Source organism: Monodon monoceros, unplaced genomic scaffold, assembly GCF_005190385.1.
Source record: "Monodon monoceros isolate NGI ecotype Baffin Bay Population unplaced genomic scaffold, NGI_Narwhal_1 Super_Scaffold_17, whole genome shotgun sequence".
Classification (NCBI taxonomy): domain Eukaryota; kingdom Metazoa; phylum Chordata; class Mammalia; order Artiodactyla; family Monodontidae; genus Monodon; species Monodon monoceros.
In genome coordinates this window covers 17676835-17821013 of record NW_021703773.1, presented here as the reverse complement: position 1 = coordinate 17821013, position 144179 = coordinate 17676835, and the positions used below count along the sequence as shown (strand labels likewise).

The window sequence follows — 144179 nt, the reverse complement described above, 5'->3', positions numbered from 1 at the left end:
CCTTACCTTCTAGGGTTGTTATGAGAATTTAGTTAGTTAATAAATGTACAAGATCCTGGAAAGATGCTGGCACAGAGTAAGTGCTCACAAAGTTTAGGTGCTATTGGGGTTGCCCTAGTACACACTGATCTAAGCTTCTTCTCGCACTCTGCACTTGATCCCTTTATCACTGTGTGTGTGTGTGTACACATACACACATACTGCTTAGTATGTAACCGTTTCAACTTCCTATTATATTTCCCTAGTGAAATGATCCTTCTTAAGCAGGAATCAGGAACACGTCTCACGCTTGTCTGTGTCACTCACGGTCTTCTACATGGCGTGATGTAATGCAGACAGCAGTTACAGGTGACCATGTGCGGAACAGAATAGAATTCACATGGGTTGAATTCTTGTCCAAGGGTCCTAACTCCTTGGTCCCCATATCATCTAACTCACGTCAGATTAAGTACAAGTTCCAGGGTCATTTTGGAACCAGAAGGGACCTTACAGATCATCTGGTTGAATCCCTCATTTCACAGAGATCCAGTGACTCACCCAAGGTCACAGAGCCAGTAGTAAGAGCTGGGAATGGAATCCTTGGGAAGTCCTGGAAAAGAATCTGCCATGCTTCCCACCGTGCATTGGAAAGGAAGCATGTGTCTATTATTTCAAATACCTAACCAAATCCTGACCAAATGAGTGACGTAGAGGAAGTGTGCAGTGATGGCAAAAGATAACTTAGCAGATGTGTGTGCTCCATGTAGAGAAACTCATAGAAATAACAAGTAAAGCATTGTTGTCACGTAATTTTGGTGAGGTCAGATTTTAAACCTGGCCCCCATATGATTCCGTGTATGGGGTAATTTATGTTAACAACTTCCATTATTACATTTCTGGTAATTCTAATTTCACTGTGTAGAATAAGGCCATCAGCACTTCTTTGGCAGGAGGTCACATGAAAAGAGATCTTCCGGTTCTGCTGAGCTGAATGCTCGTGGCCACGCCTTCAGGGAAGAATAGGCCCAGGAAGAGGAGTGACAGGAGACAATGGAGCAAGCCTCCACCACCCTTGTTAGGAAAACAAGCTGTGGGTTACTAATGGGCTGGCATTTGGCCACAATGGGCGTATTGTGGCCAAGTTATAATAGTGAATGCAGAGGCTGTGGGCTGACCTCATTCGCACCTGGCACAGTGGATTCACAGCCCAGAGAGTGAGGCACCAAATCTCCCACCTTGTCAATGTATTCAAGGCGCCCACTCCTCCTGAGGCCACTCGGATGGCATATCTTCTGAGCAAACATCAGAAACGTAAGAAATAGACAGATTTCTTGGTGTAGAGACTAGAGGGGCCTTGGGAATTAAGTTCAAGTCTAATTTACTTTCACTAAAAGCTGTGCAAACTTGAGAAAGCCCCTAGCCTCTGGGTGGGTGGGTGGGGGTCTAACCTAGTCCCTTATAAAATGTAGGGTCCAGGGCTTCCCTGGTGGCACAGTGGTTGAGAGTCCACCTGCCGATGCAGGGGACGCGGGTTCGTGCCCCAGTCTGGGAGGATCCCACATGCCGCGGAGCGGCTGAGCCGGCGTGTCCGGAGCCTGTGCTCCGCAATGGGAGAGCCCACACCAGTGAGAGGCCCGCGTACCACCAAAAAAAAAAAAAAAACAAAAAAACTGGTCTCCTACAGTTAGGTAACCAATCACTCAGTGAATCAACCTGCCTGTCCAGCCCGTGCTGACAGCTGCCTTCTCTCCTCCCATGGGCCCCGCACACTCACACTGGACCACAGGCTGTAACTGGGTCTGGGATGTATGTCATTTATTCCACGAGTTCATAAGCTGCTTGTGGTCAGGGCCACTTCTGGTTTTCTTCTCACATATACCTTCCTGACTTAGTGGACTGTCTTTATGTATAAATTAGTCTAACTACAACTCCGCCTATTACTCTCAAGCTGTGACACACCCTGCAGTCACCCCTTCTGCTTTTATACGGACACTTCCTGTCCTCAACCTCTTCCTCCACGACGCCCACCAGCCGATGCCACATCACATGCCATTCTGTGAGCCCCCTCTGTAAACGAAGTGCATGAGAGCATGTTCTCTCCTGTATCAACTTTGCTTGGTACCCAGGGTCCATCACCCCTGCCTTGTCCTAGTGACCAAGTCAAGTTCGTAAAGAAGAGCAGGGTTGTTACAAGGAAGGGTGAGCTTGCGCTGTGTGATCTCCCCTCCGCGGCAGGTGGGCCACCGGATGGAAGCTGAGCGCTAAGCGGTGGGTGGGGTTAGGAGCCAGGCTTCGGCAGTAAAGTAGCACGTGCTCTGAAAGGCAGAGTTCAGGGCAAAATTAGGATCCAGTACAAAAGGCAGTCTGAACAGAGGATCTGATCACTAAAGCACCAAACAAGAGGAGATAGCAGGATCCTGAGGCCCCAGGGCAGAGGGAACAGGTCGGAACGTGGGATGGGATGTACCGGGCAGATTCCCAAGGGCAGCAACTTCACGCCTGCCTCTGTGGGTGGATGTCTCTGCTAAAGCAGCCAAGCCAGAGACTAGAGGCCAAGCTCTGACATCTTAGTTTTGCTGTTTTTTTTTCTTTTCCTTATAAAGTACCATTCTCTACAGCTGTATACCATGTATACCAGGGGACATAAAAGTTCCCATAGCTTATCCTTTATTCCTCTTTGCTTGCTTCCTCCTCTGACATACCTCACAAAATGGTTTTATTTACAGTTTGCCTATTTAGATACTTGGCAGAAAATTATCATGCTACGGCAACTTCCATCTTCACTTTTGCGCATTAAATCCTAAACCTCACTCACATCTATACACATTTTTTAAGGCAGGGTTCACTCGTAAAATACATGCAATCACTTCATAGTATACTGTAAACAATGTTGCATTTTGCAACAGTCTCCAAAATTACCAATGACATATAATTTGTGGTATGCCTGTAGTGTCTTCGGTTTGACGCGTTAACTTGACTTTACGATCATCATCGTACTGTATTTGAATGCAGTGCAGCACATCTGGGATAAGCAAACCTGGACTTCACCAGAATGCTCAAGAAATTGAATGTTTCGGTGTCTTTTACAATAAGATCAGAAAACATTTCCCTCCCCAAACTGAATAATGCACTTCAACCCATTTCCCCACCTTGATGACTCGTAGACTGAGGACAGCTGGAGTATCACAGGACCATACGTCTGGATATGAGTATGCACTCCATGGCATCATGGACGTCTAGAGTTTGTATGAGATTGAAATACATGTCTGAAACAATTTTTAAAAACAAACTTCCTGAAAACCTGGCTGTTTTCTTGTGACTCACCTCCTTTGGGTACAATCTTGTGAATAAAAATAACTCGCCTTTATAGAGATGGCTTAGCGCGTGTGCCAATGCTTTACTTGCATGACCTCATTCTATCCTGACAACTACGAGGCTGGTTCTATTATTGCTCCCCTTCCCACCACTCATGTCTGAATGGAACAGGCCGTGTTTTTCTGCAACCTGAACACTGTCGGAACATCTAGTACGCCTGGAGACGTCTTGCATCCTGCCACGCCCACAAATCCATCTCTGGGGAGATGTTGCCGTGGCTGGCGCTGGTGCCACTGAGTCTGGGAAGAGAGGGCTCTACCTTCAGGGCAGGATAAGTCATTTATTTTGAACCCGACTGTTTTCTGGGGGTAGACATCCATCTGAAAGTAAATATCAGGGTAGACTTTCAATCTCCCACAGCAAACTGGACCCAAAGGGCACCTCCAGGTAAGTAGGAAAGCAAAGGGAGGGTGCCAAGATTTTCATGGAACCTCATCATCTTTGTCTGTCCTGCTCAGAAAATGAAGTGAAACGAGCTTTGAAGGAAAGTGAGTTTGAATTAAAAAGACACCTGCACAGCAATATGAATGTACCTGCCACTGAACTGCACACTTAAAAAGGGTTAAAATGGTAGAGTCCGTGTTCACCAAACATAAACATCAGATTATGTTTGGCAAACGTTGAATAATAAAATTAAATAAATTGAAGGAAAAAACCAAACTAAAATAAAATAAATTGAAGGGAAAAAATAAAGACCTCTTCCTTAGTACAGCACCAGAGTACGAAGGACAATATTTACCAAAGTCTGCGCAGATTCTTTCTTGACAGTGGGATTTTTCTGTTTACAAACACTTGCTAACATCATTCTCTTTTTCTTTTGAAATGCCCCCAGACCACCCCTCCCGGAGGCAGGATTAGACTGGCCCGGAGCCCACTGTCTGCTTCCTCCGCCCACCCTCCCTTTGTGTTGTCTGTGGGTGGATAAACCATTGCCAACTTCGGCCAAACGAACGGCCCTCCCTTCTCTCTAGAAGCTATTTATTGTTTTCAGAGGAACCAGCCATCAAAGAGATCTCCTGTACTCCGTCCACTCCTCCGAACTTCCAGCTCTTGATTGAGAAATGCTAACATCTGACCAGACACCACAGAAACATCCTGAAAGACGATGCCTGGACCTGGTTTTCCAGAGGGCAGCCCGGGCTTTCTTTATGAGCACATCAGCCAGCTTGTCTTCACTGCTGTGACATGGCTAACTGTCTAGCTTAAATCTCCAGCGCCCCCCTGTTCTTACCCAGCACTGATTTATACTTCAGCCATCATCCAGGCCCCTAAGTTGCTTCTTCTTTTCTTCCTTGGCTCCATTTTGCGCCAAGAATTCCCCTGCTCTAAACTCTGCGAGTGTGTTTTGCTGAGACTGAAGAAGCAAAATGTTTCCAGAGAAGATGGAAATGGATGGTGTTGATCGCTCAACCAGAGGTTGGATCATATAGTCCAGAACATTCTTCTATGAATGTTTTTTATGCTATCAACAAAATGAAAAAATATGTATATGTGGTGAAAAAATGTTAGGTCCAAGGATATGTCTGTAGACCCCAGTTTGTGGAAAACAGGTACAGGGTGTTTGGAGGGAGACTGCGTCCACCTGAGGCTGGGAAGTGATGCTGTCTTTTCCTAAAGACAGTGAGGACAGAGTAGCAGCCCTCACACTGTGCAGTACAGCCCTCTGTACTTTCTAAGTGTGTCATTTATAAAGGCTTTAAGTCAACGGCTCACAAGTGCCCTTAGATTTCACACTGAATCCCTCAGTGTGGCTGACAAGGCCTCCCCTGGCCAGACTCCTTCCAGCATCCACTCTCCTTGCTCACCTCCTTTCTCCTCCCCTGCCCAGGGCTACCCTGTTTCCCCACTGCACACCCTCAGTGCTCCAGGGGCTGTACTCTTTCTCAGCTAGAGGAAGCTACTTGTGCTGGTCCCTCCTTCTGCAACTTTCTGATATTCCTTTCCCAGCCCTTTCGTGACCTGGTTAACTCTCAGCTCTCACATATCAGCCTGAGTTTTTTCCTCCTGGATCCTGTACTTCTGCTAGCAAGGCACTCACACAGCTGCATATTAAAATTGCTTATTCAATAGTCTGTCTTCTCATAGAAGTAAAAGCTCTGTGGGTATAGCGGTTGTATCTAGCTTGCTCACTATCACGTCTCCAGCTTCTGCCTAGCACAGGACCTTGAACATCATAGATGCAAAAAAAAAAAAAATTGTTGGAAGAGAGGAACAGAATTAATTAAGGGAGGACGAGGTGGGAGGATGGATGAAAAGCAGGAGAGCAGGAAGGGGTGAGGCAAAAGAGTCAGAAAACAGCAAAATGGTAACAACCATCGTCAAAAAAAAAACTTTGCTGTTTCTGATCTCAAAAAAAATACGTGATTGGGATGCACTGAGTCAGGAATTAAAATCTGAATCAGTTTCAGCACCTGGAAATACACAATCTTCAGCACGTTCCTCAAACTCAGATGGACTTAGAGCTGCCAATGCATTTATCCCGGCGTGGGCATATAATTACAAATGCCCACCCCTCTTTTTGTTTGTTGGAAAATTGAATTCTTTATTGTTTAAGATATAGCTTGAAACTGTGACTGCTGAGTTGCCTAAAAGGATGAAAGGACTTGTGTGAAAGCACAAAGTGTGCAATTATTTTAACCAATCTGTCCACATTTGAGATGTTTCTTTTACTGGTGAAAGGAAGACAATTGTAGCACAGCTCAAAACTGCCATCTAGTGGACCTTCCAGTGACCTGGCATCATTGCAGAATAGGAGACCCAGAGGAACACACATCCATCCTCTGGGGAGATCAAAGTCCACCTTTTAGGATGAGGCATGATTTGTGGTTCTCTGACAGAGTTCTCCTTTCTAAATAGCCCAGTGTAACATGTTTTAACATTCTGATATCCAAAAAGTTATCCTAAATCAATGTGAAATTTCAATCACTTTCAATTTGAACCTATCCCAGCAAGAAATCAATGCACCACTCTGAAAAAGTGTATCCTTTTCATTTCTGTTTTGGATCTTAACTTTGTAAATCAGATGTGTTAGTCTAGTATCCAAAGAACTAAAAAAGGAAGGAAGGGAGGGAGGGAAGGAGGGAGGGAGGGAGGAAGAAAGAGAAACGTAGACAACAAATCTATCTTCTCTGAAGCTACTACTTCATTAAACCAAGAGTGTCCTTCGGTCTAAGTGCCTACCGCCACCAGACGTGCCTTGGCGCACTTGAGCAGGGCAACAGTTCAACGTCGGGAACCGAGAGGCCAGGGTTTAGACTCACACTGCCACCCACCACTTTGTTGCTCTGGACCAGCCGTCTATCATCTTTGTCCGTTTCCTCATTTGATACAAAGAGAGGCTTAAGCATGGTAACTGCTAAGGTCCCTTTCGGCTCTAAAGTTCAGAGCTTGTTCCCAGAGTCGCAGGTCTCGCGATCACAAGGGCCTGACTTGACACTCCCTCTAGGCTCAGCGTCCGCACACCATTTTCTCACTGAAATACTTGTGGAGGAGTTACAGGGTGCCAGGTCCTGAACTGGCTGCTAGGGAAGCAACAGCAAATACACAGACATGGCCTTTGCCAAGTTGACAGCCTCACAAGGGACACAAACATAAATCAAATGATCAAGGAAATGTTAACTGCACCACTGATGAGAAGGGCTCCAGGGAGGATGTGTAACTGGGGCCTAGTGGCAGCGGCTGAGAGCAAGGAAGGCTCCCTGAGGAAGTGACAAGCCTGGATCTGAAGGCTGGTGAGCAGCTAATCCAGTGTGTGCATTACAGGCAGAAGGACCCAAATGGGCCAAGGCCCCAGGGAGGAAGGAGTTTGCACAACTGGGATCAGAAAAAGTCCATGGAGCCTGGAGTGTGGACAACAAGAGAGTGAAGTGAAAGGGGAGGAAAGCAGGGGCCAGATTATGCACGGGCTTGTGGGCCGCGTTAGGAGTTTCATCTTTATTCTAAGAGCAACAGAATCGCTCTCCTGAAGGGCTTGAAGTAGGAAAGCAACGTGGCCGGATGTGCTTCCGTGAAAGATCTGACTGCTTTGCGTAAGACTGAGGTCAAGTTCAAGACTGGGTACACAGAGGCAAGTTGTGTGACTCTTGCTGTGAGAGACTTGGGAGTGATGCTGCTGTGGCGGGAAGAAGTGGGGAGATTCCAGAAGTAATGAAACAGTAGCATCATTAGGGCACGGAAATTGGTTGGATATGGAAGTAAAAGGGAAGAGTCCAAGGTGATTCCTAGGCCTCTGGTCAAGGGCAACCGGATGGAATTCATGCAGTTCACTGAACTGAAGGACACAGGAAGATGACCAGGTGTGGAGAAAGACCAGGAGCTCAGTCATAGGTGGTTATGTTTCAAGAAAGGCTCAGGAAACATCCAGGCAGGTGAGCAGGCAGTTGGGGACCCAGAGCTCGGAAGAAAACATGTCATCTAATCTGTGATAAATGGGGGGATCTGGCAGCACGTGGTAAGAAGAGGCACAGCACAAACTTCGAATGTCTGGAAGAACAGAGGATGCAGAGCCGGTGAGGGAAACCCCAAGGAGGGGCCCGTGAGGTGAAAGAAAATGGGCAGAATATGGCGCTGAGGAAGCCAAGAGGAGGGCGTTCTCTTCTGCTGGAAGGACATGGTGGGCCAGCCACATGAGGAGAACTCTGGATTGAGTGACCTTGACCTTGGTGATAAAATGCACGTGGAGTCCTCCACAGGAGTCAGGTGGAGTGGTTGAAGAGTGAACAGCAGAAGAAAGTGGAGAGAGTTGTGTAGAGAGAGGCCCCTCCACGAGGTTTGGCTGCAAAGATAAGAAGAGAGAGGTGGGCGGCCAGAGGATACGTGAGGGCCAAGGCGGGCCTTCTCCATCTGGAGACTTAGGGAAAGGAACTCTTCGAGAAGCGGGGTTGAAGACTCAGAACAAGGAGGCAATAACGGAGGTCTTCAGGCTCCTGGAAGGCTTATATAAGGATGAGATCCAGGGCACAGATGCAGCTTTGGCCTTCGTCAAGAGGAGAGAGCCTTCCCCCACTATAACTGTAAGTGCAGGGAAGGAGGAAATGTGATGAGGACAGTAAGGCAATTCTAGGGCTCCAATTTCTCAGTGAATTGCATGAGACCTGCACTAGCTGGAAGTGAGAGATGGAGAAGATCAGAGGTTTAGGAAGAGAGAAAACATGAGCTCACTAGAGAAACAGATTCAGCTTTGCCAGGCATGTATGAGGTGACCACAAACGCACGGCACCTGTCAGGCCAGCTGCGCGGTTTCCTCCAGCTGTGCTCAGGGGCCATGTGCCAACAAGGGAAGGGAGGTGAACAGGTTTGTCTGGGGTTGGAAGTTTCCAAGTGGGAGTGAAGGAAAAACAGAGGGCAAAATAACGTACTTAGGACGCACTCAAGAGTTTAGTAGACATGACAGGTTCTAGATTCTAAGATAAAGAGAGAAGCAAAGACAGAGCGGGCAGGGTGGATACAGAGGGAGAAGGTAGAGGGGGAAAACTGACTAATGACTCCTGAGGTCAACATGCAACAAATGCCCTGAGGTAACCAGGCTGGATTCCAGTGGCTTGGCGTCCTCAATATAAAATATACTCATGCTTTGTCGTTACCTACCCAGGACAGTGCACACATACAGGACACACATCGGCACTAAGTGTAACAATCTTAATGTTCCAGCATGACTGGAAACTGACCTCTGTCATGCTAAGCCCCTGGGGAAACCAAACAATATCACCTGGTTTCTGGTGTATGTCCGGCGTTCTGATGAACCCATCAGATGTGGTATTTACCCTCAACGGGCTTATGCTTTCATGGGAGAAGAGGAACACAGGCCCAGATTTCAAAGAATTGCTCAATTAAATGAAAGTGGCAAAGGGATGTGCAAACTTTCTTGGATCCTCTATATCAGAAGCCATGTTGGCTGTGCACAATTCCCTGATTTATGTGAGTCCTGGTCAGAATGAACTGTCCCCAAAGATCACTTGGGTTATTGTACTTGAGAAATATGCATTGCCTAGTAATATGCATTGCCTAGGTTCAATTTACTGAACATTTGAACATTTACCATCGGCCAGACAGCATTTACCAAAGATGATATCATTTCCATATTCCAGACAAGGAAACTGGGTTCGAGGGTAATTATTCGTCAAAGACCTACTTTGCAGGTTAGGATTCCAACCTAGCTGTGCCTCAGCCTAACCTCTCTGTTCCATAACATGCTCCCTCTTCTGGTCAGAAGATTACATGTGGACAAACGTGGCAGCATACGAACTTAGTTCCAGAAAGCTACCCAGATTGGTTAACAGGACCAGGCTTTCAGAAGCCCATCAGCACACTGGAAAGAACTCATTCCAGGGGAAAAGAAAACACAGGATGAATACCTCTCTATCCAAAGGCACCACATTCTGGGAAAGATGTCAAGAACCAATTAGTCGAATCTCTGGTGTCAAAGAAATTGTGATTTTTGTTGTTGTTGTCTGATATAGAGTTATGACTAGATGTTTTTTCACATTTTTCCATAAAGTCCTTAGGGCCCACATCTGTCTTTACTTTTTTATAAAGCCCTAACTGTGCTTTGAAATGAATCCTATTTAATGCCAAGTCAAAACTGTTTTTTTTAGCTCCAGGATATTTCTCTTTGATTCAGATTCATATTTACTTCACTCTGAGTCCTTAAGATATTTTCAAACAGATTTTGGCTAATGTAACTTTGAAAATACTCCTAGAAAATATGAAATATTCAAGGGCTAAATCATCTAGGTTTAGGATTGTTTGTGTAAGTCAAAGACTAACTGTTCAGAATAATTTAAATCAGCTCCATTCTCATTTTTTAAAAAAAGTGTGTAAATTTGACTTTGGTAAATTAAGTCATTTAAAAGGATAACCGTAGTAAATCTTGCCAGATTTGTTCCAAGCAATAGCTACACACACGTATACACATACATACGTCAAGTATGGAGATGAAAATGGGAAAAATTATCATATTCTCTCACCTTCCACTCCTCATGCAACCCAATAACCCTTCAGAAAAAAACTGTACACTGTCACGTCACATGAAGCCAGAAAGGTGTCTTCAGAATAAAACGTGAAAGAGGACTTAATACAAGAGGTTAGACAGACAGAGAGATATTTCTTATACGCATGTATTATTTATTCTCGAAGGTATGTGTGAGCGAGAAGGGGAAGATAGTTATTCAGTAGATAAAGCTAAATGTGAAGCATTCAGCTAAGTCCTGGTGAAAAATAGATTAAAAAAAAAAAAAGGAGTTACAAGTATGTAGAGTGCTCAAAAAAGGATGCACCAGGGGCCATGAAGATGCAAATCTAGGGAGGCCTGACACGAGCTTCCCAGAGAAAGTGACCCTGAGGCTGAAGTCAGCCAGGTGAAGAGGGGCCCAGAGTGGTCTAGACCACGAAAGCAGCAAGTTCAAAGCCTCCAAGAGCTTGGTGCATTTGACGATGTCACAGGAACCCAGGCCAATGAAAGCAGACACACTAATCTAGACACCAGGGGTGATCAGGGAGAGTCTCAAAGAGTCACGTGAGGATGTTGAACTTCCTTACCAATGGAGAGCCACTGAGTGTTAAGCAGGGGATTGACACAATCAGACCTGCATTTTTTTTTTTTTGCGGTACGTGGGCCTCTCACTGTTGTGGCCTCTCCCGTTGCAGAGCACAGGCTCCGGATGCGCAGGATCAGCGGCCATGGCTCACGGGCCCAGCTGCTCCACGGCATGTGGGGTCCTCCTGGACTGGGGCACGAACCCGCATCCCCCGCATCGGCAGGCAGACTCTCAACCACTGCGCCACCAGGGTAGACCAGACCAGCATTTTTTAAGTGTCACTCTAGCTTCACTGAGAAGGATGGAGGAGGACAAGCCTGGGTGCGGTTACTGCAGTACTGGTGGTGATGAGGGGTAACGTGCCTGGGACTGGCGTAGCAGCACCAGCGATGGAAAGAGGACAGGTTTATGGCTCTTAAGAAAGTTGAAGTATTTCAAGTATCTTCTCTGACCACAATGGCATGAAACTAGAAATCAACAACAGGAAAATAAATGAGAAAAAAACGATTACCTGGAGGCTAAACCACATGCTACTAAAAAACCAATGGGTCAACAAGGAAATCAAAAAGGAAATTAAAAAATACCTTGAGACATGGGACTTCCCTGGTGGTCCAGTGATAAAGAATCTGCCTTACAGTGCAGGGGATGCAGGTTCAATCCCTGGTCAGGGAACTAAGATCCTACATGCCGCGGGGCAACTAAGCCCACGTGCCACAATTACTGAGCTCACACGCCTCAACTAGAGAGTCCACGTGCCACAAACTACAGAGCCCATGCACTCTGGAACCTGCATGCCACAACTACAGAGCCCACATGCCCTGGAGCCTGCTTGCCACAACTAGAGAAGAGAAAAACCTGCATGGCACAACTAGAGAGAAGCCCACATGCTGCAACGAAGAGCCCTCAAACCTCAATGAAAGATCTCGTGTGCCACAACTAAGACCCAGCACAGCCAAAAATAAATAAATTAAATAAATAAATAATAAAATAAATCTTAAAAAAATCTATGGATGCAGCAAAAGCAGTTCTTAGAGGGAAGTTCACAGTGATACAGGCCTTCAAAAAACAAGAAAAATCTCAAATAAACAACCTAAACTACTACTTAAAAGAGTTAGAAAAAGAACAAACAAAACCTAAAGTCAGCAGAAGGAAAGAAATAATAAAGAGCAGGGAGGAAATAAACAAAATAGAGATTAAAAAAAAATAGAAAAAAATCAATAAAAATAAGAGCTGGTTTTTTGAAAGGGTAATAAACAAAATTCACAAACCTCTGGCCAGGCTCACCAAGAAGAAAAGAGAGAGAACCCAAATAAACAAAATCAGAAATGAAAAAGGAGAAATCTCAACTGATACTGCAGAAATACAAAAAACCTTAAGAGAATACGACGAACAATTATATGCCAACAAATTTGACAACCTAGAAGAAATGGACAACTTCCTAGAAATACACAGCCCACCAAAATTTAATCAAGAAGAAATAGATAACTTGAACAGAGCAATCACTGTAAGTGAAATGGAATGTGTAATAATAAAAAAAAAAAACTCCCTACATACAAAAGTCCAGGACTAGATGGCTTCACAGGTGAATTCTACAAAAAATACACACACACACAAATACAAAGAACTTATCCCAATTCTTCTCAAACTCTTCCAAAAGACTGAAGAGGATGGAACACTCCCAAAGACATTTTATGAAAACATCATCACCCTGATACCAAAACCAGATAAAGATACCACCAAAAAAGAAAATTACAGGTCAATATCTTTGATGAATATAGATGCAAAAATTCTCAACAAAATATTAGCAAATCAAATCCAACAACACATAGAAAAGATCATACATCACAACCAAGTGGGATTCATCCCAAGTTCACAAGGATGGTTCAACATACACAAATCAATCGATGGAATACACCATATTAACAAAAGAAAAGTCAAAAACCACATGATCGTCTCAACAGATGCAGAAAAACCATTTGACAAAATTCAACTTCTTTTTTTTTTTGCAGTACGCAGGCCTCTCACTGTTGTGGCCTCTCCCATTGCGGAGCACAGGCTCTGGATGCACAGGCTCAGCGGCCATGGCTCATGGGCCTAGCTGCTCCACGGCATGTGGGATCTTCCTGGACCAGGGCACGAACCCATGTCCCCTACATCGGCAGGCGGACTCTCAACCACTGCACCACCAGGGAAGCCCCAACATCTATTCTTAATAAAAAAAAAATCTCACACCAAAGTGGGTATAGAGGGAGCATACCACAACATAATAAAAGCCATTTATGACAAACCCACAGCCAACATAATACTCAATGGTGAAAAGCTGAAAGCCTTCCTGCTAAAATCTGGAACAAGACAAGGATGCCCACTCTCACCACTTCTATTCAACACAGCAATCAGACAAGAAAAAGAAATAAAAGCTATCCAAATTGAAAGGGAAGAGGTAAAATTGTCACCATATGCAGATGACATGATACTATACACAGAGAACCCTAAGGACTCCACACAAAAACTGCTAGACCTAATAAATGAATTCAGCGAAGTATCAGGATACAAGATTAACATTCGGAAATCGGTTGCATTTCTTTACACTAACTATGAAATCTCAGAAAGGGAATGTAAAAAAACAATACCTTTTAAAATCACACACACACAAAAATAAAATACCTAGGAATTAAGCTGACCAAGGAGGTGAAACACGGAGAACTATAAGACATTAATAAAGGAAATTAAAGAGGATTCAAAGAAATGGAAAGATATCCCATTCTCTTGGATTGGAAGAATTGATATTGTTAAAATAGGAATACTACACAAAGCAATCTACAGATTTAATGCGATCCCCATCAAATTACCCATGCATTTTTCACAGAACTAGAATAATCCAAAAATTTATATGGAACCATAAAAGATCCAGAATTGACAAAACAATCCTAAGGGAAAAAACAAAGCAGGAGGCATAAGTCTCCCAGACTTCAGACAATACTACAAATCTACAGTAATCAAAACAGTGTGGTATTGGTACAAAAACAGACATACAGATCAATGGAAAAGAATAGAGAGCCCAGAAAAAAACCCACACACGTATGGTCAATTAATCTTCAGCAAAGGAGGTAAGAGTATAAAATGGGAAAAAGATAGTCTCTTCAGTAAGTGGTGCTGGGAAGGTTGGACAGCTGCATGTATATCAATTAAGTTAGAACACACCTTCACACCATGCAGAAAAATAAACTCAAAATGGCATAAACACTTAAACATAAGATGGCACCATAAAACTCCTAGAAGAGAGCATAGGCAAAACATTCTCTGATATAAATTGTACAAATGTTTTCTTAGGTCAGCCTCCCAAGGCAATAGAAATAAAAAGAAAAATAAACAAATAGGACCTAATCAAACTTATGAGCTTTTGCACAGCAAAGGAAATCATTAAAAAAAGAAAAAAAAGAAAGAAAAGCCAACCTACAGAGTGGAAGAAAATATTTGCAAGTGATGTGACTGACAAGGGCTTAATCTCCAAAATAGACAAGCAGGTCACACAACTCAACAGCAAAAAACCAAACAACCCAATTGAAAAATGAGCAGAAGACAGTAGCCATTTCTCCAAAGAAGACATACAGATGGTCAGTAGGCACAAGGAAAGATGCTCAACATCACTAATTATTAGGGAAATGCAAATCAAAACTACAATGGGCATGAACTTATATATACTACCAAATGTAAAATAGATAGCTAGTGGGAAGCAGCTGCATAGCACAGGGAGATCAGCTCAGTGCTTTATGACCACCTAGAGGGGTGGGATAGGGAAGGTGGGAGAGAGACGCAAGAGGGAGGAGATATGGGGATATGTGTATATGTATAGCTGATTCACTTTGTTATAAAGCAGAAACTAACAACACCATTGTAAAGCAATTATACTCCAATAAAGATGTTAAAAAAAAAAAAAACTACAATGGGATATCACCTCACACTGGTCAGAATGGCTGTCATTAAAAAGTCTACAAATAACAAATGCTGGAGGGTACGTGGAGAAAAGGGAACCCTCCTACACTGTTGGTGGGAATGTTAGTGCAGCCACTATGGAAAACAGTATGGAGGCTCCTCAGAAAACTAAAAATAGAAGTACCATATGATCCAGCAATCCCACTCCAGGGCATGTACCTGGACAAAACTACAATTCAAAAAGATACATGCACCCCTATGTTCACAGCAGCACTATTCACAATAGTCAAAACATGGAAACAACCTAAATGCTTATCGACAGATGAATGGATAAAGAAAATGTGGTACATACATATAATGGAATACTACTCAGCCATAAAAAATGAAATAATGCCATTTGTAGCAACATGGATGCAACTAGAGATCATCATACTAAGTGAAGTGAGTCAGAAAGAGAAAGACAAATACCATATGATATCACTTATATGTGGAATCTAAAATATGGCACAAATGAACCTATCTACAAAACAAACAGACTCACAGACATAGAGATCAGACTTAGGGTTGCCAACAGGGAGCGGGGAGAGAGAGGGATGGACTGGGAGTTTGGGGTTGGTAGGTGCAAACTATTACATTTAGAATGGATAAACAACAAGGTCCTACTATATAGCACAGGAAACTATATCCAATCTCTTGGGATAAACCATAATGGAAAAGAGTTTTTAAAAAGAATGTCTCTGTGTGTAACTGAGTCACTTTGCTGTACAGCAGAGAGTGGTACAACACTGTAAATCAACTCTACTTCAATAAAAAAGGAAGGAAGGAAGGGAAATTGAAGTGACCGAACTTGGTGACTGATTGGATGTGGGGAGTGAGGGAGAGAGGAAGAGGCAAGGATGCTCCCCGGTTTTCAGGCTGAGCAGCTGAGTGGATGGTGGTGTCCTTGAGGGAGATGAAGACCCAAGTAGGTGGAGTGTGTGTGGAAATATGAATCTCTTTTGAACATGCAGCATTTGGGATGGATGCCTGAGATCCACATTCTTTCTTCTCCCCATCCCAATCATCCCAAACAGACGATCTCCACTGTTTCTCTATCCTGAATCATATGAAGAATATCCTGACCTTTCATATGAAGAAAGGTCTAGCAAGAAACTTAGGAAGCACACAGACCAATCCCCTTCATTCTTTGCCAGAGGAAACTGAGGGAGGGAGTTTAGGGGGCTTCCCCAAAGATACGCAGGAAAACACCCCCTAACGCCATAGGCCCTTTCTGGCACCCTCTAAAACATGCTCTGCTTCCTTGCCTTTCATAGTTTTCATAATCATATTAACCACTTTTCCTGAAGGTACTCATTCAAACATGAGAAATCTCTAGCCTTCCTACCAACGGATGCCTCTGAATATAAAAGCCATATACTTGGAAAAGTAAAAGTAAATCAGAAGAAGTTGAAAAGGTCAAAAGCAATTCACCTCTGGTCAACTTGCTCATAGGAATCTCCCATTAGTCAGTTTTCATTACAATTACTTAAAAAATGACAAAGCATTGAGTCCATTATTTTTTACAGTATGAATTCTTAAATCTCTACCTCTATACATCACAGTTTTAATTACAGCTGTCATACGGCTTCCTTTAACAGTTCACTATTTAAACAATGTTGGTAGGATTTGCAATAATTTTTTTTAACTGGGTGAAGCAATAAAACCAATGGCTTTTCCTCAATGAGCTTCCATTTTTATAATCTGCTAGAGTAAAATGGTAGATGTCAGATACAATGTGGTATTAAGCAAAGGTATGAAACCAAATCCTTGAGCCAACACAAGTAAAAGAAAAGGCTTACCTGAGGCGGGTGTCCTTAAAGGTGTCAAGGTATGCGGGATAGCTCCATCTGATCTTATTCCCTTTACATCGAAGCTCTAGAGTTTGCCCTGCCATCAGACTTAGGGTTGCAGCGGGTTTCTGAAAGCGACCTTTATCTATCATTTGCATCATTATAGACTGTGTCTTTGGTGTTGAGTCAGCGGAGTCCCTGTCCTTTATTTTAGGAATTTTGGGTTTCACCTTTTTGTTGGTGGGCTTGATTCTGTTCTCTCCAGGCTCCTTTGGATGCTTGTTCTTGGGGGGATGTTGACCCGTAACTGGTACAAACATGAGGAGAGAACAATGGACTTCGGTGGTTAACATACCCAGAGTCTTCAACCCCTGAAACAGATCGTTTTTAATATCCCTCTCCTCCTATGTCAAAGTTATTTTCAGGAATAATCATTATTTTCTTGGTTCATTCTTTAGCTTTAAACCAATTAGTAACTGAAAGGGAATCAATTGCAGCTTCCAAGATTTTGTTCAAACTCAGCAAAACATCTCACGTATGAACTAACATTCGCACTTCGCAAACAAAACAACTTTTTCTTGTGGTTCACACTCAGTCTCACCAGCTCTAAGGTGGTACCCAGAATGGTGGACCTGAAGCCTCTCGAGGTCTGTTTCTGGTCCTTGCCATCTCAGTGCTGTCATTGTTCATTTTGAACCAATTGTTTAAACCCAGGAATATGTAGTCTCCAGGGAGTGGAGACACAGACTACACTGAAAGCACACTCAGAAGATGAAGATTTCAAACCATCACAAACTTTCTCCCAAATGAGTACGTACTGTGGTGCCTGTGTGTGTCAGGGCAGACAACATCCATGGAGGATACAAGGCTTAGTAAGAAATAAGTACTAACCCTGTGTTCATTTAAAGCATACATATACATTATTAAAACTCAATGGCAACTTTAGCAAAGGTTTAGAATTTAGCCAACAAAATACACTGGGGGGAGGAGTATTTCATCACCAACATTGTTGAGAATTGCTGGCAAATGGTGGTAAGAACTGATGACCTTTAAGTCCATTTTCTTACTGCTGTTTTTCCCTTCTCTACAGACAATGCTGCCCTGCCCTTGGAATACCTCTGGGTTCCAGAAATCTCAGCTGTCCACCCAGCCCACATGGCCATATGCTGTATCCACCCAGCAAAGAGAAGGAGACTTGGCAATTCATTTGCTCCACTGTCTGCATCATCTCCAAGGTGACCTTGCTATAAGCCCACAGAATTGTAAAACGCCCAAACTTACAAGATCCTGAGAGACCATTTAAAGTCCGCATGTTATACATTTTAAAAAATAATACAGGAGGCCTTAAAAGTTAAATTGCAGGGCTTCCCTGGTGGCGCAGTGGTTGAGAATCTGCCTGCCAATGCAGGGCACACGGGTTCGAGCCCTGGTCTGGGAAGATCCCACATGACCCGGAGCAACTGGCTCCGTGAGCCACAATTACTGAACCTGCGCGTTTGGAGTCTGTGCTCCGCAACAAGAGAGGCCGCGATAGTGAGAGGCCCGCGCACCATGATGAGGGGTGGCCCCCACTTGCCGCAACTATAGAAAGCCCTCGCACAGAAATGAAGAGCCAACACAGCCATAAATAAATAAATAAAATTAAAAAAAAAAAAAAATGTTAAATTGCACAAAGCTGGCTAGCGACAGGATGTGAAAGTAAAACTCAGGTCTCCTAACCCCCATTTCACTACATGAGGATCAACAGCCTGTAGATATTTTGAATAGATAACTACACAAACCTTGGCCAGTTGAGGGCATTACAGGGCATTTGTATAAAATGGGGAAATGTGATAAATCAGGAGAAAATTCTTTTCCCTCTTTGATGTTCGTATTTATTTACCTAAAGTTACCTTGGTGTATAAAGGGCTCGAGTGGTCAAGAGTACAGAGACACTGAAATTGGGATCAAGAGACAGAAAAAGGCAAGTGTTGCAAGCTCTTACACCAGCAGACCAGGCTGGTGACAAAATGAGGTGAGCCAGGTGGGCCTGGAGAGGCCACGCCCTCCCGAAGGGACAGCTGCCTGGAGGGAGCGAGTGTCCAGGGTTCCAGGATCTGATTTCTCCCAGGATGGCGGAAATGCAGGTTTCCGGATTTATAAATGTTAGAAACTTGATTTTTTAGAAACTTCAGGTCTGAATCTCTGAGGTGAGGAGTCAGGCAGTGGCTTTCCTACGAGGGCTGGGGATGAGCAGGAGGGGACAGGAGAGGGGCTGCCAGGACCGTTCTGTCTTGATCTGGGCTGTTCACATGGTGTGTGTGCCGTTGGTGAGCGTTTCATGGAGCCACAGTCTGATGATTTGTCCCAAAACTCAGCTGACGTGGACTCAACTGTGTAATGATGAACTTGGCTTTTTGGAGTGTTGCCCTTTGAAACAGGAGCCATTTGGCCTCCACTCTTGGTTCAGCCCTGCCCAGACTCTGGAACCAACCCCACTGTGAGCTCAGTATCAACACCAAGTCCTTGGCTCGTGGCCTTCTTTGGGTGTGGCTGCGTCGTGCCTGAGCCCCGCGAGCCTTTCCATGACTCCAGGTCCATCTGTGACCTCTCCTTTCCCGGGGTCTGAGTCTCTTCTTTTTTTTTTTTTTTTTTTTTTTTTTTGCATTATGCGGGCCTCTCACTGTTGTGGCCTCTCCCATTGCGGAGCACAGGCTCCGGACACGCAGGCTCAGCGGCCATGGCTCACGGGCCCAGCCGCTCCGCGGCATGTGGGATCCTCCCAGACCGGGGCACGAGCCCGTGTCCCCTGCATCGGCAGGCATACTCCCAACCACTGCACCACCAGGGAAGCCCCTGTGTCTCTTCTTATCTCCCATCCTTCCTCTACTCTGGTTCCTCTGGGTCACGGGCCCTGCTGAGCTTTCTCAGTCCTTCCGGGGAGCGGGACTGTGCCCTTGAGCCCTAGTCTTCAAGGCGAGTCCCAATACCTGCTGTTTGTCAAGACTTCCCCAGACCCTGCACATTTGGTTTATTTATACCCAGGGTTCTAATGACAGATGGGGGTGGGAAGGGGTGCCCATTTCCACAACCTCCCAGAAGGAAAAGCACTGTAATCGTTGGGAACATATTAGACCCACAGAAATATTCTAATCCAGCAACATCAATTGTGAAGCATAAGCCTCACTGCTACAACAGGTAAAAGTCACTGTCTTTTTCTTAAGGCAGAAATTAAAAGCCTACCATGATGCTGTCCAAGTCATCTGTGCCCTGCAAGCATTTCGGTCAAACTATGCCTGTGAGGGCTTCCCTGGTGGCACAGTGGTTGGGAGTCCATCTGCTGATGCAGGGGACACGGGTTCGTGCCCCGGTCTGGGAAGATCCCACATGCCGCGGAGTGGCTGGGCCCGTGAGCCATGGCCGCTGAGCCTGCGCGTCCGGAGCCTGTGCTCCGCGGCGGGAGAGGCCACAGCAGTGAGAGGCCCACGTACAACAACAACAGAAAAAAACTATACCTGTGAGAGTCATGGACCTCTGGATTGATGTCTAATTTGGTGTTTTTTCTTCATCATGAACAGGAATTCAAGCTATTGGAAATGACAACAACTGTTTGTAAATCCTAGGGAATTTAGGCAGCCCATGCAGTTTCCCTGATTCTAAGCTCTCAGATCCCATGTGGTGATGCTACTCAGCAATATTCGATTAACTAGTTATGGATATTACGCCTTCAAATATGTGTTATCATCCCTGAAAAATCATTTGACCTTTTGACCAAATAGGCCCATCAGTCGGTCCAGCGGCCTGGCCATGGAACTGGTCCATGGTTTGACAGTGGCGACACACAGTCCAAGGAGCCAGGCCAGTGGTCCCACGGACAAGTCCTAGGACTGAGCGACTCTGCAATCCCATGTCTATCTTTTTCAAAGAATGACTCTTCAGGCTAACTAAGTAAATTAGTTATTTTCCAAAGGCCTAAAAAAGTTTAAGCATTCACAATGTAGATATACAAAAGTGAAAGTCCATCACCATTGCATTTTTGAGATTATGGCCCAGTATATTTTAGAGAAATAAATGACAAAAGTCACAAACCATTAAATGTCATTACAGACTTTAGGTGCTGAAGTCATTGTTGACTTACTGTGTGACCTTGGGAAGTTACCCTCTCTCTTACTTTCCTCACCTGTAGATTGAGAATTATATGGTAATAATGACTGGATTGCTGTGCGGATTAAACGAGTTAATATGTTTAAAATGCTGAGACCAGTGTCTGACCCTCTCGTTATGTCTCAGGGTGATCTCCATGATAAACTTGTGATGGAGGTAAAGCAGCTCATTATTTTTCCTAATTTACAGGTGAAAAATTGAGACCACAGATGCCAAGTAGCTCACCCAGGGTTACTAAGGCGGCAGTGAAAAACCAGATCTAGCGTCTCTTCTGGTTCATCTTGTTGCTTTCAATTCACTCAAGATCAGCATTTTCACTTTATCTGCATGAATCTCAGGCACAGCACCATTATCTAAGAGGTTTCTTTGTTTGGTAGGTCATGGGCTTTGACAAGGAGTTCCAAGTCAAACAGAACCTGATGCCCGGGATGAGGGCACAACCTTCCTGGAAGGGCTGGAGATGCTTTTCCAAGGCATACATTACAATCCCCAAGTGAAGAGATGCTGGTCAAAAAACATCTCCAAAATGAATGAGTAAATGCTGCACAACCAGAAGTACATAGGGCAAAGGACTGTAATTCTTCAGCATCAGCTGAGGGTTGATTGCAATCAAAGCTTATTCAATACAGATGACCTGACTATTAACCTCTCTAATTCTATCAGACTGTGTGGGAGGAGAAAATAAATTCTTTAGAAGAATCACTGACAGCTGCTTGGATGCGGATTCCCTGTAAACACAGCCATCCACATCAAAGATCTGAAGCGGTTCGCTTTTTTCTCTCCATGGGCAGTTAAGGGGAAAGGTCTGACCTGAGAGCAGCATCTAAATATCCACACTATAAATTTGCTGGGTAGCTCAGGGGTTCCCCTAACCAGTTGTATAAACTGGGACACCCCACTCTCGTTTTTCCATTCCTCATGAAACACCCCATAGGAACACATATACTTTTCCAAGAACAAATACGAGAAGTTGAGAAAGCAATGACAGTAGGGAGGTAAAAATGTAGAATGATGAGAGCCTCTTTTCCCTACCCGTTCTGGAACCCCACTCCAAAATACCCTTAATATCATTGCTTAAAGTATCGTTTTCTTATGAGAGCAACTTCTAAGATTAGCTACTTCTACTTCAGGATAAAGACCTTAGATTGATACTTTTTTTTTTTCTAAGCATCCATCAGAACGCAGTTCATGGCGCTTTTTTTTGAGATGTAACTGACAGCTCAACTAACATTAGTTTCAGGTGAACAACGTAATGATCCCATATTTATATATACTGCAAAATGACCACTCTCTCTTGAAACACTTTATTCGCTTGGCTTCCAGGACATGGCACTGTCTTGGTTCTCGGTCCGTTAGGCAAACTTCCTCATCTTCCTTTCCTGCCTGAGTCCAAAGGGCTGAATCCTTGCAACTCCTCAGTCTCTAAGTGGCCTCACCAGTCCCTTTAGCACTAATGGCATTTATACGCTGAGAGCTGCCTTGTTCCTGTCCTCACTTTGCCTCTAAATCCAGATCTGAATATTCTGTCGCTTACTCAGTGTCACTTGGAAGGCTAGTGGGCATCTCAAATTGGACGTGTCCACACTGAACTCTAGATGCCCTTTCTTTCTTTCTTTTTTTTTTCGTGGTACGCGGGCCTCTCACTGTTGTGGCCTCTCCCATTGCGGAGCACAGGCTCCGGAGGCGCAGGCTCAGCGGCCATGGCTCACGGGCCCAGCCACTCCGCGGCGTGTGGGATCTTCCCTGACCGGGGCGCGAACCCGCGTCCCCTGCATCGGCAGGCGGACTCTCAACCACTGCGCCACCAGGGAAGCCCTAGATGCCCTTTCAAATCAGCTCCTTCCCTGGTGTCCCTTTATCGGCAAATGGCAACTCTATTCACCCAGTTGCTCAGAACATAAACCTGAGTCACACAGGATTCTCTTCTTTCTTTCCAAAGCCACGTCTAATCCAGCAGCAAACCCTCTTGGCTTTGCTCTCAAAATAGACCCCAAACCCAGGCTCTACTCCCTACACCCACTGCAACCATTTTCACCTAGACTATTAAAAGAGCCCCCTATGCAGGCTCCTGGCTTCTACCTAAGCACTCCTACCTTTGAAAATATAAGTTAGACCATGGGCACTTCTCTGCTGGAGACCCTCCAGTGACTTTCATCTAATTTAGAATAAAGCCCTAAGTCTTCCCACACCCGACAGAGCATTGCCAACTCCCATCTTACTTCTCATGCTCCTTCAGCCAGTGACCACCAGGACACCTTGAAGCTCATGCCCTTGGCTTCATGGCTCTTCTTCCAGACAAGCAGCACCTGCTCCCTCCCTCTCAACTGGCCTCTGACCCTCCTATCCAAACCCCACGCACACTGCCCTCGGCAGCCCTCTCCGTCCTCTTACCCTGTCTTATAGGTTCAGCTGTGTCTCCAAAAAGATACATTGAAGTCCTAACCCCTGCAACTGGTGAATGTAACCTTATCTGGAAATAGGATCTTTGCAGACATAATCAAGTTAAGATGAGGTCATTAGGTATGGATACCAAGGGGGAAAGGGGGGGTGGGATGAATTGGGAGATTAGGATTGACATATATACACTATTGATACTATGTATAAAATAGATAACTAATGAGAACCTACTGTATAGCACAGGGAACTCTCAATGTTCTGTGGTGACCTAAACGGGAAGAAAATCCAAAAAAGGGGGGATATATGTACATGTACAGCTGATTCAGTCTGCTGTGCAGTAGAAACACTATACTCCAATAAAAATTTTTAAAAAAAGATGATGTCATTAGGGTGGGCTCTAATCCAATAAGCCGGTGTCCTTATACGGAGACCCACACACACAGGAAAATGCCAGATGAAGACACACACAGAGGGAGAAGATGGCCAAGTGACAACAGAGGCAGAGATCGGGGAGATACAGCTGTAAGCCAAGGGCCACTGAGAATCACCGGCCGCCAGCCAAACCTAGAAAGAGGCAAGGAAGGATTCGGCCCAGGGTCTCAGCAGCAGCATGGCCCTACTGACACCTTGATTTGTCTTCTATCCGCCAGGACTGTGTGAGAACTAAGAACTTGCAGCATCTTAGTTTGTGCTTGGTTACAGCAGTTCTAGGAAACTAATACATCCTGATTATTGATTTTTCACGCCGCTTATCAGTTCCTGAAATGTTACCTTTACTTGTTACCTGTCCTCTCCTATGAGAGCACCGCAAGGGCAGGGCTTTATAACCTTGTACAGGGGCAGCCATCAATCCTCAGAACTTCTCTCACTGCTCTGGCTGGCACACTGCCCCAGTCTCTCTGTTGCCCCTAAACTTTTCTCTTTTTCAGCTCTAAGAATCAGAGATGATTTTGTATGTCAAACATACAGACCAAGATCCTAAATGCTTCAAAACATTATTTGCACTTGTGAACAATGAGAGTTTTTACAATTTTTTCATTATAAGGTTTTCTGAACTAATTTTTATCCTTTTTCCAAGGAATAAATTGAGTCACAATAGTGATACCGAGTACTGGTTAGAGACTCATTTTCAGTGTCGCTCCCCTTACCTTCTTAGAGATCAGGCTGTTTTGCCCTCACATCATAATGAATCTCTTTAGTTTCCCCAGAAAGAGAACCTTCGCAGGACCGAAAATAAGCCCACGTTAGACTGAAGATCAAATTAGTATTGATCAAGGGTGTGGCGTGAGATTGACAAAACAGCAGTAACAAATCAATATTTATACTTCATCATTTGCTCCCAACACTGGGTAAAAATATGTAGATAACAAAAGCTGGTAAGGACCTGCGATGTTGTACTCTTTTATGTAAAAATGGCAGCACCCTATCAACAAACACAGTGGCATGTATTCCATACAAATGCTGAAAATCAGGTGCCGTGAGCCACGTCTGGCTCTAAGTGGCATCTTGGGCCTTTTATTAACTGTTTTCATGCCTCACTTTCATGCCACATGAGCGGCATGCCCTTCCAACTCCCACTCTTCATGAGAAGAAATAACATTACTTCTAAAAATTTAAAGCATTTTAGAATGAAGCCAGGCAAACTTTGCTGGGTTAGAGCAGATGTACACCCAGTATATGCTTACAGGGAATTCTTTTACTATTAGAAAGCCTCTCCTAGAAGTGAGCGGAAAGACTGAAAGGCAGTGGGAAAAGTTGAGTCATGGGCCTGTATCTGCAGTTTGTGCTTTGGGATGACCCAGGAATGCACCATATTCCGACTTGTTAATCAGGGGCTGGCACTGGAAGGGCACCCCACCTAAGCCACTCTCAGTTCCTGGTCCCAGCCAGCCACATGTTAACTCAAACCGGAGAAAACATTCTTAATAGGCTTTAGAAAAACTTTTATACTTTACTGAAGCAGATTTACTTTTCTAATTATGTGTTCAATATTTTATTCACAAATAGTTTATACTGTATATTTTACTTTTACTTTTAAAAACAAACCCACAGTGCTATTATCACATCTAAAATTTATCAATTATTTCTTATAAAATACTCAAGTCTGTGTTCAACTTCCTGTCTCATAAATCTATACTGTTTGTATAAATTACGTTTGACAAACAGATGCTAATTGATTCATGCAGCTGTTTGTAATCATGGTCTGGGCACACATTAGCTGGGAGAGATTCAGGAGGCAGAGGCTGAGGCTGCCCCCCGAGCCCCTGCGGCAGGCATCTTGGGTGAACTGTGTAACCAAGCGAATGGGCCACTTGAAATTATTTTGTCTGACCGTCTCTTGCCCTATTCAAAAAGTGATACCAAATACTACATTTCCATCACTTCAGCGATCACATACGAGGACCTGCCAGGAGCAATTGAATATTGTATTTTACACCGTGAACTCAGGCCAACTGCTCTCTAGGCAAAGAGGACCTGTTCCTCCCCGCACCTCCCCAGGAGAAGCATTGCCTACACTTTATCCAGCAAGGCTCTAGGCTTAAGGAGCCTCACATTCAACTTCAAGTCCCACAACCATTTTGGACTTTGCAAACCAGAATGTGGCCTTTTTCTGGCCAATGCTTCTAGTTTCATGGGAAAGAAAGGAACTGGTCAGGACTGAGTAGTGGATGAAAGATGTGAGCCAGGGTGAGCTGGCCCCAGCGGGAGGTTGCATAACAGCAAAAGCTGCTTTTCAACCAAAACCAGCAAAAATAGTGACTGCAGAGCAGAATTCCAAGGGAGATTTCAGGATACCAGGATGTAACAGATGCAAAATATACTGCACGAATAACACCAATCGAAAAATAATGGAGCCAACCAGACAATTAAATGCCAACAGAAATATAGATAATAGACATAGAAATACAACAATACACACACACATGCACAATAAAGTCTGGCCCTGTGGTTGTGAGTCTACACAACAGGGTGGGTCCAGGACAGGCACACATTCAAAAAAGTTCAGCGGCACAAGGGCCCCCATATGGTGTACATAAATCCATGTCCTTCATCTTCTCCCCTCCAATCCGATAAGGAGTGTAACAGCTGTGGGGTTTTGAGTCGTTTGGAGAAGGTCTGATACCCAGAAATATCTGGTCTAAGACTTAGGCACATCTCGCAGGATTCAAGCCCACGCTGGTTTATGAAACGAATCTAGGACTGCAGATGGGGGAGGAGGACTCTTCGAATTTTGCAAAAGGCTCAGTTTATGTGGCACCCGCCCTCACGAGCAGAGACCCGGGGCGAACGCCGCGCGAAGGTGGAAAGGATCCGCAGCTCCCAGACAGACACGTTGACACTGGGGGCTGGACCAGGGGCTGCCTGGGGTTGTTCCGTTTGCCGGCTGCCGAGAGCCTTCTAGGAGCGCAGGAGCGCTTCTGGTGGGGATCCTAAGGGTCAGAGCAGCTGCCACCGTCCCAGGGGCTCCGAGGGGAGGTGGAGAGAGGGAGGTAAGGAGACCCTCCTGGGGGTGGGGGGGCAGGTGCACGGAGTAGGGAGCGGCTCCAGGGCTGGGCCTCGGAAGGTCTAAAGTTAGAAGACCTGGAGGACGACGAGGGCTGGGGGCGGGGGGGGAGTCCAGGATCAACTCACCGTCCTCCAGCGCTTCGTGCACCAGCAGAAGACCCAGCAGCAGCCAGACCTTCATCTTCAGGGCAAGGGGTGGGGCGGAGGTGCGGGGGACAGAAGGTCCGAGGCGCGGAAAGAGCAGGGCGAGGGCAGGGGCGCCAGGGGAGGCGGCGGGCGAGGGGCGGGCGCCTGGGACGCCGCAGCTGGAGGATTCAGTTTCATGAGGAAGAACAGATTTGGGGGGAAAGTTTGGGGATTTTCCTTTTTTTAAAAAAAATTCTCTGTGTAATGTAACCTCTCCTGCCCCCTGGCGGAGCCATGAAGCGCTGCGCTTTTTCCCGGCGCCGAGGGCGAGGGCGAAATGTCAATTATAGCAGCCACTCATCGAGTTCCCCAGCGCCCTGCGTTTCACGAAATTCACCAACTTCAAGCAGGCCCCGCGCAATCCTGCGGGTACTGATGGGGTCACATTTAACCGTAGCTGTCCAAATGTCACCAGCGCTCTCCCCACCAGCTCAAGTGCAGCTATAATGCTCTGTAAAAAGCGCCCCCTAAGTATTTCTCTTCATTCCCAGCAGGTCTCTCACTGGCTCTAACAAGACCACTGCCCTCGGTTGTCCGGCTCTAACAAGACCACTGCCCTCGGTTGTCCCGGCTCTGCACCGAGCCCTGTAACTGCTGGACACGGCGTCTGTCTTGCAGCTGAGACGTGAGAGCCCTGGGGCTTCAGTGGGGAGGCTGCTCTGCCTTCACAGGGGCCCACGGCAGGCCAGCTCCTTCCCCGGTGCCTGGCAGAGGTTTTGGAGAAATTTCTCCTTCCTCTTTTATTCAGAAGTCCCATTGCCCTACATAGGACTCGATTAGGCGTTCAGGAGGGACTGTGCCAGAAAACAGATCCAAGCTGGAGCATCAGGGGCCCCTTCGGACTCCGAGAAATTGACACCTTGGCTTTCCCTCTTGTGCTGGGGCCTGGGGTTCGGTCTGCGGCTCCTGTCCCTCGCTCCACACGCCCCCACGTCCTGCGGCCTCTCCCTGCCGGCTATGAGTCAAGGCCGCCGCACTTTGCCATCATCCCTCCTCCCCGCCCCGGCTCACGATGTTACCGTCTGTCATCAGCAAGGGGCCACAGCCTCCTGGTTGGTCTCCCTGCCCCTCCTTCTTGCACCTCAATCCATTCTTGCTCCAGCTATTAGACTGATCTTCAAATGCAACTCTCAAAAAACTCTAACCCAACTAAAAACCCTTCAAAGGCTCTCCAGCAAGGCTCCTGCTACAGAGTTCTCCGGCCCCGGGGCTGGAGGGTGGAGGCAGCTACAGCTCCCCTGTCCTGCCCTTCACACCAACAGCACGCTCCCAGCGCCCTTGGCCCAGAGCCCTCGGCCCAGCGCCCGCGGGGGTCCACTGCTCCCGCTGCGCCCTCTGCTGCCAAGAGTCCCCTTCCTCCTTCCACCACCTGCCTGCCCTCTCACCACCCCCAACCCCTGGCCGAGCTTATCCTACAAGGCTCAGCTCAGACCTCACCTGCTCCGGGCAGGGCTAAGCGCTTCCCTAGTACAAATACTTCACGGTAGCAGCTGCAACAAAATGCAGGACTTAGCGGTGAATCTGGTTGTGCTTCTTTCTCCTGCACCCTCCTGAGTTCAAGGGCAAACAATGCGTCTTATTAAATTTTGCATCTACCACCAGTTTATGGAAAGTAATACTCGTTAATTAGGAACTTACTGTGTTCCACACAGAGCATAAAACCCCCAACATGCATTCCTTGTTTCTTGTATCAAGAAGAAACCTACAAGGGAGGCTGTGTGGTTAGTTTCAGCCCCATTTTATGGATGAGGCGGCCAAAGGCAGACTGGTAGGAAGTCTTAATCCAGGTTTTGTCTGACACCCATGACTCTGGGTCGAACCCTCAGTCTACCGGTTAAAATGAGCTGTTGAAATCACTAGAAGTGAAAGCTTTCCAACAGGGCCCTTCTGACCATACAGTCACTCCTCAGAAACTCCCAAGACGGGAGGCAAGTAGTTTGTGACTTACCTGATAGGCTTGATAACAGAGAGCTAAGATGGCAAAAGAGCCAGGCGGCCGGAATTGCAGCCCATTCCACGGAGAGAGGGAACACACAGTGTGTTCTACCCTCTGAAGGAGTAGGGTGGAGTAGGTGGCTGTCGTAGAAGTAGCCGTGAAAAGAAAACAGCTAAAATTGTAATGAATCCTTAAAAGCTGAATGCAGGTTGGCGTGAACATTTCGAATCCTTGGGAGCCTCTGACACAAGGAGAGCCCAGAATCGTTCAGTAGCTCTTTCCGAGAAGCGTCTCCTGGTTGTTTGAGAGAGAGAGAGAGAGGGAGAGAGAGGGAGAGAGAGCAAAAGGCACCACATATGAAGAGAGTTGACATTAATGAGGGTTGCACTCAGCTACTCCACCTGTGTTTCCTTTTATTTCAAAAAGACCTTTTTTTTCAAAATTAATTAATCCATTAAAAAATATTTTAAACCACCACAGAACTATATAGGACAGGAAATGATAAAGATAATAAACATACCCTTTCACGTCCCCGACCCTTCTAGCTATAAAGTATTTCATGGTAATGATGCACCATAGTTTAAATTTTGCTCCTGTTTATAGATACTTTGGTTGTTTTAAAAAACTCCTTTACAAAACAATGCTGCAATAACTGTCCTTATCCAGATAGCTTTACGCCCATGAGTATTTCTATAACACAGATACATAGATAAAAATGAAATTATTCAGCCAAAGCCATGATATTTAGCAATTTTGATTAATGCTGCCAATTCAACAAAGCTGTTCCTATTTATAGCCAATTCTACTTTCTTTGGGAGCCCATGAGCCTACGCATTTCTTCCCACCCACCCGTCCTGGACGTGACTAATCTATTCAATTTTTACAACCTGGGAGGGGGGATCTCATTATGCTAGTTCAATTCCTATTCCTTTTATTACTATTGAGGATGGGCATCTTATGTTTTTATTAGCCATTTGTATTTGAAAATTGAGTTCTTTTTCTTATTGCCTTACTATAGTAGAATCTTAATATGTTCTGGATAATAAGCTCTTGGGTGTTATACATACTGCAGACTTTTCTTCTAATCCTTTGCTTGTGTTTTAGTTTTGCTAATGGTGCCTTTCTTTAAGAAATACAACAAATGTTTAGCAATTACATTTTTCAGTAATTTTTTTCATGGCATCTGGGTTTTATATCCCCTTAGATGGACCTTCTCTGCCACAAATCAGCAAATTACGTGTTCTATATTTTCATCTAAAACTTTTATAATTTTGTTGGTCTGTTTAGTCTTTAAATCCATCTGTCATTTTTTGGTTTTGGTATCACAAATTACAAATCTAATTTTATGTTTATGTTTCCAACTGGATGATGAGTGTCACATTATCATTTGTTAAATGATTGGTTCTTTTCCCATCTTTCTGAATTGACTTTTAGGGTGTATTAAATTACACACAAACATGGGTCTGTTTCAGTTTTGTCTATTCTATTCTATTGATCTTTTTATCTATACCTATAGAAACACCACACTGCATTAACTGGTACCGATTTATAGTATATTTTATTATTTGTTTGGACAAGGGATGCCCCCATCATTGATCTTATGTTAATTATGCTTGTACATTTTCTCTTCCAGATGAAGTTTGAAATCACTTTGTTAACCTTCATAAAAACTTTGTGTTTTGATTATGATTGCATCGATTTTATATTTGGGGGAAGAATGGTCATATTCACGATATTAAGTCTTCCTATCCCAGAATGTGTCATAAAGTTATATATATTTCCATTTGTTCAAGTCTATTTTTATGTCCCCATTATATTCTATAATTGGTGAATGCTGGTATTAGGACAACAATTTTGAAATTCTGTAATCCCAAGCCTTCTTAAGTGTATTTTGTGTCAAATACACTTTAGCTAAATTTGGGCTACCTATGTGTGTGTGTGTGTGTGTGTGTGTGTGTGTGTGTGTGTGTGTATAGACATGTGTGTGTAGTTACTAGTTAAGTTATAGTTAAGCACTTATATAGTTATAAACACATAGTTATATTTTTTCCATGTAAGTCTTATTTGTTAATTGTTAAGCTTAGTTCTTATTTTTACTTGCTTATGTATTTGTTTTGCTATTATGAATGAAAATTTCCCCATTACATTTTCAAATTGATTAACTGGTATATAGAAAATAATTTTAGAATTGTATTTTCCCAAATTTCTGTCACATATACTTTAGCTAAATTTACATGTCTAAACTTATCCTACGTCTGTGTTATGGTCTGAGTTGTGTCCCCCCACTTCCCCCCAAATTTAAATGTTGAAGTCCCTCACGGACACAGAGAACAGACTTGTGGTTGCCAAGGGGGAGGGGGGTGGGAGAGGGATGGAGTGAGAGTTTGGGATTAGCAGGTGCAAACTATTACATATAGGATGGATAAACAATAGGTCCTACTGTATAACACAGGGAGCTATATTCAATATCCTGGGATAAATCATAATAGAAAAGAATATAAAAAAGGATGTACATATATATATATAACTGAATCACTTTGCTGTACAGCAGAAATTAACACAACATTGTAAATCAAATATGCTGCAATAAAAAAAAATCGATGTTGAAGTCCGAACCTCTAGTACTTTAAAATGTGGTAAATTAAAGAGGTAATTAAATAAAAGTAATTAAAGAGGTAATTAAATAAAATGAGGTCATTAGGGAGGATCCTAAACCAGTATCACTGGTATTCTTATTTTTAAGAAGAGGAAACTTGGATATAGACACACACACAGAGGGAAGATCGTGTGAAGATTCTGGGAGAAGACAGCCATCTACAGGCCAAGGATCTGGGCCTCAGGAGACGCCAACCCTGCTGACATCTTAATCTCTGACTTCTAGCTTCCAGAACTGTGAGTAAATACATTTCCGTTGTTTAAGCTGTAAAGTCTGTGGTACTTCGTTATGGCAGCCCTAGGAACTAATGCAGTCTGTTGGGATGGGAGCGAGGGTTACAAGAGATATAGGGGCTTTCCAGGATTGTCACAAGGCTTACTATCCTTGAATGAGACAATCACAAGATGCCTCCAAATTTGAAAAATGAAACTGCTAAAGTTGTATTTTTTATAGGTTGTATTTCACTGAAAAAACCCATCTGCTTTGTCTCTAGGGTGAGAAGGAATTTTATTATTAGATTCTCTGTTTGCATTCATCTTCTCCATTCTTTCTCCAACAATTGCTGTAATATTGGCCAATTAAAATAAGCATTGCCTTACAGCTCTAAGTCAAATACTGCTTGAAGCCTGGTTTCCTAAAGCATGATCACTTTTTGTATGTTTGTGTTTGGTCACTGTAATGGACCCTCTTATTTAGTCTAAATAGTTTTCAGTTGACCTCTTGGGTTTTTAGATAAAGGATCATATTACCTGCAACAGCCAGTTTTTCTTTCTTTCTTAACGGATGCCTGTCTGCTCCCTCCACCACACTCTTACACTGGCCTTTAGTGTTTGCAGTCCACTGACCCCCCAACCTCATGAAGCGTGGGGTGGCTCAGCGATGGAACAAAGCAGGGGGTCCAAGCCTCCCGTGAATCATCAGCAACTTCCTGATGCTGGAAAAGAGGAGCCTGACGACACAGAACCAGCCTCTTAAAAACAGCCTTTAAGTGTTGAATCATTATGTTGTATACCTGAAACGAACAAAATAGTATGCGTCAAAAAAATAAATAATTGAAAATGAAAATAAAACTGTGTCCAGGGAACCACTGTCGTACTTGGGAGGGCACAGCTTTATCCTAGCGACTGTGCGTTATCACCTCTCTCCAAAGAGCAAGGGCAGCAGCCCCTGGCATTGCTTAACAAAAGGAGACTTGGAGAGAAAAGGGGAAAATAGCAGGAGAAGCAAAGAGCAGTAAATGGGCGAGCGAGAGAGGTAGTGTGATCCAGGGGTGGGGAGCAGGCTGCGCTTATAGACTTAGGTCTGTAGAAGCACATTTTTTTTTTTTTTTTTTTTTTTGTGTGGTACGCAGGCCTCTCACTGGTGTGGCCTCTCCCGTTGCGGAGCACAGGCTCCGGACGTGCAGGCTCCCCGGCCATGGCTCACGGGCCCAGCCGCTCCGCGGCATGTGGGATCTTTCCGGACCGGGGCCCGAACCCGTGGCCCCTGCATCGGCAGGCGGACTCCCAACCACTGCACCAACAGGGAAGCCCTAAAATGATTTGAGCAGGCGCTAACTTTAGTGGTTTTAAATATAGCTCTGAGAATCTCATTCTAATATAAATGCTAGACATTTTCGATGCTCCCAGAGCCACTCATCAAGAGACACCATGGGGTAAGGTAAGGATCCCAGAACCCTGGTCTACTTAAAATGGGCCAAGAGAAATTACTCTCCTAACTCCAGGATATGGCGTGCTGTAAAGATGTTCCACCTGTTGGCTAGTTACGAGAACCTCTAAATGGCTAGGGGAAGACAGACAACTATCAGCTAGAATGTGAATGACTCGAAAACCTCCCTCCTCTCCTTTCTTTACTCAGTGGTGTCCTGCTTCCTACTTCAACAGTCCTGTGCCTATTTGCTTCCTCCTGCTTACTTGCTCTAAATGCTCACTTTTTGAAAAGCATCTGCTGTCAGTCATTCACAAGTTGGGCCAATTTTAGTCAATGTTCCAAGAATACTGCCATTTTAAGTCTGATTTCTTCCAGGGCAGTGAAGCTCTCGGTTTTTGCTTGAAGAAATATCAGGCATTAGTGAGTGGGTGGGGGAAGATCCTGGAGACCTGGAGACTCAGCCTCTGGGGAACCCCAGAAACCTGAATCATGACGTTGCTGTGGTCCTTGTAGGTTAGGGAATGCAGAGCCCAGAAATGAACTTGCTCTCCATCATGGAGATTTGGCCCTACCCTGAGCTGTATGGTTCTCCTGGGTAGGGAAGTCTCTATCTTGTGTTTCTATCTTCATGTTGACTGTTCCAGTCTTAGTAGAGAGTAACAGGGATTCTTTACCAGAGGCTATGACTTTTGGAATCTCTGATACCTAAAAATATCAAAGAGTTGGCTATGAATCTGTTACTAAGAAAGGTTCAGGTAAGTAAATCAGTATTGAGCTGAGTTTCTTTCCAGACAGTTTCACCCATACTTTGACCTACTTTAAAAGACAAGTTGAGATAATGCGATAATGGTTATTTTATGTCCTTTGAGAATTTTTTGGAGATATTTTATGGGATAAATGAATCACTCTTTCCACACAGACAGATGGGGACTTATCAGCACAGTCAGCAATCTACTGGCTTCCTAAAATGCAAGTCTATCAGTGGCCTTCTTTAAAGAACACTAAGGAGATGGTGGTCCTATCTCCAGAAGTTCCTGGCTGGACCCACAGCCCGACAACTGGGATCTTGTCATCCCAAGACCCCACTCAACAGAGGTAGCTATAGTTGCTCACACTTTGCAGCCTGATCCCGTGGTGCCAGCACAGAGGCGGGGCCTCAAAACCTAGTTAACAATACTAATCAAGCCAACAAGTAGCTAAATTAGGTTTTAGGCTACTATTTGGGAAATACTTTGCTGTGTTAGCTTGGTTTTCAATGCAGGCTAAATTGATACTAAAGCTTATTCAATTCACCATGGTGTTCCCTCCAATTTATAAAAGCCAATAGCAATTAAGTGTGTACACAATGACATTTCAAAATTAAACAAGCTAATTTAGGAGATGTGCAATTTCAAGTAACTTAGAGCCACGTTAGAAAACTCTTTGACTCCTCCCTCCCCATCAAAGGGTAAAGAGGGCTGAAGTTGGTAAATATTTATTCACTATACCGTACAAAATGTCTTTTTTTGTGTGTGCGGTACGCGGGCCTTCTCACTGTTGTGGCCTCTCCTGTTGTGGAGCACAGGCTCCAGACGCGCAGGCTCAGCGGCCATGGCTCACGGGCCCAGCCGCTCCGCGGCATGTGGGATCTTCCCGGACTGGGGCACGAACCCGTGTCCCCTGCATCGGCAAGCAGACTCTCAACCACTGCGCCACCAGGGAAGCCCCTCAGGGAGCTTCTTGCAGACAAAAGCAATGTCAAACAGGTTGGTCCATTAAATAAATGGCAGTTGAAGTGGTAGGATCTCAGATGTGTGGTCCTGGGGTGGCATGCTTCAGGCGCAACTGATATTATTTGGAATGTGCCATGAGGATTGAGTATATGTGGAGACATCTCTTTTATAGGACTTGGTATTCATACGGTAGGCTGCCAGGTGAATATCCTCAACAGTAGATTTGTTTCCATTTAGATTGTACTATTGATATATTTCTGAGCTGTAAAGCTTCCTAAATAAAAAGGCAGTTTAAATTAGATAAGTGTGAAATGTATGCTTTTGGTAGGTGAGATACATATGCATACTACACTATTATAAGTCGTATTAAAATTTATTTTAAAAATACATGGTCATGTTAGAAAGCATATTTTACAGTGGTAAAGCAGCAGCGGTTTTTATTCATTACAAATTCTAAAAATAATCCAACTTTATAAGTAATAAGGAACACTGATTATCATTAAGGACATTTAAATTTAAAGTTACCTACTACACAAAAAACTCTATATTCGCATAAGACCAATGTATCTGTTGGTTTTTACAGACATAGAATTTCTGCAGGGTTTTAGGCCCTATCAACAGTTTCTATTAAGTACAATGAAAACAAAATAAAGCAATGAAACAATCGGGCACCAAAGATGAAGAGCCTGTTAACCAGGCACGGGCCAGAGAAACCTGTCCTGTTGGCAACACAAGGTTCTTTACCAACTGAGCCGAGGCCCACGCACTTTCCTGCCCAAGGCTCTTAGTGCTGGTGCAGAAACTGCAGTGGTGCAGTTCCAGGAAGCAGCCATCCTTTCCATGAGTCATAGAGGTTCCTTGGTCCTTATCATTTACCTTGTACTCATGGGCTATTTGGGGCTGAAATTAAGGACCCCAAACTACCTTAGTTTCATGTGAAGTCTTTCACTTCATATCCTACCCTGTCATCACAAGCCCCCACCAACGGGGTAGCTATAGACGCTCATACTTTGCAGTCTGCCTGACCCAGGGTCTTGGTTATGAACCCCGTGGAGCTGCTGTCAGTGGTCAGTGAAGGCTCTTTAAGGCCAGAGATTATGGCAGTGGCTTCAGCCGTGATGAATAAAAGCGAAGATAGTGCTCCCAGCAAACAGGGTTGCCATTGGGCTGAGCCATAACAAAATGCATTTGAAATGAACATGACTAAACTGTGTACATATGAACAATAATGAATGTTATGAAAACCAACCACTAAACCAACAACCACAACAATAACAGATCAGGCCTCTCAAAATTCAGAAACCAGAAAGCCATTAAAAAATGTTTAAATATGATATACAAGGAGATAAAAAAAAAACTCAGCTAAACAACAAAGTCAAGCAACCTTATTTTCACATCTACGTGTCTGAAAAATGACCTGTGACGGCATTAGTTCCTACATGAACTTTGGTACTTTTTCCCTTGATATTTTAGGACAAGTTAGAAAACGTAGGTAGAAAATATAGAGAAGGCACTATTTTGGCACTAGTCAAAAAACAAAAACAAACCAAAAAACCCAGTTAATCACAACCCCCCAAGAAAGTCACACTAATCGTGTGAATATTAATATTCCATGATGCACACTCTAAACCCAATCCTTTAAAATTCTGTGGACATTGTGTTTTTAGTTTGAATTGTACTGTCGCTTGAAGCACATCAGGAGAAACCCAGACAGAGAACATCAGAAGCAACATCACACGTAAGTCAGAGTTGGAATCTTGGCACAATTTTATCACGTGGTTTATAATCTCAGAATGTGCTGATCTAAGAGGAAAAAAAGCTAAGACTAACCTGCTCCCTCTGGCACTACCAGCATTGGCGGGCGATTACTTTTCCTTATTCTCCCTGCATTCAAATATGTTTCGAAAATAGTTTGGTAAATACAAATTCTAGTTCAAAAGATTTTAACGTCTACCTGTAAATACCCAGGACTTAGAAGATATTTTGGCTAATATTTAAAATAAAAGAAGTTTAAAAATCTTTTATTCAGAAAAATTTGAAGAAGACAGGCCCTTGTCTTTTAAAGGAAGGTAGTTCTGAAAACATATTTTCTACCAAGTGTGGTTGATGACAGTAAAGTTTTATAGATATCATCATTAGTTTTTCATTAATGTATATAATACCTCAAATGATGTTTTGGTCTTTTCTTGATATTCATCTCTGGGGAAAATGTGATTAAGCAGTACTCTGTTTCAGTATACATCAAAAGTTCTAAATTTTCTCATAAATACTTTTTAAACTTGGATTTGCATAGCTACCTAGTTAAATGTAGGGTAGGCATGGCCTTTGTATGTTATTCACAAATCATCTTTCTTTTTTAAGAGTATAAAATAAAGGTGCTATTATTAAAGTTTTTCATTGAGAATGTTCAGAGAGCATATTTCCTAGTGCAAAAAAGAAAGGTAATTCAAGCTGTTTTTACTCAGTCACAATTAAGAGAATGTATATGTATTTTTTAATTTCTGAAAAGGACTTTATATAAGTGTGACTGATTACAAGTAAAACCTGTACAGAACATTTTGGCAATCCTAGGAAAGTAAAAACAAAATTTTGTTCAAAAGGTTATAAATTCAAATGTAGGGACAGAGAGGTGATAAAAGACCTGGTAGTACTGGCTTTTCCTAATAAGCACAAACCAAGACAGCAATGTCAGAAAAGGTGCAGCAGAAGCAAAAAACAGAAATCCCCTAATGCCCCCGCCCCCAACTCCATTTCAGATTATAAAGCTCCTGGTATAATGTACCAGACTTCAGTGATTTCATATTAGAAACATTATAAATATATCTTTCTTAAAGAATCTATCTATAGAAAATATTACACATATAAAATCGCTATATATTTCAAAATAGTTTAAAACCTAAAAATTTTGCATAAGCATACCTATCAATATAAAACATTATTTTTTCTCCATCAGTTGGGTTTTTAAAATCTAGACAACAGTATTATTTCCAAACCCCATCCTAAACCCAGCTGACTTCTACACTGACGTTTGAAATATACACACACATATATATACGTGTATATGTACACACTCACACATACATACGAACATACATTTGACTTTTCACAGAAAAAAAGCATAGTCACTGACAAAGCATCTTTTCATAGATATTTGTATTTGTAAAGTGTTTCAAGGTAGAAAAATAATTTTTAACTAAATTCTGCTCCTAATTGAACACAGTGGGCATAATAGTTTTAGCTGCCTGTCATGTTCTAAACAAATTTCTTGATATTGTTACAGTAAAAGTTTTAATATTCACATATGAAATTCTTCATGTTCCCTGTGTGAAGGGCCTGTTCTAGAATGATTTCAGAAAAAAAGGGCTTCTCAGTATACGGCAAATAACAGCAAGGACTTATGATTAGGCCCACAGTGCTTACGGAAATACTTCACCCCTTGCATAGCCAACTCTTCCTCTCCAGTAAAACATGCAGCTTAAAAGAATTCTGGGCTTCAGATTTTACCGTGTGCACCCTGGAAATTGTGGAATGTTAGTACTGAGTTCTATGTCAGAGATGCTACAACACTAGCAGCCAGAAACCCAGGCCTTCTACCTGTCTATTGGATATTTAATCACAATAAACTCCTCAACAATCATAACTTGCTTTTTAATGAAAAAAATAAAGTGACATCTCTTGGAAAAGCTGTCAGAAAATAAATGTTTTCCTTGCCTTTGGAGTAAGCTGGTCACCTGGGCTTGATAATGTTCTTCCTGGAAATATAACCCATGCATATGTAAGTGTTTAGACTCAGTCTCATCTAGTGAACCATAGAATTATTTGTAAGAAAAATAATTCATGAGAAGCAAAACACACTGCAGATAAGTAGTCCACTATTAGAGAACCCTATAAAGTAAAATACAGTAATTAGAGAATCTTACATTTAAAAACAAATTATTTACTCATACAAAGGTTATTGTGTTTCTATGGCTTTAATTCAATTTGGTTAATTTTTCAGCTTGACGTTTTAAACGATCATGTATTTTACCAAAATATTCTATTCCCCGACCACTGATGGGTTTTTGTAGAATACTAGAGCTTGTATCAATAGGTTTAGTGTGGTCATTTAAAAATAAATGAAATAAAAAGTGCTAAACAATTTATGGGATGGGGGAAGAAAAACATCCCTGTTTCCAAAAGAAACATCAGAGGCAAATTAGATCTGAACCCCTAAAATTGGGTCAAATGCCCTTTAATAACTGAATAGGCACTTTAAAATCAGAATAGGGGAATTTTCTTTCCTTGTATCCCTTCATTTTTTCCTTCTTTTTTGCATATAGTAGGAAGAGAATTTGCTACTGAGTTAGAAAAAAAAGTTGAACTGTGATTGTTTATTAAGTAATGGAAAAAAGTATGAATCATTCCATCAGTTGTGTGATCTGGGAGATTCTACTGGCTTATTTTAACTGACTTTTAAAACAGGGGTGCTTGGGGTCTACTTGTCCAAGCACATGTCTACTCTGATCTTCAAACATATCCTCATCTTTGCCACTTACATGAGCTTCCTACCCATGGGGACCGCGCTCACTCTCTAGCACAAAGGGTCCCAAGTAGATCACACTACCTCTCCCAAGCCTCTGACTGGACTGGGACAGGGTAGGGGGGAATATATCATTCACAGAAGGTGAAGGCCTCACATTTAAGGACCACTGTTCTCAAAGAAGACAGCAGTTCAAAGGGGTGCCTGACATCTGATGACACAGAGGGCCACACCTGCCCTGCGCAGCCCGGCAGACATGAACACTCCTATTGGCCAAGGTTTTAGCAAACTGTCATACCTCACGGAAGAAAAATCTGTACTAAAGCCACTGCTGGCATTTGTAAGTTGTAGAAAAGGCTCATTTCCTATCCCCTCCTCTTACTCCAGACCAATGACAGACACTGTGATGGGTAAATGCATTTTTAGCATGTTCTAACTTGACATTAATAAAGCCTAATAAGGAAAAGCAACAGCTATTTCCCCAACCACACCCAGCACATACAAAATATTTTTCTATTCCATGATTATCTCCATTTCAGTATGTGCAGTATATGCTACCGATTAATGACAACACTGGAAAAATGCAATACAATAATAGTAAAACACCAACAACTTTTAACATTGATATTCCCCAACATATACAAACGTACACACACACACTCCCACAATCCCACTATTTGGGGGACATTCATCATGAGGAGCGAGCTCAGGGTGTTTTCCCTGGATGTATAATTCACCATCTCAGGAGGTGCTGTCCAGGCGAGTAAGTATAAATTAGGGTGAACTGTGTCTGCAGCAAACCGATGACAACCTAGCATGACGATGACATCCATCATGGTTCACTCCATGTAGGATATGTACGTGAAGACTGTGGACCAGCTCTGCTCGTGCAGGTACTAGCATTCACTTGTCTTTTCATGGAATATGAAAGGTAAACTCAGGTTTCTTTGGTGATGGTCATTTGCTTGAATGGCAGATTTTTCTTCTGTCGCTGCATTTATGTTGTCTGAATAAATATCTTCATCGTCATCGTCATCCCTCGAATTACCCTCCAGGCTGTGTCTAATGCCATAAGCGAAGTAAATCAGGAAACCTTTTAGAGAAAAAAATCAGTGTCTTAGGTGTGTCAGAAAATGGCTGTTTGTATATGGAAAATTTAATACAGAACTTAATAGTGCCTTTTGCCTTCTCTTTCTGTGCTGTTTTAGAAGGACGGAATGCAAGTACAGGATATCCCATAAAAGGTCCCTGATAAACATCTTCCCAGTAGAATGTGCTTCTTCCTTTTTAACCTGCAATCTTTATATGCGTGTTTTTTTCAATAAATATTTTTCAGATGTTTATGTAGAGAAATTTTTTTTTTTACTTTCTCAACACTCAACACTACACTTTAAACGAAAGGATCTGTGGGGAAAAATCTCATATACATCCCCCAGAACAAGTGGCGGGTTAACAAAGACACAGTCAGATATTTTGGAAAGCAGGCCCTGTGTGAACAGGGGACATGGGTGTGCCTTACACACGTTACTGTCACCAGGAGAGGATGAAAAACTGTGTACTAAGCCAACTGTTTATTAACAGCCATGCTGACTGGGGATCAGAGGGAAATGTTTTAAGTATTCTCGCAAGATATGTAGGCATTTTGCTGTATTGTAGCTATATTTTTAAAAATTGGTTGAGCATTTTGGGTTGATGTGAAATGCATTATAATTTTCCCATGTAAAATCACGGGAAGCAGGCTACCAATGAGTATTTTGGTAAGTCCAGTTATTAGGAGTGATTCTATTTCCTCTCACGTCATTCGAGGTTTGAAGATCCAACCCTCCTTGTCCTCAAATAAAGGTACTGTTATCACCATTTTACAAAGAAGCTGAGGCACAGAAGCAGGGGTATAACATGGCCTAGGTGACACAGCTAATACATGGCAGGGATGGATTGAAACGTGGAGAGTCTGGCTCTGTAGTTCATGCTCTTCACCAAGGTCAAGTACATGATTAAACCTCAGTGAGCTACAACTTGAGGAAAGAAGCAGTGGCTTTTGGAAAGGCAGGAAGGGTAGAGAAGCTCTCCACCAGATTACAAAGAGATTCTTCTGGGCTCAGAGTAGGGGAGAGAGTTCTAGGGTCCTGTTCCCCGGGGGTTTGGGCTCAGCTTCCTGGCAGCACCTGGGGAGGTGGCGAGATCACAAAGGAATGGCTTTGTGGTACATTATGGAGGGCAGAGCCGACTGGCAAGTGATTATCGTCAGGATCCTGGCCCTGATGCAACAGAGCCACCTATCAGAAGTGGCCACAGTGACAGAGAGAATACTCCAGAGTAACCTGCGTGGAGGGATAACCTTTGATGCACCCAATTCCTTGACACAGTGTCAGATCCCCCAAATATGGGCAAAACTCCAGTGTGGGTATGGGGGGGATGGGCAAAAGTGACTAGGTTAAATCGCCTATCAACTCAGGTGGGTTGGTGGCTTGAGACTGAAATTAAGTTAATTTACAGCCACAAAAGAGATTCATTCGTTCATAATAAGAGATTCATGCTTATTAAGCCAATGGGAGGACTGTCAAAAAGCATCAACTCTCAAACTCCTCAGGCCATCAAAACCAGTGCAGACTTAGCTCTCATTTCTCACTGCTTCACCTTTCAGCCACTTCAATTCATATTTTTAAAGATAGTTGGTGCTCAGTGCTTTAGTTACAACAAAGTTAAACTCTTCATTTCTATGTCAATTTTCACATAGGAAACTGAAGAAGTCATGATGGAGAACAGTGCAGAATAGATATAAATAAGCTCACTCATGTTACGCAATGCCAAATTCCACCCCAAGGCATTCTGATATCAGAAAAGAAATTTCTTGATATAAGCACATTCAAAATGTTGCCAGAAATCCACTGGTACTCTGGAAGGAACTGGCTTTGGAATCAGACTCTAGGGCTGCCATTTGCAATTTAGATCCCTTGACTTTTAGGGGCTTCATTTTTCTCACTCAAGAAGTTAGAAAAAATAGGACCTATAGCGTTTTACAGGGCTACTGGGAGAACTGAATTTTACAAAAGTATCTGGAAAAGTAAGCACTCAGATGTTCTAAAAATTGGGAGAGGAAGAAACTGAAAGAAAAGGTCTTTATTTCTAGGAAGGGGGAGTGGATGCATTTCTCTAATCACAGTGCATGACATCGGAAAAAGAGAGCCCACGTTCAGAAAGCAAAAACATTAAAACACCTACCAAGCGCCATCCAAATGCTAAATCTGATCCAGGTGTCTGCACTCAACTGGACCATCAAGTAAATGTTCACCAGGATGCTGAAGGCTGGCAAAAATGGTAAGAATGGAACCTAAGGGGGGAAATATCTTCTTAAATATACTCAAATTTTGAAAGCACATTCCCCAAATTATTTCGACATGGTGGCAACTAATTTGACATACATACTTTCACACTGTGTCAGTAAGCTTATATTCTCACAAAAAGGACAACCTGAATAAAGACCACTCATCTTGAGAATACTAAAAGGAGCACCATATTTCACACTGTTTACTGCAGCCCAAAGCAACAGAGGATTTATCCAGCCCGCGAACACCTGCATCATCACCAAGATGCAATTGGTTTCAGGGTTTAGTTTACTTTAGGGTTTACCGGTTTAGTTCAGATATCAACAGGGCATCCCTCTGGAACTGGCTACTCATGGTATCTCAGGGGGATCCTACTCTTAGTTCAAATGGGACAAGATAATTTCACTTGCAGTGGAAGGGCTTTTGGTGGAAATAATCTTCCTGGGAGGGTACTGAATTTCCAAAATAAAATATTCTAGTTATTCTTCTGATACTTCAGAATATCGGACAAGAAATTTGCTTACTATTATATAGAATAATGTGATAGGGGCACATTCAAGTTTTTGAAAAGAATACTTTAGACAAAAAGGAGCATCTCAAAGAATTGTGACACTCTTGTTCATTGGTTAAAGTCATCAGAAGTGCGTTTTTTTTTTTAAAGAAACAATTCACAAAAACTAATGTACAAGAGAAAATGTGCATAATATTTAGGATCTCCAATCCTCATGACACGTACCATAAAGGCTACTTTTTGCTGATTCTGAGGCTGCCTCCAAATGATGAGCACAATGGCAACGCAGAGAACAAGCAACAGCACAAGAAGAGCGAGGCTCCACGCTTCCAGCCTGGCAATCGTGTGGACTCCGTGCGTGGTCAAAATACTCAGGCCCAAAATGAGAAATGCTGCAGAGGTGACATGTTCGGGAAACAAAATCAGCACACGCCCTTCACTCAGACTCCTGTGTTCAAAGAGTCTATTTTGATAAGACATCAAGTTCTTTCTAGATCTGCTCTGCCAAATACTAAAATCCTTCATTTTTATTCTGGGAAGAAATGGCTAATTTCCCTGATTTAAGAAACACAGCTCGCTTACTCATGACTGTCTCCCCTTAGAAGCCAGCCTCCCTTCTGGGCACTACCATCTTGCCTTTCGGCTCATGGGCTACAGTCTCAGATGAGATCACGTGGATTGATGGGATGTTGTCCGGGGTGGCTCCTTCCCTTTTTTGAAATGGGAAAAGCAGGTCTGTTCATGTTCAGCTGTTGTAAACACTGATTGTTTATGTAAACAAATAATATATGATCTGCATCTTTTCTCCCTATTTCAGAGAGCGACATCACCGCCCACCCACCCTTCTCTGACCATCAAGTCTGCATTAGGGGTCCCTCCTATGTGCTCTCAGAGAAACCTGTACTGCTCTTAGCTTGCCGCCAACAGTCCTGTTCTGCAAAACCCAGTGAGAGCAAGGACCATCCCTCTTGATATCCCAAGCACCCAGCAGAGTTCCGGCCACACTAATGATGCTCAATAAGTGTTTCTGAAAATATGCATGATGACATAACTGTGGGTGAGCAAACAGGATCTGCTATGCTGCCTCGCAGCCTCCTTGGGTCTCCGTTCAGTTACTGCCAGGTGTACTTTGCTTCACACAGGAAGCATCCTCACAGCTGACAAAATGGACCAATTTTGTACTTCTGCCACTCTCACCTTAGAGAATTTCTTCCTTTCTTCTTCAATTACCAAGATATAATCAATTTATCCTGCTAATACAGAGATGAGCTCAATGACCAGTGACCAGTTAGGTTCAAATCTCAGGACTGAGGGTAATGCTAACATATTCTTTTATCCTCTTTCACATCATACCTGCTCTACCTACATATACCTGCTGGGTCTTTATAATGTACACAGTTGAAGCGGACTTACCGAGGAATCCTACCAGAAAGCTCACGAGAGAAGCCGACTGTTTTGTGGGCAGAAGCGAGGGGCTGACGAGGGTTCGCAGGCTGAAGCCCTGTCCTGGCAGCGCAGTGACCTGGGACGCGCTTTTGGAGGCAGTGTTGGCACACGATCCCAGAGCTTCTTTCTCAGGACAATATTTGGGTTGCTCGTAAGATAAGCCAGGCTGGTACCTATTCCCAAATAAAAGCATGTGTCTTTATTCTCAACGGACACTTGGTCCAAATGAAACGAGCATCTGAAACTCTAAGAGGGACATTTCCATTCACAGCTGGTGCAGTAAATCCACACGTCTTGTGGCTGCAGCCCCAGAATGTACTGAAGCAAGCCACACACCTGCTCAGTAGAATATCTGCAGCAACTCTGAATTTCCTCTGATAGCCACTTGATTCGAAAGTTATGTACATTAGATGCCGACGAGAGTTACATTTTATTTTATTTTATTTTTTTAAACATCTTTATTGGGGTATAATTGCTTTACAATGGTGTGTTAGTTTCTGCTTTATAACAAAGTGAATCAGTTATACATATACATATATTCCCGTATCTCTTCCCTCTTGCGTCTCCCTCCCTCCCACCCTCCCTATCCCACCCCTCCAGGCGGTCACAAAGCACCGAGCTGATACCCCTGTGCTATGCGGCTGCTTCCCACTAGCTATCTACCTTACGTTTGGTAGTGTATACATGTCCATGCCTCTCTCTCGCTTTGTCACAGCTCACCCTTCCCCCTCCCCATATCCTCAAGTCTGTTCTCCAGTAGGTCTGTGTCTTTATTCCTGTCTTACCCCTAGGTTCTTCATGACATTTTTTTTTCTTAAATCCCATATAGATGTGTTAGCATACGGTATTTGTCTTTCTCTTTCTGACTTACTTCACTCTGTATGACAGACTCTAGGTCTATCCACCTCATTACAAATAGCTCAATTTCGTTTCCTTTTATGGTTGAGTAATATTCCATTGTATGTATGTGCCACATCTTCTTTATCCTTTCATCCGATGATGGACACTTAGGTTGTTTCCATCTCCTGGCTATTGTAAATAGAGCTGCAATGAACATTTTGGTACATGACTCTTTTTGAATTGTGGTTTTCTCAGGGTATATGCCCAGTAGTGGGACTGCTGGGTCATATGGTAGTTCTATTTGTAGTTTTTTAAGGAACCTCCATACTGTTCTCCATAGTGGCTGTACCAATTTACATTCCCACCAGCAATGCAAGAGTGTTCCCTTTTCACCACATCCTTTCCAGCACTTATTGTTTCTAGATTTTTTGATAATGGCCATTCTGACTGGTGTGAGATGATATCTCATTGAGAGTTACATTTTAAAGTGAGGCAAGTGTGACAACAGGATGATTATTCTGGAAATATCTATGTCCAAAGGAGATGCAGTTCACAAAAACAGCACAGAAACTCTGGTTAAATGTCAGCTACAGAGTAACATACAGCCTTCGGTTTGGCCTTCAAAGGCCTCACTGCAACCTGTCTCTCTGGCCTCATCTCCCTCATCTCATACAGCCACCTCCCACCCATTCTCCTCTATCACCGATCCCCTTCCGCTTTAGCTGGCATCAAGATATCAGCCTGCTTCAATTCCTAGTATCTGCCCAGTCTCCCCAGTGTGGTCTTTTCCCTCTGAGCAGCCTTTGGTTAAACTTAAAAGTAACATTTGTCCCCCATCCAAAGAAGAAATATGCTCACTGAGAAAAAAATACACAAAAAGGGGGGTACGCAGAAGAAAACTGAAGCCACCCATTCCACCACTACTCAGTATGAATCACTGCTAGCATTTTGGTACAATTTCAGCCAGGTATAAATGCAAATATGTGTATATATATGCAAAAATCATTTCTTCGTGCAAATGTATGTTACTATTTAAATAAATTCAGATGCTACATATAGCTTTGCATCCAGAAACTGATATATTTCTCCATATAATTAAATATCATTTTATTTGCTGTTAGAAGAGTCAAATGATAAATGTACCCTTCTTTATTTAACTATTCTTTTTTTTTATTGAAGTGTAGTTGATTTACAATGTTGTGTTAGTTTCTGGTATACAGCAAAGTGTCTGTGTGTGTGTATATATATATATATTCTCTTTTTCATATTCTTTTCCATTATGGTTATTTTAGGATATTGAATATAGTTCCCTGTGCTACACAGTAGGACCTTGTTGATTATCTATTTTATTTACTATTCTACTATTGATATTCAGCTTAGTTCAGTTTTTTCACTATTGCATATATCTGTGTGTGCCTCTTTGATTAAATCTTTAGCATAAAAGCTTAGCAGCTGGACCACTGGGATTAAACATATAGTATTCTTAAGTGTTTTTATACATTATGAGAACTTGCTGTTCACACAGATTAGGCCTACCTTTGGTAATTCTCAGTTTGAGTTGATTCTTTGCTTACGGACCGAGTATGCTAATTATGCTTTGTACTCACGTGTGTATGTCTACGGCTTCTCACCTCTGTGAGACAGCTAGCTCCTTGAAAGCAAGGTCAGCGAGCCCTAATTCTCCCCAGGCCCCGCATGACACACACTCTTCAGAGCCACCCGGCAACGAGGACAACCCACCTGAGGATAAGAACGCAGGCTGCGACCAGAGAGTAGGCCAGAAGGGTGCCGATGGACATCATGTCCACGAGGGCCTTCAGGTCAAAAAGGAATGCCATCACAGCTATTGGGAAAAGAAAGAACAGGGAAGAAAACAGCCTGTGAGAAAATTCCACACAGCTGATAACTTTCAAGTCAGGGATAAGTGATGGGCGCTTTTTTGTTTTAGTGCCAATGGTAAGTCAAAGTGTAGAAAGTGTATTTCTCACAGTTAATGAGATGTTCTTTAGGTCATACAAACTGCTAATAGAACTTCAAAAACTCTCGGCTGTCTATCTAACAAAACACACCTACTTTGATTACTTAAAAAATATTGGCCTGACAAAGAGTGAAAATATTATATGACAGAATACTCTCCTTTGATGTTTCAGAAGAAAAACACTGCTAGGAAATATTGGCTGGCTCCTTTTTAAAAAAACATAAAAGAATTCGAACAGAAGGGCTTTCATTATAGATGTTATATAATCATTTTAATTCCCATCTGCATTCTGAGTTATATCTTCTACAGAATAAAATAATGTCCAATTAAATTATGTTTCTGATAGTGGCTAAATTCTACTCTGATTAAAACCACACAATCTGACTAAATTTGAGCGATCTGTGACCCGTCCCCAGGCCCCAATAATGTTACGAGGCAAAGTATAATTTATACAGTTGAATAGTCAACTTGCACTTAGCAACGTTTCTTCTCCATTGAAACATCAAAATAGTGATGATATTAACTTGAATTTACCAAATAGTTGTCCCTATTATAATAAGTAGAAAACACCACATTCCACTCATGGGGTGTTCCAGACACCTCAGCAAGCTTTCTATCTCTATGATCTCCATTTATCTTCAATTCAATAATCCTATGAGACAGGGGAAATTATTTAGATTCAGCTTTATAGCGCAGTATTTGACTGTTTTTAAACAAAACCCCAGCAATTTCACATGGTTTAACTTAACAGGATTACTATCCTCTTTTTTATAGACAGGCTAACTTAACAAGGTTACAACTAGTAGGTAGAAGCGGGGTTCCAGCTAAACCAACATGCCCGTGCCCCTTCTATAATAGCACATTGTTTCTTTAAATACACCCCATGCCTTACTTTGAAAAATCTCCATTGCTAATATAGTTATACATCAGATTAAAATTTTAATATGTTTTGTAAGAACCACAGATAACCAAAACAAGGTAGCCAAAACAGAAGAAAATGATTAATTATCCATACAAGCTCTTTGATTTAAGTTAAAAACAAGCAAAGCAAGATGTGGGACTACAGAATAACAAAATATAATATTTTAGAGCATTGAAAATGCTACAATTATCTTCTTTTAATTATTAATTTCAATATCTTATTATGCTGGCAAATTAAATTCTTCCTGAAGGAAGAAGAGTACATTTTAAAAAATTATGAATACATAGTAGAGAATTAATGGGCAAGATTTTACTGGGGAAAAAAAAGCTTTTATGGAGTAAATAAAATGTTTTTCTTTGTCAAGATTTATGAACTATCTTTAATATCATAATGCACTGTTTAATCATAAAGTGGGCCTTAAATCATCTAGTGCAACCTTCATTTTATGGGGGCAGAAATCTAAGCACTGAGAAAATAAGTGATTTGACCTCCCAACATACATCTAATAAAGTGCCAAATTTGTTACAAAACATTATAAAGTGCAGTTGTTTAGGCAAATACTTTCTGACTCTGAAAGAATCCCATTTCATACATAATTAAGCATTAGTGTTCTCTAATCTAATTTCCCCAAAATTCAGAGCCTCAACAAAATTATCATTTTTTGGTTTGAATTTCTACTACCAAGAGTGTTTATTGTTTTATCTATAAAGCTGGCTAAAGTCTTTCTCTTCCTCTCTTCCTTAAAACAGGGGCTTTAAGGCCATTCTCTTGATCTGTAAAATCTCTTTGAAAATTTCCACATGGAATAAGAATCTGGACAACTAGGGTGCCTGCTGGATGCTGGTGGGAGACCTTGACGCCCAAGGAGATGGGTGGAACCCCCACGTGAACCGGTAGGACGTAGGGGGACTGAGAGGGGAAGAGAAGTGGATGCCGGACAGGACCAGTGCCCTGGAGGGGTGGCTGGAAGGGGGAGGGGTTCCCACGCCTGGAGGGACCCTCAGGGACTCGGATCAAGGGGGAACGCGCTGAGCATTTCCCCTGCCCAATTGGCCCGGCTCTCAGGCAGGTCCTACACCCTCAGAGGGCCCCTCCAGGCCGTGTTGCTCCTGGGGGCTAGGAGGGAGGTTGGGGGAGAACAGGAGAGGCAGGCGGGAGGGGCCCTCCAGGACCGGAGGAGCAGGAGAGGAGCGGAGGGTGTTTGCCCCTCCGACTCGGACCAAGAAGCCTGCTGTGCTCTCAGGCCGGGTCCCCACCCTCTGAGACCAGAGGCACAGCCAGTACCCCTTCTGTTGAGCCTAAGCCCCACCACCCCCAAGGGCCTTTTCCAGCTCTGTGGGTCCTAAGCATAGGCCCCACCCACTGCCAAAACCCGGCCCCTGCCTAACTCCCGCCCCCACAGCCAAGGCCTTTTCCACCTTTTTTTTTTTCTCCTCTTTTTTACTATTGTGGTTCTGTTTTACCTTCCAAAAGTTGTTCACCTATATTTTTATTTTTATATTCTTTCTGACATATCTGTTAGTTTCCTAGTCTAATTTTATTTTTTACTCTTTGTTATTGTTCTCCTTTTTTTTTATTGCCACCCCATGCAGCTTGTGGGATCTTGGTTCATGAGCGGGGATTGGGCTGAAGCTCCTGTGGTGGGAGCTCCAAGTTCGAACCACTGAACTAACAGAGAACCTCAGACCCCAGGGAATATTCATCAGAGTGAGGTCTCCCGGAGGTTCTCATCTCAGCACCAAGACCCAGCTCTGCCCAACAGCCTACAAACGCCAGTGTTGGAAGCCTCAGGCCAAACAACCAGTAAGACAGGAAACAATCCCACCCATCAAAAAAAAAAAAAAAAAAAAATTAGACAGCAAAAAAATATGTCACAGATGAAGGAGCAAGGTAAAAACCTACAGGACCAAATAAATGAAGAGGAAATAGGCAATCTACTTGAAAAAGAATTCAGAGTAATGAGAATAAAGATGATCCAGAATCTCGGAAATAGAATGGAGGCACGGATTGAGAAAATACAAGAAAGGTTTAACAAAGATCTAGAAGAACTAAAGAACAAACAAACAGCGATGAACAATACAATAACTGAAATGAAAAATACACTGAAGGAATCAATAACAGAATAACTGAGGCAGAAGAATGAATAAGTGAGCTTGAAGACAGAATGGTAGAAATAACTGCTGAGGAGCAGAATAAAGAAAAAAAAGAATTGAAGACAATCTCAGAGACTTCTGGGACAACACTAAATGCATGAATGTTCAAATTACAGGAGTCCCAGAGGAAGAGGAAAAAAAAAGGGTCTGAGAAAGTATTTGAAGAGATTATAGTGGAAAACTTCCCTAATGTAGGAAAGGAAATAGTCACCCAAGTCCAGGAAGCACAGAGAGTCCCATACAGGATAAACCCTAGGAGAAACACACCAAGACACATATTAATCAAACTGACAAAAATTAAATTCAAAGAAAAAATATTAAAAGCAGCAAGGGAAAAGCAAAAAATAACATACAAAGGAATCCCCATAAGGTTATCAGCTGATTTTTCAGCAGAAACTCTGCAGGCCAGAAGGGAGTGGCAGGATATACTTAAAGTGATGAAACAGAAAAATCTACAACCAAGGTTACTCTACCCAGCAATCATTCAGATTGAATGGAGAAATCAAAAGCTTTTCAGACAAGCAAAAGCTAAGAGAATTCAGCACCACCAAACCAGCTTTACAACAAATGCTAAAGAAACTTCTCTAGGCAGGAAAGACAAGAGAAGAAGAAGACCCACAAAAACAAACCCAAAACAATTAAGAAAATGGTAATAGGAACATACATATCGATAATAACTTTGAATATAAATGGATTAAATGCCCTAACCAAAAGACACAGACTGGCTGAATGGATACAAAAACAAGACCCATATATATGCTGTTTACAAGAGACCCATTTCAGACCTAGGGACACACATAGACTGAAAGTGAAGGGATGGAAAAAGATATTCCATGCAAATGGAAATCAAATGAAAGCTGGAGTAGCAATACTCATAGCAGATAAAATAGACTTTAAAATAAAGACTGTTATAAGAGATAAGGAAGGACACTGCATAATGATCAAGGGATCAATCCAAGAAGAAGATATAACAATTACAAATGTTTATGCACCCAACATAGGACCACCTCAATACATAAGGCAAATGCTAACAACCATGAAAGAGGAAATCGACAGTAACACAATAATAGTAGGAGACTTTAACACCTCCCACTTACACCAATGGACAGATCATCCAAACAGAAAATAACTAAGGAAACACAAGCTTTAAATGACACAACAGAGCAGACAGATTGAATTGATATTCATAGAACATTCCACCCAAAAGCGGCAGAATACATTTTCTTCTCAAGTGTATATGGAATATTCTCCAGGATAGATCATATCTTGGGTAACAAATCAAGCCTTGGAAAATTTAAGAAAACTGAAATCATATCAAGCATCTTTTCTGACCACAATACTATGAGATTGGAAATCAATTACAGGAAAAAGACTGTAAAATACATGGAGGCTCAACAGTGCACTACTAAATAACCAAGAGATCACTGAAGAAATCAAAGAAATAAAAAAATACATAGAAACAAATGACAACAAAAACACAATGACTCAAAACCTATGGGACACAGCAAAAGCAGTTCTGAGAGGAAGTTTATAGAAGTTCAATCTCACCTCAAGAAACAAGAAAAATCTCAAATAAACAATCTAACCCTACACCTAAAGCGACTAGTGAAAGAAGAACAAAGAAAACGCAAAGTCAGTAGAAGGAAAGAAATCATAAAGATCAGAGCAGAAATAAATGGACTAGAAATGAAGGAAACAATAACAAAGATCAATAAACCTGAAAGTTGGTTCTTTGAGAAGATAAACAAAATTGATAAACCCTTAGTAGAGCTATCAAGAAAAAAAGGAAGAAGACACAATTCAATAAAATTAGAAATGAAAAAGGAGAAATCACAACTGACACCGCAGAAATACAAAGGACTATAAGAGACTACTACAAACAACTATATGCCAATAAAATGGGCAATCACGAAGAAATGGACAAATTCTTGGAAAGGTACTGAACCAGGAAGACTGAACCAGGAAGAATTAGAAACTACAAACAGACCTATCACAAGTAATGAAATTGAAACTGTAATTAAAAATCTTCCAACAAACAAAAGTCCAGGACCAGATGGCTTCACGGGTGAATTCTATCAAACATTTAGAGAAGAACTAACACCGATCCTTCTCAAACTCTTCCAAAAAATTGCAGAGGGAGGAACACTCCTAAATTATTTCTATGAAGCTACCATAACCCTGATACCAAAACCAGAAAACGATATCACAAAAAAAGAAAATTATAGAGCAATATCACTGATGTACATAGATGCAAAAATCTGGAACAAAATACTAGCAAACGGAATCCAACAACATATTAAAAGGATCATACACCATGATCAAGTGGGATTTATCCCAGAAATGCAAGGATTCTTCAATAAACACAAATCAATCAATGGGATAGACCACATTAACAAATTAAGGAACAAAAACCATATGATCATTTCAATAGGTGCAGAAAAAGCTTTTGACGAAAGTCAACACCCATTTATGATAAAAACTCTCCAGAAAATGGGCATAGAAGGAACCTACCTCAACATAATAAAGCCCATATACGACAAACACACAGCAAACATCACACTCAATGGTGAAAAACTGAAAACATTTCCACTAAGATCAGGAACAAGACAAGGATGTCCATTCTTGCCACTCTTAGTCAATACAGTTTTGGAAGTCCTAGCCACAGCAATCAGAGAAGAAAAAGAAATAAAAGGAATACAAATTGGAAAAGAAGAAGCAAAACTGTCACTGTTTGCAGGTGACATGATACTATACATAGAGAATCCTAAAGATGCCACCAGAAAACTACTAGAGCTAATCAATGAATTTTGTAAAGTTGCAGGATACAAAATTAATGCACAGAAATCTCTTGCATTCCTATACACTAATGGTGAAAAATCTGAAAGAGAAATTAAGGAAACACTCCCATTTACCACTGCAACAAAAAGAATAAAATACCTAGGAATAAACCTACCTAGGGAGACAAAAGACATGTATGCAGAAAACTATAAGACACTGATGAAAGAAATTAAAGATGATACAATAGATGGAGAGATATAACATGTTCTTGGATTGGAAGAATCAGCATTGTGAAAATGACTATACTACCCAAAGCAACCTACAGATTCAATGCAATCCCTATCAAACTACCAATGGCATTCTTCGCAGAATTAGAACAAAAAATTTTACAATTTGTACGGAAACACAAAAGACCCCAAATAGCTAAAGCAATCTTGGGAAAGAAAACTGAGCTGGAGGAATCAGGCTCCCTGACTTAAAACTATACTACAAAGCTACAGTAATCAAGACAATATGGTACAGGCACAAAAACAGAAATATAGATCAGGATAGAAAGCCCAGAGGTAAACCCATGCAAATATGGTCACCTAATTTACAACAAAGGAGACAAGACCATACAATGGAGGGAAGGCAGCCTCTTCAATAAGTGATGCTTGGAAAACTGGACAGCCACATGTAAAAGAATGAAATTAGAATGCTCCCTAACACCATACACAAAAATAAACTCAAAATGGATTAAAGACTTAAATGTAAGACCAGACACTATAAAACTCTTAGAGGAAAACATAGGAAAAACACTCTTTGACATAAACCACAGCAAGATCTTTTTTGACCCACCTCCTAGAATAATGGAAATAAAAACAAAAATAAACAAATGGGACCTAATGAAACTTAAAAGCTTTTGCACAGCAAAGGAAACGATAAACAAGACAAAAGGACAACCCTCAGAATGGGAGAAAATATTTGCAAATGAAACAACAGAAAAAGGATTAATCTCCAAAATATACAAACAGTTCATGGAGTTCAATATCAAAAAAAAAACAACCCAATCAAAAAATGGGAAGAAGACCTAAATAGACATTTCATCAAAGAAGACATACAGATGGCCAAGAGGAATGTGAAAAGATGCTCAACATCGCTAATTATTAGAGAAATATCAAAACTACAATGAGGTATCACCTCACACCAGTCAGAATGGCCATTATCAAAAAATCTAGAAACAATAAATGCTGGAAAGGATGTGGTGAAAAGGGAACACTCTTGCATTGCTGGTGGGAATGTAAATTGGTACAGCCACTATGGAGAACAGTATGGAGGTTCCTTAAAAAAATAAAAATAGAACTACCATATGACCCAGCAATCCCACTACTGGGCATATACCCTGAGAAAACCATAATTCAAAAAGAGTCATGTATCACAATGTTCATTGCAGCACTATTTACAATAACCAGGACATGGAAGCAACCTAAATGTCCATCAACAGATGAATGGATAAAGAAGATGGGGCACATATATACAATGGAATATTACTCAGCTATAAAAATAAATGAAATTGAGTTATTTGTAGTGAGGTGGATGGATCTAGAGTCTGTCATACAGAGTGAAGTAAGTCAGAAAGAGAAAAACATATACCGTATGCTAACGCACATATACGGAATCTAAAAAAAAATGGTGCTGATGAACCTAGTGGCAGGGCAGGAATAAAGACACAGACATAGAGAATGGACTTGAGGACACGGGGAGCGGGGAAACTGGGGTGAAGTGAGAGAAGCATCGACATATATACACTACCAAATGTAAAATAGATAGCTAGTGGGAAGCAGTGGCATAGCACAGAGAGATCAGCTCGGTGCTTTGCGAGTACCTTGAGGGGTGGGATAGGGAGGGTGCGAAGGAAGCTCAAGAGGGAGGGGATATGGGGATATATGTATGCATATGGCTGACTCACTCTGTTGTACAACAGAAACTAACACAGCATTGTGAAGTAATTATACTCCAATAAAGACGTATTAAAAAAATTAAAAAAGAACTGTGAGAAAAAAAAAAGGATCCGTCCAAAAGCATTTTACGTGGATATTATGACATGCCAAAAGGTAGGCAAATGGAATTTGTGTTGTTGTTTTTTTTTTTAACATGACTTAATATCAAAACTGTTGAAAGGGAAAATAGATTCCTAATGGGGTTTATGACTGTATAGGTATTAGTAACTCTTAGAGAACCATGATGGCCCAGGAAGTGGGGTTAGCCACCATACTGAGGGCAGTGATAACAATGACCAAGTATAAATTATCTTTGACATTTCTTATATTTAAATAAGAATGGGTAAACTTTAGCTTTTCAAAAATTCTATGGTCGTTTAGCAATATTCAACTTAAATCCTGGACGAAAAAGAAAATATTGAATCATTATTTTTAATTAACAATTCAAGTATTAAGTAATCATTCTTTAATTAACATTTCGTGTGTCAATAAATAATTTTATGGGGTCATTCATCGATCTGAAAAGCATTTGATAGCTGATATATAGTGAAGAACCATTACAAACCTTTGCGCATTTGTTAGAAGCCCCAAAGGTTAAGATAACGAAATAAGACCAAATCCCAAAGGGTCAGTTATGAATTTCGGTAGAGCACCGCCACCACAATTTGCAGATGTGATTCCAATGTTTATACCCTAATTTATCAGTGATTTTGTTCTTAATTTACATGCACAGCAAGCAGACCCTCTTTATAAGTCCATGCATGCGCATAAAATGCTCAAGTCCAATGTTGAAGAATCCTATGTTTGTAAAGCTTACCAGAGATGACCCCTGCAGTCAGTGTGGCAGCTACTGGTGACTGCCTCTTACTCACTCTGGCAAGAAATCTAAACAGTAAACCATCCCGGGCCATGGCAAACAGAATTCGGGGCAAAGGAAACATGGAACCCAGAAGACTAGAACAGAAAAATTCATAATCCACATGTGAGTTATTACAAGTATTATTCTAGATGAGTATATACTGGTAAAGACTGGACACACTAAAGTACAGAACCTATAGCAAAAAAAGAAATTCAAAATCGGAAATATTCACAAAAAAGTTATTAATCTTTATATATATATAAACAGAAAACGACCTAATTTCCCCTTTTTTTTCCAGAATCCTCGATGAAAAAAGATTCCCCCTTTACTTAATAAAAGTCAACTCTCTCACCTGCCACCGCACCCGATGATAAAGTAGCAATTATTGGTGTCTTCGTTTTGGAATTGATTTGAGCTAGACATTTGAAAAGCAACCCATCCTCCGCCATAGCATAGATTACACGAGGCATTGGGAAAATGGATCCAAGAAGACTGAATAAAAAGCAAACACATGCAGTATGGCAAACACATTCATGCAAGATTACATCCCAGAACTGAAATTAAGTAATCGCATAAAACTCAGCATCACAGCTGTGATTATGAAGTCTTGTTATTTTTAAAATGTATTATGATTGGGCATTTAAAAATAGATACCAATTAACCATTGTGCTACTTATTATTCTCTTACAGATATTTGCCCAGCACAATTATCAGACTAAAAACAATACTGCAGATAATTTGTGCAGGCCCATGATTACTACTAGATTAAAACTAAGGAATTAAGACCAAAAAAAACCCAATTATATCATTAAGACACTTTTAACTTCGAAAATAAAATTTATAAATTGATATGTAATTACAGAAAAGATTAAGTAATTTGATTTTATAGTATAGTCACTTCATTTATTCAACAACTACACATTTTTCATATTTATTTTACCATTATTTTTCCTCATATAGTGTGATCTTTGATCAAATTAATAATTCTTAGCATCATAAGATAATCAAGACAGAAAAAGACACACAAAAAATCAACTCACTGTATATTTAGTATATAAAAACAGCTGCAATTAAACGTTAGTAACAGTGCAGTTTAAGAAAACGATTTTTTGCTTTAGATGTTTTGAATTACTTGTGCGTTTACTGGCTGCATCATTCCATACATGAATTAGTTGTGAAAAATAACCACTGAAAGAGAAAGTAAGTAAAATATACTTTTTAAATCCGTCTTCTTTATTTTTTAATAAAGCTGGGTTGAGTTGGCCACAAATAAATCTTTGTCCATCTCTCTTCTAAGACCATGGTGGCAAGGTATCACCACAGTTCAGATTTCTGAAACTGTTTGAAACTATTTAGAATAAACCTCAACACTGGCAGATGGCTAAGAAACCAACAGGGGTAATTTCTAATTGCTGCTTAATATTATCTTGAATACAAAATAAAAGAGAGTTTGAGGGGAAAAAAAGCTAGGCTGATGAATTATACAAAAAAATTCTTTTTCCAATTTCAGACTTTTAGAAAATTATTTTCACTTCAAAAAATTAGTAATCAAGCAGAGATTAATTTTTCTCTTCGTAAGAATGCTCTAAGTATAGCACACTATAAAACTCAAATGAAACATCTTATGATCACATGTTAAATTAAAATATGAGTAGCTCAGGAAACTTGAGAAACGAATCATAAAATATTAAAATAAGCAGCTACTGAAAATCTGAATACTTGAGATTCAACTATTCTTTTCGCATAGATTTATACAAATTTCCACCATTAACTTGAGAACAGTAATTTCCATTTCTACACCAAATTCACTCTGATCAGTGCTGACAGGAAGAAGTCTCAGTGCTTCATAATAAAAAGCACATTATACTTAACAATGCCACAGCATATAGCTTCCACTCATTACAGACATGATATTATTTTAAAAGACAGCAGAAAATGTCAAGTCTGCACATAAGGTCTCAATTGTCTGTAGCACTACAAGTAACACCAAAGCCAGCAGGGGAACATACTAGTATAAGCATTGTAAAGTTTTACAGTACATATATATATATGAATATGTATGAAATATTTAAGTTTGTATTAATGCCATATATATCCACAGAAGCTTGGATCATCATTATCTTGAAAAACTGAGTTTTAACTGACGGGGGAAACGTTTTTATCACTTAAGATTTTGATATGGCAATTTGGGCGAACTATTCAGAGAATACAGTTGTATAATGTGTTCCTCCTATTAGGATTATTTTTAAAACATACAAAAGCAATTCTTTAGGCACTGACTACCTTTGCAGTAGCCCAGACAGCCCTGCCCCAAAGGCAATGCAATGTACCTTGTTGACAAAGCACAGAGGGAGCCTGCTGCAACGACATATTTGGCTGGACCCCATCCAACATACTCAAATGCTACAGGAAGGGGGCTTTTCTCATCGAGGAGGTAGTATGGCATCATCAGTGTTAAAGCTGCTGAGACCCCAAAATAGGCCATAAAGCAAACGAGCAGAGAAGTCACAATTCCAATAGGAATAGCTTTCTGAGGATTCCGGACTTCCTCACCTAAGGAAACATAAACGAAAGATTTGCATATTTAATAAAACATGAATTCTTATTCTCCTTCATAGTAATTCTACTCTGCTCTGTCCCTTCTGTTTTCCCAGCTTGCTCCATCTATGCTACATGACGTTTTTTCTTTTCTTGAGGGTCCTGTGATGTCACATAAAGATCAAAGCCCGGGCTTCCCTGGTAGCACAGTGGTTGACAGTCCGCCTGCCGATGCAGGGGACCTGGGTTCGTGCCCTGGTCCGGGAAGATCCCACATGCCGCGGAGCGGCTGGGCCCGTGAGCCATGGCCGCTGAGCCTGCGTGTCCGGAGCCTGTGCTCCGCAACGGGAGAGGCCACAAGAGTGACAGGCCCACGTACTGCAAAAAAATAAAAATAAAAATAACATAAAATAAAAAAGATCAAAGCCCAGAGGCAAGAAGAGAAAGCAAGAAATGCTGCAAGTCAGTTTCCCATTTCCAGAAAGAAAAAATGTTATCCCAGCACTATTAAATGTTTAGGGATAGAACAGAAGTCTTAATCCATTTGGAAAATGATTCCTCCACAGAGATTACACATCATGGCATTCTGCAGGCCCTTAATTATGAAGGCTTCCATACATATGAAGACAAACTTCTACTCAGTGCATTGATTTATATTAAATTTTAGTTTTAATAAAAAACAGCACTTTTTCAATCTTTCTAATACAATTTGGCAGTTAAAACACCCCAAATATGGTCAATTATAAGGCCATGCAATAATGTGGACCCAGAGGAAGCATTTAGAGACTAACTAATTGTAGCATGATTACTTTGTTGTACAGGATAAAGAGAAAAGAATTACCACAACGTATTTTGTCCTGTTAAAGAAGAAACAATTTAAGAGCATGATCATCATTGTTACTCACTGTGATAGCACTTTCAGACCAAAGCACTTTCAGACCAAAGGTTAAGGGTAGTAATTATGACCAACACTTATAAAGTAGTTGACAACTTGCAAAGTATTTTTCATAATCTTAGGTACCCTTCATAACATCTGAGAGGTAGGTATTGCTCTCCTGATTTTACCAATATGGAAACCAAAGCTCAGAGAGTTTCACTACGTTTCTTTTTATACAGCAGGTGTTACTTCTGGGTCTGGAACAGCCCTTATTATCCCAAATTCTACTCTCTTCCCTTGAACCTCTGTTGTCACCTATGGGTACTCATGTGGTTCAAAGAACAATTTTTCCTTCGACATAGAGCTAAGAGTTTGCTCTTACCAGTTGTTGCAATGCAGTCAAATCCCACAAAGGCATAAAAGCAGGTTGCAGCCCCAGCCAAAGTTCCTGCAAAGCCATAAGGCATAAAGCCACCAGCCCCATAGATACTTGTTCCATTTTCAGAAGGTGGCTCCCTAAGGAAGAGAAGAAGCACATTGGAAAGTCATTTTCCTAGAAAACTGCTTCTTCAAGCAATTTGTCTCAAACTACAGCCTCGGAAGGTTATTGTGTTCATCAGCCCTTGGAAGCTGATGTGTACAAAACTGAAGGTAAACTCTGATTTTTTTCACCCTATCCTAGAGGATGTGGTGGTGTTCTCAATAATGGCACCCCTCTCTGGTTACCAGCACTCAACTAGAGGCTGATCATTAGCATAAGCAGAAGACTCAGATCCACTCTGGCTGGAACTCATAGCCAGGCAGGATTTTGAGAACAGAGACCCCATATATGGACCATGATCTGAAATAAAGACAAGAAACTTTCTCTTCTCGTGGACAGTGGGGCAGACTGTACATCTGAAAAATTTACTAAGAGGACTTTTGACAAGGTGAAATAAAATTCTCTAATCTTGATTAATAATACTGAAGTTGAATATTCTATTACATGTGAAAAATTATATAAAACCAGATACTAAATTTTTGTCTCATCAGAATGGCTACAAACAACATATGTAAAGAAAAACATGTACATGTACATCACTTCATGTAATAGACATTTTTGTAATCTTATTTACACATAGGAATATTATGCTTAAATAAATATTAGGATGAAACCTTTCATATATAATTAATTTAATATTTGAGATTATCAGGTTTAAAGTGAAATACATAGACAATTCTGCTTATGCAATCAATAACATTCTCAAAAAAACGAGCAGGAGTGAAAATTACTACAAGGTTGAAAGGATGCAATGGAACCAAAGAGTGTCCCCAAAGGAAAAACTAAAGGATGCATGACTCAAAAATGTTCTTTGTTATTTTGAGGTGACAAGTCTTTGGAGGGAAAAAACCATCCTTCCAATGGTTAGGACCTGTCCTTGCTCTTCCTTAAAACTGGAGCCAGGCTTGAGATTAAGAACCAGCAACTGCATGGCTTTAAGCAGCTGCTCCGTAGTGAGCACACCTATGCACTCAGGAAGAACAGCCTTGAAACAGAACAGACCTTCAGAAAGTTCTCTGAAGCAAAAAGTTTGAGAACAGTTTTTCTAGAGGAAAATGTAACATAAGACAAAAGCAAGCAAATATTTAAAAAAACCTCAAAATAGGAGAGGAAAAACCCGAATATTTAACCTGGCACTTGCAGATATATTTTTGAGAAACTCTTCACTAATCTTCCAGTTTGCCACGTTTCCTTTCACAAACCCAGCGACCATAACAAAGAGAAGGACCAGGATATTAATGGCTGTGAAGACTTTATTCACCCAAGCAGACTCTTTTACTCCAAAAGATAAAAGACCTATGGAAAAAGAAAGGGTATTTTAGTGTTTACCTAACCTTTAGGAAAAGGCAACAGCATTTTGAGACAGTTACAAGCTCTAGGATATCATTTCATCAGCATTCATATATTTAACTGACATTTACCCCTTTCTATTGAGAGTTCTTAGTCACCTAACTGTGAATAAAACTAACTTGATTTCAGAATGCAGACTGTGCTCATAGCCAGGAGATCCCAAACTCTCTGATAAATGAATAAATTTAGTAACTGGCTTTTATTATCAATGGGTAGGTAAAGTAACTTAATTTTAATGAAATGCTGTTCTAAAAAGCCATTTCAAGGTTAATGGCTGAAAAGTTTTTAAAGTAAACTCAATCATATTGTCTGCCTCATATTTACAGAATACATTAAACAAAATAATTATTCAATTGTCATGACAAAAAATATTTTGTTAAATCTATTCATTTTAATAGTTTTATTTTTATATTCTGATTGTAAATGCAATCAATTTCCTATTCAAGTAACCTGAAGATACAGAAAAGAAAAAAAAAGAAAGGAAATAAAGATCAAGTGTAACTTCCTTTCCAGAATTTTGCACACACACACACAAAGACACACAGGCGCACATTTACATGTCAACAAACATATAACCTCATTTTTAACAATCACATACTCTTCTACTGTATGGAGACACTACATTTTACTCCTATATTTACAGACAATCAGGTCACTGTTAGTTTCTTACAACCATAAACAGTACTGACCTAATCATCCTTTTATAAATATCTTTTTACACTTTCTAATTATTTCTTTACAATAATTTTCTATAAGGTAATACCATATCAACGGTATACACTTTATGTAAGACTTTTGGTTCACACCATCAAAACAGTCTCCAGAAAGTTTGGCCCAATTTAAATTGTCCATTTTTTCCCATTAGGCTATTCTTATTCATATTGATTTATAAGACTTATTTATACAATAATGCTATAAGCTCTCTCACTGTATATGTATAGAGCATGTTTTCCCTAATTTATCATGTACTTTTAATCTTAGTGTTGATTAAACATGTAAGAAAGTTTTAGAATATAAATTTTTCCTCTTTAGTTTCTACCTCTAGAAAGATTTTCCCTAATATTAACACCAAAACATTCACTTTTGTTTCCTTCCAGTGCTTTCATGATTATATCTATCATATCTATATCTTTAATACATCTTGTATAAGATATGAATTATGGATCAAAGAAAGTTTACTTTTTACTGTTGGGGAAATAACTGTGATGAAAGGCTTATATCACATACATACTTGCTTCTTCCCCGTATCTGTACCACCCATGATCAAATAAGCAAAATTATCCAAGTAGAGATGAGAAAAGCTGAATTTCATTCTCCTACCTGTATAATTCCCAGAATTATACAAGAATACAACTATACTAATATAAAGGAAAACTGTACGGTCAGTACAATTACTGACTCTGTGACTATCTGACAGATTAGGAAACACTATATAACTCTACACCTTGGAAATATACACTATACTGCTACACATTTGGGAAGATAACAAAGCCACCACCAAGTTTTATAAAAGTTTCCCAATACCCCAAGTGCACTCTCCATTCTGAGATCCCCAACTCCCATCAGTAAATTAGCCTTCTCATCTAAATGCTGCATACACTTCCCTTGTATCTTTAATAAAACAACTGCCTCAGTTGACAAGACATTTGGCATTACAATATGAATAAAGATTACAACAGGAGGTTTTGGTCTTTGAAGTTTCTAAGAACAAAGTTGTCATGTAATCTTAGCCTGTCCTGAAAGAAAAGACATGATGGTTGATGAACATGGGACATAAAATACAGGCCAAGGCCTGAGTCTTGCCATAGAATTTAATGACTGAAACTGTGTCATAACTACATGCTTCTCATCGTTTAGAGATTAAAGCTAAATATTTAAGGTCACTGAAACCATCCTTAAATAAAATGTGATGTAACTAATTTAATGTTAGCTAGGCGGTTGAGAAACCGAAACAAATAAAACCTATCACCTGTTGAAAAACAATTCATGCAATTTTTCTTGACATTAGAAGGAAAATGCCAAATAACTTGGACCTATAAATTTTGTTCATGTCCCTACCCATATCCCTACCTAAAACATTAAATTAATGGCTAACATTTTAAAGGGTAAAGTTATTTTTTTAATTATGTAATTTTATAAGGAAAAATTATAGAAAGATAGGGAGAAAGTAGCTAGTGATAAGGTTGGACAGGAAAGCAAGGGTCTATCAACCAGGAAATGGGAACAAACATGGACTTTATTCTTAGTGCAATCCTTGATGGATTTAAGCAGGAGTGCCAGGTAGTTTGACAATCAAAATTGAAAACGCTCAAATAATTAAAACAAATATTAGGGGACAGCAGGGATGAGCTATGCCTACAAAATAAAACTGCCGGCCATCTAAGAGCTTACTATGCATCAAGCAAAAAGCCAGCACAAGATAAACATTGACGTCCTCATTTTATGGATGAACAAACTGAGTCATGGAAAGATTAAGTCACTCAATGTTCTAAAGACAGGAAGTGGCAGAGCAGAACTGAAAACCTGGTCACTCTAATTCCTATGCCTTTCTAAACTATTATGCTACACAACTGATGAAAACAGGAAAATTCTAGTATCAAGTATGTTTGTCTCCATAATGTCTGCATTAAAAAAAATGACGGGTGGTTTGAATATGCTCCCTTTTTCAACCAGATGTCTACATTATATAGGCATAAGTAGAAAGACAGAATTTCTTCTAGAAACAGTATGCTTGCAAATATCCTTAGTTGTAACTAACAAGATGAAATAAGGCCAAAAATTTTATATCCTTCCTTATTGAAGCTTTGTTGCCATTCCTGCAAATCTCCAATTAGTATTATAAAATTTATGTACTGTATCTGATTATTTAGTGCATTCCAGGTGTCACGGACTCAGAAGTACTATTTCTACCGTTCCATGTAATTTAGATTTATTTTTGAAACATACTTATCACAGAAGATAAAATGTGATTCTAGCTAGTCACAAGGCCCACAGATGTCCAATAGTAACTTATGTGTATAAGTATGCTGCCTAACCTTCGAACTCAGGTCCCAAATTCAGTGGTAACCTATTTTCCTGGGACAACTAGCCCGGCTCATCTTAGGCAGAAGTGTAATTGGTTTTCTTACCTGCTAGAAGTAATATAAGGCACACAGCAAAAAAGTCAGGATACTCTGCAAGGCCAGTATAATTCATTTTGAAGTATGTCCTGAAAAACTGACCAATCTGTTTGCTAAGAAGTTCATCAAAGGTGCCACTCCAAGCCCTTGCAACACTTGACGTTCCTTCCAAAACACAAAACGTTCAGAGAATACAAAGTCAGTGATAGAAAATTAACATAACATCTTTTGCTACTCTATTCTAGGATAATCATGGGTTAGTTCAGACAGAATTGAACTTTTAATCACACATAAAATTATCTTGATAACTTTATAATTACACAATAGCAATGAAATGCTCAAGTCCATAACTGTGGAATCAGGCAATCTTATTTGCATTAAAGAGCTATCATTTTTTAAGAAAGGTTTTCAAACCCACTAAGTGACGGCATATTCAGAGATGAAGCAGAATCACCGAATTTTGCAACTAGAAGGAGACACTTTATTTAGAGATGAGAAAAATGAGACATGCAGGGATCAATAGATACATTCTGATCACCTAGTCGCTAATTAATGCAGACCTATCACGGAACCCTAAGGCCGCTGACTCAGGAGTGCCATTTCTACCATTTTACCCAATTTGGTTGATTTTTTGCAAACATACCTATCACATAAGATAAAATGAGATTCCAGCCAGTGATGAAGGCCCACAGTTCTCCGACAGTAACGTAAGTGTACAAATAGGCAGACCCAGTCTTGGGAACTCGGGCCCCAAATTCAGCATAGCATAGGCCTGCCATCACGGAAGCCAGCGCAGCGATGAGGAAGGAGACCACGATGCTGGGGCCAGAATCCGCTTTGGCAACCTCGCCAGCGAGGACATAAACCCCGGCACCCAGAGTGCTTCCAACGCCCAGGGCAATGAGGTCCATGGTGGATAAGCAGCGGCACAGTTTGGTATCTTCTAGACTGTCCAGAGTGACGATTTTTCTCCGGATCAGACATCGTGCAAAAGACAGCGCTGCTCTGCAGGGAATCATTCTGAAGATGGCAACCTGAAGAAGAGAAGGGAGAGGGTTAAAAGCTGATCTGGAACTGCCATCCGTCCAGTTACTCTCCCAGCTTCTCCGCACAGCTGTGCCACCTGATTGCTTTTACTCCTTGCTGGAGGTGCGGCCCGGAGCAATCAGAAGGAGGGTCGAATGAGCCAAAGCTGTGATTTTCTCAGAGCTCACTCTGATGTGGCCTTTTAGAAGGATCTGCCACAAATGACTTATTTGGGGAGCAAAGGAATAGGAGCCTTGGGCGATTAAAAAGATTTGCCATTTTTGCTTGTTGTTGCAATTTTTAAGGATATGCCGATAGAAATATATTCCAAGAGGTGGCTTATTTGTCATTGCTTCAAGCAAAGGGGTAAATCACCTCATCTTTCTGGTTCTCTCTCTGTCTCTTTTCTTCAATCATTCCTTGAATTCATATTTTTTTAGGCCTTATTACACGCCAGGGATTGTGCCAAGATTATGTCTAGTATGGTGTGGAACACTGGTATGGCCTCCAGCTTTACCAGACTTACATTCTAGGTATTGCCTAAAAGCAGGTAAAAACGCCATCATTATGTGGTCTACAGCTTTATCAAATATGTGTGAGCTCTGCTTTCATTTCCTTGTTTCATTTTAATGTGGAGCCACTTGAACCTTTTAGAATTAAAAGAATTCCCCCCAAAACATGCTTAGAGTTTTCTAAATAAAACTGCTATTCACTTATGCTTTAAGTATGAATTTGTAATAAAACACACATGCTTATTCATATTTACTTGCAATTTCTAAATAAATAAATAAAGTCAAAGTCCATGCCAAGTTTGATATATTCTTTTTTAAATGGAATGAATAAGGTAGACAGAAGGTCTCACTCGCCATACCTTACAGGCCCAAACAACCTAACACTGAAAAAAAAAAATTCGTCAGGTTATAAAACGTGGATTTAGTAAGGAAAAAATACACATATTATAGTAAAAAGTCTGAAGCAAAATATACCAAAATATTAACAGTAATATTGGTAATATACAATATATATTATATAGCTAATATGTTTCTAAATTTACCTCCAATGACTATGTACAACATATACAAAAGAAATATAAAAATGAAAAGGCACTATATGGCCTTGTCTACAGAGACATATAATTCAGAAGACTAAGAAATAACTGAGGAATAGGGAATATAATAGTATATACAGCTTCTCAGTCAATAAAGTTAAATGTATTTAACTTTTAGAAGTTCAGAGTCATGTTTACTCTGATTGCACAGTGATCTACAGAGGCTGAATGTTATCCCTTCAATCTTGTTATACTCATTATCAATAGCTTAAACTCATGAGATCACAGCTTGACATCTTCTCTGAAGAACTTAGGGCTTTCTATCCTATGAAATAAATCCTTGAACGTTTCTCGACCTTAATCTCTATAAAAGAAAACTATTATTAAAACTTATTTTATTTAAAAACAGTAGTATAGGGCTTCCCTGGTGGCACAGTGGTTGAGAGTCCGCCTGCCGATGCAGGGGGGACACGGGTTCGTGCCCTGGTCCGGGAAGATCCCATATGCCGTGGAGCAGCTGGGCCCGTGAGCCATGGCCGCTGAGCCTGCGCGTCCAGAGCCTGTGCTCTGCAACGGGAGAGGCCACAACAGTGAGAGGCCCGCGTACCGCAAAACAAACAAACAAACAAACAAACAATAAATAAATATAGTAGTATAATAAATTTTCTATACTGAATCTCAATGACTTACTGCTCATAAGAGAAAAACATTTCTGGGATATGAATAATCCAGTTTCATGCTAACCTTAGTATATAAAGCTAACTCACTCAACATTATTCACACATCAATATAAATGCAAGTCCTTGATGTTGAAAGCAGCTGATTCAAAGAATATAGAGAAAAATCCTAAAGAAAAATGAAAATGAGTGAAAAGTTCCTTGATAATAAAAATAAAGTTTTACACATCATTATCTTCCACACCACCTGGCACAGTGCCAAGCATGGCACTTCACAGATACTTGTTGAAAAATTTGCAAAAACAGATGACATCTCCCATTTTGCCCATACTTGCGCTTCCAAAGTCAAAATCTATCAAACTTCCATAAATCAAATGTGTATCAATTTCTACCCTTACCTAGCCCTTAAATAGCTATTTCTCATATAACACATCTAGAAGATATGGGAGAGAAGTGTTTTGCTTAAAAAAGAATCAAGTGAAAAGCTGGAGTTATACAAAGGCCAACTGAGGTGGGAGGATGGCAGTTGAAGGGATTTATAAATGCTGACCTTCAATAATATTTAAGCATTTTTATACAACAGAGATGTGCAAAGCTCAAGAATTAGGGATAACTGCCAACTGAAAAATGCTAAGAAATGAAGACCCACTGAATTTTAGTAATGATTTAAGATCATAGGAAAATGGAACATGTCATACACAACTTTAGGAGACAACTGATGTACAGAATGAGGCACACCTGTTAGTCATTAATTAAATAAAACACTCTTGGTAAAGTGATTGATTAACCTCACATGTTATGAATAAAAGATAAATTCTACAACTATTGCAAAGGAATCTGGAAGGAAGCAAGGAAAACTAAGAAGAAAGGAGAGTGATATGACTGTGGGTGAGCTTTTATTTATTTTTTTAATCCTTTTTTTGGTAATATGGTCACCATGTTGTTTTCGAAGTTTCTAAACCCCCCCCACACACAAACACAAGATAGCATAAAAATAAAAAAGAATAAGCAAGCCAACCGATAAATAACCTTCTTTGAAATGCTAAAAATAGTGAAAAGTTTTCTTAGTAACAGTTACCCAAAATGAATAAATGAGTGACCCTCATCCTGTCAATAGAAAAGTGAATTTAATTCATTCCAGATTACATGGGAAGCAGAACTATTTACAGAAACATACAGCTTTAATCAGAGAAGATCTGATTGCTGCTGCCTCTTTCCTATTAAAAATGGAAAGTATTTCATGTTCAGTTTTTCTGCGTTGCCCTGAGCAAATAAGTCAAAGCTGCCACTTGTCAAGCATTCATTTGCTTTTGAGTAACAGAAATGCAGACGTCAGAAACGCTTCTCTGAATTGACAGGTTAGGCAATGTCCTTGGCAAACAGCCTTAACTACGCACAACTGATAAAATACTGATTGCAAAAGCTATGATACAAAACCGACTTTGCAGAAATATAATGAGATGGGAAAAAGCAATGTAAAAACATACTGGGTCAATTTAATGAATCGTTGTTAAATAAACATTTATTAAATCCTAGCAGGTGTATCATATAGTCAATAAAGAAAAAAGAATCCCGTGCTTTCGTTAAATATGTTTTTGTGGAGATACACTGATATATGGAAGTAGAGTGGCAACAGGAGAATGAGAAAAAATAAGATATTTGTGTCTAATGTAATATAATTTGATATTTACTTTTTTAAAATTTAGTAACTTTTCCTTTAAAGCATTTAAAAAGATATGTTCCTTATGTAAATGGTTATGACAACCTTACTCTCATTTCTAGAAGGTCCTTTCATTGCTGAAAAAAATCCACTCATACTTATTCTTTGACACATGTCCGCATTTGCTGTCCCTGCCTGGGCTCTGGTGTGTTGTCGCATCAGCAAACGACTATGCAGTGAAAATACGCAAGGATTTTGAAGGTGATTCTATTTGGTCTGGAGGACAGAGACTGTTTTCCCAATAGCAGACAATGATCCAAACCATCATACCCACTGTCAGCTGTTGCCACCATGACCAAGGATTGGTACTATGAACCCTACATAAATGTAAGTAAAGGACAATGATGTTAGACTTTGGGAAGAGGCCCATGCAACACTCATACCCATGACCTGAACCTTAAAATATAAAACTCTAATCAACATTCCTATGAGGTCACAAATGATTCTGGTGATACTAGAAACAGACACGTATCCTTTTTCAATAAACAGTTATTTTACTAATTGCTAAGACAGTGGCCTCTCTACTGAGGCGTAAAATATGCACATATTTGCTTAGATCTGAAAATGTAATTAGCTAACAGAAAGCCTCCGAGGGATCTGCAACAGCTCAGGCAGCAGTAAAGTCTGTGAGTGGATTTAATGAGTCTGGTGATAGATCTTTCTGAGTCCCTTCCCCCATCCCCAGCCCTAAGTATAACAGTTTTAAGACATCTAACTCCCCGATGGAGCCCTTATTAATTCTTGCCAGAAAGCTAAATTCCCTCCTCAGCAACTTGGAATTATCCCCTTCTCAAACTTCTTCAATCCAGGTTGTAAACTTGACCATGTAGAGTTTTAGGTCAAATAAATCCCTAGGCCTGATGATATAACAACACTATATATAGAGCAGACCTCTTTTCCACTAACCACAGAAATCTTGCAAAATCTGCTAATTACAGTCAAAAGTTGATCCTGGATTTTCACTTCGGTTCAAAAGTTTGACGTAGCATTTAGCTGCACAGAAATGCAGCTCCTCCCCTACATAAAGGCTGAAATTTCAAACTTAATCCTCGGTATCAGTATCACAGGCCCTGACAACAAATCTTACGGGAGATAGGCGCTGCGGGGGCAGGCATTCCAACAAATCCTCACTGGATGCTCTCCTCCGAACCCTATAACCAACTTTCCTTCCTCACGTGATTGCTGGTTTCATGGTGAGATATTTGCACTTTCTGTTTTGGGCCTGATAGGGAAAAAGGGATTAAACCATGTTAAGCTTGGGAACTTTGCCCCATTGTGTGTGTGTGTTTTCTCTGAACTAGAGCTTTGGGGTTTGCAATCTCCAAACTCAACATCAATTACATTTCTATAACTTTTTTTTTTTAACATCTTTATTGGAGCATAATTGCTTTACAAGGGTGTGTTAGTTGCTGCTGTATAACAAAGTGAATCAGCTATACATATACATATATCCCCATATCTCCTCCCTCTTGCGTCTCCCTCCCTCCCACCCTCCCTATCCCACTCCTCTAAGTGGTCACAAAGCACCGAGCTGATCTCCCAGTGCTATGCGGCTGCTTCCCACTAGTTATCTATTCTACATTTGGTAGTGTATATATGTCCATGCCACTCTCTCACTTTGTCCCAGCTTACTCTTCCCCCTGCCCGTGTCCTCAAGTCCATTCTCTACGTCTGCGTCTTTATTCCTGTCCTGCCCCTAGGTTCTTCAGAATCATTTCTTTAGATTCCATATATATGTGTCAGCATACGGTATTTATTTTTCTCTTTCTGACTTACTTCACTCTGTATGACAGACTCTAGGTCCATCCACCTCACTACAAATAACTCAATTTCATTTATTTCTATGGCTGAATAATATTCCATTGTATATATGTGCCACATCTTCTTCATCCATTCATCTGTCGATGGACACTTAGGTTGCTTCCATGTCCTGGCTATTGTAAATAGAGCTGCAATGACATTTCTATAACTTTAAAGTTCAGAAAATATTTTCAAATTTTACTGTAGGCTAAATAATTTAGTGAAAGGGGAAAAAAAGATATGGACATAATACCATGGAATTATTGATCTTTCTTTCATTCCTCTTACTTTTAAGAGATTAATTTCTCATAAAATACACCAGAAGTACAATGCAGGATAAAAGATAATCAGAAATGGTAACTGTTCACTTTGGTAGGTAAAAAACAAAAACAAACAACAACAAACTTTTGCATTCAAACCTGGAATGCAAATACCAGGAAACAAAATACCCTTTCACATACATTTCACTTATATTTGGTCCAAAACTTATCTTTTCACCAAAGCAAAATTTCTGAACAGTATCATCCTCCAAAGTCTTCCCCAGATAGGTGAACACAAATGCAGAAATAAGTAAAAGTGAAGGACACAACTGAGACCACTATAAAGTCACAATCATTGTGGCAATAATATTTATGTTTCCTCCCCTTTTATATCAAATCAGTACTACCAGGAAGTTAAACTATTTCAAGATTTCTAACACAGAATCCAGACACAGACAAGCATCTTTCTAAGGACATCCGAAGCAAACAGCTGATGGAGAATTCTAGTTTGTACAGGCAGCTGGTGCTTCAAAACACGTCAATCCATTTAGCTTTATTAAAGGCCAAATTACAGGAATAAGGCATACCTAGCTGTCTCATTCAAATAGATGCAGAGCAATTTAAAAAATTAAGCGTCCAACTTTTGTTTTAGGGTTGGAGAAGAGAGGAAGTAAAAAAAAAAAAAGAAAAAAGAAAAGAAGAAACAGAGCCCCCAGCAGCTGGGTAATCAGAGTATCTGCCCAGTCAGCGACCCACTCACAGTCAAGGATCTTGGTGGCTCGCTTCAGCCCCGGGCAGACGCCCGTTCCCATTTAGGCTGGGCAATCTCCGGCTAATAAATCACTCCAAATGCCAGAGGGCACCACCTGTTCCCATTCTCCAAGCAGCAACTGAAGGAAGTGTCCTTGGCTAAGCCCAGTCACCCTTTACATGCCATTTCAAACATCAAGAGATACCCTTTGCAAAGGTATTTCACACCCGTCACTACTCTAGGAAGTGCTAGGCTAATAAAGATGGCTAATGTTTGTTGACCACTTACTGTGTGCTTACTAAGCCCCTTTAATTTATTCTTTCATGAACCTTCACAATATCCCTACAAGATCAGGACTCACATAGTATCGATGAGGAAACTGAGGCAGACAGAGGTCAGCCAATGTCACAGGTAGATGTGGAGCCAGGGATGAACCCAGCAGCCATGACTTTGGATCCTTTATTCACAGCCACTAGGTTGAGCTGCCATCTCGCCAGACAGCTTAGTCATTGCCCACCTGCCCACACCTCCTTGGAAGAGAATCTGCTCTCCTCATAGCACTCTCCTCCCATCCCCCAAGCCACAGGTAACCGGACCAGACACCTGACTCTGGGTTTAATATCCAAAGGCCAGGTACACTCATTCAATATTCTTGAAAATCTGAATGACACCATTGAATGGGTCAGGTCCTTCCTGATGTTGAGTGTGTGAGCCCTCTGTATCCATTCAACAAACTTCCTGTTCACTTACTCTATTTTGAGTGACCTCTGTCCCCTGAAACCAGAGGTAACTGATGAAGGTCAAGGTGGTACCAGTAGGGCTGGTTCCAGCAACCTTACTCCTGATTTCAACCCTTCAAATCTTCTGCTGCTTCCTGCCATATCTGGTGGGTTTCCTGATAATTCCTCTTCTTTCTAGAGCAGGTGTCCTGATGGAATAACTTGAATTTGTTTATATATTTCTCCAATAAGGTACCCATAGAGTTTAATATGCATTAGGTCTGTCCTTTATGCACACGCACAGACACATATACCCTCTACCTGAGAAAGGTGACTTTATATAGGGCAGAGAAAATCTATTCTTAGACATACATCCAACCTGGGTTCCTGGTACCACTATTTCTCCAATGCCCACTACTGAGCCAGGAACATCCTCCACCTTGTCAAAGACCCAGAAATAGCAAACAGAGGCTCTATAGCGCTTACTAAAGATGTTTAAAACATTTTGTTCACCAATGAATTATAGTAGTAAACCAGTAGCAGAGCCATTATTCACCTAATGAAGAGAGGGAAAATAAAGGAAGCACTGGAAATATTTTATCATACTCGAGAGGGTTTTTAAGAGTTTCCTGAGTCACAGAAGAGAAGTTTCTCCACACCCTTGCCTTTAGACCTTAACATTAGTGGGTTATTTTTTGTTAAAAATTGCAGATTTCCTAAAAGCACTTTTCACCCTTTTATTAGTTCCACAAATACTTCGGTGCACACCACTAGGCACTGAAACAGCCATGAACAGGCTGCCAGAATTTCTCCCCTCACGGCACTGACAGTGGAGTGGGTGGCGCAGACAGCGGCCAGTTCAATATCATGAAGCAAATGCTTCTGCACAAGGGAAGGCGAGAGGGGCCCACAGTGAAACCACACAACTCAGATTGGGACTTGAACCCAGCGAGAATTCAGACTGAGACTTGAACCCACGGTCTTTTTTTTTTTTTTAACATCTTTATTGGGGTATAATTGCTTTACAATGGTGTGTTAGTTTCTGCTTTATAACAAAGTGAATCAGTTATACATATACATATGTTCCCATATCTCTTCCCTCTTGTGTCTCCCTCCCTCCCACCCTCCCTATCCCACCCCTCCAGGTGGTCACAAAGCACCAAGCTGATCCACGGTCTTTTAATTAATTGAGATCACACACCTCATCTTAAGACTTACTGAAGCTCAGGTTCTTTATGTCTCATCGCAGAAAGAATTCAGTGAGAGACAAAGTGATAGATAAGAAGTGGATTTATTTAGAGAGATACGCATTCCATAGAGAGAATGCGGTCTGTCTCAAAATGTGAGAATGGCCTTGGGAGAAACACACTCCACAGACAGAGTGTGGGCCATTTTCATCTCAGAAGGCAAGAGGGCCTGAAATATAGGTGGTTAGTTTTTATGGACTGGGTAATTTCATAGGCTAATGAGTGGGAGATTATTCCAACTATTTTGGGGAACGGGAGGGGATTTCCAGGAATTGGGCCACTGCCCACTTTTTGCCCTTTTCTGGTTGGCCTTGGAACTGTCACGGCGCTGGTGGGTGTGTCATTTGGCTAGTGTATTACAATGAGCATATAATGATGCTCAAGGTCCACTAGAAGTCAAATCTTCTGTCAACTTGGACCTAGTTGGTTCTAACCCATTTACGTCACATCCTCAAGGGCTATGCCATTCTTTTAAACGTTGTGCTCTGCCCCCTTCCCTCTTGTTTAAACAGGAGGGGCTCCTCACTCAGACTCTGACTGGGGTTCAGGTGGTCAGAGGAACTTTCCTAGCGAGAGCTATGTCTAATCTGAGGCCTTTGAAAGGATGAGTTGGATTTAGCCATCTGAAGGTGCAATGGGAAGGAGGCTGGGGGGGAGCGGTGGAATGATGAGTGCTCTGAGCAGAGGGAACAGCAAATGCAGAGGCACAGAAAGTAGTTTCATGCATATAGAGCTCAGGGGCTGGGGGAAAAGCTAGAGGGAAGTAGGGGTAAGCAGAGGCGTCCCCAGGCCATGCAGGGAGCTTGGACTTGACCCTGAGGGCAGTGGGGAATCACTGAAGGACTTTAAACCAGATACACAACTTGACAATTATTGTTCTGATTGTGTTATACGGAAGGGATGAGAAAGATCAAGACTGGAGTTAAGGGGAAGGGTAAACAGGCTACTGGGAAAATCTGGGCACGAGGGACTGTGACCTGTACCCTTTTCTAGGGTAAAGGCAGTGGGGTGAAGAGAAACGGATGGGCTACAGTGCCCTTTAGGAGGTGGAGGATATAGGGGTTGATGACCGTGTGGATCTGGGACCCAGAGCTGCTGGATGGTTTGTGTGCCTTATATGAGGAATTAGCAAGAAGGAGGTTCTTTCTGACCACTCTGATTTTAAGGAATGTGTGGAATTGCCATGTGGTTTCAGGAAAGCTCAGGAGAGCACAGAAGACAAGAAATCTGAGAATGATCAGCATAGAGATGATAGTTAAATAGACAGTATCACCCAGGGAGAGACTGTACAGGAGAAGGGAAGGAAAGGAAATACCAAAGATGTACACTTTTTTTTTTTTTTTTTTTTTTTTGCGGTACGCGGGCCTCTCACTGCTGTGGTCTCTCCCGTTGCAGAGCACAGGCTCCGGACGCGCAGGCTCAGCGGCCATGGCTCACGGGCCTAGTCGCTCCGCAGCATGTGGGATCTTCCCAGACCGAGGCACGAACCCGTGTCCCCTGCATCGGCAGGCGGACTCTCAACCACTGCGCCACCAGGGAAGCCCCGAGATGCACACATTTAAGGAATGGGAAGGAGGATGAGGAGTGGGAGGGGGAAGGGGAGGGGGAGGGGGATGGAGGGGAAGAAGAAGGAGAAGAAGAAGAAGGAGAAGGAGAAGGAGAAGAACCACTACCACCCCCCACAGAGGAGCTGGAAAGGAGAGGCAGGAGTGACGGAAGGAACCAGGAAAAGTTCTGACCCAAAAAAGGAGTGAGCTTTCAAGAAAGGAGTGGTCATCAGTGTCAGATGGTGCTCGAAATGAAAGGACAATGTTTGAACACTGCAAAATTATGGGCAGTGCGGAAATGAAAGCAATACGTTCAGGTGCCTTTTTCAAGCCAATGCCCTGAGGGGTCCATGGAATCAAGGAAGAGCATTTTATACAGAAGAAACTTAATCTGTTTACATACCAATGGGAAAGTGCCAAGAGAGAAAGAGAGGTTGAAAATCCAAAAGGGAGAATGGATAAAGCAAGGCTCTTGAGATGTGGAAGACTGAGATCGGTGCTGGGTTGAAGAGCTGAAATTAGGTAGAAGGAGAAATGGCATCTCCACCTTAAGAGTCAAGAAGGAGAACAATGCGGGACGGGCCAGACAAGTTTGTAGGCTAGGCGATCGACTGTTGAGCTCTTATTCTATTTGCAAGCTCCAAAAAGCCAAACCTTATAAGGCATGCATTTTATAGATAACAATAAGAAGGGATGCAGAAATCATGTCCGAATGACTTCAGTATAACTTTATACAAGGACAGTTTTGTTTGTGTTTTCGCCATTTAAAACTTGCACTCCCATTCTAAACACAAAAAAATAAACAGATAGTAACTTTAAATATACGCTTCTACAACATAGTTAAAATTTCCATGTCGATCTCTTTGAACTGTCAGAAAACTAAACACAGGAGTTTTTGGCATGACGTTTTCCCGAAACAAGGTATTCTAGATGAATGGGCTCTCTAGATTACTGACGTTTAAATCTGTATATCTTTGATGATTGTTGATCAAATCTTGCCACAATTCAGTGATCCTCCTAAACACTACTGAATTTGATGGCGGCTGTCTGCTACGGTACCAAGCATGCAAGCTGCCCGTCTTTACAGGAAGGTGATTCATTCCGTATTACTTCTTAAAACACTGTTTAATAAGACTGACAGAACTGTTTTAAAAACAAACAAATAAATACTCACTATTACCTTAATTCCAATTTTAATCCACCGTCCACACAAATTAGAATCAACTCAAGGATGCCAAGGAAATCCAGATGACCTGGACGAACCCATGCTCTGTCAACAAAGAGCCACTGCTCAAGAAGTTTATTTTTACTTATTTCTGGATTAGTAGCTGAATTTCAGATTAAAGATGCTAGAAGTACATTCATGGACTAGGAGGTGTGTTAAAAGTACAAAAAAGCTCTTTTTGTCTGAAGGCAAAAACTGAGAAGTCCTTTAGAACACTCTGATTTCTTCTAATCATTCTCTTTCCAGAGCCAAAGTATCCCTCTTAATTCACTTACCCCACACCCTCCTCAAAAGGCTACCTAATTTAGTTGTTAGAATGCAGCCACTTTTGTTTCAATGCTAGGCAAAATTCCTTCCATCAAACTGTGGCAGAAAAGGAATTCAACCAGAATTCACATTCGTTTTTAATTCATGTTCAAGAAATTTAGATGGATACCATGTCGAGTATACTTATGGTTTATGGTTTTGCTGTAAAGTCATTTCTTGAAAAATAGTCATTTTTGAAACTATATTTTTAATTTTGAAAAGCATGTTCTGATTTGGTACTTCTTAAAATACAGAAACAATATATCACCAGAGATTTTTATCCTTAGCATCTTGGCAGATTGTTGAAACACTGTTATTGGCTGAGAGGTTTGGAAATTCATGTTGGCTTCCAATAAATCTGAATAAAACCTTTCTATTATGTGCTCAGAGAAAGTAATTAAAACAGTGCCAGCTCTTCATCATCATGATTCAGAGCCTCTAAATTCAAGTTTAGAATATGCAAACTAAGAAGAATTTTAAAAATTAAAATAACTTGAAATGGCGAGGTCCTTAAAACTGAAGTCTGATAGTCTTGTCACATTTATATTCTAGTTATTAATATGCAGTAACTACAAACAACTTCTCCAACTTAAGTTTTCACCAGATTTTTCTATTTTTCTATTATTGCATAGACTGAACTCAACTGATCAGTTGCTTAATGACTGTCAATTTCTCTAAAAAAATCAAGCCTTAGAAATTAAAAAAAAAAAAAGGCAATTTCTAAATAATATTCCAGGGGGCAGGGGAGATACAGGCAGAGGGAGAAAGACAAATACAACAGACCATTATCATATAGTGTGCTTGTGGGTAAGGGAAGTCCAGGGCACTACCAGAACACACAGAAGGGAGTGCCCTGTTCAGGGGGCTAGGGTGGGTGTCAGCAGGGGCATCTTCCTGGGGAAGCCATGACTGATCTGATTCCTTATCCATTCTTCCATTCCAGAATTTATTTTTTTAAAAAAAGGCTGAATACCGCTTAAGGAGTCCTTAGAACAAAGAATACAAATATGAAAATCAATATTGAATTTTTCTAATAAAGAAGCAGTATCCAACATCTTTAATATTCATTTTGAAATTGACAATTTATACAATCAGCCATTTCTTAAAGTCAGTTACTTAAAACTTCAATTTTTCTTCTCTTACTTTATTTGAAAAAACCCTTTTGGTGGGCGGGAGGGATAAATTAGGAGTTTGAGATTAACAGATACACACTACTATATATAAAACAGATAAACAAGGACCGACTATAGAGCACACGGAACTATATTCAATATCTTATAGTAACCTATAATGGAAAAGAATCTGAAAAAGAATACACATATAACTGAATCATTTTGCTGTACACCTGAAACTAACACAACATTGTAAATCAACTACACTTCAATAAAAATATTTTAAAAACAAAAAAAATTTCTTGGAAAAAGGTACTGAATTTTATATAAATACTTAATAACAACTAAAGTTACTTCCCTAATAAATAGTAACCAATCCTTAAAATAATCATATTAATTTGCAAATTCTTAATCAGAAGTTCCTGGAAATATCTATCTTGATTTTTAATTTTGAATAGCAATACCTTAAATTACTATATAATTTAATATTCCTGTTATTTCATAATCTTCTAAAAACTCTATTTGGTAATCAATGATTAATAAGAGTTTTCTAAACAAACAAAGTAAATAATGTGTGAAGAATGGGCTCTATAAGGAATAGGATTTATAAAAACAAAATATATAAAGCATTGTAAAACCTCCTGCTATTTAAGCAGAAATTTAAAATATGTATACACATATAACTACTACTCATCAGGTTTCTCAAATTTTGTTTTTCCTTTAAAGAAAAAGAAAAAAAATATGTTCTTGTGATGCGAACTCTTAGGATTTACTCTTAGCAACTTTCAGATATCAATCATGTTGTACATCACATCCCTAGCACTCATCTAAAACATTCATCTTTAATCTTTTTGTTACTAAAAAATAAAACTGTAACTTGGCCTCTCTAATGGCTCTGTACTACAATCTGGCAATGGTGTACCTGAAGTATTAAAATAAGAAGAAGGCACTCTCCTGCTGCTTTTTTGCAAAGCAAAGAGCTGTTTCATCTGATCTTCAGAGAATTCAGCACCAAGATGCAGAGAGAGAAATATCTCCCGTGGGGCTCTGATTCCTGCTCTGTCCAGGAAACCAGCACTGTTATTTCCCAACCCTGACTTTAAATGAAACCATACCGTGCAGAGACTTGTAGATGAATTATTTTGGTCAATCAGGGCTTAATGTCCGTAATTTTAAAATATGCTTGGAAAGGTTTGTAAGTATCAGCACACTCCTAACAGAGAATTATGAAATATGCAGAATGAGCTGAATGTTAATGCTTCCAACCCATCATATCTAATCTACCGTATCTAATCGGCCTCCTGCCAACTTCTCCAACTCGAACAATCCAGCCTGGGTTTCAAAACCACCCCTCTGTCATCTGATCTCAGCCTGCCTTCCTAGCCTTATCCTTTGCTATCCTCCACATGAATACTGTAATCCAATTTGTCCATCAACTGCCCCTAGAATACTGCCCTCTTGTCCACACACAGGTGACAAGATTTATTGACCTGTCTGATTCTGGTTGCCCCCTTGTCCTCTAGGGAGGGTTCGGTTCCCAGGCCTTCTGAGCTACTGCAGGGACAGCAGGAAGGTTCTTTCTTGCCTGTCTGCCAGCTCCTGAGCTTTCCTTTGACTCAAGGAAGAAGAAACCCACCTTATGCTTAGCAAATATAAAGCCAAGAAGCAGGCTGATTTATATAATAAAGGGCTGGGGGTGAGAGAAGAATCCACAGCCTAGAGAGAATCCACCTGGCAGAGAGAAGTGGGGAGGAGAGGAAAGGAGGATTTTGAGAAGTGCTGGTATGGAGCATGAGTTGGATGTCCTTCAGGAGATACAAGTGAATGTGGAAATTCCTTTCAAGTATACTTTGGGCAGCTGGTCAGCGTTTCTCTGAATATGACCGACCTCCCCCACAAAAGAGTATGGCTCCCGTGGCACTCGGGTAGGAGGGACACTTGGTTTATGCTATGTGCCCTCCTATGCGCCCTCCTGCTCTCTCCCTGCCAGAGAAGGTAAAATTGCTGGTTTGGTATAAAACAAAACATACACGTTTACATACCATCACTTCTAAATAGGATTTATTCAGCTTAACAGAAATGACTGGCAACAGATCCCTAGAAACAAATTTAATAGAACAAGTCAAGTAAGGGCAGCTGAGAGAACGTCAGAAAAGGAATGACAGAGTTGTACCAAAGATGTGAGGTTAAGGATAATTGCTGTAATTACAGCAGAGGGTCAGGAAAGACAAATGCATCTAAATAATTCTGCAATGTCTTCTTTGAGATATAACTGACATATAACATTGTATTACAAAGATGTTTTAAATGAATTCAGTTACTTAGTAATCTCCCAATGATATTTAATTTTAAAGCCCTTTTAATGCTCTTACTTTTTAATTATAAAGCACGAGGAAATGTATTTTAGAAATCTTAACATCACACTTGAACCCCTAGTGGATACTACACTGGGTTTCCTTTTAATGTCTTCAGAGCTCCTGGTCTCTCCCCGCCTCCCGGCTTCCTGCACAGAGGACCTTAGAGGCAAACACCCCTCACTCCACGTTCACTGCAGTATCCCTTGCATCTCGGACGGGTGGCCATCCTCCACGGGCAAATACTTCTCAAGGCTCCTGCTCTCAACTTGTGTAGCTCCCACTGCTAGAAGACCCTTCTTTTACAGAGCCCTCCTGTAACTCCTACCCATTGGCCTAATTCTGCCCTAAGAATAAAGGCAGAAAGTCCTGCCATTCAAATAATTCCAAATGGCTATCATCCCAAGATTCCTCTCCACACAGATAAATACATTCATTCAAAGTACAACACTGATAAACACTAACTTAAAGTACGACACTCCCAGCAAGTCAAAGCATTCCACATGTGGTCAAGCAAGTACAGAGTCTAATTTATTACCTTCTCCATTCTATATACTTCTATCATTCTTTCTGTTTTTTTATTAGTCACCTCAAACCATGGCAACACAGTGCGCAGAGCTCCTCTGGGTCTGGCGCCTTGCCATCTCCTCGGGACATCTCCTACCTCTTCCTCATACCCTTGTGCTACGCCGGGGCTTTCCTTTTAATGTCCTCAGAACTCTGAGCCTCTTACTGCGTCCAGGCTTTCTGCATAGTCGCTGCTCCTTTCTGGAAAGTTACTCTTTCTCGTCTTCGCCTGGAGACCTCCCAATCCTCCCTGACACCCTCCCCCAAGCTAAATTAGGTCACGCTATTGCTTGTGCTCACAGCACTCCGTAGTTTTGTTTTTGTTTTTGTTTTTTTTTGCGGTACGCGGGCCTCTCACTGTTGTGACCTCTCCCGTTGTGGAGCACAGGCTCCGGACACGCAGGCTCAGTGGCCATGGCTCACGGGCCCAGCCGCTCCGCTGCACGTGGGATCTTCCCAGACCGGGGCACGAACCCGCGTCCCCTGCATCGGCAGGCGGACTCTCAACAACTACACCACCAGGGAAGCCCTTTTTTAAAAATTTTTTATTGGAGTGTAGTTGCTTTACAATGCTGTGTTAGTTTCTGCCGTTCAGCAAAGTGAATCAGCTGTACGTATACATATATCCCCCTCTTTTTTGGATTTCCTTTCCATTTAGGTCACCACAGAGCATTGAGTAGAGTTCCCTGTGCTATACAGTAGGTTCTCATTAGTTATCTATTTTATACAATAGTGTATAATGTGTATCAATAGTGTATATATGTATATGTACATATATGTACATACATATGTACATATGTATATATGTCAGTCTCCATCTCCCAATTCATCCCACCCCACCCCTTTCCCCCTTGGTATCCATACGTTTGTCTCTATGTCTGTGTCTCTATTTCTGCTTTGTAAATAAGATCGTCTATACCAATTTTTTTCAGATTCCACATACATGCATTAATATCCGGTATCTGTTTTTCTCTTTCTGACTTACTTAATGTAAGGCCAGACACTATAAAACTCTTAAAGGAAAACATAGGCAGAACACTCTTTGACATAAATTGCAGCAAGATCTTTTTTGACTCACCTCCTAGAGTAATGAGAATAAAAACAAAAATAAATGAATGGGACCTACTTAAACTTAAGAGCTTTTGCACAGCAAAGGAAAACATAAGCACTCTGTACTTTTACGACACTTTTTCTTTATCACAATCATACTCAGCTACCTGGAGGAATATGTTTTACTCCTTGTTATGGGTTGAACCCATTTAAAAAGAAGAGAGAGAGATGCTGAAGTCCTAAACCCTTATACCTTATTTGGTGACATTATTTGAAAACAGGGTCTTTGCTGGTGTTACCAGATTAAGATTAGATCGTTAGGGTGAGTCTTAATCCAATATGACTGGTGTCCTTATAAGAAGAGGAAAACGCTGTGTGAAGACACAGATGGGAAGAATGCCATGTGATGACAGAGGCAGAAATTGGAGTGACGTAGCTGCAAGCCAAGGAACACCTACAATTGAGGACCCCCACCAGCAGCCAGAGGGGGAAAGAAGGGATTTTTCCCTCCACGCTTCAGAGGAGCGTGGCCCTGCTGCCACCTTGATTCTGGGCTTCTAAGTTTCCAGAGCTGTGCAATGATACATTTTTGTTATTTTAAGCCACCCAGTTTGTGGTACTTTTGTAATGGCAACCCTCGGAAATGCATACACTCTTTTACTCTAAGTTTCTGGAAAGGAAGGTCTATATTTTCTTCATTTGCTGCATTCTCACTGTACTCATAGTGATTAAAATATAGAGAGGAGTGCAGTACACATTTGTTCCGTGAATGAATGACTCATACTTGGTTTCTAGTTAACTAAAACCTTCAGGTCTTTTTTTCTCAAAGACATCAACATAGACTGGTCTTCTTGATTCCCTTTTATTTCATTGATTATTTTCAAACCTAAATTCCGAATTTTAAGTTTCGTATTATTTGAGATTACGCGTAACGTAAATGCATACATCAGTCTATTAAGCATCTTGCCTATCTTTATGTCACTGCGAATTTAACAAGAATGACTTCTACCTTAATCCAAGTAAATGATAAAAACATGACAGGGCAAAGGACAGAGCACCATGGCATGCCACCAAGAATGTCCCTCCAAGCTGGTATCGACCCATTAATCAACACTCTAAGTATATCGTGCAAACAACTAGAGATCCACATTTCTCTCCTGCTTATCCCAAGGTTATCACAACACATGGTATTAAATGCTTTGCCGAAATGCTAATTGTTATGTTTAAACTTTTGAATTCCACCATTCTGATAACCACGTAACAAAGAGGGTACGCAGTTTGTTAGGCATAACTGTTCTTTATGAACTCACGATGCCTTTTGGGGACTGGTCACTTCTTCTCCAAACCACACCACACAGTCCTAGAATTTTTCTGGTGAACTGTATCCAGCCCCCTGATCTGTGGTTTCCAGGATCTACATTGGCCTCCATTTTGAAAACAAGGGTTACTGTCTCTTTCTTGCTGCTCCCTTTCTTGTACTTCAGGGCACCTCCAAGATGACAGATGGTCCCGCTACACTCATATCTACAAATTATTTTAATATTGCAAGATGTAATTCATCCAGGCCTGAAATTGTGAGATAGTTTAAAGCAGCTGCATTCTCTCACCAATTTGGGCCTCAGCTTCCCTTTCAGTTATGTGTTCCATCCTTCTGGTCAGAGAGCCACCCTTCTCCTAAATACAAGAGCAGCTCTGCTTTCCCTCAGTCATCTACTGCTACCACTCTAAGGTCGCCCTTATTTCTCCTTCCTGATTAAATATTTCATAAAGATTCAACTCAAACATTCCTTTGCTCCTTTAAATAGATTCATACTTTATTCTTCCACCTTTGAAGTCTGAGTCCCTCAAATGAATTCCTGTGACAGCCACAATGAACCTTTCTGGTGTGTGCCCTTCTCATTCCTCACTCTGGGCATTCACTATCTGATTCGGATTTTGATTATACAGTCGTCCCTCGGGGGGGATTGCTTCCAGGACCGGCCGTGGTTACCCAAATCCACTGACGCGCAAGCCCCATAATCAGCCCTACGTATTCACAGGTTCCCTATTTGCGGGTTCCGCATCCGCAGACACAGAGGGCCAGCTCTATTTGTCTTTTCTTCTTTCCAAACATTATTACATACAGTCCATGAAATTATATCCGCATTTTCTCTGAGTATTTAAAAGTCTAACTTTTAAAAATCTAGAGTACGTAGACTGAGTCTGCCAGACGGCCGTTAGGGAACATTCTAAGGTTTAAACAAATAATTTCCTTGTCACCAAGAGACAAACATTTTGTGAATATCTCCAAAAAGTAGAGCTTGTGCAAATTCCGTGAACTGCCTAAGCTACTACTTGGCCTCCCTATTTCATTTATCTTTGGTCAACAAAGACCAAGTTTGTTTAAGAATCTTTCACAGGAAGGTTTCAATGAATCCCGCCTGCGGGAAGGTCGTTGTTTGCAAGCAGCAAAACAACGTTTCATCATCTATGGCCCTCACACCATCCAGTTGCTTAATGTACTCTGAGCGCAAGCTCACAGGCACCCAGCCACGAACAGAGGTGTAGAAGACAGGATTCTACCGTGGTCATTTGAAGGTAAGCAGCTCACTGTCGAATTAAAACTCTGGCAAACAAACCCTCCTGGATTATCACTTGTGCCTCCCTCAGGACTTGCCTGCAGTTCTCCAAACCCGTATCTGTGTAGTGTCCTGTTTCTAGGACAGCTTTCTGGGAGTGTAAAGACAATTTATCGAGGAATCAGAAGAAAATGCGACAAATACTAACAATTACAACTTTGATTTTTGGCCACTTTCTTGCTTCATATTCCAGAGCTTACTTACTTGGTTTTCGAAAAGACTTCTAAATACTTCCTTTTTCTTCAAATAGAGAAATACTTATAAGCAAAATGTTATCTCTAATGGGGCAGACTAAGGGTCCAGCACATTTAGGACACCCAGTGAAGGATATTATTCAACTTGAAAAGTCAAGGCAAACTCCTCTGGTGGGCTGAAAGGATAATAACACAACTGTAGCCAAAATATGGGGAAAATACATAGAAACATGGTTCCACACTGCATTACAACTTTATCTAGGTGCAGGGATAGAGTCTAGTTCTGAGTCATCTTTGACTCTTGCCCCAATCAATAATTTTTGGTAATTTCTCCATTTCCAAAAGTTAAAGTGCTATCACTGTGCACAGCTGAGGAGGCACAGGGCAACTAACCATGTGTGCTAAGAACTTGTTTCTAGTGGCATATTGCGCCTCTGTATTTTTCCCTGCTGCAAACAAACTAGAAAAAGTAAGTCAGGACTAGATGTGAACGTCACAACTATGTACATAAATGCATAAACACTTTAGCCAATTATGGTACTCATTCCTGAAGCAGGGATTGAAGGGAGAAGGGGCAGACAAAATGCTTTTCATTTGCCTCTTTTCAATGGCAATAACCACAAAACAACAACTAGGATCCCCCCCCTTCCAGGCATCAAATAGAAACTTGAGATTATTTTGCCCTCATGTAAAATTAAACACTTTAAAAATTCTAATGAGATCAAGTGTAATGATAATATTACCATCCACACTCATTTGATCCTATAGCTAAGTGACAAAAGCAGACTCCTAAAAACCACCCAGAGGGAAGACCTTGGGGTTTTAGAGGCAGGTGGACCAGTGTTTACTTCTTAGCCCTCATCTCCTCTCTGGGAAAATGAAGATATTCTCCTAAGATGGTTTTGAGGATCAAATGAGATAATGCATGTGAAGGGCCCACTACAGAGCAGGCACTCACTCAGTGGATGGCAGAGGCTGTTGTTAAGTTATTATTATAATATAAATGAAGGACCCAAAGACATGTGTTTGACATTCATGTCTTGGAACACCAAAAAGAGTCCGTTTATAAAAGCCATTTACTTTTATTTTAAAATATTTGTAGGTACACAGAAATTAGGATTTAGAATGAAACTGATTGCCAATCCAGTGCTCTAGATTTAAAGGAGAAAACTGAGGCCCAAGGACTTTTTCTGGGCACACAGATAGCTAAGGAGACTGGCTCAGGCTCCCCCATTCCACCCTACCTCTTGGGTAGGACAAAGGGAGTTAAAGTAGCCCAGCTCAGTAGCAGTTTTATGCACCTAATCAAATAGTCTCCTAGCTTATTTGTATATATAAATGCAAAACAGACCCTGGTTTTCCAAAGGAAAACCCACCCTGTTTACGTCTTCAGGGTTCTCACAGATTAAATTCAACGTAATATGTGTTCACAATCAAAAATTCCCCAATACATGCAATAAAATAAACCACTACTTTTTTTTGGGCGGGGGGGGTGGTTCAAACAACAGAAATTGATTTTTTCACAATTGTGAGACTAGAATTCCAAGAGCAAAGTGCCAGCAGGTTTAAACCACTACTTTTAATAGTCAGTGAAAACAGCCAACAGATTGAACCCCCCTAAGTCTTCAGACACTAGAAATACCAGACAAGCATATGGAATAACTATGCAGAAGAAGTTTGAAAAATTAAAAGATTAAATTTTTAAAATGAATCAAAACAAGAGACCACCAAAATAAAAAGGCAGATTTTTGAAAGAATTAAATAAAACTTACATAAATAAAAATATAATGGTAGAAATTAAAAACTCAGCATATGAGTTAAACAGCATATTAGAGAGAGAAAGAATTAGCAAAAGAGAGAATTCATGAACTAAAATGCAAGGCAATAATTACATGTAAGTTGTAGATCATAAATTCTAAGTTTTTTGTATTATTAGGGAAGAGATCTGGGAGACTTTTTAAAAGTATGCATGGTAAAATTTCATATGGTCTACACTAAAAGAACAGAAATAGAGTGCATATCATCTAAATAAGTAGAGGAAATAAACGGAATAACAAATAAAAATCCCCCAAATGCAAGAAATAATAAAAAATATAAAACATACATAAAACATAAATTAAGATGATAGAAACATGTCTAAAAGATCAAGAATTTATAGTAAATATGATTGACTAATTTTACAGTTAAAAGTCAAAGAGTATCAGATTGGATTTTTAAAATTCCAGTAATACGTGTTATCACAGAGCTACATCAAATCAAAAGAACCTGGAAATGTTGAAAGTAGACAGAGAAAGAACAACCATGCAAGTGCCAATAATAAATAGAGACAGAAAAAACAAGCAAATAAATACTAGTAAAAAAGAAAGCCAACGTAGTTATATTAACATAAGATACAATAAACATTAAGACTAAAAGCCTTATTAGGGCCATTACACAATGTGAATAGATTCAATTGACGAGGGAGAAATTATTTTGAATTTGTATACACTAATAAAATAGCCTCAAAATACATGAAGCAAAAAGGGAGAGAACTATAGAGAGAAACTGAAAAATGCACACCTTTGGTAGGAGATTTCAACTTACCTCCCTCAATTATTGACGTTAGATATACAAAAAAAATGATCATTACTACAAATGATTTGAACATCACAATTAATTTGACTTAATTCACATATAAACTGTAATCAGAATGTGCTAAGTGTCAGCCACTGTTCTAGGCACCGGAGAAAGAGCCATGAACACACCACAGTCCTTACCCTGATGGAAAGCACAACTGAGATGGGAAGACAATAAAAAATACAGGAAGAAATGGAGGGTACTCGTACACACAGAACACTCCATCTCACAAGCAGAGAATCCACACTCTTCTCAACTCCATAAGAAACATATATAAAAACTCATATAACTTAGACCCTAAATTAATCTCAACAAATTTCAAAGAAAACCAAATCATACAAGTCTGACCACAATGCGGATTGGTCAGTTAAATCAATCACAAAGCCATTTCAAAACCAAAGCTTATGAAATTTAACAGTATCCTGAAGAAATTTAGAATGAAACTTTATAGCTTTCATAGAACTACAGGTTTAGAACAATCTTCCAACTATCAAATGTCCCATTTTTATGCAAAAGAACTACATATAAGCTACTCTAGTATAATTGGACTGAATTTTAAAATATCTTCATCCCAGAACTTATCAGTTCCTTCTAGGTTTTATTCTGTTTTTATAACACTCTTCACCATTAAAAAAAAAAAAAGAAAAACTATCCTATGTTGGAATTTTAAATCTCTTTTGCCTGTCTTCATTTCTACTTCTACTACCACAAAGTCCCTGTATTCATTATGATTTAGGTTCAGCTGGCACTGACAGAAAACCCCAGATAACAATGGTTTGGACCGGAAGCTCATTTCACTGTTGTGTATAGTAGCTCTACAGGCTGACTGCCTGGGCCCCATTGGATCAAGGGCACAAGCTGCTTCTAGCTTGTTCCCCTGGCATCCTTGCTATACAGCACTCACCTCATGGTCTAAAGGCGATCATCAAACTCCAGCCGCCACATCTGCCTTCTAGTCAGTGAGAAGTAGGAAGTGGGAAGTGTCCCAGTCAGCTTGGGCTGCACACCAAAAATACCATAGACTGGATGGCTTACACAACTAACATTTCTTTCTCACAGTCTGGAGCCTGGGAGGTCTAAGATCAAGGTGCCTGCAGATTCAGTGTCTGCGGAGGGATTCCAGCCTTCTGGTTCATCCATGGCCATCTTCTTGCCCTCATATGGCAGAAGGGACAAGGGAACTCTCTGGAAACTCTTCTATAAGGGCATCAATCCCATTTATAAAGGTTCCATCTGCATGACCTCATCACCTTCCAAAGGCCCACTTCCTAATACCATCACCTTGGGGGTTAGGTTCTCAACATATGAATTTTGGTGGGGGGCACAAACACTCTGTCCATAGCAGAAGGGGTGAAGAGAGAACCCTTTTTTAAAGGATACTTCCTAGAAGTCACAGAGGTCACTTTTCCTTACTTGATATTAGCTAGAATTAGTCCCACACCACAGAATGCTTCAAGAGAAGCTGAGAACATAGTCTTTATTTCAGGTGTTCATGTATGGGTCCATGTATGGGAAGTAGATGTTGAGGACAAACATCTGAGAAAATGTGATAAGATATAGGAAGAATCCTGCCCAGTCCTCTCAGCCAGCTACCAGGGTGGTCAAATGAGTACACAGTACACTTGGGTCCCAGGCCACGTGCTCAGCCCTGCTTCTCTGTGGCCAGTAAGGTTTTTAGTCTCTTAGGCCCCAAGTGTATCCTGGATCATTTTCCTCCCCTTGCCTAAGAGGTTGTGTTGCTGCAGCCATGATAGTCTTTAAGGCACAGTCTCAATGATATTCTGAGGCTTCAGTTAAAAGAAATTCCAAATACAGTTTCCTAAGCATGGCCACTGGGTCCTATCTCCCTAAAGAAGTTGCCTGACAGAAAATTTTAAAGTGGGAAATGAAAGCATTAAGAAACTTGCCCTCACGTTCAGGTTTGATTTCTCCCTTTCATAACTGGCTACATGCTAGCAGTGCATCATTCTGGGCAGGGACACAAGTAAAAAGCTAGGCTTTCTTCAAGGCTTCTCCTCAAGTGTTCCTCCTTAGCACCCTATGCTAATGAGAGACATGCTGCCAGAAAGCCAAAAAGAGGCCACTTCTTCCTATTGGCACCACCTCTGGGCTGGGTGTTGCCATGGCTGTCTTCACAGCGAGCAAGGTCTGACCCAGGATTCCAGAAACACTGGATGGATGGCAATTCCGTGTGGGTCAGACAGCAGAATTCCCTCGGTGTAAGTTCTTAACCAAGAAGGTTACCCAAACTAACAGGATGGAAACAATGTGCCTAGAATTAAACATCAAGAAACTATCGGCATCCTGCCAAGTTAATCTGATATAAATTATTCCAGTCCTACACCATCCCTTTCCCATCAGTCACAAAGAACAAACACAGGCCATTTACAAGCTCTTTTGTGTGTGGGAAAAACACAAAGCATGCCAAATGTTGCCTAAATTCTAAGGGGATTTCTCTGCACTTTTTCTGAAGTGTAAACATATCTTTGACCTCCCTCTATCAAAATATACAATTTCATCTTTGGAATATATTTTTCCTAGAAGGCAAGTACTGTAAAAGCTCAAGGAGTACAAAAAAGATGAATAGGGGAAAAAATGTAGTCACCTGGCATATATTAGCCTAATCAATAATGTCAACAAACCAGCGAGAGTAAATATCATTATGGTACTATGTGTTTTCTTTCAAAATCAAACTGTATCTGAAAAACACCAAGCCTGAAATAGGTTTACAGAAGATCATTTCAGTAACACGCATTTTGGCTCAAGGTTAAAAATTTAAGTAACCTTAAGGCAGGTAACAGAATTGATTTGCTTTTAAGATACAAATAGCAGTTCTTTGGTCACAAATCAATAATGGAGTATAAAATAAACTAACACCCTACTCTACTAAAAAATATATTCTCTTTTTTTGAAGACTTGGAATTTGCAAATATGAAAACACTGACACTGCTGCCCATGGGGACTTCATTGTTTGTGTGTGTGTGTGTGTGTGTGTGTGTGTGCGGGGGCAGGGGAACTTCTAATATGCCCAGTTACCCTGGTTAAAACTTCCTGTGAACACCCTTCTTATTGCTGTAACCTCAGTTCATCCATGGTCCTCACTTCACAGGAGCTCAGTTATTCCTTGTGGCAATTCAGACTCCTCACTGCCAACCGAATGGCACACTCATTACCTCATTACCCAAAGTCTGAACTGAGCCAGTCTGTGCCTCCGGCCTTCTCTTCCTTAGGATTAAATCAGTCAATGCAAGTAAAGTGCTTAAAACAATGCCTGGCACATAGTAGGTACTCCATAAACATTAGCTATTACTATTATTCCTCTTCTCTTCCCCTTCCCTTCCCCTCCCTCCAATTCCCTTACATTCCACCTTACTTTGGTCAAAGAGAAGCATGTGCTCTTTTGCCAACAGGTCTCATACTTTTCAGGGTCCTTTGCTCACACTGTTTCCCCATCAAGAATGTCTTTTAAACCTCAATCTCTATTTGTAGATACCTCTTTACTCCTTTTTCAAGATCCTTTTCAAATCCTACCTTCTCCATGAAACTTCCGCATGATCCCTCAAACAGAACCCACATCTCTGGATGGCATTCATCACCTATGCCCTGGACTGGAGCATCACATATATTTGGCTTATCACCCCGTCCCCAATACATATCTATCTGATAAAACTGCAAGGCAGAAACTTTGTTCTATGTGTCATCATATAACCCCTTTGGAAATAACCACACACCCTTGAACTGAAAAAGACGCTAAAATATGTTTAATTTTTTGAGGTGAAAGTAATTTTTGTGTTGAAAAAGTACTGGCCTTTTTACTTAAAGAACTAAAGGATATATGTGTGTGTGTGTGTGTGTGTGTGTGTGTGTATGTATTATCTATTAGAGCCAAAAATACATTCTCATAAATCCCTAAGCTTGATATGACTCGGCTTTGAAATATATTTTGATGGAATGTATGCCACAAGAAGAAACTTTCTACTACTGATGATTCTTTGCTAAAACACATTTACTATTTTTTACACAAAATGTGTTTAACATTTGAAACATATTTGTCATTTATCATAGTCTCAGAATGTCCCAAATTCTAAAATCAGTGCCAAATAGCATTCAAAACTAGATATACTACAGCTTTAATATATGTGCTTCACTAGAATAATCAATAATAATTTCTTCTTATAGAAAACTCTTCTTTTCCCCTATTCACTGTTGGAGAATAAGATGTTTCAATCTATCAAATGCTCTGCTGGTAGACAGTGACGATGGATCCATTACCAAGGTTCATAGAAGAAGCAGGGTGCTCTTCCTGGATCAGTCTAGAAGGCCTTATGGAGAAGAGGGAGAAGAGAATATTTTAAGCAATCAGAAAGAGTCAGCTTGGCAAAGTGTGAACGCTGGTTTTAGGAACCTGGCCACCCCTATTCAGAAGACCTGAGAAACTCACATCTTCTTTATATAAGTGACCTTTGAATGAATGAAGGGGACAAGATGGAGCTGCAGAGGGAAAAGTAAGAGAAACAGTGTGAAGGGTATGAAGCAGAGATGAGAAATCCACAAGGCAATCGGAAACAAGCACCTACATAGAAGGTGGCTCCAGAGGCAAAAGAGCCCATAACTCCACGTCCTCCATGGAGGCTGGCCTGGGGACACAGAGCTGGAGGAAACAGGATTCAGAGACAGGCAACTGGGAATTATCCAGGGAAGGAAAAACGCAGCAAGAATAAAAAAGAAGAGCGAGACTTTCTTAAAGATATTTCTTTAAGATATTGCTTAAAGACAATTTGACCATCAATTTAAAACTTAAGAGTTCTGGGAATTCTGAAATGAGATATGTTCATAAAATATACCCAGATAAACTGACACCACTAAGACTTTTTCTTTTGCTGCTACTACTGAGAGCTAACGTTTATCAAAACACGCTAGGTTTTAGGAGGTAGGCTAAGCGCATTACATACATTAACCCAACTAAATTACCCAACAACCCAATTGGGTACTAGCCTACACATGAGAAAACCAAAGCTTAGAGAGGTGAAGTATTAGCTAGTATGGATCAAAGTCAGGACACAAAATCAAGTCTGACTCACCACAGTAAGATATGATACTGGCATTGACCTTGTGGAAGCAATGGAATGAAGTCTCACAATGTTTCTATTTTGTTACAGTCACTGAAGGTTTTTACTGGTTTGTGCCACCTAAAGATACAAGCATGAAGTGTGTCTTTCAGAGTTCAGCGTTCCCATGATGAACCCTGGACCAAGGAGACAGCGCTTGGACGAGCAAAGCGCTCACCACCACGTCCTGCAAGTGAAGCACAGGCACTTCTTTGCCAATAAATAGTCCGGTTATGAAGTACAGATTCTAAACTGAGATGAAATACTATCCAAAGCATGCCTTAAGGAAAGAAACTTGTCGCCACAGCTTGGTTCAAAGCCAATGTTAGCTAACAATTACATCATGTAGCTCAAGATAGCTTGCTGAAGAGAAACTCAGAACCAACGGAGCTGCAGGGTACTGTTCCTTTAGTTTTGGATATGGTGGGGGGAAAAAGGAAAGAAAGAAAAAAGTTATAAATACTTGAGACTATCCTCTGGGGAGAAAAAAACTGAAAGGATTCCATTCATAAGCAAGGCCATTTACCACAGGCTTAGGGATATGAAAATAAAAAGTAATCATTGGGGTCATTCATTGCTCTTGTATTATGTTCTGGGCACTTGATATACATTATATATCCTCACACACCTCAGAGGAAATGTTGTCCAATCCTCAGTTGACAAAACTGAGGCTCAAAGATGTTAGGGAACTTGCTCAAAATCACAGACCTAGATTTGAACCCAAGGTCTGTGTAGCTTCAAAGTCCATGCCCTTTCCTCTATGCCACATAACCATTTCAGCACAAAGAAATGCAGAATTCTAGCTGTTCCCAGGCTCCTGGCAGCCCATCTAAGACCCAGCTGATGATGAAAGGCATCACCCAGATACCAAAAATATATTCGGCAGACTTTGGAATTTTAAAACCTCATCTCCAACAGAGTCTAACCTTCCAAACTCATGAACCACTATTACCTTAAGATTGAAAGTATAATAGTTATTAAAATATAAGCAATGGAGGGACTTCCCTGGTGGCGCAGTGGTTGAGAGTCCGCCTGCCGATGCAGGGGACACGGGTTCGTGCCCCGGTCCGGGAAGATCCCACATGCCGCGGAGCGGCTGGGCCCGTGAGCCATGGCTGCTGTGCCTGTGCGTCCGGAGCCTGTGCTCTGCAACAGGAGAGGCCACAGCAGTGAGAGGCCGGCGTACCGCAAAAAACAAACAAACAAACAAAAAAAAAATATATATATATATAGGCAATGGGGAAAAATTTTTAAGGACCAATTAATTAACTAGATAAGTATCATAACTGATGTCTGTATTAAAAATTCTAATATATATTAAAACTCATTTCTTCTAGCTACAAAAATTTCAAAGAATTTCATAAAAGAAGGCTTCCTGCAATAAAAAACTGAAGACTTTTACTACTTTTACAAAAACATATACCATTTTCTGAAACACTGTATTCATTTTACAATTTATCTAGTTCATTCCTTATCCATCTCTTGGGTTCTCAAATATCTCGTATTCTTAGTCCTCCCCACATGTCTGAATTCAGAACATACCCCAGAACAAATAAAGTCTTGGGCCCAGCAAATCACATCTTACATGCTTTCATTTTGCTTAGATTTTATTTCAAATGGCTTCTGATAATATCAGAGACCTTTCTCTTCTATTACCAAAAGTTTTTCTGTGGCCTCATTTTGTGCCCGGAAATAAATTGGTATAATTCAATAGAAGTCAGCATTATTCTCTCAATCCACAGGAGGAATCTGTTTGAAGGGATGAAAGGGGGGAAATGAGCAGAGATATTATATTTTTTAATACATTATTTTAAGTTTTCATATAGAATTCCCATCTTAATTTTTTTTTTTTTTTTTGGTTGTACCAGGTCTTAGTTGTGGCAGGCGGGCTCCTCAGTTGTGGCATGGGAACTCTTAGTCGTGGCATGCATGTGGGATCTAGTTCCCTCACCAGGGATAGAACCCGGGCTCCCTGCACTGGGAGCGCAGAGTCTTATCCACTGTGCCGCCAGGGAAGTCCCCCATCTTAACTTCTTAAGAGCACAGAACCCGCTATTCCAATTCTTCAGTCCCCTGTTTCAAACTCCTCTTGGGTGTTGCTGCGGGGGAAGGGGTCTGAGCCCTGTTGGAAACCCTCCGAATGTAAGCTTCATGAGGGCAAGAACTTCGTTTGACTGCTTTGTTTACTGGTATATCCCAAATACCTAGAGAATGTCTGGCACATAGCAGCCACTCAAATATCTCCTGCATGGATGGATGCTTGGCTGTAGCTGCCGTCTTTTTCTTAAATGCTGACCAAGTATGTCCAGTAAAGAGTGACCAGGGTAGGGTGAGGGGTCTGGAAGCCATGTCATGACTTGAAGGCAATTAAAGACAATTCAGGTGTTCAGGTACGATAAGCAGGGAGGCAGCTGGGCCCCAGAGAGGGAACCCTGCTCTGAGTCTAGCCAATTAGCTCTGAGAGTTACCGGCCATGTGTCTGGGCAAGTCACTGGACTCTCAGTCTTCCCATCTTGGAAAGAGATGTTACAGAAGTGATATAAGGGTTAAGTGAACAAGAAAAGTGCTGGGCAAAGAGCTTTAGAAAGATAAGTTGCTCATATTTCTACATTTTGCTTCTTTTCACTCTTGGGGTGCGGAAAGCCTTAGAGAAGAGATGATAGCTTTCTTTAAATATGTGAATGGCAATGTGTAAGAAGACAATGACTCCATACTATACTAGAAGATAAAACTACAAAAAAAAGGATATAATATAAAAAAGAGTAAGACACTGACCCAGTACAATGCATCACACCCTAATAAAGAGTGTTCCTGTCCATTAGAAGCTGCCTTCCAAGAAAGGTGTCAGATTTCTGTCATTTTAAAGAGAGGACAGGTGATTCAGAATGATTCAGAAATGTGAGGAACCAGGTCTAGTTAAAAGGGTATTAGCTAAATTATCTGCCAGCTCAGGTTCTGTGATTTAATGATACAACTTTTTTGTGGCTGATAAACTAAGTTTGTCATGATTCTCTGCAGACATAAACCAATAGTCAGAGAACAGGTAGTTCGTTCACACCAAAGTCCATATTGCCAAAACCCTCCCACCCCACTCAACATCCTCATCTTCCCAAAAAAGTGATAATCACGTGAGTTCACGGTGACTAGAAAATTTTAAAAACCCACAAGGTATGTCCTCATGATACTGATGACTTGGAAAAATGTCAAGGGGTATTACACCATTACATATCCCCTATTCAGATCAAATAGATATTGATTTGGTAAACCTTTCTCAAGTTTAAAGGTTCACCTTATGCAACAAGCCTATTTTAGTATTCGCAACTGTAATTCCTCTGTCTCTCCCCTTCCCCAAGTACCCCTGTATGGAATATTTAACTCTGAGTAGCGGGTAATAAAAACCTCTACCAATGTACCTACCTATCACACATAAAACAATCTTCTACAAGACCAGAAAAGAAAAGCTCTATCACTCACCCACATAGCCTAGAAAATCACAATATTAAATGCTGGGAATATTCAGATCACACACAAACAGGAGATTTTACCTTTCTCATTTCAGCAAAATTTATCAGTCTCCACTGCCTTTGTCCTCACTACTGTATGCTTCCAAGACCTAAGGAAGTTGTGATTCATAATTTGAAAAAGTAGAATCTGTTTGGAGATGAGGCTTTAGTTGACCATTTTTACAAGAGAACATTTTTGGCTGAATGAAAGGATAATGAAGCTAGCCTACAAGACAAATACGAGCTCTAAGAAGCAGGGAGAGGACATTCTGCCAAGATTGAATTTTGCTTCCACTCAGAGTATCCTTAAGAGAATAGGGAAATCCGGAAAACCTGAAAATTGATGGGAGTCAACTCCCATCAATAGCTACTATATGGATATTTCCCAACCTCTTTCTTTCTATGTGTCTTTTTAAGAAAGGAAAATAGATTTGGAATTGCTTCATTTGCCAGTGTGTTCTGACATATTTAAAGGGATCTAGGATACAAATATGGGTTTTCTGGGCTGCAGTCTCATTCCACAATGTGACATTCTCACAATGTCAGGAACTCTGCTTGGTTCTGTGTAAATCTTTTATCAGTCACTCTTCCCAACTCCCAGTGTATGTTTTTGGGACACATGGTATTTTCAAATGGATTGCTCTCTGGTTCACAGTTCCCAACCATTCCTTACTATTTTGCACTAACCTGTTTCACTCATTTGTATCACATGCCTGTACCCAGGGAATTGGGATCAAATCAACGGGAGACTCTGTGAGGTAAAGGAAGCCTCATGAATGTGCTCAGCTACTTTGCTCCCAAGCAATCCTGTAAGGGCAGAGCATGTACTCTTGCAGGGAAGAATAAAGATTATTACGTGCCTTTGATATTTACATGCTGTTTGTGGGTTGAGGGAAGCCCAGGATTTTCCTTTTTGACCTACACTGTTTCATAGACGTTTGGGGGATTAAGAAATTAAGGACAAAATGCTGATTGTTTTCTTCAGTTATAGATAGTCTCAACATTTTGTTTTTAAATATGAAAATATTATTATTTATGATACTAGTTAGGAAATTTTGACTCTCCTGCAGCTATGTCTGCACATGTACAATCTCCAGCTCACTCTTACATAGTACACATGCCTATGAGGAATGGTTGGGCATGGTTCTGCTTAAAATGAAATGTATAGGCTTCTTCTGAGCCTAGAATCTCATGATTTATTAAACTAGCAATGCATATATTATGCCTTTAAAGACATGGAAAATCCAATTCAGAAAATAATTGCAGTAGAAGTTCTGTTGACAAGAATACTAGAGAAACATTACTTTCTCTGCCTTAAAACATTATTCTAGGGCTTCAGTGGTGGCGCAGTGGTAGAGAGTCTGCCTGCCGATGCAGGGGACATGGGTTCGTGTCCCGGTCCGGGAAGATCCCACATGCCGTGAAGCGGCTGGGCCCGTGAGCCATGGCCGCTGAGCCTGCACGTCTGGAGCCTGTGCTCTGCAACGGGAGAGGCCACAACAGTGAGAGGCCCGTGTACCACAAAAAACAAACAAACAAATATTATTCTACATACATCATTTTGGGGAGGGCAAAAAAATAAAGATTTTTGCATTCTTTTTTCCCCTTTTATTTCACTCAACAGAAATTATATTTAGTTCAATAAAATGAGCACCTTTCTTCCAATTCTTGAAAACAGTCTGAATTCTGATTCATGCATACAAAATTAGAAGTGAAATTATATAGCTCCACTTTACTGATTTCTCTGGTCTAATATGTAATGAATTAAAATTGTATGTGATGAAGTAAAGCCCCATTCCTAAAACAAAAGACTCTTGAACTTTCAATTACCATTGGTACCAACTACTAAGCTGCTACCTGCACTCCTCACTAGTCAAGTTACCTCCACTTCGGTAATACCATCCTGCCCACCTTAGGCCACCATCATGTACACACTTCCCACCACACACAAGCACCGACCAACAACTACGAACAGGCCGGTGATGGTGAATCAACAGAAAGTCAAATATTGGATTGCAACTCTACTAAATTCTTTCAAAATTGGGATTAGCAAAATGATGTGGGTTCTTGAAACTTTAAGGCTTAAAATCCTTATAAAAATTAATTTACTACCAGTTCTAGTAGTTCAATGAGATAAACAGTTCCTTATGCTTTCAAAGTCACTGGAACAATTTTTTTGCAAGCAGCTCATGGAACATATCCAGCATTAGCAATGCAGTTAAGAATAGAAAAATACTTTAATTCACCAGAATAACTTTTAAAATGATAATACTAGGCTGTTTGTCCTTCACATTTCTTTCTTACGCTGTAGCAAAAAAGATCAGAATAATGTAAATACGCTATTCATTATTCAGAAAGTTCATGTGATCCATTTCAGTGAGATAAAATGCACCATCAACAGAAATTTTATGCAAAGTCTGTTCTTTTTTTGTTTGGTTCACTGAACTAAGTGCAAACCATCTGTTAGCTATGATAATCAGAAAAAGCAAAAATTCAAACAGGTTTTTTTTGAAAGATAGCACAACAGCACTCCAAACAGAACTTGTTTAAAAGCACCACTTACGAGGTATAAGTCCTAATGACTTTAGATGGCTTAGAATCCATGTGTGAAGTTTTTTTATTTTTAGGTTAAGATTACATTTTTCCATTTTGGGGGCTAAAATATGCTATTTAATAAAAACTGTTCACATCACGAGCTTGTCGCTATTACTAAAATGTCTTATTCAAATATGTTAATTTCCAAGACATTTTAAAATGAAAAACTTTCAAGTTAAAATTGTCTTTTGAGCCCCACTTATAAAATTCCTACCACCTAAGTAGTGTATTATAGTGATTAGGATTTGCTTTTACACAAACGGAATGGCCTGGAATAAATCAGCGCTTTTGCTAAGTCAAAAAGCTTGAAATCACGTCTTCACTCTGCTCCTAACTGTCCTGACCTCAGATGAGTTACAACTCTTAAGATCTCACTTTCTTAACTGTTAAAAGAGAGCTCTAAAATGTCATTCTCAGGAGCCTACTTCCCTTCCAAACCTGCCTAGCACCGTGCTTGGTACACTTAGAGCCAAGAACTCAGTAACTGTCCATGACCACGGGGGCTGGAGGTGAAAGCTTCCAAACTTCAGAAACTGCCCACAAGACAGCTTTCGGTGTATTGTTAAGTTTAGGGAATGGAATACAAAACCTGCCGGCACGACAGCGTGTCACCATCCTTACAATGGTAGAACCAAACTTCCAGGATGCAGTGCCTTATTCATGTACTATCATCTAATGAAAAAATGATTTTCTTTTAAAGGTGGAATTCTAAGTTTCAGAAGAGTTTACAACAGGCATGTTTTCGAAGCTCTAGTACTACAAATTTTATCAACACCCGCTATTGTTTCTCCATGGCCTGTAAATGCGCTTTGTGCTATTTTCTTGATGAATACTGCACACAGATCCGACTCCACCTACACAACCACCATGTCACAAATGTAATGCATGTAAGAGAGGGCCTTTTTGCAACAAAACCTTACAGATCTTAATCACTTACAAAACAAGTTTGGCAATGGATAAGAATTTCAGTAGAGAAACCAACTTAAAAATTCTTCACTCTGCTTTGCTATTAGTCATTAGGCATGCTATTAAACAAACATGACAAGTAAAAGGAAAAGCTTTCAGTTAGTTATTTTATTTTTTTGCAGTATGCGGGCCTCTCACTGTTGTGGCCTCTCCCGTTGTGGAGCACAGGCTCAGCGGCCATGGCTCACGGGCCCAGCCACTCCGCGGCATGTGGGATCTTCCCGGACCAGGGCACGAACCCGTGTCCCCTGCATAGGCAGGCGGACTCCCAACCACTGCGCCACCAGGGAAGCCCTCAGTTAGTTATTTTATACTTTGAAAACTGACAAGGCTCTGCGGTGATGCTTACGTCTTTATTATGACCTCTTTAGTTCTATTAAACTATAAGTTTATTACATTTCAGAGATTTCTACAAGAAGATCCATGTCAGACTGACATTGAGCCATAAGGTTGGATTTCTAATGTCACTCGAAAGATATTCCAATTTTAGATAAGAAAAGAGAGCACTGATTATTCTTATCCATTCTTTCTTTTTCTTCCCATTTGTGTATATATTATACATACTCAATGATCTCAGTTTAACTTAGAATCAAATTTATTTCCTGGTCCACAGGTAGACATAGACATCTGTGAATCTCAGAATTCGGAGGAAAGAATTCTGAGAATTTTGGAGGAATTTGATGCTGGTGACAATTAAAGTCCAAAGTATCCCTTCAAGGCCAGGGAACTGCTTCCACCATGGCACAAACGGGAATGGTCATCACTGCGTTATTGTCTGGGCTCTTTAACTCGGAGCACCCCACTGCCCCACCCGCCTCTGAGCCCATCCTCAGCTTGTCCTCGGAGGCCACAAGCAATGTTATAACAAGGGGAAAGGACATATGACCGGGACGGCCCCATCCTGCCCCAAAGTGTTCTCTCCTAAGACAGTTTTCCCACGGGTTGAAATGGCTTCTGAGTTGCAGGGTTCTTTCTTATTCTGGGTTCCAGAGACCCTAGGTGTCCACTGGTTGGAATTCAGGGATTCTTGAACTCCCATGGGGTGGGGGCACTTTACATGCATACGTGTGATTCTTCTTTCTTCTACTGAAGTATAGACATTATTAGAATCAAAAGAATTTGACATCTTTGATATCTTTGTATATCAAAGAATTCTAAGTACTACAGGAGTTATACCAAAGAACTGTAAGTGCCATTAGTTCAAATACAGTTGATCAAAACTGTATGAAACTTGTCATGAAGCCTTTCATTAGAAAAGACATATGTCAATGTAATCTTTTCTTTTTCAACCTGAATCTCTTTAGTTCTCCCACCTGATTCACTTGTCCAGTCTTTTAGGAGGTACACAGTTACATTTCAGAGACTGCTTAAACAGCATGGACCTCATGTTGTAAACATTAATATGATTCTACGAAAAAGAATATGACCTTGAATTTCTGCTCCAAATGTGTCTATGTAAATTCATAGTATAGGTTAAAAAGCCAAAGAGAGGAAACTATTCACTCTGAACACCATGAAGCTCCATAGAGACTAAAGTGGGAGCCCCACCGGCCTCTCTCATTCACCTCTTCAGACACATGCTCACACGGCACGGAGCTGGTGTTCAATACTTACTCCAAGCACTGAGACGCACTAAAAACTCAGCAGTGCCCTTTAATTTCAAAGGGATGAAAAAACTGAACTCTCAGTAAGTTTTACACTTGGATGAAGGTTGTTAGTCCTTCTGTCAACTCCTTCCTGAAAGTCCAGATCGCTGCAAAATGTCAAAAACTAAAAGCTGAAACAGCAATCTCACTTCGCCTGATTAATCATGGTCAATTTGACTTCGTTTTCTAGCATGGGCTGCCTTGGAACAAAGGTAAATTCCTAATGTCGCCGAAACACTCCAGAATGTTATTAAGCCCTTAGGATGGAGTGTCAAAGCTCACCCCAAGCTCCTTCTAAGTCTCACGAAAATATCTCCCAAACAATTGCTCAGATTACAACGGAATTAAATAAACCACTTAAATCTTTGTGTTGGGTTGAAATACAAGTATAAAATTGCGTTGTTTAATATGATAATTAAGGCACATAAAAAATCTATACAGAGTAGGCTGAATTTTTTTGGACATAGGCTTTTCCCAGAGGAATTCATGTCCAAGTTGATTCAAACTACAAGGAAGTTTTCATTTGGATTTTTATCAGGACAAGCACCTAAGCAAATTGCAAATATCCTGTGTACTATGAGCCCCATTGAAAAATAATAAGTATCCTTTGCTTCAAGATACCAGGAATGGGGCTTCCCTGGTGGCGCAGTGGTTGAGAGTCCACCTGCCGATGCAGGGGACACGGATTCGTGCCCCGGTCTGGGAAGATCCCACGTGCCGCGGAGCGGCTGGGCCCGTGAGCCATGGCCACTGCGCCTGCGCATCCGCAGCCTGTGCTCCGCAACGGGAGAGGCCACAGCAGTGAGAGGCCCGCGTACCGCAAAAAAAAAAAAAAAAAAAAAAAAGATACCAGGAATGTTATGGAAGTGAATATAAAGGAATTTTAGGAGGAAAAAAAATCACTGTCTAAAGAAAGCTGTCCTTCTGAACGAAAGGAAAATTTCATTCAGTACAGATGTTCTCTACTTGAAGGAAAAACACAAAGGAGACATTTGTGAAATTTTTATTTACTAATTTATTTAGGGGAAATTTAAAATTTTATTTATTCATATATCATTTTAAAATCATAATACAGTGAATATCCACCCACCACCCAACCCAAGAATCTAAAATGGGTAATATTTATTGGCCATACATGAGCCAATAATGGCATGACAAAGTGTACTGCAAACAAAGAACTATGATTAAAGGAATTCTGAGCATCTGAGGTCCATTAAACAAAAACCCTATGAAGTGATTTTTACCTAGTAGAAATGGATTCACCCCAGGAGTCCTTTAAATAAAGATTTGCCTATTACACTGAGAATGTAAATCAATTCCCTGTTCCCCCCACACACATCAACCTCTTGGGAACAATTATCAGATTTTTTTTTTAAAAGGTACATTCACAAGAGCCTGAAACCTGGAAGGTGAAGCAGTGGTACCCAGTTGCATGTCTTCATTAAAAACCCTCCTTGTACAATAGAAGAGCTATGTTGAATATGACAGTAAATATATTTTTGGTTATATAATTTATTTTAGAACATTTTTTTCTTCTTCTAGGTCAATGGTAGGAACTGAACCGAATGTGTTTCCTTCTAACAAAAGAACTTTCCCCTCTCTAACAAGTAACAGAAAAGTATCTCTTCAGCAACCAGCATTTTTTTTATCAGTCCTTTGTCCATTCTAAACTGAAAGCCAAGACTGGAACCAACACTAAACTGTAGCTGGGGACTGCTTTCCTGGATTTCAGAGGGACTCCTGCAGGAGAAGCAAAAGTGGGAGGGATGGCTGAAGACCTCTTACGATTTTTATATTCCTGACAAGGCCCCTTATGGGTTTTAAACTCACTAAGTTTGTATAAATGCACTAAACTTAACCAACATAACACTCAACTGTCAGAGTGAGAAGTTAAGATAATCTCATGTTCTTAATTTGACTGCACTTTTGGAATGACTTTATTCTTCAAATTTTCCACCTAAAATATAATCTCCTAATGTGTTTTAACTTTCCTCTAAGACCTTTCAAAATAGTTTGAATTCTCAGTTAAACATCATAATTTTCTTGAGTGTCAGGGTAATAAATGACAGACAGTTCTGCCAAATGATTAATAAGTATTATTGCCCCTTCCAAAATGCAAATTTTTGTGAATAAATGCTCAGCCAGAACTCAAGTCTAAGTGACCCAAGTTTCACCAAAGAGCAACTGGAGGAGGAAGAGTGATAGTGGTTTTAACAGCAATAATAGTAACTGTAATGGTGATGACAATAGTACCTTAAATTGATGGAGCATTTAGTCTATGTCAGGAACACAACACACATTATAAAAAAGAGAAGTTTAGGGCTTCCCTGGTGGCGCAGTGGTTGGGAGTCCGCCTGCCGATGCAGGGGACACGGGTTCGTGCCCCGGTTCGGGAAGATCCCACATGCCGCGGAGCGGCTGGGCCCGTGAGCCATGGCCGCTGAGCCTGCGCATCCGGAGCCTGTGCTCTGCAACGGGAGAGGCCACAGCAGTGAGAGGCCCGTGTACCGCAAAAAAAAAAAAGTTTAGAACAGACTGTTACTTCTCCTTCTGATGCCTTCAGCTTTGTGTATGGCTCAATCAAATGGCAGCTTTATCATTCTCTTCCTACTGTGTGTGTACTCGTTAACTCCTTCACTGGTGGTCAAAGCCCACAGAGACGAAGTCATTGATTTATTCTTCGCTTCTCTACAGACTCTCGATCTGGGCTGTATATAACACATATTCATCCAAAATCGATTAGCTAACCTCCGATCATGGAAGACTCCAAATGGATCATCTCCTAGGATATTCTTAGAATCAAAGTCATATTTCCTATTCCAAGGAAATCCCAATGTACCAAAACAGTATTTCAGTAATTTGTTTGTACATACAATTGCTAAAAACTATGATTTTGCATGCTAGTTTCACAAAAATCAAATTCAGCTGTTTCCACCAAATGGATGCATTTTTTTTTTTTTTTAAGAAACCAGCAGGATGAATGGGGGCTGGTGAGGGAGAAAATCCAAAGGATACAGATACTTTGGAAAAATACAATTTGCATGTGATACAGAGATGACTTCCCACCCCACCACTCAAATATATTTCAAATTCTAGAGATTTTAGTGTGATTTTTTTAAAGTAGAAATTGAATTGCATTCTGAAAAATCTTCCCTGAGTTCACATTGAGGAAGTAAACAAATAAGGCTAAACATGCAAAGAGAACCAATTTTTTCCTTACGGTTCAATATATAATGACTGTTAATTCCACTAGTGACTATCACCATTATCATCATTTACCAGATGACAGCTGGATATCCAGAGCCAAGTGAAGAAAAGACCCTAGCCCGTCAACTTTTATCTTCTAATTATGATAAGTTACCAACTCAGATAACATCTCCCTGCCCACAAAGGAGTAGAATGAATAAAAAGTGAGCTTGAAGGTTTATGTTAAACTTGACTTTTTGAAAAGACAAGCATCTGTTTTTAAATGGAAAGATCCATTAAAATCAAAAAAAAAGATGGACAACAGTAGAAGCATAAAATGAGAGCATCTTAATTACAGTATTGTTCAGCATCCCTGGCAACATCAAGCTCTATCCACGGTGATCACTAGGTCTCCACTGGAAGGAAGTGGGCTTTGATGGCATAAACAGCATTGTATTAGGTATGACTGTATGAAGACTTAAAAGCCTTTGATGAAACCAGAGTGGGCGAAGGAAAGAAAAGAATTTTCCCCACAACTGTGGGAAAAACTAGCAAAAATCAACAAGGAACATAAAAATTCTTTGTTGTGTATTGTTCATAAAATATTCCAAAAATGAATATAACATAGTCAGGGCTTTTTTTTTTTTAAAACTCCTAGAAGAAAGGTTATGAAATGTTCTTATCTCATCCACCTCACTGCCGAATCCCAGATGATACAAGTTCTGAACAGAGGCGCTAGTTAGTATGCAGTACTAGAATAGGTGTGAACGTATGGGTTTTATTTTTGTATTTTTTATTTTATTTTTGTAGTGGGATAAGGAGAAGGCATAAAATTAAATACATGACATTTGCAGTACTAAGTCATCACATAGGACACCCAGCTGATGTTTCAATCTTGGATGTAAGAAACTTCAAGATTTTCAACAAACCTTTCACGTTCGTACACACCCAGAAAAACCGAGAACCACAGACTTTTCCGAGGAGAGATATTGGAAGTAAAAGTCTAAGTATGAACAGAAGAGATGTGACCCACATATTCAAATCCAGACTTTTAAACAAAAACCACATTAACTCAAATCTTAAGTCAACACTAATTGTACTTACCAATGAGAAGGTTAACAATGGCAGCAGAGGCCATTCTCAGAAACATTTAAGGTTTAAAAGAGTCCATGAGCACTTGAAAAATAATAGCATACTGCTTGTTTCCACAGATTAATATATAACAGTTATTTTTACTAAATTGGACAAAAAAAATTTGTAGGTAAATCATGCTCTGATTATCTTAACTCAGCTAGTTAGAGCCTGATCAACTAGTTAGAGTCTGGTGGAAATGAACCCCCAGTTGTTGCTTTGGTTTTGTCCATAGCATCTACAACATTTCCACAGACACCACTTCTTAGAAAATAGCCAGAAATGCAATGAAAGGAAAATATAAGAGTCAGGACAAATTTGTTACTACCAGTAAAACAGAAATGTCAAAGCACATGTGCTTTTGATGATGGAATAGAAAGTAACATCATCTTCATATTTCAGAGAATGTGTTCCTTGTTTGCTTCCTGGTGTAGAGAGTACTGAAGTCATCTGTTTATAGGTGTCGTTACTTTACATAAAATTACAACAAAATAAATAACTGCTCCTAAAATCCATCAATGGAGGGTTTCCAGAATATAAAAATAATTGTAGAATCTCTCCAAAATTGGAGCTGCACACTACTTTTCAATGTCTAATGCTGAGTACAGAGCAGGAACTCAGTACTTTCCAATGAAGGAATATACCTTTGAAGACAGACATACACCCTTTCTTAAAGTATTAAAATCAGTGGCGTTCACTCAACAATAAGGAGCACATGTTATGTGCCAGACATTGTGTTAGGCTGTAGAATGAAAAGCTATTAAAACAGAAAACAATGAAAAGAACAATATCATTATTTTTTTTTCTTATCCAGGCTATATTTACATGGTTTTGAATATTCAGATAAAGGTGTAGGAATAAGTTAACCACTTAAGTCCTCAAAATCATTTAGACAAGAGGTATCATGTAACTGAAATCTTAGTTAACTGAGTTTTTCAGTGTTCAGTTGGGTGACAAAACATCCAAATGGGCACATGTTACTAAGTATGCGAATATTCAGAAATATTCTCAACTGAAAATGTTGCTTTTGTTCTAAATGTCTGACATGCAGTAAGTAGTCTACGAGAAGCCAGTCCATGAAATCAATGTGTTCGTATCCTGTTTGGGGAAATAATAAAACAAATAGCAACCTACCGGTATCTTCAAGGTTCTGTTTTGAAAGTTGGTCACTGAAGGGCATCAAAATAAAACAAGCAGATGGCTCTGAACACTTAAAAAATACATACATGTATAGAGAGACAGATATGGATATATGGAGCAGCAAGCAAATATAACAAAACAGAAGGGAAGACAGAAACTAAGCTAAATAGAGAAGTCACAAAGAAAAACTATGAGGGAGAGTCCATTTGAAAAAGTAGGGCCGAAAAAGAGAAGAAATGGCCACAGACAAGTGCTCCATGTCTGGCCAGAAGAGCCAGGAGAGCCAATGATAAATTACGCAAGGCAGCCTGAGAAGAGAACAAGGTAGGCCACCTAGAAAGGAGACTAGGCACCTCCACTCTGAGAAGGTGGGCAGGTTTGCAGTAGAAAGCAAGAAACATGAACTTTAAAATCCTTCGGACACATATGTCCCAATGACAAAAACATATGAGCGTACAAGACGAAAAACTCCAGAGTATTTTCAGACTTTTAAAACTCCAACAGGTACCATGTCTTCCCTTCCAGCCTCTAAATCCAGGGATAATGATTAGAGACTTTGGAATCAAAAGGGCTTTAGTAACAGGTTAAGCTAAACGAGGCCAAGGATTCTGCGAATTGAATCCTTGCAGATACCATGCAGAGTTTTACTCTGGTTTCCAAGGCCACGGCACACCCAAAAAGACTAAGTAAGGTAAATGACATTCCCCTAATCAAGGCACAGTGCAGAAACCAAATGAGGGGCAAGGGAGGAAACCTGAAAACTCCTAATAAATAATGTGGCTTCCAGAGTCATCCGGAGTAGCTAACTAGCAGCTTTTCAGGGAGAAATAAAAATGCGTATGTTCTATTTCACTGAGAAATCATTCCATGTCCAGCTTTAGTGAGATTAAAAGAAAAAAAGGATTTAATATTACAAAAAGGAAAAAGCAACCATAAACATATAATTAGCATATTCTTACCCTGTACATCTTCTAGAAGAAAATCACAAGCACAAATGTTTGCAATTTCCTGAGGAAATAATTATTATTAATGCTGAGGGGGAAGAGAAGTGACAGAGGTTCTAAAGACTGCCTAGGGCAAGAGTAAGAAAGCATCAAGTGGGAAGCCACAGACACACTGACTTCGTATCTCGAGTCCCGCCGGGATTCAGATAGCTCTACTTGAATAAAATCTGACGATATCCCCTAGTTAAAAGGATGAGTGTTTCTGTAGAAACGACTAGATAAATCTTATCCCCAGTCTAAAAACTGCTTTTTTAGGCAGTTCTACATAAATATTTGAGAGTTTGAATATTTGAACATTTTTACTCCTGAAATCTGGGTACTGTTTGCACTTCAAAAGACTTATATAACTCTGTGAGCAGATTTCTTTTCAATATCTTTAAGATACAATCTCTGAAAATGTTAGTCCTTGGATTGGATATACGCATACCCAGAACTTGCAAAGCTCTCCGGAGGAACGGGTACTCTGGGGTTGACCGGCAGAGTTCCTAAACGTCAAGAATGGTATTTGGAGTTCAAGGTTGAAGGCGGCATGAAATAGGCTTAAAAGGGTATAGCCCATCTCAAAAGGGTTTAAAACTGCACCCCATTACTTAAAAAATACCCCAAACAGACAGCACGACGAGCCATTTTACCTGTCCTACCAGTCCCGGGCAGGTCAGGGTGTGAAAAGACTTCCAGAGCTCCGAGCGGTGTCCTATATGTAACCCAAGAGCCTCAAGCGAGCGGCAGGCGACTTCGGGGACCCGCCAGTGCGTAGGGCGGGGTGGGGAGGCCCGGCCGGTCCTCCCGCACGAGGGTGCCCAGGGCCCCTCGGGACCAGGGCGGCCAAAGGGAACCGCGGCGTCGCCGTGCCAGGCCGCCTACCGGCCCCCACGACCCGCACGGCGGCCGCGGATCCCGACGCCCTGGGGGCCGCACGGGGCGAGGCGAAGCCCGGAGCGCGGCCCCGGGACTCTCCGTCTCCGAGGGGCCGGAGCGCGGCCTCCGGGCAGCTGCGCGCAGCTGGACGCGGCCCCGGGCGCCTCCGCCCCAGCCCTATCCCTCCGGCTCGGCGCCCAGGCCGCCCCTCGCCTGCGGCCCCTCCGCGCCGCCCGACCCTCGGCAACTTACTGGGGCAGCGCGAGGGCCGCGACGAGGGGCCGGGGATGGGCGAGCGGCAGGAGAGTGTCGGGGCTCGCGGCTCGGGGAGGCTGCTAGAGCGGCCGCCGCCTCGCTGGTCCGCGCCGAGACTAGCGCCGGGGCCGCCGCGCTGCAGAAGGCGGGCTGGGCAGGTGGGCGCAGCTTGTGTAGCCGCGCCGGGGGCGGGGCCTGGCCGGGGGGCACCGCCTCCCCCTCCCCCCTTCCTCCCCCTCCAGCCCCCGCGCTCGCCGACAGCCCACCGGAGCCCGCCTCCCGCCCCGACAGTCCAGGCCACGCTGCCAGCCCTCGGGGTAGGAGGGTCGGGCTGCAGCGCCGCGGAGTCTGTCTACGGCCCGGTGCACTTGGCCGTGCGCTCGGCCAGGGCTAGGCCCGTGGGCGCCGGCGGGCGGGGAGGCCGAGCTCTGCCGGGCGGCGAATTCTTGCTTTCCCTGGAGGTCCCAGCCTCAGGCGCATCTCCGAGGCTGCTTCTAAGTAGAGTTCCTCTAAGTGGGATTTTTGTCCCCGATTTATTTTTTATTCTGAGAAGAATTTGCAAGTAAGAAAGTAATGATAATAAAATATGTCAAGGACCGTAATAAATAGAACCCAGATGGGCGTGCTTTGTCAAATAGTACTACTTCACCAGGAAAAACCGTAAACCGTTTATTACAATGTTTAGTTGCTAGTTTGAAAATCCCGGTAATGTGAATAGGTAGTCCTGATGATTTAGGGGTGGGCTTATAAGAAAGTGACATTTGCTGTTTCTGAGAGAGTAGTAAGAGTTACATGACCAAGGTTTCTCATGCTGTGCTGTTGTTTACTTTAGGGGTCTCTGATAAGATTAAAGACACAATACGAAACTGTTAATTTTAATCCAAAAGGAGGCCAACGCTGGCACTGAATTGCACAGTGAGTGTATATTATTGTTTTTGTTTGATGGAAAGATCTACCTTATTTTGTTTAGTGTTGTGGTAAACATCTTTATTCATCTACCAGTAATGCTCTTCACTTTGGCAAAGCGCCAAATTCATATTGAAGGATATATGTACATTTTTCATGTGATGTTCTAAATCATTCTTAACTTCTCTAAGACATGTGTTCCCAAGAGAATCTGATTAAAGATTTAGGGCTTCACTCCAGAAACGGATCCATGTACAAAATCTCAATGACTATTTCAGAAGCGCATGTACCTCATGAAGCCATTAAGAACCCCATTAAAGAACTGGAAATCTAAATAGCAACATGGCTACAAGAGTATTATCTGTTCCAGTAAATGTCCTAAGTAATAGAGACACTGTTAATATAAACTTACTTTTATAGTATAAAACGGATTCCTTATGCAAATAATTATTAATGACATTGAGGAAAATGATACGTATAGACTCTGACACCAAATTCATTCAGTCCCACAAAGGCTAAGAGGCATTGTACAGGGGGGTGAAGACTGAAGACTCAAGAGTATTTGTCTAATTTCTAAAGGTTAAGAACACAATCTAAATGTTTTTATCTGTTTTTTTTTCTTTAATAGAGATTGCTATTTTTTAATTTATGAGATTATTTCCCCACATATTTTTATTTAAACATCGTGAAGGGACAGTCTGTAATTAGGTTGCAGAACAATGATTGCGGATAAACTAATCTATTTGACATTTAGAAACTGCCAATTTAGTCAAAATACCAATCTTTGAGTTTATCTAGTAATCTGCCCATCTGATTTTGGTACTTCCTGAAACAATACATGTGTCCATGTGTGTGAAAAATAAAAGCTATTTCATCTCTAAGCAAAAACGAACAAGTCCTTTCTAACAAGCACAATGTTTGATGAATATCTTCACACAGTAGAAGTTTTTTTTTTAATTAATTTATTTTATTTTTGTCTGCGTTGGGTCTTCGCTGCTGCATGCGGGCTTTCTCTAGTTGCAGCGAGCAGGGGCTACTCTTCGTTGTGGTGCACGGGCTTCTCATTGCGGTGGCTTCTCTTGTTGTGGAGCACGGGCTCTAGGCGCGCAGGCTTCAGTAGTTGTGGCTCGTGGGCTCAGTAGTTGTGGCTCGCGGGCTCTAGAGCACAGGCTCAGTAGTTGTGGTGCACGTGCTTAGTTGCTCCATGGCATGTGGGATCTTCCTGGACCAGGGATCAAACCAATGTCCCCGGCATTGGCAGGCGGATTCTTAACAACTGTGCCACCAAGAAAGTCCCACACTAAAAGTTTTGATTTATATATTCCTTTTCCTGTTTGCAATTATTTGTTAACTGTGAACCCCGTATCTCATCTTTGGTTATTTCTCAAATGTTAAAATGTATTTAGATGTAGAAAGAGTAGAAGATCCACATATCTAGTATGAGTCTTTAAGACTGACTCTGAGAGACAAAGGATATTAGAATAGAATATTTAGAAGTAAAATGTTTGACATGGACTAAGCTATTTTGACATCTTCATTTGCATTTCCTTTAGCACTACTCTATTCCTGCTACAGAAACAGAATTATTGTCTTCTCCCTATTTGATTAATCCTTTCATCCACCTCTGCCTCACCTGTGTGGAGTACTGTACAGTAATCACTTTTCATTTTCATCTGTCAAACTTCCTGCTTAGAAATGAAACAGAAAATCCAAGTTAGTCATTTTCAGCAGAAGGAGTAATCTAGGTTGTTGTCTTCCAAAGGTTTCAGAAACATTTGTGCATGTCTGAACTCCTAAGGTTTTATGAAATTACAGGAAAGTTCAAGGGACTTTTGTAGCTCAATAAATTCCACACCCTGTACTCCTACACTTGCCAAACACAACCTAGAGTAAGTCTCATATCCACGAATAAGGGATTTACTTTAACTATCAAGGCTGAATGAGTAGATTCTTATTAGTTCTAATTTTGACTCCATTATCCCCAAGCTATTTCAGCAAAGACAAAGCTAAAATCCACCAGTTTTTTTTAAATGGTTGGATGCTAGATATTGAAGCTTGTTTTATAGTTGAATAAATAGGCTTGAAGGAGAAAAAAGTCTTGGATCAGAGTTCAGACCACTAGAGTTTCAAGTGCTTTCAGGCCACTGTTGTTCTCCATTTCCCTTTCTAAAACATGTAAAAAATTAAAGGTGATTTTCCACACATTCCATATTTACCCATCCCTTAAGATAAACAATAAAATATTGAAAAAAATACAAGAAGCCCTTATAAGACAAATTATCTTTTAAATTTGTATTTTTCGACTTGTCTTTTAACAAAGACCAAATAATGGTTTCACAATGGTTTTCAGTTCTGCACTGCTCTCCCTATGAATTTCCCTACATCCTGCCACTCAGCTAGTTTCTGGGTTTTCTTTACATTGGCCATTAATCAAGAATCGCCCAGAGCTCCACCCGTTCCGTGCTGGTCTCTGTTTCCTTCGGCCAGGATTCCTGCTGGGACTGTATCTGCTGAAAAAAGTCAGCCTTCTCAATCCAAACATCTTCAGTCAGCCTGTTGCTCTAAGGACTGAAAACCAGGGAGGGGGTCAGGAGAGAGCTCAGCTGATGTAAATCCTTCTCTGTCCCTCCAACTTGTCAAAGGTTCTCACTGCTCCGGCGATGGCTTCCTAACCATGTCCAGTGGACTTTTCTCAGTTTTCAACTGCCTCAAATTCTCTCCGGCTTTCTATCCTTTTGTCTGGAAATTGTTTTCCCCCTTGGCTTTCGTGATCTCTTCATTTTCTTCCTACTATCCTTACAACTTTTTGTCCTCCTTGCTAACTATGGAACTCTTAAGAATAAATTCTTGAATCATTTTATCTTCATCCACCTTCACAATCTTAGTTGTTATCCATTCCTAAGGCTCAGCCAACTTGATGGCATCTCTCCCAAAAGCTACTTTGTCAGACCTTGTCTTTGCTCCAAACTGTGTCTCTGGGGAGATAAACTTGCAAGTACTTGAAATTATATGATTGAAGAAAAATCCATCTCTTCCTTAGACTGATATCTCTCTCCAGCTTTCTTCTTACTATTTTTCTGGTACTCTTTAAGTTATACATTCTCCTGGTAATAACCTTAAATTGTTATTTACAGCTCTCTCCTTTACTTTTTTTTTTTTTTTTTTTGCGGTACGCAGGCCTCTCACTGTTGTGGCCTCTCCCGTTGCGGAGCACAGGCTCCGGACGCGCAGGCTCAGCGGCCACGGCTCACGGGCCCAGCCTCTCCGCGGCATGTGGGATCTTCCCGGACCGGGGCACGAACCCGCGTCCCCGGCATCGGCAGGCGGACTCCCAACCACTGCACCACCAGGGAAGCCCTCCTTTACATTTTTTTATGTTCCATCAGTCATGAAGTGCTGCTACTCTTCCTCCGTTGATTCTGTATTACAGAAACAATTCTTTCTCTTGATTTCTAATCTCCGTCTCCCTAATCTCTATCCTTATCACGTTTTTTTTTTAACATCTCTATTGGAGTATAATTGCTTTACAATGGTGTGTTAGTTTCTGCTGTATAACAAAGCGAATCAGCTATACCTAGACCTATATCCCCATATCCCCTCACTCTTACGTCTCCCTCCCACCCGCCCTCCTATCCCACCCCTCTAGGTGGTCACAGAGCACCGAGCTGATCTCCCTGTGCTATGCGGCTGCTTCCCACCAGCTATCTATTTTACGTTTGGTAGTGTATATATGTCCATGCCACTCTCTCACTTCGTCCCAGCTTCCCCTTCCCCTTCCCCATGTCCTCAAGTCCATTCTCTACGTCTGTGTCTTTTCTCCTGTCCTGCCCCTAGGTTCTTCAGAACCTTTTTCTTTTTTTTGGATTCCATATTAATCCTTATCATGTTAAGACAAGTTACTGCAGTCTTCTCAACAACTCATGGTGTCTTCTCATGGATTATAGAATCAAACTAAACTCCTATCTTGTACAGACCCCGTCAGTATATCTTCTTGACTTATCATGTGTCCAAGATGGTAGCCACTTGCCACGTGCACCTCTTGAGCACTTGATTCATGACTAACCTGAACTGAGATGTGCTGAAGAGTAAAATATACCCTGAATTTCAAAGACCGTACAATCAAAGTCATGTAAAAATGGCTCACTAATAATTCTTTCACACGGATTACATGTTGAAGTAATGTTTGGGCTAGGCCATAGACATCATTGGAATTATTTTCACCTGTTTCTTTTGACTTCTTTTCTATGTGACTGCTAGAAAGTGTTAAGTTACAAACGTGGCTCACTTTGTATTTCACTGGACAGCGCTGCTTTAGACAATCAACAAGCCTGTCCTGGGCTAAGCAAGATGCAACAAATTTTTTAAAAAGCACGAATAATCCACCCCTTCACAACCCAGCTAGGGGGATAAGACATTGAAAATCAATTATTGACACAACCGGTAGGAAAACGCCAAATGACTGAAGAAGAAAATTAGCCCTGTGGAAGCTTAGAGGAGAGAAGTGGTCAGGAAGCCTTTTCTGAAGAAGTGGCATTTCAAAAGATCCTTGAAGTACAGATAGATTGCTTTTCTACAGCTGTGGAAGAAAGATAAAGCTATTCTGGGACAGAGGAGGTGGGAAAGCACTGAGGAGGCTTGGGGTAAATGTGTAGACCATTGGCTGGGGTGAGTGCCATGCCCTGGAAGGGACTCAGGTTGACACATCTCCTGTGCCTCTATGTGCTCAATCACCTCTAGGATGACCTCTTGCCTACTTTTCTCATCATTCTCTGTCCCATTGCTTCCTTCCAGGCTTTACCATACCCAGGACCTGAAGCTAGGATAAAAGTTACATGCATGTTGCCAGCCCTACTTCTGACGAAGTTTCCAGAAAGCGTGCTCCAATGTGTGCTCCCAGACAGTGGCACCGCATGGTGTTTTTGCTGAGGAAATGTTCTCCCGCACTGGGGAAACCTTTGAATGGAGGGTCCAACCCAAATAAAGAACAGAACTCAGTGTTTATTTAAATTGCCACCTATCTATGTTGGCCAACCATTCTGATTTGCCCAGGAGTGTTCCAGTTTTAGCACTAAAAGTCCCAGGACCCAGGAAACCCTTCAGTCCCAGGGAAACTGGGATGGTTGGTTCATTTTACTTACTCTGTCATGTTCCAGGTTCTGACTTTGTTTTTCCTTTTTAGTCACTACTGTGATTTCTAAGACAAAATGACAGGTAGTACAATTGTGTTGAAAAGGAGTGTGGTTGCTTTCTCTGGTCACAGCAGTGCTGACTTGACAGCATTTTTTCTCAGCCTTGGTTTTGTGATGTCCTAGGGGGGTCACAATTCTTCATGTTAAATTCATTCAACTTCCATTTTAAAAATATGTCACTGGATACACCCAATCAAATAGAAGGGGGATACTTCAGTTCCAAAAAGTGGGAATAGACAGAGTCCTACCTGCAAGTAACCTTACCTCTTCATTGGAGCCTAATCATCCCCATCAGTTCCCTGTTACTTCCTCCTGAGCCTCTTTCTGGGCCCTGGGAAGTCACGCTCCTCTTGTAAGTCCCATTCTTGTTCTCAAGGCCTGATAGCTAAAGGACGTCATCAATATGAAGAGAAAACACCTAGATAAGAAATTGGAGAAGCAGATGCAATTCCAAGTTCTGGCAGGAAAAGGCTTACCTGATTTAAGAAGTCTCCTCGTCCCAAAGGAATGAAGCAACAATGGTGAATGGGTAGGTGATAGGTTTGGACTTTTAAGATACTGACCTGAAACCTTTCAGATCATACCATCTACACCATATATTCATAAAGCTTAGCTGCAGTAGAATCACTTACCCAAAAGTTCTTGCACAAGTCTGAAAAAATATCCAAATTCCAATTTCCACTTAGCAACCACCTCTTGCACGGTGCTGTGAATTCCAAGTTGCAAAACTTCGGTCTGAAAATACTCATGTGGAAAATGTTACTATCTACCACCTTCCAGGGCTTCTGTGTAGCCTCATCAAAAAATTAAATACTTGGAGGTCAAACAATGAAAAGCAAATTAACCTCTGGTGGTGGGGGGAAGGGAGAGGGACAGTTGGTTCCTTGTTTAGCATGACTTTGATGTTTTACTGTCTGGCTTGGGCTCCATCCCCTAAAAGATCCATCCCTTAAAAAGCTCTATGAGTTGGTAACCTGTCCTTAAAGACCTCAGGGGATGAGAGCTTCAGAGAGTATACTTTGTTTTTTTTGTTTGTTTGGGGTTTTTTTTGCGGTACGCTGGCCTCTCACTGCTGTGGCCTCTCCCGTTGTGGAGCACAGGCTCCGGACGCGCAGGCTCAGCGGCCATGGCTCACGGGCCCAGCCACCCCGCGGCATGCGGGATCTTCCCGGACCGGGGCACGAACCCGCGTCCCCTGCATCGGCAGGCGGACTCTCAACCACGGCGCCACCAGGGAAACCCCAGAGAGTATACTTTTAAAGCTCCCACCTCTTTTACTTTTATATTTGGATTGGCACGAATTGATGCCTCTCAGCAAATTAAGCAGTCTTTTGTGCCTTTTGTATCCTAGACAGAGAGGCAGAGTCTGTTTTAATGACGAGCAGTCTGGTACGCCGAGTTTCTTCATACAAGTCAATGTTGGTTTACTCCGTCCCAGGGAGAACACCTGAGTTCTTCCTCGGTTACATAGAAGAGTTCAGAGTGCTGGCTCTCATGTGTCTTGTTCCCTAGTCTCTACTGTCAAATCTGACCGCACTAGAAACTGTGTGCATTTTCTCCAGAAGCTTTAGGGGAAATTGCCCTTTTGTGCTTCTGCATCTGGAGAGAGAGCTTGTACAGCCAGGCTAAACCTGAGTAGGATCCTGGCCTAATTTGGAAGGCACTTCAGTTCTGCCTGGGTTTTCATTTTCATCTTTCCCAAAATTTAATTCTGGGGAAGAAATCATGAACTAAAAAGATATAATTACATACAGACGTGCAGTAAAAAACACAAACTAATCCTACTGGTTGCTAAGTTAGCTAAATGTATGATTTTGAGCAAAAAGTTCTCAATTGCATTTTTTTCACTTTCTTTTTCCTGTGAAGTGAGGATAATAATACTTCCTTTAACTTCTCCAAAAGATTGTGAGAGTGATACACAGGTAAGCAAAAACACTGCGAACAAGTTAAGTCACTCATTAAGGTTTGGCATGGTTCATACCCCATCAGTCTAAAATTCAGTTCCAAATACAATTTCAAGTTAAAAATCTAACTCATTTCTCAGGCTATGCATGTAAACCACGTAATGTAGCATTATCTTTAACATTACATTGAAACAAATAAAATAAAGTTTTAAATAACTGATACTTTTAAGCCAGGTTGATCTGTCCAAGCAATCTTCCAACAATAGTTCTATCTTTGGGGTCATCTTCCCTGTGTCAGCAGCAGTCATCGCCAGGGTATGACCCATGACCTGTTAACTGGCCGAAAAGACCTCAGCCTGATGGTCATACTGCTTTCCCTTCTGTTGGCCCCTGTGTTGACCTTCTTTCTAGCCTTCTTACAGTTCAGGGAAACTTAGAGCAAAAAATAATGAGCAGAAGAAAAATAGGAGAGAAGAAAAATATCTTGAAATTGCAACATTTTAATTTTAAATTCTCAGTCATTTCACAGCCTATGTAGGTAAGTGATAATCATTAAAAGTATACAAAAATACGTTCCCATTTATTATTAAATGCATCTAAGGATGAGTCTTAGGAAAATCTACTGGGGCCCCACTTCTAACGCTGCAATCTCAGCCTCCCAGCAAGGCCAGGCAGGTAACATCAAACTTTGAGGCTAGCTGGGCATCAGACGATAGTGGGGTCGGGGGAAGGAGGCTATAGAACTGAGAAAACATTCAAATACAAAAAGTTAAACACTGAGTCAGATAGGCAACACACAAATACAGGCTGAATTAGTCCCCAGGCAGGGATGCCAATTTTCCACATCTGTTCTAAAAGGTTACTCATATAACCGTGCAGTCAACTGAAATTATTTATTAAAATTATTTTTTAAACCACATTCACTATAGGCATAGTGGATATTTAATTGTCTGTACGATTCTAGTATGTTATTCCCTTTAAGGTACAGTTTCACATTTTTTTTTTAAGGAAATACAAAGTTTAGTGTAAATTTCTTTCAAAAAGTTACATAAGCATATTTCCCATGAGAAACTCCACTTGTTCGTGTGGGAAACTATACAAAGGAGTTTATTAGCAATAAATTGTGCATGATCATCAGAATAGCAAAGTAATCATTTTGAACTGAGTGCATATTCTAATCCTCCTGTATGAATTATGTGAATAAAATCTTGGAAGAATTGTTGAGGAGGCAATCTTGGCTAAATTGAATTTGACAGTGCCCCTTTATCTAGTTCCAATGTGATTAGACTATGGGGTGCATATAGAATCATAGAGGATACTGCTTTAAAATATGGTGCAATGAGTACATTCCAGCATTAGATAAAGCAACTCAGGACAATGAACCCTGCATTGAATAAAAGTAACTTCAACATCCACAGTGCAACGTTTCCTTTTTGGGGGGAGGGGTTCAATTTGGTAGGCTGTTTCACATCATTTTATTTTTATGGAAGTTTGACAGTAATATCTAAGGGGGTAAACATTCATTTTACAACTGCATGTTTTATACCCTTAAGTTCCAGCCGGTTGTGCCCTGCATGACCCCAGGAGGTGCCATTCTTATGGACAACAATGTGAAAAGCATTCCTGGGATTCAGGCAAAGTACAATGTACACAGCCTTAAAGCAACCTCACTGAAGACTCAAGGGATAAACAAGCTGTTCTGCATAGGCATGTTTCTCAAAGAGCAGAAATTTGTCCACTTAAGTACCCAAATTTAAAACATCTGTGTGGGGCTTCCCTTCCCTGGTGGCGCAGTGGTTGAGAGTCCGCCTGCCGATGCAGGGTGACGGGGGTTCGTGCCTCTGTCCGGGAAGATCCCACATGCCGCGGAGGGGCTGGGGCCGTGAGCCATGGCCGCTGAGCCTGCGCGTCCAGAGCCTGTGCTCCGCAACGGGAGAGGCCACAACGGTGAGAGGCCCGCGTACCGCAAAAACAAACAAACAAACAAAAAACATCTGTGTGTATGTACATAATTGTAAATAAGCACTTTAAATGGTTTTTTTAAATCAATGTACAACTTCCTGGATCCTTAAAGAGATGATGCAGATGAAATTTTCTTGTACCTTTGGGTCACGATTATGAGGGTGCAAATAATGAGAACACTGTTTATAATGTGTGTTACCCCCGTGGTTATTGAAGTGTGCATAGTATTTTTAAAATGTTATGAATATGTCTTTAAAGAAAAGACAATATTCAAGGACTCTATCTTAGCTTGGATTTCCCCAGAAACCAACAGGAGACAAGGATTTGACTGCAAGAAATTTATATGAGAGGAATAAGGAAATAGGGAATTAAGATGGGGGAGGGAAGTAAACTAATAAAGGGTGTTATCAAAAACATGTTGACAAGTGGCGCTTAACCCTTTGGGAGACAGTGTAGATGATGTGTCTCAGAATTCTCATTGAGGGAGAGGGAAATCGGACACTTACACATCAATTCCATCACCTTTGATGCAGGGCTTCTCCTGGGGGCTATTAACTCTCCTTGAACATGGACAAACAGGCTGAAATAGCCAGAGAAAGCCCTATAAAGGCACATGAAGGACCTTGTCATCTCCATCCTCATTATGTCATAGCAGCCCTGGATCCTCACGTTAATCAGAACTTCTTTCTTTGCTTATTGGTCACCTGGAATAAGAAGCTGAAAATGCCAAGGGAGAAGATGTAACTTAAGGTTCAGTGGAAACTTGCTCTGTTCCCTTATAGAAGGATCCTTCTCCCTCCCAGGAACCAGGACCCAGCATAGGCAAAGTGGTGGGAATGGGAAGCACAAATTTCCAAGTCATTCCCTGACCCATGTATTTTAAACATGAATCCTGTTGCAGGCTAACTTGTTAAATTAAATTAGGGTATATCAGGGCTCACAGCCCCTGCATCCTACAATTCTGTTCAAGATATGACATTGTTCTTGATTTCTTACCATGGCCAGTAGAGGCATCTTCAGGAGACTTCCGTTTGGCCTTTCTTAACAGATGCTTTACTCTGCAGGTCAAAGAACCTGTGCGGGGTGAGGTTTTGCCAGCTCTAAGCATAGTCATTTTGATTATGCCCTTGGGCAACACAGACATTTCTACTTGGGTGTCCATAGATGCACTGGATCTCCTGTCAGATGAACTTGGGCCAGGACTCCAGACTCCATTTATTCTCTAGCCTCTGAGTAGCCCCCACTCTAAAAAGGGGCCACGAGGTTGGCTTACATCCACCAGGATGAGTATCCTGCATCTCACCACTGGAACTTAATTCTGCTGAGGAAATATAGGAGTACACAGTACAATTCCATCTATTCTTCCATTCAGTGTGTTTATGCCCCCAATTAAGCATGAGACAGGGACTGTGAGTCTGTTTGTCATTCCTTAGCTGCTTTCAGATCCCACGTTATCTGTCGTTCCACTGCACCAGTTACGACTCTGTGATTTGAAGGTACATATGCTTTGTACAACATGGTCTCTAAATGCAATCCGTAACTCATCCAATGTCAAGCAAAGTAGCGATCTGTTCCAGTGCTGGAGGAAAACCAATCGTGAAATAAGTAAGAGATAGTTTGTCTCCTATGAGGTGACTCTTGGCATCCACCACCATCCTAAGAGATTTCCAAGGGTCATGCTTTTCCTTTGCCTTCACGCTACCCTATTTAATCTAACCCCTGAATAAGATACAGTCCCTTGTAATGTTTGCCCTTCACTGGTGTCATTTAGTAAAGAGATTTGGGGAGGAGCTAATTCTGTTTTCTCTTTGAGTGTAATATTTACCTCCAATTTTGTAGCTGGTTTGCTAAGCTTGTTGACGTATCTCTGAGGCTTGCCTATTTTTTTCTCTCTAAGAAGTACAACTTTTAATATTTTTTATTTTGTTCTCTTCTCTGTCTTTAGCAATAAAATGAATCAATTTTATACTAGAAGGTATTATTTTGTGCTTGTTCTGGAAATAGGTTCACCAGAAGTGTTATTGCACTTTTTCTTTTTTTTATTTTTTTATTTTTAATGGTATGAGAGCTTCCATGGCTTTCTTTTACTCTTTGGCAATGTTTTATGATAAACAGTGTCCTGGGCACTAGTGGTGATGGGATTGCTGGTCTAATAAAAGCATTTTCAGATATTCTTCAGTATCTTTCTTATTTCCTTCTCTTTTGTAGCTGCTTATACAAAATCACCTTTCAGATTCATTTGTCCCAACACATACTGGTTGATATTCTATATTCATGTTCATGTGTTGTGTTCCCTTTCTACGCTTATGGCTTGCAATTAGATGTTTTGCTTATTTTATTTTTAAATAAATCATTCTTGGGCAGTCAATCAATTTTTATGATTGATTGTAAGAAGAAATAAAATCATCAAAGAAGAAAAACCTATATGCACATTTTTATCTGACCCATACTCTCCCATAGAGCTTCACTGGTGATAAAATAAATGAAATCTGCAGCATTTTCAATGTGCTTACAAGTATGTGCTTAGAAGTATGCGAGAAGGTGAGTGGATATTCCCAAGCATGAGTTAGATAACATCTTAAGATTATTTTTATGCTATGGTTCTAGTATTACCTCCAGGAAAAGAAAGCAAATGCAACCAAATGTATTACAGGACAGTGGAGAACCTGGGATTTATATTTTTGCTGTTCATTGGTAAATTATACTGTTGTCATAGAACCATTGAAAGCTAGAGTTGAAGTGGGTTTCTGGCATGACCCAGCACAGCTATTCCATTCTTCACAAAAGTGGGGACCTAGGTAATTTAAATGTCTTTTCCTAAAGTCATAGCCCTAGTTAGTGGTAGAGCTGGGGGTGGGGAGATACCCAAACTGAATGTTATAATTTTTTCGCTATCATTTTGCTTCTCAAAGCAAATCCCATGACGGTGCCTATAAGTAATGTAGGAAAATTGTCTGGAATTTCCCCAGTCAACTGGACGTCTTGACTTCAGGGAAGAATGCAAATGTCAGGAGAGGTCCACCACCAATGCATCACTGCTCTCGTAATAAAGGGGGCAGGTGTCCTGTGGGTCAAGGCTGAAGCACTTGGCAGGAGAGTAGTACTTGCCTCAAACACGCTTCACCACTAGACAAATACAGGATTTCAATACTTAGGACAACTTGTCCTGTAACCTTGTGATTTCAAACAGAGATGTGAGTGGAAGTGTAGGTAGAGAGACAGCAAGACAATGACTAGGCATTTGCTAAAACCATCTGTCAACTAAATGAAATGTATCAAAAACCTGTACAAACACAAAAGATAAAGTACATGGGGTACGTTATTAGAAAAGACCAATTTTCGAACATTGCTTTATCCATCTCCAATGTACTACTTAATTTTTCTCTAAGGGATTAAAACGATGTCTTCTCAATGGTTGGGAGAGGCTAGGTTATGTCTCTATGGTTAGGTGAGGTTAATAGAGAATATTATACAAAAGGCAAAGCTTTTAATAAAACTTAGGTGAAAATAAAGCAAGGCTGAATTGTTGGCTCGTCTTTCCCATCTGGCAGCCCTGTGATTAGTGGTATCAAGGGGTGTGTGGAGGGGGTGTGTGGAGGGGTGTGTGGAGGGGTGTAGCTGGAAAGCTGCAATCATTGCTTTCTCTCTGGTGTTGACGTAGGTGTCAAAAACTGGTTGACATGCTTGATATGTTGGGCAATTCTTGTGATAACTTAGTTCAAGCTTCTGCTCTTAGGCAAACACCTAAGTGAAAAACAGACTGTAAATACCCACTAGCTGGAATGCCCAGAGGCTAATCTGGTTTTGCTCCATGTACAGTATACACTTCATCCCAGCAGATGGTTAAGATGTGGTGGTGCAGGGTGATAGGTCTCTTATTCAGAGACCCACGGATGACAAATTCTCTCCTTTACACCGTTAGCTCTAGTTTAATGAGATCCTGAAAATAAATGTTAGGCTAACATTAAATAGCGTTTCTAGGGAAATATATAAGGGGCTAAACCACTTTCCTTAAATTAAATCTTAATAGTGGTAACTTGATTTTGTGAGTGCAAAAGGGAATGCTATGACACCTCTACATGGGTTTGAATATAAAAATTATGTTTAATCTGCTCTTACCATCGATTTAGCTATAAAAATCATTTCAAGGACATTGTGTTGTGATGTAATGTACAACATGACAAATATAATTAATACAGCTGTATGTTACATATGGAAGTTGAGACTAGTAAATCCTGAGTTTTCATCACAGAAAAAACAAATTCTATTTCTTTAATTTAGAACCCATATGAGATGATGGATATTCACTAGATTTATTGTGATAATCACTTTATGATGTATGTAAATCAGATCATTATGCTGTACACCTTAAATTTATATAGCACTGAATGTCAATTATATCTCAATAAAACTGAAAAAAAAAAGAACATTGTGTTTTTACACTTCTCTGGGAAAAAAGTAGACCTTTCTAAAAATAATAAAGGATACACACACAGGCAAATATTTTTCCTTTCAGTTAATAAAAAGGAGTAATGCTATGCAATTTGAAGCACAGCTGACATATATTTGGCACTTAATAAAACAAACTTTGTAATAAATGAATAATTATTTGAGCTTTGAGGGGTTCTTTTTTCCTTCAGTAAGCCTTATAATGCTTTGAAAATTCTCTTTATACAATTGCATTGGTCATCATCCAGTTCATAGAGAAATATGGAGCTTTTTAAATACCATATAAGCAGATAAAATGTACACAGTCTGCTTTCCAAGAGCTTTCAGTTGGAAAGAATAGTCAATTAAATCAATATGTAGGAAAAATTCAGATATGTAAGTGTATAGCAAACTTAGGGATAATATAGCAAAATCCACATTATTGAACCTCCTTTTTTCAACACAATAGTTGATTTTATATAAATAAAATTTTACTTTCCCACCCACCCATTAACCCCTAAATGAAATATAGTCAACTTCACTTCCACATAAATTAGCAAATCTGAACACAGAATCTTTTTTTTAGTTTCATGTATTCAGTAGAAAATCATAGGCAATGCAATAGTCATCCATAAAGCCCAAAGTTTAAAATAAGGGATATCCTCAAATGAGACATTAAAAAGGGGAAAAATAAAATTCAGTGCTGTGCCACGTTTTTAGTAGAATTCATTAAGAATACAAATGAAAAGAATTTCACCGGGTTTGGTTGAGAGAAACACCGTACCAAGTTCTTCCCAGAACATGTTTTGACAACCATGGTTGCACTTGGTTTTTGAGCTCATATGCATTACAAAGCAAATGAAATCCATATGTTTCTGATTCACTTACACTCAACTCATCAAAATGTAGTTGTAGGAGCTTCTTGATGTCTGAGCAGCTTATAAACCATACTTTGCCTTATGAAATAGAACTCAAAGACAGAACTGGTTTGCATTTAACATATAATTATCTAAAAACTATCTGAGGAATTTCGTTCAACCCATGTGGTTTAATACATATTGTGCTATCTCTTGGAAATGAACAAACAGTACAGGATGTTTAGCCAAATAAATCCTTATTATCCCTTATCCCCATTGCCTTTTTGCTTCCATTGGTTTTCAAGGGAAACAGAAGGAATTTAGCCTGCCAAGAGAAATCTGTTCTCTCCTCAAGGAACATGATATATTCTATTAATTTTCTCTCTAATTCTTCATGTAAACAATAATGAAAAAGAAAAAACAGAAAAAGGACTTCCATGGTGGTCCAGTGGTTAAGAATCCGCCTTCCAATGCAGGGCATAAGGGTTCGACCCCTGGTCGGGGAACTCAGATCCCACATGCTAAGGGGCAACTAAGCCACAGTTAGAGAAACCCACGCACTGCAATGAAGAGCACTCTCACTGCAACGAAGACACAGCACAGCCAAAAAACAAAAAAATGTTTGTCAACTATGGAGTTAAGTAATTCTCATTCCTAGTTCTTGGTTGGACTTTTTTTTTTAAATATTTATTTATTTTTGGCTGCGCTGGGTCTTCGTTGCTGCGAGCGGGCTTTCTTTAGTTGCGGCGAGCGGGGGCTACTCTTCATTGCGGTGCTCAGGCTTCTCATTGCGGTGGCTTCTTTTGTTGCAGAGCACGGGCTCTAGGTGGGAGGCTTCAGAAGTTGCAGCACTTTGGGCTCAATAGTTGTGGCTCGTGGGCTCTGGAGCACAGGGTCAGTAGTTGTGGTGCACTCGGTTAGTGGCTCCGTGGCATGTGGGATCTTCCTGGACCAGGGCTCGAACCCCAGTCCCCTGCATTGGCAGGCAGATTCTTAACCACTGCGCCACCAGGGAAGCCCTCTTGGTTGGACTTTTATTCAGAGAATTTTGATCAGAATTTGATTATTGTTTATAACGACTTGAAGTGTTAGCTCCACAAAGACAGTGACTGTGTTCTTTAGCCTTGCGTTCCCACATCTGGCACAACACCTGGCACAGAAGACTTGGTTGAAGGAATGATCACGGCAGGTCTTGTCGAGGCGACTGGTCCTTTGTTCCTTGTTCCTTAATAGAATATAAGTGGCACTACAATCAATTTATTTTAAGTAGATGTGCTTGGGGATAATATAGACATGTAACAGTAAATCTGATATTGGGTTTTACAGAAGATTTGAAATATTTTAGCTGCTCAGATCATCAAGAATTCTTCAGGCAGCCTTTAAAGCTGCTATGTTATAACCAAAATGGGATTCAGGAGAGTCACCAAACAAAAAATCCAGTGGACAACTTTACTGTGGGGTCAGTAACATTCCGTGCTACCCCATGAGAGAAGGTCTTCTCCAGAGACAGTGCTTCTAAGGCTATGGGTTTCTATGTCACTTCTTCACCTACCTGGTGGGGTTGGAGTCCAGCCTCAACACAGCAATTGGTCCCCTGATACGTGGACCTTGTAGGCAAGGAATTCGTAAAATATATATTTACTAGGTTGGTCTCTTTTCTCCATTAAGCTTATTCCACAGATGACCCTGCAATTATTTTCCAGTCCCTTCTAAAGGGGATTTTGTCATTACATCCTCTCCTCTCAGCAGGGCTTAAGAAGGCAGTGAGATATAGAAAAAAAGAGTATTTAAGGTCAACAAACCTTAAATTGTGTAACCCTGGGTAAGTGGTTCAACCTCTCTGAGCTTCAGTTTGGTTATTTCAAAAGCAGTTATAATAACTAGCTTGAGGACTGTAATAAGAATTATACACAGTGCCTAGCACATAACTGGTTCTTATAAATATTCGTTTTTTCCTCTCTACTCTGATAGCCTGAAGAATATCATGCCTACTTGTACCCTCACGTTTATTATTTCAGCTCATATTCATCAGGTACCATGAGCCAGGCAGTCTGTTAAGTAACTTGGCCATTGGAGTGAAGGAAAGGGATGTGACCATGTCCTCTTGGGGTTTCAAATTGAGTGGGAGGGAGACATTAAACAATTACACAAATGAAGATGTATTTACAAATTGCAACATTCTGTGAAGCAAAAGTAGAGTACTGTAGGCACTGATGCTGCCAGGCATCCAATCCTAGTCAACCGACTTGTTTCCAGGCAAATATCGAGATTTATAACACCCAGTGAATTTTCATGGTCCTAGCTGCAGTCACATGTGATGCTTTCCAATCGTATTTGATTTTTTTTTTCTTTTTTTGGCGATAGGCGGGCCTCTCACTGCTGTGGCCTCTCCCGTTGTGGAGCACAGGCTCCGGACGCACAGGCTCAGCGGCCATGGCTCACGGGCCCAGCCGCTCTGCAGCACGTGGGATCTTCCCGGACCGGGTCACTCACCCGTTGTCTCCTGCATCGGCAGGCGGACTCTCAACCACTGCGCCACCAGGGAAGCCCCGTATTTGATTTTTATAGCGTTGGGAGGGATCAGTACTTGTGTTTATCAGACATATAAAAACACATAAAAAAGAGTGTGGGATTCATGTTACAGCATTAATATAAAGAGAGGCTAACATTATCATTAATGTTTGTTTATTATGAATCGTCAGTAGATTTGCATCCGGAAGACTGTGTGACACATCTGCTTACACTAGCAACATCCTATAGGCAAGATTCTCATTGCCAACATAGAACAGAAAGTAGCCATCATATGTTATTGCCCAGGAACGGGAGCGCTCTGTTCTTCTTTTCAATTTCTTGAGGTTACTTTACATATTAAAAATTGCACATATTTAATGTATACATTTTGATGAGTTTGGACACATGCATACATTTGTGATACCATCACTACAACCAAGATAATAAACATAGCCATCACCTCCAAAAGATTTCTTGTGTCCCCTTGCTTGTTTTTTGTTTGTTTGTTTCATTTTGTTTTGTTTCATGGTAGTAAGAACACTTAGCAAGAGATCTGCCTTCTTATTAAGTTTTTAAGTGCACAGCACCACATGTTAAGCATAGGCACTAGGTTGTACAGCTGATCTCCAGAATTTATTCATCTTTTTTTTTTTTTTTTGCGGTACGCGGGCCTCTCACTGTTGTGGTCTCTCCCGTTGCGGAGCACAGGCTCCGGATACGCAGGCTCAGCGGCCATGGCTCACGGGCCCAGCCGCTCCGCGGCATGTGGGATCTTCCCGGACCGGGGCACGAACCCGTGTCCCCTGCATCGGCAGGCAGACTCTCAACCACTGCGCCACTAGGGAAGCCCTATTCATCTTAATGTAACTAAAAGTTTGAACAACTTTCCATTTCCCCTCCCCACCCCACCACCTTTTTATTCTCTGCTTCTATGAATTTGACTATTTAGATACCTCATAAAGTGGCATTATCAGTATTTGTCTTTCTGTGACTGACTTATTTCACTTAGCTTAATGTCCTCCATGCTGTTGCAAATAGTAGGATTTCCTTTTTTAAGGCTGAATAAGATTCTGTTGTATGTATATACCATTTCCCTATCTATTCATCTGTTGAGGGATATTTGGGTTGTTTCCATATCTTTGCTATTATAAAAAATGCTGCAGTGAACATGGGGATGTAGATATACCTTCGAGATAGTGAATCATCTCCTTAGGATATATACCCAGAAGTGGGATTGCTGGATCATGTGGTAGTTCTATTTTCAATTTTTTGAGGAAGCTCCATACTGTTTTCCATAGTGGTTACACCATTTTACATTCCCATCAACAGTGTTACAAAGATTCTTTCTGATTTTGTTGACAGTGATTTAGAATTCAGAAAACAATGTAATGAGTGATGATGAGGGACCCAGACCAGCTCACATGGCATAGATTACCCATTGCATAGCTGAATCATGATTTTTAATAACTGTAAATTGAGTTCTGAGCCCTGTGAAATGAGAAGTAGAAGATAGAATCTTCCTTCTGATGTAGGCCTGATCCCAGACCAAATTTAAAAACAGGCAACTGTGAAAGGTGCACTTTCCAGCTTGCCCCCTCTACTCCTCCTACCAAGCCCAGAGCCGTGGTGTTATCCAAAAACTATGCCCTTGAGCTTGCTCTAAGTGATAAATAGTCTAAAAATTGGGGGTGGGGTGGAATTTTATTTGTTTATTTTGACTTAAAAAATAAAACTATATTTTAAAAGCATAGAAAATACAGAAAAGCAAGAAGTCCCAAATTTTCATCATACCAACATATATATCATTCTTCTATATTTCCATTTCCTCTTTTTTGCATAAATGTAATGCATACCCTTTGGGAGAGGGAGGGGGAGGGGAGGGGAGGGGAGGGGGAGGGAAAGAAGATACGTTACTATCACCACAACACTCCCTTATATTACCCCTTTATGGCCACACCTATCTTTCCTCCCCCATCCCTAATCCCTGGTGACTCCAAATTTGTTCTTCATCCCTACAGTTATATTATTTCCCCAATGTTACATAAACAGTATCTTACAATATGTATCCTTTTGAGATTTTCTTCCACTCTGCAAAACTTCTTTGAAGTTCATCCAACTTACTTCATGTATCAATAGTTTATAACTTTTATTTCATGGCATGCATGCACCAGTTTGTTTACCCATTCAGTCAGTGAAGGACATTTGGTTAATTTCCAGCTTTTGACTACTATGAATAAAACTGCTGTAAACATGTTTGAAGTTCTTCGTGAAAATAAGTTTCTGTTCTTGAGAATGATTGCTGGCCTGCAGGGTATTTGCATGATTAGTTTTATAAAACACTGACAAACTGTTTTCCAGAGTGGCTGTGGCATTTAACTTTTCCATCAGCAATCAATGTACGAGTGATACAGTGTCTCTGCGTCCTCTCCAGAATTTTGTGTTATCACCATTGAAAAATTTTAGCCTTTCTGATAAGTGATATCTCATTATGGTTTTACTTTGCATTTTTCTAATGAGTAATAATATTGAACATCTTTTCATGTGCTTATTTGCCATCTGTATATCCTCTTTGGTGAAATGTCTAGTTATTTCTTTTGTTCATTTTCTAATTGGATTTTTTTTTTTTTTTTTTTTGTGGTACGCGGGCCTCTCACTGTTGTGGCCTCTCCCGTTGCGGAGCACAGGCTCCGGATGCGCAGGCTCAGCTGCCGTGGCTCACGGGCCCAGCCGCTCCGCGGCATGTGGGATCTTCCCAGACCGGGGCACGAACCCGTATCCCCTGCATCGACAGGCGGACTCTCAACCACTGCGCCACCAGGGAAGCCCATTCTAATTGGATTTTTTTAATGTTCAGTTTTGAGAGTTATTTATTCTAGATGCAAGTCCTTTGTTGGATGTGTGATTAGAAATATTTTCTCTAGTTGATAATTTTCATTTCTCATCTTTTTAACAGAATCTGTCACAGAAGAAAACATTTTAATTTTGATGAGGTCCAACTTATTAATTTTCCTTTTATGAATTATGCATTTATTATTTAGTCTAGAACTCTTCATCTAGTCCTTATTCCCAAAGTTTGCCTTTTCTCCCCCTTGGAGGTGTTATAGTTTTACATTTTACATTTAACTCCAGGATTCATATTGAGTCAAATTCTGTATAAGGTGTGAGGTTTAAGATATAGGTTTTTTAATTTGTTTTGTTTTTTTGCCTATGGGTGTCCAACTGCTCCAGTACCATTTATTGAAAAGGTTATATCTCCTCCATTGAATTGTTCTTGCCCCTTTGTCAAAAATAAATTGAATCCATATTTGTGTAGATCTATTTCTGGGTCCCTATTCTGTCGCACTGATTTATATGTGTCTTTGTATCTGCCAGTACCACAGTCTTGGTTACTGTAGCTATGTAGTCAGCCTTAATCTTGGGAAGTTATTTTTCCCAATATGTTCTTTCTCAAAATTGTTTTGGCCATTCCAGGGCTTTTCCCCTTTCCATGTAAATTTTAGAATAAGCTTCTCTGTGTCTATAAGAAACCTTGCTGAGATTTTGATAGGAGTTGTGTTGAACCTATAGGTCCATTTGTAAGAATTGACGTCTATATTACTTTGAGTCTTCCAATCTTTGAACATGTATGTCTCTCCAAGTACTGAAGTCTCCTTTGACTTCTTTATTCAGCATTTTGTAATTTTCATTATCTAGATCTAATACATGTTTTCTTAGACTTATACCTAAGTATTTAATTTTGGGTGGTGCAATTGTAAACGGTATTGCATTTTTTAGTTTAGTTTTCACTTGTTTGTTCTTAGTGTATAGAAACAATTTCTGTATGTTGATTTGTATCATGTGACACTACTTAACTCACTTTTAAGTTCTAGGAGTTTTTTTGTAGATTCCTTGGCATTTTCTATGTAGACAATTCTGTTGTCTACAAATAGAGATAGTTTCATTTCTTCGCTTCTAATCTGCTTGCTTTTTATTCCTCTTACTTGTATTATTATCATAGCTAGAACTTCCAGTACAATGTGGAGTAACAATGGTGAGAGTGTGCATCCTTGCCAGTTCTTGATCTTATAGGGAAAGCAATAGGTATTTCATCATTAAATATAATGTTAGCTGTAGATTTCTTGCAGAGGCTCCTTATGAGGTTGAGGACGTTTCCCTCTATTCTCATTGTACTGAGAGTTTTTACCATGAGTCAAAGTTGAATTTTCTCAAATGATTTTTTTTGCATCAATTGATATGACCATATGACTTTTCTTCTTTAGCTTATTGATATGGTAGGTTACATTGATTGGTTTTCAAATACTGAACCAGCTTTATGTTCCTGGAATTAATTCTACTTAGTCTTGGTGTGTTAGTCTTTTTATACCTTGTTGAATTGCTAAAATTATGTTGAGGATTTTTGCATCTAACTGCATAAGAACTATTTGTCTGCAGTTGTGTGTGTGTTGTCTTTATCTGGTTTGTGTATCAGAGTAATAATGACCTTGTAAAAGGAATTGGGAAGTATTCCCTCCTCTTTCTGAAAGAGATTGTATAAAGTCAGTGTTCATTATTTGAATGTTTGGTAAAATTTTACAGTGAAAATATCTGGGTCTGGATAGTTCTTTCTCAGGAGGATGAAAGTTACAAATTCAATTTCTTGAATACTTACAGCATTATTCAGGTTACCTGTTTCATCTTGCATGAATTTTGGTAGTTTGTGGAGTGCATAAAACGGGGAAGGGGAAAGTATTTGGGTAAACACAGTGTTCCCACAATGTAAGGCAAACTACACCTAAAAGTCAGCCCAAACCTGAATACTCCCTAACAGATACTACTTGTTACTTTTCTCACTAATAGAGCTCCGAAGCTCACAGACTTTCTAAAGGATCCAGCTTTGATTTATTGTTTTAACAGCACATGCAACTTGTTTAGAGCGGGTAACTGTGGCAGTAGCTATTCGTCTCTATGTGTAGTTCAGAAGTCAGTCTCCATTTTTACAAGTATAACATGTGCTGATTCAGGCCCACTACTGGTTTTGTGGCAGTACACACTCCAAGGCACATGTAAACTGAGTCATATACAGACACGGGGCAGTGACAGAACACCCAAGCCCCTGCGACACAATGAGTTAAGGTAGAGCACCCCCAAATGCCTTTGAAACAAGTACATGCCTTAAAAACCAACTCTAGTGTAAATGCTCTTTATTTTCAATTTGAGAATATTGATTATGAACAAAAAGAAAAAAGGTTTAAATTTATTTCTCAGAGAAACTGATCTAAATGTTAAGGAAACTGCTGCTGAGTATGGGGAGAAGCAAGTCCCTGTTCTGTTTCCTCCTTCCAGCAGTGTCAGAGATCGTGGACAAGTTTCTTAGCACCACGCCCTAGGAACCATAACTGAGGTTTTTCCAATGTCTCCAGTCTCTATGGCACCCGTATTCTATAAACAGAGTTTAGTCACTCAAACCTGTGGCTTTTTAATCATATAGTTGACAAGGTTGCTATTGGCTGCTCACAAAGAATTCTGTCTTTTTGAAAAGCACATCTGTTGACTTAGGATGGTCTTTTCATGTTGGATTTTCATGTTTATCACTTTTTAACAAATAGTCACAGCATGGGTACCCCCTTCAAAAACAGATCTGAACGTCTACATTCACGAGGAATCAATTGGTTAAGTCTGCTGGAAGGACACAAGACCTGAGGATGTTAACCAAATCCCCAGGCCTGGTTATGAGTGGTCATTAGACCATCAAATAATCAGAGACCCTATGATCACAAATACAAGCCAGAAACATCCCAAAGTTATCCTGACTCATATTACAACCATCTACCCATTACTAATCCAGTTCTTGGCCAGAATATCTTTAAGAGCAGACTCTAACTTTCCTAGGTCACCATAATGGAGATTTATTTTTTCAGTTTCAGAAGAATAAGACACTGATGAGCACTGTAACTCCAGACTACACACACTGTAGGATTTTTATCCTATAAAGTTTCACATTATAGGGATTTGGTCACCGTATGAAAATTACCGGTCTCTTAAAGCACGTATTTTATTTACATATCTGCTGTTGTATTTAAGATATTTAAGAAATAAGAATACTTAAATCAGAGATTCACTTCTAACATTTTTATTTAGACAATCTTTTGTTCTTTTCTGGACAGACGGATTATAGGTATACCTCATTTTATTGTACTTTGCTTTACCGTGTTTCACAGATATTGCTTTTTTCTTTTCTTCTTTTTTTTTTAGAAATTCAAGTCTTGTGGCAACCCTGAGTCAAGCAAGTCTATCAGTGCCATCTTTTCAATAGCCCTTGCTCACTTCATGTCTCTGTGTAACATTTTGGTAATTCTTGCACTATTTCAAACTTTTTCATTGTTATTATATTTTTTATAATGATCTGTGATCAGTGATCTTTGATGTTACTATTGCAAAAAGATTATGACTCACTGAAGGCTCAGATGATAGCATTTTTTAGCAACAAAGTATTTTTTAAATTAAAGAATGCACATTGTTTTTTTAGACAATGCTATTGCATACTTAATAGACTACCGTATAGTGTAAACATAACTTTTATATGAACTGGGAAACCAAAAATTCATGCAACTCGCTTTATTGCGGTGGCCTGGAACTGAATGAACCCACAATATCTCTGAGGTATGCCTGCCTATATTTTGGTATTGTTTTATAAAATGAAAGTGAAAACAGTGAGACATATGTCATCAAATTTTATGAATAAATTTTATCAAATAAGCTTACAACAACTTGAAGTATTAAAAATATGTAGGAGTGATGACATGATAACATTGCATTCACTTCATTTTGCAGAATATGACAACTGGAAAGAAACATTGTGGGTGGGTGCAAACCCCATGATTACAGCTGCTTAAGCCCCAAACTGCAAGGAAATGGTCTCAATTTCTTCTTCCATGAAAACGTGTAGCTTGTTATCATCCTTCATTTTGAACTTCCCGAACCTTTTTCAAGTCTGCGCTCCTGTCCATATTGTGGTGCCTTTCTATTTCATCCTGAGAAATAATAAGATGTGGAGTGGAAAGACGCCTCTGATTTCCCCAGGTGAGAGAACACGCCAATGACAAAGGTTGTTCTGGTGTTTTATTTCCCCCTAAATCAGTGCTTCCCAACGTCTATGAGGACAACAATGACCAAGGCACTTGTTAAAAACACTAATTCTCAACCTTTGCCTTTGAAGAGTCTAATTCAGTAGGCTTAGGGTGGAACCCAGGCAGCTCTCATTTTAATAAGTTCCCAGGATGCTGTTACTATCAGGGCAGTTTAGGAAATGTTGAATTAAAGTAGGTCTTTTTGCACATTGCGTTTCAAGGACCCCCTTTAAAGAATCAGGGCCACTGAAGGAGGCTGTGCAATTTGTTCTCCACCAGCCCTGCTGGCTAGGAGGCGCTCTCTGGCAGGAATGTGTGGGATCTGAGAAAGGAGAGCTTGTTAAATTTGTCCACCCAGAGGAGGCGCTTTTTTCTAATTGGCACCACATTGCACCTGTGCTAGCAGCTGACTCTCATCAGAATGGCCGAGAATGCTGGTTATATATACAGATTCCTGGATTCTTACCTAATATCTATTTAAAAAAGATCTCTGGATTGGGTTGTATTTTAAACAATCTCCCCCACTTCCCACCACTTTGACTCTAGTATGTATAAAAGTTGGAGAACCACCAACAGCTTAGACCCAAACTCAAATAGCAATCTCTTTGATAGATGTGGCTCTGTATTCTTTAATCTCTAATTTTTGTGGACCTCAGCTCCTTGGCCCAAAGGCTGTTTACCAACTCCTAATACCTTTGAATCCGGAGCCAACTTATAATAAACACTGCATACCCAAATTATGATTTCCATCACTGGAGCTCAACCACCACTACCCTGACTTGCATTGCCGTGTTAACCCAACACCTGTGTCACCCTCATTTTCCTCTTAGTTTCCACGCTTTATTGGACTCCATCCTTCATGTTTCAGTTGTACTGCAACTCATTTGAAAATTTGTCTCTATTCTCTACAAATTTTGCAAGGTCCCTGAACCCAGTCTCCTCTATTTCATCTGATTCCTGCTGTGTTGCTTTCCACTCCTTGATTCTCTGCAGCTCTTCCTTCTCACCACCTGATTGGCTGTTATCCACCCACAGTGCTCAGCCTCATGTAAACTCAGCACCAGAGAAGTTCCCTCTGGACGTGCTGGTTTCCTTCCTGTGGGATGAACCAAACAGCTTCTTTGGATACCCACAATCGATCAAGCTGGTAGGAGCTACTCAGGTTTGGATGTCTGGGAACAGATGTTATTGAATTGGTTTTTATTTACTTTTTTATTTAGTCCTGTGATTGGCTGCTGTTGCACTAATTTTAGTCACTGCATTTCACAAGATAGTCTCTGATTTAAAGCTTAGTGAAATGAGACACGGGAGAGAGGACAAAATGAAAATCACCACAAAACTTAATCAACTTCCCCAGTCCTTATTTATCTTATAACTAGAAGTTTGTACATTTGACCACCTTCATCAAATTCCCCCACCCTCTACCTCAGGTAACCACAAATCTGGTCTCCTTTTCTGAGTTTTGTTTTTTGCTTTGTTTTGTTTTGTTTTCCCCAATTTTATTTATTTATTTGTTGACCATCACAGGTGGTATCTATTTTTTTATTTTTTTGAATTTTTAAATTTAATTTAATTTAATTTTTTAATACAGCAGGTTCTTATTCGTTATCCATTTTATACACATCAGTGTCTACATGTCAATCCCAATCTCCCAATTCATCCCACCACCACGCCTCCCCTATCACTTTCCCCCCTTGGTGTCTATATGTTTGTTCTCTACATCTGTGTCTCTATTTCTGCCCTGCAAACCGGTTCTGTTTTGTTTTTTTTAAGAGTCCATATGTAAGTGAGATCATACAGTATTTGTCTTTCTCTGTCTGACTTATTTCACTAAGCATAATGCCCCCAAGGTTCATCTATAGTTAACCCTGCTATATGGCATATTTGAAAGTTGCTAAGAGAAGTAGACCTTACAAGTTTTCAGGACAAGGAAAAAAATCCTTTTTTTTTTTTTTTTGGTAACAATATGAGGTAATGGATGTTAATGAAAACTATTATGGTGATCATTTCATAGGATATGTAAGTCAAATCTTCATGCTGTACGCCTTAAATTTATACACTGTCATATGTCCATCATATCTCAATAAATCTGAAAAAACTTAAGCAACTTCATATTTGCCGGTAAACCTTACATAGTGATTTAAATTCTGCTTCTAGCTTTCTTAGAATATTTTCTAATGTTAGAATTTTAAAAAATCTGTATCCGAGGGGCTTCCCTGGTGGCGCAGTGGTTGGGGATCCGCCTGCCGGTGCAGGGGCGCGGGTTTGATCCCCGGTCCGGGGGTATCCCGCATGCCGCGGGGCGGCTGGGTCCGTGCGCCACAGCTGCAGAAGCCCGCGCGCCTGGAGCCCGTGCTCCGCAGCGGGAGAGGCCACGGCTCACCACGGCTGGGGAGGGCCCGCGTGCAGCAACGGAGACACAACGCAGCCAAGGATATAAAGAAATAAATAATAAATAAATAAATAAATGCAAGTCCCTGCTCTTTGGAAAAAAAAAAAAATTTATCCGAATATTTTTTCTTGATCCCTGCCTTCTAAAGCAGTGAATGCCTATAAGTGCTAGTAAGTCTACCCACGTTAAGACACAGCGAGGGGTGCCTTTCCTAGTCTCAGATTCCGTCTCTGTATTATTGGTTACTGCTGCTGCCATGGTAACCAGGCTCCTCCCACTCCAGAGTTCAGGTGATTCTATTAGATGAGTTCCAGAAGGAAGACCCTTCCATTAAGGGTGATGGTCTTTAATGTGGTTTCGCTTGACTTCACATAACAAGAGTCATAAATAACATTGTAGCAGATCAAAAATCACCATTTTTTAAGCTTTAAAAAATAGCTTCCCAAGGGGTAAAAGAACCTTGATTTGGGGGAAATCGTTGATTGGGAGGCAAAAAACACAACTGCAACCAATTTTTCCTAAAAGCTAATATCGTGCCACAAGGATTAGATCCACCTATGACTTGTTGTTAGTCTATGATCATTAGAAAATGACCAGTTCTGAAAGTGAAAGGATACTCATTTTATTTATGAAATGTTATTAATGAAGTGCACCATTTCATTTAATAATACAAAGTGAAGTTTTAGTCTTATAAAGCAATTCATTTCCCCCAAGAATTTGCCCCCAGAAAACTGGGTTATGGATGCATGGCTGCTGATTTTCCATGTGACTTGACTGGGCTTGAGTCATCGTTGCAAACTCTACTTAACAACGTCAAACATCTTGTGATACAAAAATACCCTAAAAAGGTTTGCTAATGATGCACTTTCAGTGGCCTTGGGCATGGAAATCAATAAAGTGAAATCTCCTCTTGAAACAAAACTACCTGATGGTAGGCAACGTTCCACACATGGTAAAGTAACTGACTCACGTGACGGGAATGACACACCAGCTAGGTGGTGACTTCACAGAGGGAGAGGAAGATTAGGCTATGTCCAGACAAGGTGTGTCATTGTCATCAAAGGAAGGGGACAGACTTATGCCAATTGCCAAATGGTGTTTTATCTCCAGGCACTATTTTCCTGTCTACCTGCCTCCTTGTATTTAAAGTTACCCAAAGAACACCTCCGGTTGAAAAAGAATTTCTCTTTTACTTGCAAAACCAAATCTGTATCTGTATCTCCTTCTCTTACTCAGATAATTTGGAAAATATTTAATTGCTATTGCCCTCTGTGGTAGCCTGGGTTAAGGGAGCTAGAGCAGCGGAAGGCTAGGGATCTGACGGAGATAATACAGAGCCTGGTTCCCGGTTTTTTCCCTCAGCCCTAGTGTTCTGTCCTGGAGAGAAAATAAATCAATGCTCTAATAATAAAAGCAATTCCCCAAAGAGCTGAATTCATAACGACATAATATTTGAAAACGAGGGTTTACATTCTGAAAGCTTTAGAAAGTGATCTGGTGCCTTTCTTTGGTGGTTTAGAGAGAAGGTGAGGAGATCGACAGGAGGGTGTTGGTTAAGGGTTTTGCTGGGGTAACAGAGCCCCCGACCCCCTCCCCCGCGCTTTTTTACGTTCAAGGTATGAAGACACATCATCTCAAATCTTAGCGGGTGGGGGTGGGGAGGCATGAAATAACGGTGAGTCCATGCTTAGTGTCAGGGTTCAGATAATATTTCAAAGTTTATGGTAAGTTCATAAACATCTGGAATCTCCCAAACTGGCCTGGCTTGGTCGCAAGAAAGGCTCTCACGAGATTTTTCAGAGTTACTTCCTGCTCTAATCAGGACGTACATGTATAAATATCTTTTCCCAGTACGTCTCCACTTTTGTTTCCAGGTGAAATGGGATGTGTAGATGTGATCAGAATGCAAAATGAGAAAACATATTTCACATATTTTATTAATGGAGGATTGTTTCCATAGCTTCTATCGTAGGTCTTTAGTAGTCAATAAGATCTATCTGGTAATTTGTTTAAAATGTAATTTTAATCTCGCTACTTATGTCTATATTTGTACCTATATATGTATGTGTGTATTTATACACAAAATATACATATATATACATATATAAACACACATATATACATATACACACAAGCACACACATATTTACTTGTTTGTTTATGAAAAATAAGAGAGCAAGACATGGCGTTCTGGTGTTCAGAGACATAGATACACAAGTGCTACAATCCTTTTTTGTGTTTCAGGAGAAAAATGTGGTAGCACAATGTATGAGGAAATATGATTTTATCTTTAGTAAAATTCTCTGTAGGAAATTATAAGGCAAATTTTAAAGACTATTTTTCCTCTGTACCCAAAACCCAAATATATCAACTGGCTTAATAGAGGAAAATGTAGATAAAAATAACATTTTAAATTTCTGTATTTTTCTGTAGTAACATTTTAAATTTCTGTATTTTTCTGTAGTAGGGAGCAAATGCTTAGAACTATAGAAAATTGCAAATACTAATATTTGCAGTTTACAGGGAAAGTTCGAAACTTATACTAGAAGTTTCAAAGCCCAACTTCTGAGTGCTGAGCCTTTGCCAATATACAACATTTATTTTTGGCTCCATGCTTACAGAGTTTGCTTATACCAAGTTTTATGTAGCCTTTGATTTTTATCCAAAAGATTTGTTCAACACCCCTAATGAGCTTCCTTTTCAGGCAGGTTAGTGGCCTTTCTATAGGGGCTGAAATGTTTGCACCAATTTGGCTCATTTTAAATAAACATATAAAACCAATGATGGTAATGGAGAGAATACACAGGAACCCAGTGCTGGGACCTCATGTCACAGCAGGAATGATTCATCAGTAAGGCAGTCAGAGTTCCCAGGGTAAATGATTTCCATTTTACCACTGGACTAGAAGATAAGGATAGAGCTGTCTTTAAAAAAAAATTAAGTTTAAAATTTCTGACATCGTTTATTTGGTAATATCTTAGAAATACATATATATTAAACTTTATTCTTCCTAGTCCCTAAAATACTTGGGGTAGGGAGAGATCTTACGAGTAAAAGAAAACTCCCCAGGGCCAAGCATGAGGATAAGAGATTACAAAAACTTGATTATGAAGCCTAATCATATCTAGTTAATGGAGGACAAAGAAATTTCTTACGAAAAGGCAAAAATAATCAAACTCTAATTTTATTTTATTTTAAATTTGCTGAGTCCAGTGATTCAATTTTTCTAGGGAGAAGTCTAAAAGACCCTTTACTTCTTGAATTCAATGAATAGTATGTTGTGGTTAATAATTTATTCAACAAACATATCAAAGAAGTTTGAAAACAAGCAACCATGCTAATTTAGTTTATTATCCAAAAAGTGTGGGGTTCAGTATTCAAGTAATGCTTTCAATTTGGCTAAGAATCAGATCTTAGAATGTGTAACCCATCTACTAGAGGTGAAGGGAGCTACACAGAAGTTCCGGCCAATCATTCGATCATCAGCTATTAGTTATCGATTTCTATGGCAAGTAACATGCTAGGCAATGGATATATAGAAATGAAGAATCAAAACTGAGTCACTAAAAAAAAAAAAAAAAACTGAGTCACTGATGGTCCAGTGAGTATCTGAATGTGTAACAGATTATTGTAATATACCATGACAAGGGCCATGTCACTCTAAGTGCTGGGCACTCTAAGAAAACATGGGGGTCATAAGACAGCGATTGCCTCAAAGAACTGGGAAAGGCTTCAAGGATGAGGTGACCTCTGAGTTGGGTCTTGAAGGATGAGCAAGTGTGTTTCTGACGTGGGAGGAGCTGGTCATTCCAGGCAAGGGAACTGCCTGTACCAAGATGCAGAGTCTTAAATTTAGCAGATCTTTTAAGAAAGCTGAATGTTGCTAGAGTGTTTTCAGCTTGTACATGAGTACAAGGGCAGGGTATAGGATACATGGGTAAATTCTCCCATGGCTTTCCTGTATCATCCTTGCCTGTTCATTCACTTTATGAAAGAAGACTGAATGATCCTTAAGGTTCAAAATTTTATGATCCTATGAAAGGGAAAAAATTCTGATCTGAGTTGGAGAAAAGAGCTTGGGGGTGAACAAGGGTGTGGGATTGTTTCTATGAAAGTGAAGATTTGCAGCTGCTTCACACAAGTTACACTGAGTAAAGAGAAAAAAGAAAAAAAAGACTTTTTTCTCTTCTTAGTACGTTTTGACATGTGCCTCTAGCACTATTTGGAAAGAAGATGACAATTTTTCTTCCCAATAACAAATACTTCTTTTTTCATTTTCTTTTATTAGACTCCCTCGGCAAACAGAAAGTTTTTGTCCTGGTCTTGTTCTTAGACAGAAAAGTATGTATTTTAAAACTAGGCAATCTATGTCTAAGAACCAGTTTGTTGTCATTTACAGATAGGCACATGTGCAGGGAACCAGGGTCTAAGTTCTGGGCAGAGCTGCCCTGTAACAGTGTTCTTTGCAGACTTCAGACACCAAAACTGAACCTCAGGTTACTGGGATGAGAGAAACAACCTGTAAACCTGATAGGCTGTTGACAAATGAAAGAGAAACAGAAAACTATTTCCCATGTGGTATATAATCTCAATTAAAAACATAGAAGTTGAAAAAATAAGGTGTCTTATAAAAGACAAAGACATGGAATTTTTCTCACACATTCTATTGAAAATTACCATAAGCATTTATATTCATGGGGAAAGAAATGAATGTGTTGTTTATTTAAATAACTGAAATTTAACTCAAGAACACAGAGACTTAGTTTAAATTTAAACACTAGGAAAGGATAATTACTTTTTCAAATGATACTCTCTGAGAGTGTAGGTTTACAAGTAAAGGAAATCAGAAAAAAATTTTCTGATTTTTTTAAAGCTTGAATTTTAGCTAATTTCTTTTATTTTAATATCCAAAGTCCTAAAGAGTACTTGAGCTGTTTTGCTACTTTGAGATTGGTAGTTAAAGACTACTGATTGCTCTGACATAAGTAGCTTGGCCCCAATACGCTTGTACTCTCAGACAGGAAACCTTTGAGTTTCCCTGTTCTCATGCCTTTCAGAGAAGCCTTCCTTCACATCTTCATCCACCCAAAGCTTAGCCACTTTTAAGATCAAATTCAAACCATCTCCCCTGTAAAATGTCCATTTGATCATCTCTGCTTGAATAGTTGCTTTCTGCTCAGAAAATCTTCACAACCTATTACCCATCACTTAACTGACAATTAATCCCGTGCTAGCTAAACAAGCAACCATGCTAATTTAGGATAATCCCATTATTATCCTGAATCTTGTATTGTTGACTCTCAGTAGGAGCAGGTGTTTGTGCCTAACCTCCTCAACAAGATCATTGCTCCTTGAGGACAGAGACCTTTTCTTCTTGGCGTCTTTACAGAGTTGAGTTAGGTAAATATTTGGTGATTTGTGTAATTGGTTAATTCAACAAACATTTACGAGGCAGCCACCATGTGAAATGAACTAACATAGACCCCGTGTCACGAAGGCTAACAGTAAATCTAGAGTAAATAAAATGTAAAAATCTTCAGCCCATCTTTAGATGAGTCGCTAATTTCTATAAGTTATTAAGTCAGGGTCCAGACTTCTTTTTCGTTGGTGACTCCCTTGGGCCTCACATGGACCCTCCAGGTTCACATTATTCTAATTTCCCAGCAGTCCTGCTGACGTTAGCAGCCTTTTCTCTACAGTCCCCACAAAAATCTCATTTCACTTGGTTGGTTCTGATTGGATGATGAGAAAGTTTCTACTCCCCCACCCAACCTCCGGCCCCATGTATGAGTGAAGGGACAGGATGAAAGTGGATGGGTTAGGGTGGTGTTGACAGAAAAACAAACCATTGTTCTGTTACCAGGACAAAAGTAAGTGAATGTTGAGTAACAAAAGAACATATATCGGCTGTAACTTTCTTGCTCACTATGTAAAAGTTGATAGAAACGAATCTCTCATGTAATGAAATTAATTGATTTCCTTTAAAAAAGAATTTTCTTTTCTAAATTTTTGTCTTAGTCCTCACCAAAAAATCCCACAACAGGAATAAAAAAAAATGTGCCAGTTTTGAGATGCTCTCAAATACAGAATACAAAAATATTGGTGCTTCTTTTTGTAGCAATTTAATTTGTTTCTTAAACTTCACTCAGGGCAAAACACTACCACCAATGGAAATGCAGATTGTTTCAAGATAGGTTAAAAAAAATTTTGATACCATAGCCATTAGCCACGTGTTACTATTCGAATTAAAATTAAATACAGTTAAAAGTTCAATAACATTCACATTTGTCACAGTGCAGGTGTTCAGCGGTCACGTGTGGCTAACAGGTTGGACAGTGCAAATGAAGCCTATTTCCATGGTGGCAGGACATTCTATGTGCAGCAATGATTTAAACTATGATATTTATTTCCAGAATTTTATCACAGATCAGATTTTTGAAACCATCTCACATAGGACAGCTTAATTAGACAGGTAAAAGCAAATTCTGAGGGAGTTACAAAGAACGCCTCATGCTTTTCACCTTTCTGTCCTTAATGTCTAGATGACTCCCAGTTTTATGAGGTTGGCTGGATGCCCTTCAGTGGCTATTGTTAACTGTCCCATCCCAGTGCGACAGTTGAGTCCTTCGTGGCTAGACCCTAGAGTCTCCAGTGAGCAGTCAGTATTCAGTCAGCTCCGTCTCCTACTGGAATAGAACATGCCCTCAGCCTCAGCGCAGTCACTCATCTGCTGGCTGCAGCCGCCCTCTTGCACATGTCTGGCTGGAGCCAAAGCAGTTTGCTCCTTCCCACTGACCCCATGGCCAACCTTCCCATTGAATCTTTTTCTTTTTTATTGAGATATAATTTACATACAACACTGTGTAAGTTTAAGGTGTTCAATGTGATGGTTCGCTCCATGCCTATATTGTGAAATGCTTACCATTATAAGGACAGTTATTCTTTACCTCACATAATTACCATCTTCTTGTCACGGTGAGAATATTAAAGCTCTCTTCTCACAGCAACTTTCAAGTATACAATACAGTGCTGTTAGCTGTAGCTACCAAGCTGTAACTTAGACACACAGAACTTGCTCGTCTTATAACCAGAAGTATGTACCGTTTGACTAACATCTCCCCATTTCTCCACCCTTCAGCTCCTGGCAACTACTCTGTGTTTCTATGAGTTTGATGTTTTTGATTTCACAAAGAAGTGAGATCATACAGTATTTGTCTTTTTCTGTCTGACTTATTTCACTTACTATAATGCCCTCAAGGTCCATCTATGTTGTCTCAAATGGCAGGATTTCCTTCTTTATTATGGATGAGTAATATTCTACTGTGTCTATGTACCACGTTTTCTTTACCTATTCATTTATGAATGGACATTTAGGTTGTTTCCATGTCTTGTTTGCCCATTTTAAAACATTGCTTGTTTGTTTTCATAATACTGAGTTTTGAGAGTGTCTTATATAGAAGTCCTAGATACAAATCCTTTATCAGATATGTGATTTGTAAATATTTTCTTCCAGTCAGTGGCTTGTCTTTTCACCCTCTTGAGATGTCTTTCAATGAGCAGAAGTTTCTTGATTTTTGATAAAGTCCAATTTATGTTTGTTTTTTTTTTTAATGGATTGCTGTGCTTTTGGTGTTATCTGTAAGAAAATTTCGCTCAACCTGAGGTCACAAAGATTTTCTCCTATGTTTTCTACTAGAGGTTTTATAGTTTTACGTTTTACATTTAAATCTATAATCCATTTTGAGGTGAATGATGTGAAATATGAATCACAGTTTATTTTTGCATGTGGATATCCAATTTTTCTAGCACCGTTTGTTGAAGATTATCCTTTCGCCACAGAATTGCTTTTGTTCTTTTGTTGAAAATCAACTGACTATATATGTGTGGGTATATTTCTCGACCCTGTATTTTGTTTACTCTATTTGTCTATTCTTAAACTGAAACATTGTTTTGATTATTTGCGGTTTTACAATTTTGAAGTTAACTACTATAAATCCTCCGAACTGGTTCTTATTTTTTAAAATTGTTTTGGCTGCTCTAGGTCCTTTGCATTTCCATGTGAATTGTAAAAGCAGTTTGTGAATTATACGAAAACAACCTGCTAGAATTTTGACTGGGATT

At 40.5% G+C, this 144179-nt stretch overlaps 2 protein-coding genes across 6 annotated transcripts in view; both read right to left on the bottom strand.

Moving 5' to 3' along the window:
* The window catches only part of PDGFRL (platelet derived growth factor receptor like), a 48230-nt gene extending 21178 nt beyond the window's left edge, over positions 1-27052 (bottom strand). The window contains exons 1-2 of one of the 2 annotated variants that reach the window (XM_029226620.1): positions 26825-27052; positions 16661-16958 (exon numbers count right to left, since the gene is read on the bottom strand). In XM_029226620.1, the coding sequence (XP_029082453.1) occupies positions 16661-16958; positions 26825-26879 (353 nt within the window). In that variant the 5' untranslated portion in view covers positions 26880-27052. The remainder of the gene's footprint in view (positions 1-16660; positions 16959-26824) is intronic. The other variant, XM_029226621.1, reaches the window with a different exon arrangement.
* A 10736-nt stretch (positions 27053-37788) lies between these two features.
* SLC7A2 (solute carrier family 7 member 2) lies at positions 37789-108912 on the bottom strand. 4 transcript variants are annotated; one of them, XR_003794140.1, is made up of 12 exons: positions 108801-108912; positions 65218-65608; positions 64584-64739; positions 61236-61401; positions 59947-60080; positions 58480-58702; positions 56502-56641; positions 47221-47323; positions 44608-44813; positions 43420-43586; positions 42580-42663; positions 37789-40450 (listed from the first exon to the last, which is right to left on the bottom strand). XR_003794140.1 is itself a non-coding variant. In XM_029226222.1 (12 exons), exons 2-12 carry the CDS (start codon positions 65591-65593, stop codon positions 40254-40256), a joined length of 1977 nt encoding a protein of 658 aa, XP_029082055.1. In that variant the 5' UTR covers positions 65594-65608; positions 108801-108912; the 3' UTR covers positions 37789-40253. The 4 variants fall into 4 exon arrangements, 3 of the variants coding, with proteins under 3 accessions (XP_029082055.1, XP_029082057.1, XP_029082056.1); XM_029226222.1 differs by having other exon boundaries at positions 42580-42688; XM_029226224.1 differs by lacking the exon at positions 56502-56641 and adding an exon at positions 56108-56244 and having other exon boundaries at positions 42580-42688.
* Between the last annotated feature and the right edge of the window lie 35267 nt (positions 108913-144179).

Coding starts and splice junctions, on each gene's coding strand:
- SLC7A2 (XM_029226222.1), bottom strand. CDS start 65,593: ATGATTCCCTGCAGAGCAGCGCTGTCTTTTGCACGATGTCTGATCCGG. Junction 64,740..65,217: donor CATTTTATCTTATGTGATAG/GTATGTTTGCAA, acceptor GTGTTTTGGAAG/GAACGTCAAGTGTTGCAAGG. Junction 43,587..44,607: donor CTTTCTGGTAGGATTCCTCG/GTAAGTCCGCTT, acceptor TCACCTCTGCAG/CATTTCTCATTTTGGGCCTG.